Below are 133,690 nucleotides of genomic sequence, written 5' to 3'. Positions count from 1 at the left end.
GGAGGATTCACCAGGACTCACGGCACTCAGAAAAGCTGTTACACTCACGGTCACAGTTTATTACGGGGAAGGATACAGATTAAAGTCAGTGAAGAACAGAGCAGGACCAGGAGGGACCGGGTGCCAGCTCCCAGCGTCCTCTCCCAGTGGAGTCATCGGACAGCTTTTAGTTCTCCACACAGAGCACCGCCAACCAGGGAAACCCACCTGAGCCTGGGCGCCCAGGGCTTCCACTGGGAGCTGGTCACACAGGCTCCGCGGACCACCCGTGTGGCTGACCTCAGGCTCCAGCCCCTCCAGAGGTCAGGCCCCAGGCCCCCACTCTAAATCTCACTGTGAGCACAGGCCGTCTGGCCTGGCGGAGGTCCTAGGTATACAGACACTCACAGGCGGACACTCCAGGGGTTAAAGACGACCTCCCAGGAGCAGGCCTTTCTTTGGAATGTGCAGGATCGGAGACCCCAGGCCCCCTGAGCTAACTCTGCTGTGCAGGGCTAAATGTCCTGGTGGACCGGGCATGCATCGTTAAGGAGCTCATGTTGAAGCTAAGGCTAGAAGGAAGTGTTTCCTTCCCTGACGGAGCCTTCTGATGAGACTGCAGCCTCAGCTGATGCCTGGGGGGAGACCCTGAAGGAGGGGCTGTGTGGATATCTGGGGGCAGAGAATTTCAGGCAGAGGGACTGGCAGGTGCAAAGGCCCTGAGGTGGGACTGGGCTTCCAAGAAGAGAAGGAAGGCCAACAGGGCCAGCCCAGGATGAGAGACGGAGGTGAGATCAGAAGGGCCATCTGGAGCCAGCATAGAGGGCCTCATGGACAGGACAGCTGACAGAGGGTCCAGGAGGGCACCCCCTTCTGGGGCCTGAACCACTGAGCTGGTGGTGGGGCCATACACTAAGAGGGGGAAACTCAGTGGACGAACTCCAAGACGGCCCCTGGGGTCCCTAGCTCCTGGGGTCCACACCCTGTATCCACCCCTTCTCCTTGAGTGTGGGTGGGACCTCGGGGCTCGCTCCTAAGAAGAGAACAAGACAAGGCTTGTTGTCTTGTTCTCAACATCTCAACAAGATGGCACCTCACTTCTCAGATTAGGCCATAGAAGACTGGAGCGTCCACCTTGCTCCCGCCGTCTCTCTCTCTGGCTCTGATGAAGCTGCCGTCCCGGGAGCTGCCGCAGCGAGAGGCCCGCTCGGCAAGGAGCTGAGGGCCACCTCCTCAACAGCCAACAGAGAACCGGCTCCTGCCAGCAGCACGGGCGCGAGCTTGGGAGTGGATCCTTCCCTTCCCTTGTCCAGCCTTCCGAGGACACGGCAGCCCCGGCCGACAGCTGCACCTAGCCCGTGAGAGACCCTGATGCAGAGAGCCCAGTGAAGCCCCACCACTTCCTGGCCCCCAGACACGGTCATAACCGTTCGCTGTTTTAAGGGCCCCCGTTTGGGGTAATTTGTTACACACAGTAGATCACTAAGGCAGTGGGTCTGGCCAGAGGTGAAGAGGGGAAGGAGGAGCTACAGCGTTTGCCATGGTGAAAACAATCATAGTAGACACGTGCCGTGGGCGGTCTTCCTCCACCTGCGGAGCCTGAGACAAGGATTTGGGCACAGGTACTTCGTTACAAGAGGATTCTAGAAAGCATTTGTGGAGAAGACCGGAAGCGAGCTAGGCACGGGTGGGCAGCAAACACAGAGAGTCGGCAGGAGCGCATCCCTGCTACGGGCGGGGGACTCGCACGGCGGACCCCTGCCCGGCACCCCCCGCGCAGGCGGAGCAGCCGGAGCACCAGCGGCTGCAGAAGTGACGTGTGGGGCCTCGCGCCCCGGCGGCCAGCGGGTCACGTGGCAGCGATGGGCGGGGCCCCTGCTCCCGCGTGCGTGGACGCGGAGCGTGGGGAGGGGGGGTGACCGGCGACATGGGGGGGCGGCCCGGGGAGGCTTTGGGGGGTAAGCGGCAGACCCCCTGGAGCGTGCGTCTTGGGTTCCTGCGCCCCGACCGGCCCTGGGCCGGCGTCCAGCGCGGTCCTGTCTCCACGCCCCGCCCCCGGATTTTTTTGTTTTAAATGTGGTGAAATACACACATCATAAAATTCACCACCTTAACCATTTTCGGGTGTGCGGTTCAGTGGCATTAAGTACATTCCCATGGTTGTGCAACCTTTCCCACCACCCCTCTCCAGAACTTTCTCCGCTTCCCACACTGACGTCTGTCCCCCCCGAAGGCTGCCTGCGTCCCCTCCCCCGGCCGTGGGAGCCGCGCGCCCCTCTCTGTGGGGGCCCGCGCGTGGACTCAGCAGCATTAGGCCTTCCTGGCTGGCTTGTCCGCTCAGCATCGTGTCCTCGGGGTTCATCCACGTTGTAGCAGGTGTAGCAGAATATCCCTTCTTTTTAAAAAAAAAAATTTAAGTGGTAAAAAACGTGTAACAAAATTTACCGTCTAAACCATGTTGAAGTGCACAGTTCAGTAGTGTTCAGTGTATTTACATTGTTGCGCAACCAACTCCAGGACGTTTTCATCTTGCAAAACTGAAACTGTGCCCACGAAACTACAGCTCCCCGCCCCCCAGACCCTGGCAAGCCCCGTCGTACTTTCTGTTTCCACAGATGAGACTGCTGCATTACCTCACTTGAGTGGGGTCACGCAGCACTCGCCCTTTGGGGACTGGCTTATTTCACCAGGCACAATGTCGCCAAGGTTCATCCACATTGCAACAGGTGTCAGAATTTCCTTCCTTTTTAAGGCTGAGTAATATTCCACTGTGTGGATGGACCACATTTTGTCTATTCATTCGTATGTCGATGGAAACTTGAGTCGCTTCTACTTTTTGGTGGCTGTGGACATGGGTGTACAGATATCTCTTTGAGACTCTGGTGTCCTTCTTTTGGGGATACACCCAGAAGTGGGACTGCTGGGTCATGTGGTAATTCTGTGTGTAATCTTACAAGGAACTGCCATGCTGGTTTCCGCGGTGGCTGCGCCGTTTTACGTTCCCGCCAGCAGTGCACAAGGGTTCCGATTTCTCCACGTGCCCGCCAACACGTTATTGTCCGTTGTCTTCTTTTTATAGCAGCCATGCTGATAAACGTGAGGTGGTGTCTCATTGGCTTGTGATTTGCGTTTCCCTGATGATTAGTGATGTTGAGCATCTTCTCATGCGCTTATTGACCGTCTGTCTGGGGATCTTAATGACTGTTTTGAAGAAAGCTCAGGGCGTGGATGCCAGCCTCCTTGCCAACGCCAGGGCCGCCTGGCCTCCTGTGAGGTCCCCAGGGCTGGCTCCTCGAGCCAGGCAGAAGCTGGGGGCGAGAGGCAGGCGTGGTGGCGGCAGGTCCCGTATCCGCGAAGGGGCTGCCACTGTGCTTCGTCACACAGCACCAAGACCCACGCCAGGGGCCCAGGAAAACCCCGGTGACGCCCTCGCCCCCAGATGTGGGGGCACCGACAGGAAATGCTCTCAAAGTCCTTCTTCAGAGCACTCAGAAAAGACGGAGCTGCCTGCCCAGAGGCGCCCCGGCCCCTAGCGGCATCACTGGAGGACACTGGGCCCAGGCAGCGTGGCGCCTGCACCCGGGACCCAGGGCGCCACCCTTTCTCGCCTCCTCCAGCACGGAGCTGGCGGGCGGCTCACAAACGCCACCCGCTCCTCTCTCCTCCGGCCGCAGATTCTTCCTTCAACCGACTTGCTTTTCCTTTTTAAAATTCTTAAATGAATTTGTTTTGAAAGGAACCTTTATGCCACTGCCACAAGAGGAAGCCAGGGCCATTTCCACCAGTGGAGGCAGCAGACACAGCACCCCGCTGGCGGGGGCGGGGGCGGGGGTGGTCGGCTGGGTTAATGCGGCCACCTGCGGAAGGCTCAGGGTGGGCGAGGAGAGTGAGGCACGAGGAGCAGAGGGTACAGGGGGGCACCCCTCAGCCCTGCGCCCGCTCTCCCGGGACCCCCAGAGCCCGGCCGCACCCTCGAGTCCAGCCGCAGAGCAAAGAGACTGCTCTTTTCGTTAAAAAAGAAAGAAAAAAAGGCAAAGAGGAAAACAGATAAAAACGGAAAGAGATTACCGAGGTGTTTAAAGGTGTTAAAAGACACAGCCGCAATAACCTCCCACTCTGACATTCCCGTATGCAGCGCTTATGGAGCACCGGCTGTGTGCCAGGCACCATTGGAAGTGCGGGGTCACAGCCGTGCCCGCGGCAGGCGTGCCCGGGGGAGGCGGGCGGCCAACAGTGGAAATGGCACTGACTTGGAAGGAGGTCAGTGCTTGGGAAAAAAGGAAAACACAGCAGGTAACAGGGACGGAGGATGGTTGCGATTTTAAAGAGGGGGACAGAGAAGGTCTCAGTGAGGAGGTGATGTTTGAGCAAAGACCTGAAGGAGGTGAGGGGGGCATTGTGTGAGTGTCTAGGGGAGGAAGGGTGATGCATGCAGAGGGAACAGCCCGTGCAAAGGCCCTGAGGCGGGAATGTGCCTGGAGTGTTTGAGGAGCACCGAGGACGCCTATGTGGCTGGAGGGGGTCGAGTGAGAGGAGAGTGGGAGGTGAGGGCCGGGAGGGGACAGGGCAGAGCGAGCAGGGCCTTGTGGGCCACGGGGAGGAGTTGAGACTTTTGCTCTGAGCAAGGTGGGAGCCATGGAGTGTTCTGAGCAGAGGAGAGGCACGGCCTGACTTGGTGCTCACAGGTGCCCTCTGGCTGCTGTGGGGGGAACAGATTGTGGAGGGCGAGGCTGAGTGCCAGGGGACCAGGACAGAGGTGACTGCACTAGACTAGTGAGTGATGGCGGAGGCTGGACCCCGGGAGTCACCCAGAGTCCTCGTCCCCGCCCAGTGTCGTTGAGAGAGCCAGGCCCCCAGCTCTGCCTGTATTCATGTGACCCTGGGTGATCTCTCCCTCCTCCAGCCTCGGTCCCCACCTGCAACACGACACTTGGGCCTTCCTGGTCCCTGGTTCTGAGCATCCGGCTTCAGGCTCCATCGATGCAGCGTGGTCTCTCCGCCCCTGGTTGGGGGAGCTGCTGGGGAGGGTCTGGGCCCAGTTGCTCCGGGAGGCTGTCGGATATGAGGGGACAGGAGGAAGCCATGTGGGCTGAGGATACCGTTCTAGCTCTCTGGCTTTCACGCCTCACTGGGTGTTAAACATTGTGAATATCACCTCTGACTTCCTTGCTTGCTGCACACAGTCTCACCGTTATCTCTGTGGCCTTGCCTCCCCCTGCTCACCCCTCGCTCACTTGGCTGCAGCCACACGAGCCTCCTTGCTGTCCACACCAGGCGCGCTCCAGCCTCAGGGCCTTTGCATAGGCTGTTCCCTCAGCCTGGAATGCTCTTCCACAGATATCTTCGTGACTCCTCCCTCCTCACCTCCTCAGGTCTTTCCTCAAATGTCACCTTCTTAGTGAGGCCTTCCCCCTCCACCCTACTTAGTTCAGCAACCTCCCAGTACCCACCTCCTCCTTCGTCAACCTGCTTAATCTTCCCATTCCTAACGTCCTCCTTCAGGTTCTCGTTTATCACGTTCATGGTCGTCTCCCAGCGGGAAGTCAACCTCGCTGGGCACACGGTTTGGTCTGGCTTGTTCACACCTGCACCCTCGTGCCTAGAGCAGCACCCGGCATGCAGTGTTTGCTAAGTGAATGTGTGGCGATCAGGTCTGGAAAAGGAGGAGAGTAATGTCCACATCATCTCAGGGCAGTGGAAAGATGAACTGAGAGGCGGCCTACGAGCCACAGAGGACAGGCTGTGATGGGACAGACACCCAGGGCGGGGTGGGGCACGCTGCCAGGACCGCTGAGGGTTTCTTAAAATTGGGGTGCAATTCACATGACATAAATCAACCATTTGAAAGGGAACAATCCAGTGGCATTTAGCACATTCACAGGGCTGTGCGACCACCACTCCATCCACCTTGTGGCCTGTGTCAGAGCTTCATTCCTTTCTGGGCTGAATAATACTCCACTGATGGACGGACCACGTTTTGTGCATCCATCCGTCCGTTGATGGATGCTTGGGCTGTGTCCACGTTTTGGCTGTTGTGAGTCACGCTGCTGTGAACGTGGGTGCACAAGTATTTGTTGAGTCCCTGCTTTCAATTCTTCTGGGTCCCCACCTAAAAGTGGAACTGCTTGGTCGTGGGGTAACACTGTAACTTTCTGAGGAACCCCCAAACTGGGGGTTTTTCCAGAGCTGATGAAGGGAGGCCCTGCTCTGACAGAGAGCCGGGGGTGCGTGTATTCTCACCGAAGCCCCTGGAATTCGTCACTTCTGGTCATGATCAGCAGCAGGGCCCGGGACCCCAGAAACCAGTGACGTGGGGCCCAGGTGGAGACACCGAGGCACGGGGAGAAGTTGACCTGGCACCCAGCCTAAACTCCACTCCTTCCCCAGGACCCCCTGGCAGGGCCTGGAGGCCTGAGCCCACCCTCACTGGGCATTGTCAGCCCCCGCCAGCCCGCCGCTCCCAGAAGCCCTTGCAGAATGGGGAAGAGGCTGAGAGCTGAATGTCGTGGCGTTCCCAGCCCAGGACTGCACTGCTTCCTGTGGCGCTGCCACCCCCGCCGTCCCGCCGCCCCGTCCCCAACTGGGCCTCCCCCGCCATCAGCCAGCACTCTTTCCACCTCTTTCCTTTGCTTCCTCTAACTGCTTCTCCCTAGAGCCTTGAAACGTTTTTAAACTTCAAAAACAGTCTTACAGGCCCTCGGGTTCACAGAATCGATTAAACACAATTCTCACGACCGCCAGTCTATCTACGACCCGCTGTAATTGACTTGATTCCTTCATCGTGTAAAATTCCGTACGGCCCCCACCAGGCTCTGGGGCGTGACCCCACTCCCTCCCTCCAGCGCCCCGAATTCTGCCGCTTAGTCCCGCGCTCACTGATCTTTTTAAAGTTCTCTTGCATCTGTTTGTATCCCAAAACCTTGTCTAGTTTCCTTTTCTCTGTGTCTGAGTTTTATGAGGAGGCGGCCTTTCTATGGGGTTTGGGGACGTCTTTTTTGTTTCCAGATTTTACTACCATCAAATCATCATGTCATACGCTTTAAATATATTACAATTTTATTCGTCAATTATATCTCAGTGAAGCTAGGAAATAAAATTCTACTACGAGATTTTTCAAGCAAATTAAGATTTTTGCACTTCACTCAATTTTTAAAATGAAGAAAGGAGTGTGTTGCTAACACCCAGCCGTCTCGTTGCATGCCCATGGGGTTCTTTTTTTTTTTTAATTTTTTCCCCCAAAGCCCCAGTAGATAGTTGTATGTCATAGCTGCACATCCCTCCAGTTGCTGTATGTGGGACGCGGCCTCAGCATGGCCGGAGCAGTGGTGCATTGTTGCTCGCCCAGGATCTGAACCCGGGCCGCCAGCATCGGATTGCACGCACTCAACCGCCATGCCACAGGGCCGGCCCCCATGGGGTTCTTTTTTACAGCTGTGTAATAGTCCACTCCCTTCATCCAGTTGCTGCTGAGGAAGCGTTAAGATTCCACTAGAGTCTTTTTCTTTTTTTGTGAGGAAGATCAGCCCTGAGCTAAAATCCGTGCTAATCCTCCTCTTTTTGCTGAGGAAGACTGGCTCTGAGCTAACATCTATTGCCAATCCTCCTCCTTTTTTTTCCCCCAAAGCCCCAGTAGATAGTTGTCTGTCATAGCTGCACATCCTTCTAGTTGCTGTATGTGGGACGTGGCCTCAGCATGGCTGGAGAAGCGGTGCGTTGGTGCACACCCGAGATCTGAACCTGGGCCGCCAGCAGCGGAGCGCGCGCACTCAACCGCTAAGCCACGGGGCCAGCCCTCCACTAGAGTCTTAACAGCCATCTTGTCAATGTGCTGCCTTAAGGAATGATTGGCGTTGCTCCGTTTAAGGAACTGGCCCCTCTGTTCCCTCGACACCCCCCAGTCTTGGGGATCGCTAGGAGGAGGTGAAGCTGGGGACACTTTGGATTCCAGCTGCCCGTGAGGAGCTCTCTGCTCCGGGGCCACCCCTTGCCCAGCTGTCCTCACAGCTGCTTATAAACTGGCTATTTATAGCCCCACCCCACCCCCGCCCGCGTCACCTGCCCCCGCCCAAGGGCCACCGGCAACCTCAGTGCTGGTGGGGAAGGGGAAGTGGGTTGCTAGGAGCTGGGTTGTTTAGGGTTCGGAGTTGCCCCTGCTGCTTCCTGAAGATCTTCATTTCCTAGAAGCTGAGAACACCGGGGTGACAGTTCAACCCCCTTTTCCCACCGCAGTTAGTCATGGGGTGAAGGAGATGGAGGAACGGGGTGCTGGGGCCCTGGGGCACAAACTCGTACCCTGCTCCTCCTCCCCGGCGTAGAACGTGCTCTCTGAGGCATCCCCCTCTTGCTTTGCCTCTCGCCAGCTTCGGGCTCCTCCTCCACATCTGTTTTCTGTACCCCCTTCAAGCAGACATACTGCCCCCAAGACCCCCCCAGCCCCAGCCCCAGCCCCAGGAAACGGAGAGGCCCGTGCAGTCTTGAGGGCCCAGGCCAGAGAGGCACACGTGTGTCCCCTCCCTACTCTGCCCCCGGGCTGAGGCCCCAAATAGCTCGATTCTATATTTAGGACTTTGCTCAGCAATGCCAGGGAACTATAAATACGGCCCAGCTCAGCGCTGCTCCCAACTCCCCAGCTGGGCTGGCGGGAGGCAGGGCCGGAGGATGCCAGCCAGGGCTGGCCGGGTGGGACCAGGAGCCGGGGTCCCAGCCTGAGGGGAAACCAGGTGTTCAGCCTGCAGGAGGAGACAAAGGGCCCATTGTGGGGCCTGCCCTGGGGTCGGGAGTCAGGGCGGCCAGGCCTCCCCCCTCTCCTGGGGCTTCCTGGCGGGGACAGCTGTCTGGACTCACAATAGCCGGCCGCCCTCCTGGAGCCTGCAGCTGGGCTCATCCGCGTGGGGCAGCCCGGCCCCTTCCTTTGCCATTGTCTCCCAGGCAGGGGCTTTCCTGTTCTGCCCCCTCCACTGGAGACCCCAGCTGACCCCCACCTCAGCTGGGGCTTGTGCAGGTTCTGGGCACCGGGTGGTGGCACAGGGAGCGGGGGGCAGGATGTGGGGGGCCCTCACATGTCCTCTGTGAGCTGCGCCCCTGCAGTTCACCACCCCATGATCTCACCTGCACTCGCCAGATGGGGACACTGAGGCCCAGAGGGGTCACATCACCCGCCCGAGACCACACGGTCCAGAAGGGGAAAGACCGGGTTTGCCCAGGCCTCTGATATGAGATGGGAGCACCCTGTGACTCTGTGCGAGTCGTTTCATGGTGTCGTGCCTCAGTTTCCCCATCTGTCAAATGGAAATCACAGCGCCTTCCTCTGAGGGCTGCTGGGAAGATGAGTTCAGTCCTGTGAGGCGCTTAGAAGAGGCCCAGGCATACAGTAGGCGCCCAATGAGCAATACCATCCATTGGGATGATGTGTTACTGTTGCAGCTGCAGTAATAACAATCATTCTGTGATATAAGAAATAATACTGTTACTATTATTGGGTAGTAATCCTGGCTCAGCCACTTCCTAGCTGAGGAATCTCGGGCCTGTGGCCCCGCCGCCCAGGTGCCAGTTTCCCGTCTGGCAAGTGGGGACCCACGTCCCCACCTCACCGTGTGGGGCAGAGGTCACGAGGTCGTCCAGGACTGCCAAAGCGGTCAGTGGGGCTGGAATTTCAGGGCCGAGGGGGGGAGGAGGAGCAGTGACACCCCAGCCGGGCCGGCTCAGGAAGGGGGTTCCTGCAGCGGGGGCAGCGACAGGGGTGGGGGTGAGGGGTGTAGTACTAACTGCAGGAGCCCTACCGGGTGAGGCTTGGTGCCAGGAACACAAACAGACCGAAGTCCTGCCCTCTGGCTGACGGTCTAGTGGGGTGGGGGGCAGACAGTGGGCGAGGAAGTAGGTGAATTCCATGAGGCTACCGGGAATCGAGAAGGTAGGGAGCAGTTGGGGTGCTGAGGATGGGAGAGGATTACATTGTGGACGTGGAGGGTAGGTCAGGGAATGTTTGAGCCAAAACATGAAGGAGGGGAGGGAGGGAACCAGGGGGTTATCTGGGGAGAGTGCTCCAGGCAGAGGCCACAGCCCGTGCAAAGGCCCTGAGATCAGACCATGCCTGCTGTTTTCCAGAGGAAAGCTGTAGCCAAGTGACCAAGGGGGAGAGAGGAAGGAGGTAGGGGCAGGGCGGTGACAGGGCAGAACGTGCGGGGCCTTATGCACCGGAGGAGGACTTGGAGTTTTCCTCTGAGTGAGGTGGGAGCCACGGAGGGTTCTTGAGCAGAGGAGGGATGGGACCTGACTCAGACTTTCCCAGGAGCCCTTGGGCCACTATGAGGGGAACAGAGTGTGGGTGCCGGAGAGGGTGGGGTCAGACCAGGGTGGGCACAAATGAGGAGAAGTGGGAGGATCCTGGGTCTATCTGAAGGCAGAGCCACAGGACTTGCTGACAGGCCTGATTATGGTGGCGGTGGGGGTGGGGACGTCCCTCTTCATGCCTCCCCCAAGCTCACAGTGGACATCTTGAAGCCTTATCTCCCGGGTTATCCTGTTCCTTCCTCCCCCTGTTCTGCAAGGCCACTGGGCAGGGGTTTTAATCCCACTCACCAGACAGAAAAACTGAGTCCAGGGGAGTTAGACTGGCTCCAGGGGCCCCATCACATCCCCAGGGAGGAGGAGGAGGCAAAAGAACCGATGATCCCGAGGACGAGGCCTCCCCAGGCTGGAACCCCCGCCCCCCAGCTTCCCCAGGCACCGGTTCCTGACCTGTGGGCCTGTGGGGAGGGGACCTCCAGCCCTGGGGTTTCCAGCTTTCTGGGAAAAAAGTCAAAATCCACTGGGGATCTGGTCTGGCTCGCTGCCCTCCCAGCCTCCCCCGTGTCCACTCCCCTCCCCAGGCCCTCGGGTGCCCTGGTGGGACCCCTTCCCATGTCCTGTCCCGCGCAAGGGGACGGCAGTGGGCAGGAAGGGGTTAATTCCTGGAGTGGGCGGGCTCACCATCCCTGGGATAATGCTGCCCTGCCTTCAGCCACTGGTGACCTTTTTTTTCCATGACCACAATCTTTCCCCTTCGAACTATTACGTACCTAATTTTTTTTTTAATTTTCTACACTTATGCATCCTTGAATCCATTCATTTAAAAGGAAAGCTTTATATTGATGTCCTAACTGGAAAACCCTTCTCGTTGCCCCAAATAGTCTGTAAACTTAAAAATAATTAATAACACAGAGAACACAAAACTATGGATTTTAGCTGGATAAACCTGGGGCCACCAAGTTGTTAAAGACACATTAGCTCCCTGTAGAGATGTTCTCCAGACCCCAGGCTCTCGCAGGCCTGGGGACGGGGCTGGGTGCCTGGGGACGTCTGCTCAGCCGCTGGTTAGCTGTGCCTCACTTTCCCCCTCTGTAAGGTGCCTGCCTGGCGGGGGATTTGCAGAGTAAATGGGTTAAAATAGATAAATAGATAATTCTAGAAGAATCGGGCCTGGCTCAGATTAAGCACTTCATAAATACCAGTGTTTTCGAAAATTATTCGATGGCCAGTCATGTGACTTCTTTGAAAAGGAAACAGCTCTGCTCTCATATGATTCTCCGTTGATTTATGAAGTGTCCACGGGCTCCTGAAATATATTTCCCACCCAGGGACCGCGGGACCAGAGGGACCAGCTCTGGGGCACAGCGGCCGCGGCCCTGCGGTCTCTCCCCGGCGCCGGGGCGGCGTCCATGAAGGGCCCCGCTCTCCCTCGGCTCCTGTTTGGACTCTGGCCTCTCTGTGCCTCAGTTTCCTCGTCTGAACGAGGAACGGGGGCGGGGAGGTACCGTCAGCTCACGGGCTGGCGCTGGAGACGGGCATGCCAGGCAGAGAGCGCAGGGTGGTCCCCAACGTGGGAGCCCCGGGCTATTTCTGACTGACGCGGTCCCCCCATCTAAACACCCCCACAGAAGAGCCAAGCGGGCCCTGGGCAAGACTCCCCCAGCCGGCCATCACGGCCCCACCTTCCCCTGGACACGCCCCTGCGCCCAGGGCCAGAGGGTTTTTCAGACGCGCAAACGGTGGGACCGCGCGCAGAGGATTTGAGAGCAGGTTGCACTTTGGTGCTGCGTGTGTGCGCGCGTGTGCGCGCAGCGCCCCTGGGTCTGTGTTTTTATTGCACTTTCCTGTTGGCTCCCAGCTGCCCCGCCAGTTCCGGGGAGGGCCCTGGGCCGCGCCTGTCCCCCCTCCCTCCATAAAGGCCCGCGGCCTCGGGGCGCCGCACAGCCGCCCAGCCGCGAGACGGGACGCCCTGCCCAGCCTCCGCTGCCCCGCCCGCCGCTCCGGCCATGGCGCGCCCGCGCCGCGGCGCCCTGCGCGTCCCGCACGGTGAGAACTCTGGGGCCCCCCGGGCAGCAGCCCTCGGCACGGCTGCCCCTCTTCGCTGGAGAAACGGGAGGTCGGCTGGCGGCTCCGGGGCGCGGTGGGGGAGGCACATGGCCCGGCGGGCCCCCCACGCCCCGGCGCGCACCCCGGGCGCTCTAAGAGCCTGCGCTCCCTCCCAGAGGGTCCCTGAGCTCCCCACTGGAGGGCTGCTCCGAAAGAGGGGAAACTGAGGCACGGGGAGGCGGGGGGCAAAAGTCAGCGCCCGTCCCGCAGGCAGCTGCTCTTCACGTGGACGCGGTGCCGGGACCCTCCCGCGGGGCGCACCCCGCGCGGCCGCCGGCTCGCCGGCAGGGGCGGCCCCCAGACCCAGCGGGGCCTCGGCCCTGCGCTGAAGGGACTCATGGCCTCGCCCTTGAACCTGACTTTTGCCCACTTCCCCGGGCCTCCTCCCCGCCCCGCCCAGGGCGGCCCTAACGGTTCTCGGGCGCCTGTTGCTGGAGCAACCGGGCAACAAAGAGTGAAGAAATGACGTTTAGGGAGCTTCCCCGGCCACGGGCACGGGTCCCTGTGCCGCCCCCGTGGGGCCCGAGCCCAGCGCCCCCCAGCCCCACCCCAGGGGGCGAGAGACGGGAGGAGGCCGGTGGGGCGCACCTGATGGGGGGGCGTGTCCCGGGCCAGGCCTCTGGGCCTCTGAGCCTCACCTTCCACACCTGCGAAATGGGGCCAGACCCACTTTCTAGGATGGTGTTAACGGTTGAGTGAGTTTGTACACAAACCATTTCTGGTTCACAGTAAGAATTAAGTGAACAGCGTTGTTGTTATTATTATTCTTTCCCTGGCGGGTCTGAGGGATGGGCTGGGGGGTCCTTAGCAGGAGGAGGAAGGAGAGCGTGGCCGCCCCGCCCCGCCGCAGGGTCCCTCACTGCCCAGGCTTGGCTGGAGGATGTGACCAGATGGACCCGGAGCGCAGAGCAGCAGCTCCCTGCCAGCTCCTGTTTGGCCTACTTCCCGGCCCCGGATGAGAAGGCCCGGCCTGCGGCCGCGGCCGGAGGGAAGGAGCGCCCAGCCCAGGCGGAGGGGACAGGGTGCAAAGGAGGCCCCTCCCGTGCGGGGTCTGGGGACTGGTCAGCCCAGGCCCATCCTGCCAGGGAAGGTCATTCTGTGGTCTGTCCCACAAAGAGGAAGTGGGTCTTGGCCAAGGGGGGAACTGGCCAAGCCCTGCGGCCAGAGAGGAGGAAGAGAGGACTCCTCAGATGAGGGAGGGCCAGGGCGTTCCAGCCTCAGTTTACCGGCGGGGAGGGCCTCTGGGAGGGAGGGGCTCTCTGCCCTCCAGCAGCCTGTGGGATGTCAAGTTTGGACATAGGGGCCGAGCCGTCAGGGCACCCTCCAGTCTGCACCCCCACAGCCCCTCGGGCCAGCCTCACAATGATCGCCGACCTCAGAATTCCCCTGGGAGTCCCTCCAGGGGCGGCGGGCCTGAGTCATCCTCCCCTGGCCCAGGAAGTGACTCCTGCCCGCTGCCCACGGCCCCTGTTTGGGTCTCCCCGGATTCTTGGGGTTGCGCTGCCTCCCCAGATGCCCAGATGGGCAGGGACTGACCGGATGCCTCCCTAAGCCCTCCCCACAGCCGGCCTCCACCTGCTGCCGAGGCCCCTCCCTCCGCCCTCCCCCTCTGTCTCCACCCACCCTTCTAACTGTTTCTCTCTCATCTCCCTCTCTGTCTCTCTGTCCCCTCTCTGCCGTCTGGCTCCCTCTCTCTACGGGTTCCCTATGTCTCTGCCCATCTCTCTCTATTGCTGTCTTAGCTTCTCTCTCTCTCTGTCTTTCTCTCCATCTCTCTGTGGCTCTGTCTCTCATGTCTCTTTGTTCTCTCTCCACCTCTGTCTCCTTCTCTGTCTCTCTCTGGTGAGCGGCAGGAAGACCTCTAAAGCCCCTGGGACTTGAGGAGGACCCCCGGACATGCCCGGGAGTGGGGTGCCCCAGAGTGGCAGGAACAGCAGGGGAGGAGGGCCTGTTCGGCATCACCCCAAGAGCCCACAGCGTCTTCCTGTGCGGGGAGCCCGGGGTGAAGTGTCACCGCTGGGCCCCAGGCCAGTCGTCGGGGCTGACATGTGGGTGCGGTGTGTGTGCACCTGTGTCCCCCAGGCAGGGTTTGGGGCCGGAGCGTCGTAGGTTCACGGGGATCCGGGAGAAGCCCTGGTCCCAGCCCTCCGTCTGTACGCAGAGATGACGATGGAGGTGCACACCGCCACGCCCGGGCGTATCTGCTTGCTTTGCACACTCAGCTCTAGGAGGTGGTTTCCTCCACTCTCCAGAAGGGGAAAGCGAGGCCCTGCGGGGTGGGGTGACCTGACCAAGGCCGGGGTTGACCAGGCTGCCACACTCCAGTCCGTTTACGGAGCTGCTGCCCTCAGGCCAGCAGGAGCCCAGGCCCCCGCCGGCCAGGCCCCTTCCTCATCCTCAGTTCCTGAAACTGGGCCCCAGGCGACGGGGGCTGACCCTCTGGCCGTGGGCGTCAGAGCCCAGGAAGGTACCCCCTGCTCACTCTCTCCCTGAGCAACGGACAGAGCCCAAGCCTGGGAGGAGTCAGCAGCCCCCTTCCCTCAGAGCGTCGCCCTCAGGGCTCCGTCAACCTGTCCCTGCTCTGGGGTCCACCCTGACCCTCTGTCTCTGTTCCAGTGCTGTGTGTCTTGCTGACTCTGTGGGAAGCTGGATTCCAGACCTGCACAGGTAAGTCTGCTGGGAGCAACTGAGTCCACAGCCAGAGCCTGGGGAAGGGGCCCTGAACCCCCACCCGCACCCCTCAGCCCAGGCAGGAGAGAGGCCTGTTGCAGGGGGACGCTCAGGGCCGCCCCTCCCCAGCACCCCTCCCCCGGAGATGACCCTGCCCCGCTCCCCAGCGCCTGGCTCAGCCCTCACCCTCTGACCGTGGTCTCCGTGCCCACAGCCTCTGCCCCCACAGCCTGTGCTCGCTGGTGCCCTTGGAACTCCACGTGTGTCAGTGCCACCGCCTGTCGCTGCGATCCGGGATTCAGTTCCTTGTCTGGGGAGCTCATCACCAGCCCCGCGGAGAGCTGCGACGGTACAGAGGGTGGGGGTGGAGAGGGCACGTGCAGATTGTCGGGCACAGCCCAGTGCCTGTGGGGGACGTGGCTGGGGGCTGGGGCCTCAGCCTTTGTCCTGGGGACCATCGTCAAGGGCAGAGAAGAGAAAGGGAAAGAGATGAGGGTGAAAAGAAGACGTGGGTCAACACGGCTTCCTGGAGAGAGGAGCTGGCCTCCAGGAGGCTGGACTCGGCGCCCCGCGTGCCCTTCCAGACCGGGGTGGGGGGCAGACCTTCCGCCACCCCCGACGCCCGCACTTCCCACTCTGTCCAAATCCGGGGGCTCCCCAGCCCAACGAGCAACCCGCGGGGCACCAGCTGGGTGTCGCACGATTCAACTTAGTTCTGACACCGTCTACGTGGAGAGAGCGTCAGATCCCACAAGCGGAGGTTCGGTCCTACGAGACCTCCCCCCAGCGTCAGCCAGGTTGTCACCTGGACTGCTGACCGGCCGGCTATAGATCAGAGGTTCCCAAGACCCCTCCTCGGGTTCCATTAATCTGCTAGAGTGGCTCACAGAACTCGGAGAAACATTTTGCTCACCAGATGCTCGGTCTGTTGTGAAAGGATAGAAGTCAGGCACAGTGAGACGGCAGAGATGTGGAGGGCAAGGTGTGGGGAACGGACGAGGAGCTCCCGTGTCCTCTCCTGGCTCGTAGCTCTCCGGCACCCCCACGTGTTCACCAGCCTGGAGACTCTCTGGTCACCGTCCTTTAGGGTTTTTTTGAGGGCTTCACGACATAGGCATGATTGATTAAATCATTGGCCATTGGCAATTGATTCAACCTCAGCCCCTCTCCCTCCCTGGAGATGTGTGTGGAGGGTCTGAAAGTTCCAACCCTCTAATCTCGTTGCTCCACTGGCAACCAGCCCCCATCCTTAGGTGCTTTCCAGAAGTTACCTCATCAACATAACAGAAGTCAATGTTATCACTCTCAACACTTAGGAAATTCCAAGGGTTTTCGGAACTGTGAGCCAGGAACTGTGGATGAACACCAAATATATATAAGAAATATATTTTGGTCTTCTGAATGACCAAATACATATTTCTTATAAATCACAATATCGCAGTGGGCTTCAGGAATGGTTTGCTCCAGCCATGGCCCAGCCTCAGCAGTGTTGCCTGAGAGTCTAATGTTTTCCAAAAAGACACTGATTAAGCATCAGGCCCCACGCTGGGGAGTCAGGTAGGGGACCAGGGTCTCTGCCCTGAGGGAACTCACACCTTTTGGAGGTGACCCTTTGCCCTGTTGTGTTCCAGACATCAACGAGTGTGGACCACCCTCGGCAGTGTCCTGTGGGAAATTTGCAGACTGCGAGAACACGGAAGGGAGCTACTATTGCACATGCAACCCAGGATACGAGCTTGTTTCTGGAGGAAGAATGTTCAGGAACGAGAGTGAGAACACGTGTCAAGGTAAGAACCACCCCGCGTGTTCCATCTCCTCGTGCGTGAGGCTTGGGGCCCCCTGAGCCTCTCCTGCAGCATCCGGGGCAGCCCGGGGTACAGGTGCAGCCCAGGTCTGAGTGGGGACAGGTGTCCCTGCGCCTGCCCCACCTGCACAGAGAGGCAGCGCAGCATGAGACCCGAGGGCCTGGGTCCTGGCTTTGCCACCCGACAGCTGAGGGGACGCTCGCCAGGTGCTTATTCAGAAATCACTGTTGACGTGTGAGATGTGATAATCTTATTGTGATTTTGTGTTTTCTTAAAAAAAAAAGAGCTCCTGTCTTTCACAGATAAAAGTCGCTCTGCCTTTTGTTAACTGTGTGCCTTGGGCACGTCACCTCGCCCCTCTGTGCCTCGGTCTACCCACCTGTAAACGGGAGGGCACAGTGGTGGGTACCCACCTGTAAACGGGAGGGCACAGTGGTGGGGACCTCGTGGAAGTGCTGGGAAGGTCTGTGAGGTCGCACAGCACTCAATAGCGACAGTTGCTGGGTTTACAATTATAGTCATCATGATCTGACGCCCCCTCTCCAGGATGGGGATCCGGGGCCGTGCCCCGGGGGGGCGCTCGGAGAGCAGCTGCCCCGTCCAGCCCCCACTGCAGTCACGTCCCACCGCTCAGGCCCATGAGGGGCCGCGCCTCCACGCATCACCAGCTCTGCTCCCATTCCGGGGGAAGGGGCCTCGGGCATCCACAGGGGCGGGTGGGGCCCGCAGTGGGGGGTGGGAGCCGGGACCCATCCAGAGAGAGGGGATTAGAGCAGAACCAGAGAGTGGGGAGGGGGGGGAGTGACGGTGGGAGGTGAGGAGGAGGCAAGGGCTCTGAGGAGGGTCCAGAGGCCCGCCCTGCTGCGGAGAGAAGGGAGCCCACGGCCTCGTCCTAGTCCCTTCCCTCCTGCCCTGTGTGCCCTGTGCAGGCAGAGGGCAGAGAGCCTCCCCAGTGGGAGGGAAGGGGGACCTGCACCTTCGTGCAGCCCAGCAGCCCACGGCGCTGTGGGTCCAGAGAGGCCCCCTTGTGGGTGGATGTTGTGCCCCATCCATGTAGCCTGGCCAGCGGACAGTCTTCACATGAATTGGAAAAAGGCCCCTTGTCTCCAGGTGAACGCAGTGTGCTTGGGAAACAGAAAGAGAGCTGGTTTTCAGCCCCCACTTGCCCCCTGGCCAGATATCCTTGTGCAGTGAGCAACCTGCACAACTGCACATGGTGGTCATGGATCCCACTCACTGTACCTGGCCTAGGGGTGCCGCCCGCCCACTATGTCGAGCCCTCAGCACAGGTGGCGGTGGTTGTGGTTATTGAGGTGCTGTGTTGTGTGTTAGAAACAGGCCAGGGCTGAGAGAAGAGGACTCTGCTGCTGGGCAGAGACATGGATGGACAGGTGTGAGGACAGACTTCACGGTGGGCGACAGGGAGAGAGCAGCCTGCTTATTTGGACCAGGGCCGGCCACCTGCAGACCCGGCTCTGTGATGGGCTCAGCTGGGCAGTTTATGCACCCCCACCTCACTCCAGCCTTCGCCGCACCCAGGACACATCCACCCGCATCAGGGCAGCGAGTCCGCTACAGGCAGGAGCCCCCGGCCGCTCCCTGGCCCCTCGCCCCACTTTCTCCAGGCACCTGAGGCCACCCTAGGCACCCACTGGTCTCCCGACCCTCTGATCCCTCCGGAGGTCACCTCCGGATCTTTGGATGGTCTCCTGCCCACCTGGCATCTTATTTGCATAAGACAAGGAGGGGTGGCATTCAGATACCAGCTCAGCGGGTGTGTGCAGTCAATACCCATCCTCTCCACCATCGTCAGTTACCACCGAGCTGAGACCTGCCCCCAGCGGGCCCCCATGGGCGAGGCCGCCCCAGGAGCCCTCTCACAGCCTCGGGCCACGATGGACCCAGGGACTCCATCCAGAAACTTGAGAGGGGGAGACTCGAGGGCGGGCCCACCTTCCCCGGCCAGCCTGTCCCTGGTCAACAACCACACCTGGTGAAGACGCCTCCGGGCCGTGACTTGGCTTCTTGGCTGCTCAACCTCCGTGTAATCTCTGAACAAAGCTCTGCCCTGACCCTCCACAATAATTTCAGTTCATGGGCCTGTGGACAATTCGGATGACCGGGACCCGGGAGGAAGCTGTGTTGACAGGGGTTGACAGGGTGACATGGACCCCATGCACTCACACTCAGAGAGGCAGGGGAACAGAAGAGGCTCCCATCTGGACCAAGTGGCAAGAGAGGACGCCATCAGGAACCATTGCCCGAGGCCGACCCTGTCCTGAGGAGGTCAACCCAGGCCCCATGTGGATATGGACCCCCCGGGGACAGAAAATGGAGGCTGGACCCCACTCCATGGGCCCACAGGTCTGCGTCCCTGGTGGGAGGCCAAGGACTGAGAAAATGAAACATCTGCCACCCCTTGCCCATCAGCACCTTCTCCCCTCTCTGCCCACCCAGCCCTCACCCACCACAGGCCTTGCTCAGATGTGATTCTCTCCACTTCCTGCCAGTCCAGAGGTCGTCTTCACGAGGATCAGAAAAAGGCACCTTCACCACCCCAAGGCCACCTGGCTGGACCTCAGCCTCCACTGGCCACCCAGCCTGGCGCCCTCTCTTTGGGTGGCCCTGGACGTCCAGCATCATCTTCATTCTCCTTTCTGCTGCCGAAAGCCTCCTTCTTGAGGGGCCGGGCTCAGGGGAGGGTCTTGGTCCGTCTTCATGGGGCTGGATTCTCAGAGTTAGTGTGGATGGGACAGCATTGTCCCGTCAGAACAACCGAGATTCTGAGGAGAACTCAGTGGGCGAGCAGCCACCCTGGGAAATGAGGACAAAGGCCGTCCCTGGGAGCCAAGCTGGTCCTGCTCGGGGAATGCAGCATTTCCCCTGCACTCAGGCCCCAGGAAGGCCCAGCCTGGCCGTTGTCCAAATGCACAGGCTGGGACACAGGTGGCCATGATGTCCCCACCGCAGCTGGGAGCTGCCCAGGGAGGCTGAGGGAGCCGGAGCTGGCAGACAGGGAAGACTCAGGCCATTTCCAGCCACATCTGGACAACAGAGCCTCTAGGCCACCACATGCACCCACAGGCCTCCACGTGAATAAGAAAAGGCACCCACTCACCCGGGAAGAGACAGTGGCCCCTTCCAGATGCTTCTCTGCTAGGAAACATGCCAGACTCTCAGGCCCGAAGGCTGCCCGCAGCTGCAGGCGTCCGTCACCCTCTCTTCCCCTTGCAGACGTGGACGAATGTCAGCAGAAACCCAGAATCTGTAAAGGCCGCAGTGTCTGCATCAACACCCAGGGCAGCTACACCTGCAGGTGCCCGCCCGGCTTGGAGCTCAACCTGACGGACCCGAAGCTGTGCACAGGTAGAGGCCCCGGGAAAACACAGCCTGGACCGGAGCTGGGGAAGGAGCTGAGGCTGATCCTGCAGCCCGAGGAGGAGGGAGAGGATCCTCTTCTTTGTGGAACAGCAAGGGCCTGCCGAGGCCCTGCCCAGGGCTCGCCTCCCAGAAAGGTCCCACCACAGAGCAGGGAGGTGTCGGGTCCTCTGGGCCTGGAGATCCCTTGTGGGGGCCCTCCCCCTGTGAGCACCCCCCAGACCTCGCCCCTTCCTCATCTGTCACATGGGAGCAGAGGGAGGTGTCACTTCCACTTTCCAGAAGGGGAACCTGGACCGTGGCCGGGGAGGGAGCAGGCAAGAGTCCATAGTCAGGAAGTCCAGCCCCCATGACTCAGTTTCTCTCATGGTTTTGTCACCTGTAAACTGGGACCATGGTCCTGGCCACACCGATGCTGCAGGGAGGCCACCATAAGGTGCTTTGAGGGTGCAGCTGAAGGTCGCCAGGTGGTGGCACGTGTAATACCGTGTGGTCCTTAGTGCCGGGCAGCGAGAGGAGGGCAGCGAGAGGAGGGCAGAGGAGGGACAGCGAGAGGAGGGACAGCGAGAGGAGGGGCAGCGAGAGGAGGGACAGCGAGAGGAGGGGCAGCGAGAGGGGGCCAGCGAGAGAGAGGAGAGCAGTGAGAGGAGGGCAGAGGAGGGACAGCGAGAGGAGGGGCAGCGAGAGGAGGGCAGAGGAGGGGCAGCGAGAGGAGGGGCAGCGAGAGGAGGGCAGAGGAGGGGCAGCGAGAGGAGGGGCAGCGAGAGGGGGCCAGCGAGAGAGAGGAGGGCAGTGAGAGGAGGGCAGAGGAGGGACAGCGAGAGGAGGGCAGTGAGAGGAGGGGCAGAGAAAGGAGGGCAGAGGAGGGGCAGCGAGAGGAGGGGCAGCGAGAGGGGGCCAGCGAGAAAGAGGAGGGCAGTGAGAGGAGGGCAGAGGAGGGGCAGCGAGAGGAGGGCAGCGAGAGGAGGGGCAACGAGAGGAGGGCAGAGGAGGGGCAGAGAGAGAGAGGAGGGCAGCGAGAGGGAGGCAGCGAGAGGAGGGGCAGCGAGAGGCGGGCAGCGAGAGGCGGGCAGAGCTGACCCTCCGGCTTTGTCCTCAGACGTGAATGAATGCACCTCGGGGCATAGTCCGTGTCACAATTCCACCCACTGCCTCAACGTCGTGGGCGGCTACAAGTGCCGCTGCCGCCCTGGCTGGAAGCCAGTTCCTGGGTCCCCCGATGGCCCCAACAACACCGTCTGTGAAGGTCCTGAGCTCAGACGCTGCCCTCCTGGAGACCCACACTCAGAGCATCTGAACACATCAGTGGCACCCACACAAACCTAGCAGACTGAGCAGGGGGGTGCCCTGCTGTGCCAGGCGTTAAGCCTTTGGAGACTAGATGTGAACAGATCTGGGGGTCCCGGGAGGAGCTGGGGTACCAAGGGGAAGCCTCCCGGGGCCCCCAGGCAGCATTAATCACTGACTGGGGTGAAGGTGTCCCACTGTTTCACAACCCGTACGTCTGTCCCGGCTCACCTGCTGCTGCGTCACCTCTGTACCTCCCATAACCTCAGGTCCCCCACTCAGGGGTGTGCCGTCACCAGGTGGCATCACCTCCTGCCAAGGGGGCGAGGGGACACAAACACGGAGAAAGGGGCGGGGCGTGGAGAGGAGAGGGGCCTGATCCAGGCTGTGACCTGGCCTGACCCCATCTTCATGTCCCCAGATGAGGACGAGTGCAGCTCTGGGCGGCATCAGTGTCACAACTCCACTGTCTGCTTCAACACCGTGGGCTCCTACAGGTGCCACTGCCGCCCATGGTGGACGCCGGTTCCTGGGTCCCCCAATGGCCCCAACAACACCGTCTGCCAAGGTACCTGTCCTGACCCGACCCCAGACTCCACCCCCAGCACACACAGACACGCTCACACCTAGTGACCCGCTGTTCTGTCCCCTGCAGAGATCTTCCCCCCCTGGACTCCACCTCCTGGAAACAAGAGCCAGGTGAGTGGCCCCAGCGGTGACCAGGGGGCAGGAATCCCTCTGTGCAGCCCACTCTGCCCACCCCTTTTCCCCAAGCTCCCCGCCCACACTGGAGCTTCCCTGACCCTCTCATCTCCCCTCTCCCCAGCATCTCTCCCGCTTCTTTGAAAGAGTCGAGGATCTGCGCAGAGACTTCAAGTCAGCCTCGGCCCAGGACACCATCCGGGTGAGGGCAGGACCTGGGGCCCCAGGACAGTCCCCTGGGGGGTGTGGGGGATGCTGCAGTGTGAGTGAAGACAGCCCGAGCAGGGGCCTCTGCTCAGGGAAACACGTGTCCGTCTGCACAATATACACACACCGTACCTACAGCCATTCCTCAACACAGAGGTAAACACACCCGAAACGCGCACGCACGTGCACACACACGAGGGATAGAAGGGAGCACGTAAGAATTTTGCGTCTTGAGCCGGGCCACAAGCGTTCAAATCCCCCCCTACCCCACCCCACTCACTGCCACTCCCCGCTGCATGACTTCAAGCAGGTGACGCCCCCTTTCTGGGCCTCAGTGTCCTCCCTTCATAAATGGCGCCTGCTCCATACAGACGGGGTGGAGATTTAAGTGAACTAACAGAAGCCAGGCTCAAAGATCAGTGCCCAGCACACCGTGCCCGTTAGACCTAAGTTCCAGTACACGCGCTTCGCCGGCAGAAATACATGCGCCCCTTAGGTCACTTTGAATTTTCCAGTAGCTATGTTAAAAAAAGTAAAAGTAAACAAGTGAAATTAATGTGAAAGTGGCCTTTAACCCAATAGATCCAAAGTGTCATTGTTTCAACACAGCATCGTAAAACCATCACTGAGATGGTCCACATTCTTCCCAACTATGTGTTTGAAATCCGACATGTATTGTACACTGCGAGCACAGCTTGATGTGGAGCAGCTACGCTCCAGGGGCCCGGTGGCCACGCGACCTGCGGCGCCTGTTCTGGACGTGCAGACTCAGAGCAGAGCCCGGCAGACGTTAGCGCCATTGTTGCAGTCCCTGCCCACGGGCGAACACTCCAGCCCTCCCATGTCCTCCGGCTACTGTGGTGTCTCGAACATTCCCGTGTGCTCCTCAGCAGCTGAGGGGTTCTCCTGTGACCCCTGCAGGGGGTGAGATCAGGGTCAGGCGGCCTCTGTGGTGCCATGACCCAGCAACTGTCACCCATCGCCCCCAGAACCTCATCCAGTCAGTGGACGAGCTGGTCGCCCCCAGGGACCTGGAGACCCTGGCCCTGTGTGACCGCCACCACACGGTCACCCACCTGCTCTCGGGCCTTGAAGACATCCTGAGGACCCTCGCCAAGGCCATGCCTGCAGACTCCTTCACCTACCGTTCCCCTGATGGCACTGGTGAGGCCTCGCCCTGCCCCACCCCAGCCCCAGGCCCATCCGGGAGCCCCCAGTCACCGCCCATCTCCCCTCAGAGCTGTCCCTGCTCATCTGGGAGCGGGGGAATGGAAACGTCACCATAGGCCAGAGCCACGCAAGGATGCTGCTGAACAGGGCCGTGGCCGCTGGACCTAAGGAATCGGGTAAAGGCAGGGGTGCAGAGGGGGCGCCCCTGGGAGAGGGAGGGGGGCTGGAACGTGTCTAGGGGTGGGGTTCAGAGTATGTGACACCTGGAAACCGATCCCTTGCGAGGGCCTCCAGGCATCAGAGTGGACAGGCGAGCCTGCATTAGACCTCTCAGGGAGGACGGAGGGCAGACGGCAGCCAGTGTGTCTGTCCCCCCAGGCCCCACCATGGCGGGCCTCCTCTCCAACCCGAACATGCAGAAACTGCTGGCCGATGCCTCCCTGGAGCTGGACCCCGAGAAGAAAGCTGAGCTGGAAGAGACCTATGAACGTCCGGTCAAGGGCGCCCAGCTCAGGCTCCTCTCGGCCGTGAACTCAGCCTTTCTGAGCAACACCAACACGACGGCACTCGACACCCCCGTCACCTTTGCCTTCTCCCACCCTGTGAGTCCTTGGGTGGGGAGGGGATCAGCCCCACTGCTCATCCCGTAGCCAACGCCACGGTGGTCCCTCTGCAGCCACCTCTGCCCACTGTGCTCCTTACTCAAACCTCAGGGCCTTTGCACTTGCTGTGCCCTCTGCCTGGGACACCTTTCCCTCACGTGACTCAGTCCTTTACCAGTTTCCAATCTATTCAAATGTCACCTTCTCTTTTAGGCCTCCCCGGAGCTCCTTATTTAAGATCACAACCTGTAACCATGCCTCTCCTTTCCCCTGCGCTGTTTCTCTATTTTTTTTTTTAATAGCGCTTAACACCTTCTAACGCACTATCTAGTTTGCTGATTTATTAAGTCTATCATTTACCCTCTGTCTCCCCCGCGAGCATGTCAGCCCCCCAAGGGCAGGGACTGGTCACTGCTGTGTCCCCCGGCCCGGCACGCACAGTAGGTGCCGAGTAGGTAATTGGCTAATGAAGAGCAGCCCTCCTCGGGCTCAGCCCGAGCCCAGGACCCAGGGGTGGGCTCCAGGCTAACCTCTGCGACCACCCCCACCTGCCCACAGCAGGTGACGCCCGGGCCACAGGAGGAGCTGATCTGTGCCTTCTGGAAGCGTGCTGCCAACAGGAGCGGGCACTGGGCCACCACGGGCTGCCGGACGCTGGGCGGCGGGCACACCAGCACCACCTGCCAGTGCAGCCACCTGAGCAGCTTCGCCGTCCTCATGGCCCACTACGACGTGCAGGTGAGGCCCGGCCCCCGAAGGGCCACGGGGCAGGGCTGCGGAGGCGACACAGGTGTGCCGCCCGACGGGTTCTGGGTGGTTGTACCAGCCAGGTGGCCCATGCCGCACAGCGCAGCCCCTCCCCCGGGACCCCCACACCCTGCCATGACCAGCACCTGGGAGTGAGGCTGGCACTGCCAGCGCAGTATCGCCAAATGCTCCCGGGGGAGCACAGCTTTCTGTGTGTGGCCTCTGGGGAGCCGTAGATGCGCCAGGCCACGTGGCTACCTGGACCTGGCCAGGCAGAGGGGGGAGGCTGGTGGTCCTGGCCCTTTGGCCAGGAAGTACCCAAGTGTGGGATTTGGTGAGCTGATAGGTGTGGGAGGGGCGGGAGACCAAGTCAGAGGGTAGTGTTGGAGAAGAGGGATGTGGCCCTGGAGGCTTCACTGGGGACGTTCTCCGGAGGGCAGTCTGGGTGTGTCGTGGGGAGGCGGGTCAGGCGGCGGCCAGGGAGCCATGAGAGCACCGGGATCCCTGCTGCGCCCCCGGGGGGTGAGTCAGAATGAGACTCAGCAGGCTTGCTCACAGGTTGCAGGCAGAGGAGGTGGGGGGGCCAGGTTCCCGGTGAGTCTGGGCGGTGGGGCCCACAAGGAGGGCAGGAAGGAAGGCCTCAGGGCGCTGACGGAGCCCGCCCGCCCTGCATCTAGGACCGGCCGCTGGCCCTGATCACCCAGGTGGGGCTGTCGCTGTCGCTGGTCTGCCTGCTGCTGTGCATTCTCACCTTCCTGCTGGTGCGGCCCATCCAGGGCTCGCGCACCACCCTGCACCTGCACCTCTGCATCTGCCTCTTCGTGGGCTCCGCCATCTTCCTGGCGGGCATCGACAACGAAGGCCGCGAGGTGAGGCCCGGCCCGTGCACGGTCCCACCCTCCCCCGCGCGCTGGGCAGCCAGGCCCCGCCGGGGTAGCCCCGCCCACCCCGGGCTCCGGCGGCGCGGCCCGCCCCGCGCTGACTGGCCACGCCCACCCCGGGCTCCGGCGGCGCGGCCCGCCCCGCGCTGACTGGCCACGCCCACCCCGGGCTCCGGCGGCGCGGCCCGCCCGGCGCTGACTGGCCACGCCCACCCCGGGCTCCGGCGGCCCGGCCCGCCCCGCGCTGACGTGGCCCCGCCCCGCCCCGCAGGTGGGGCTGCGCTGCCGCCTGGTGGCCGGGCTGCTGCACTACTTCTTCCTGGCCGCCTTCTGCTGGATGAGCCTCGAGGGCCTGGAGCTCTACCTCCTGGTGGTGCGCGTGTTCCAGGGCCAGGGCCTGCGCAAGCGCTGGCTCTGCCTCATCGGCTACGGCGTGCCCCTGCTCATCGTGGGCGTCTCGGCGGCCGTCAAGACCCAGAGCTACGGCTACCGCCTCTAGTGAGTGCGCGGGGGGGCCGCGGGGGGCGGGGGCCGCGGTGCCCCACCCCCGCCCCTCCGGGCCGAGGGCGCTGACCAGAGCCCCCCCTCTCGCCCAGCTGCTGGCTGGACCGGGCCGACGGCTTCCTCTGGAGCTTCCTGGGACCCGTGATCGTCATCGTCCTGGTAACCGCCCCACTCCCCACGCCCGCAGCCTGAGCCCCACGAGGCCAGCTCTCTGCCTACGGGCCCAAGGACCCCTAATCCCAATTCTGTGCCCGCCCAGTGCAATGCTGTCATCTTTGTGATTACTGTCTGGAAGCTCGCGCGCAAGTTTTCTGAGATCAACCCAGATGTGAAGAAACTCAAGAAGGCCAGGTGAGTGCAGGGCCGGGAGGGGGCGGGGAGAGGGGTGTGAGGGGCCCCGCTGCCACTGCCCTCCTCCCCCAGGGTGCTGACCATCACGGCCATCGCGCAGCTCTTGGTGCTGGGCTGCACCTGGGTCTCCGGCCTGTTCCTCTTCGACCCGCAGCACCGGCTGCTCACCTACGCCTTCTCCATCCTCAACTGCCTGCAGGGCCTCTTCCTCTTCGTGCTGTACTGCCTGCTCAACAGGAAGGTGGGTGCGCCCCTGCCCCCCCACCCCCACCCCCGCCCTCCCTCGCTGACACGTCCTGCCCACAGGTGAGGGAGGAGTACCGCAAGTGGGCCTGTATGGTCGCCAGGAACAAGTACTCGGAGTTCACCACCTCCACATCCGGCTCCAGCCACAATCAGACTCGGGTAAGGGCCCAGCCTGGGCCAGGGGGCCGGCCCAGAAGCCGCTGGGCCGGGCTCCCGCCTCATGCGGCTCCTCTCTCTCCAGGCCCTCAGGCCCTCAGAGTCCGGCATGTGACAGGGTGCAGGACAGAGCGCTTCAAGCCAGGCCAGCAGCTGTGGCCTCCGCAGCTTTTGCACATGCTGAAGACTGTTTCCTCCTCTCCCACCACTCTGCTCTCCACTCTCCCGCCTCGGCCCCCGTGTGCCCCACTGAGGAGGTCAACAGTTGCCGTCAGGACCGAACCCCACATGGCTCAGCCAGGGTGCAGAGTCAGAGCCCCTGGGCCTGCTTCTGGCTGCCTCTCTGCTCCACCCTGACCGGCCTGGACTCGCGGTGGGCTGGGAGCTGGCCCAGGGCTGCAGCCCCCGCCCTGGGTCACAAGGCCCCAACAGACCACGGGCTCCTATGCCCGGCCTGGCCCTTGCCCTCATCTGTCTTTGCTACAGAACAAGAGGCCAGGTGCCGGGGCTCCACTTCTCTCTTAAGCTAAGACTGGGGTCAGGGGTGGGAGGAGGGCAGGGTCCCTCCCAGCCCCACTGCCTGAGGCTCACGGTACAGAGGCCCGTCTGCTCCGGGGCGGCGGGTTCTCCCTGTTTTGAAGGCTGTGGATGTTGTGTGATCTTTTTTATCTGTATAGACCTTTCAATGTTGACACAAAACTAAACATCACTGATACACAGGTGGCACTGCTCTCTGGCTGGGGTCTCACTGGCCAGGCCCACTGAGAAAAGGACAAGACAGGGCGGGAGCCAGGCTTCCATAATAAAAGTTTATTCTTACACAAATCTACAGCATTGAAACGGTAAAGGAAAGGCCCACTGTCACCTAGAAAGAGGACTTGCAGCAGCTCGGGGGAGCGGGGTGGGTCCAGCCGTCGGGTGCCAGGTTACCGGCTCTGCTCGACTGTAAGACACACACGGGGGAGGCCAGTGAGGGGGGTGAGAGGGGCCTGGCCCCCGCCCCAGCCCGCCCGAGCCACTTACTGTACGTGGAGATGTCGATTTCTTCCGGAAGCTCCGCCACGTTCACTTCAAACCGGTCCTGGACATCATTGAGGATTCTGGCATCGTTCTCGTCAGACACGAAAGTGATGGCCAGGCCTTTGGTGCCAAAGCGACCCGCACGGGCCACCTGCAGGGGCATGGAGTGGGGGTCAGGCCGAGACCTGGTGGGTGGACAAGCAGGGCCAGGTGCTCAGGCCCTTGCCCTGGGAGGGGCCATCAGGAGGTGACACCCCGGGGGGGCCACTCACCCGGTGGAGATAGGTGTCAGAGTCCTCGGGCATGTCGTAGTTGAAGACAATGTTAACGCGCTCGATGTCCATCCCTCGGCCAAACAGGTTGGTAGCCACCAGGATCCGCCGCTGGAAGTCCTTGAACTGCTGGTAGCGTGAGAGGCTGGGTGCAGGAGGAACGAGGAGGCCATCAAGACGGGGCCCTGAGGTGCGCCCCACGCGGGGCCCGGCCCGGCCGTCGGGGCAGGCACTCACCGCTCCTCCTGGGCCATACCCCTGTGGATGGCGATGGCCGGGAAGTTCTGCTCCACGAGGAGCTGGGCCAGGGCCATGCAACGCTGCACGGACTTCACAAAGATCACCACCTGCCGGGGGGGGGGGGGCACAGTCAGGGCCCCACAGTCCCCTGGCACTGGCCGCCCGCAGGCCCAGAGGCGGCCCGAGCGCCCGGCACCTGGTTAAACTCCAGCACGTCCAGGAGGTCGAAGAGCTTGCGGTTCTTCTCGCTGTCCTTGAGCTTCACGTAGTACTGCTGCAGGCCGTGCAGCGTGAGCTTTGTCTCGTCGTCCACAAACACCTCCATGGGCTGTGCGGGGAGGGCGGGGAGGGGCGGCAGGGCTTACTTCTGGGCAGCCCGCCTGCCCAGCACCTTCCGGCGAGCGGCTCCTTTGCTGCGATGCTGCCCAGAGGGCCTGCTGACCCCCAGGAAACACTTCTCTCCCCACAGCCGGATCTAGGCTCTGTCTGGTCTGGCTCAGGCAGAGACCAGGCTCAGCTCCCAGTGTGCCCAGACCGAGGGGAGGGAGGGAGGGCGCTCCTGTGCCAGGAGGGCAGCGCGGGTGTCGTGGAGCAGCGACAGCTCAGGCCCGGGCGCAGGCAGGCCGGAGCTGCTGCACGAGGTCCTGGCCACCGCCTCGCCCTACTCACGTCTTGCATGAACTTCCTGCAGACGGGCCGGATCTCCTTGCTCAGGGTGGCGCTGAACATCATGCACTGCTTCTCGTGGGGCGTCAGGCGGAAGATCTCCTGCACGTCCCGCCGCATGTCTGGGGGCACAAGAAACGGGGGGCGGGGCCTGAGTGCCTGCCGGCCCAAGACCCCTCCCGAGACCAGACCCGGCCCCTCCCAACCTGTGCCAGGGAGCCGTGGGCACCATGACGAGGGTGCTGCAGCCGAGGAGGGAGGGAGGGCGAGTCCCAGGTGCCTGAGGGGCTGGGCTCGGCGCACAGAGGAGCTGCCATCACTTACACGCTGCCGGCGGGAGCAGCCGTGCCAGCGCGCCTCGAGCCGCGCTTCGGGAGGGAGCCTGAGGCAGAGACAGCGAGCGGTGAGAGCTGCTGCTGCCCCGGACACAGCCCCATCTCCCCCCGGCCCTGGCGGGGCCCGGGATTAACCACCAGGTGGCAAGGCCACAGTGCTCCTAGGGGTAACGTGTACATGCGCCCAGACAGTGGCTCGTGGGGGCCCTGTGGGCCCACTCGGCTTGGCCTCAGAAGCAGCAGGTCACTCTCTGCCAACGCTAGAACTTCCCCTAAATTTGTTTACAGGAGACTCGTGTGCCAGCCACCCACATGACCCCACTCGGGGGAAACCTTGGGCCTGCCCTGTGAGGGCCCAGCTGGCTCCGAGGTCGGGGGCTGCGAGGACGGGGCGGGTGCGGCAGCCCTGGAGCCAGCGAGGACGCTCACCCAGCTGCTCCAGCATCTTGTCACACTCGTCCAGCACGAAGTGCTTCACGTTCCTCAGGTTGAGGCTCCTGTTGCGCACAAGCGCCAGGATCCGGCCTGGTGTCCCCACTACCACGTGGGGACAGCTCTTCTTCAACACGTCTTCGTCCTTCTTGATGGAGAGGCCCCCGAAGAACACAGACACCTGCGTGGTGGAAGGTGCTTTCAACCGTCTGGGGGCTGCAGACCTCCACCCCACCCCACGCTGACAGCCACCTCGCCCGCTGTCCTGCCACCACAGGCCACAGCGGCACCTATCGCCGCAGGCCTGGTGCCTGGGAACAGGAGAGGCCCCACTGACGGAGGCCGGCCTGAGGGCCTGGCTGTACTCCGCGAGAGGCAGCCCCAGGGCTGAGACGGCGCAGGCCTCCGGGGGCCATGCATAATTCACCAGGCTTTTAAGGAGCATAAACCACCACAGCCTCAAAGGCAGCGGCTGCAGCCAAGCCTGGTAAACGCGGGCCGGGCCCGAGCGAGGCCACGAGGCTGCAGGATGCCGGGAGCCCGGCCGGCCCAGGGGCTCACCTTGACGCTAGGCATGTACTTGGAGAAGCGCTCGTACTCCTTGCTGATCTGGAAGGCCAGCTCCCGAGTGTGGCACATGACAAGGACCGTCACCTGGGGGGCAGGGCAGACACTCACTGCAGTGTCCTGACTCCGCCCCTCAAGAGCCCACCAGTGCTCTTCCCAGGGCGTCCACGGCCACCGGGTCCCCACCCCTCGGGCCATCGTCAGGTCCAGTCCAAATGCCTCGGCCTCCTCACAGCCCCTCACCAGCCGCTCCCTCCCACATGCTCCACAGCTGCTGGGCCTCTGTCCCCGCAGTGAGGCCTGGCCAACAGTCCGACCCAGCTGAGCGGGAATACACCCCGTGCCGGTGGCCTCCTGAGTCTGTGCTCTGGTCGGCCCTCGCCCACCAAGGGAGGCTGCCCTCGCCTTCCGCCCCCAGCGCGAAGCACTGCGACCACACCACGGCCCCACTAAAGCCCCTCTGCCACCACCCACCCTAAGGAAACAAGGGCTGCAGCACGCACACGCAGCCTGAGGTGCGCCCCAGCACAAGATTTCATCACAACTAAGCACTGCCCTGAGTTTCAAAAGCCCAGACAAGCACTGGGCACAGGGAGTTTTCATGAGAGGAGCCGTGGCTCCTGCTGCCTCGGGGAGCTTGGCCCGGGGCACACCCACCTGTCCATTGACGGGCTCAATCTGCTGCAGGGTGGCCAGCACGAAGACCGCCGTCTTGCCCATCCCAGACTTGGCCTGGCACAGGACGTCCATGCCCAGGATCGCTTGGGGAATGCACTCGTGCTGGACTGAGGGAGAGAGCGCACGTGAGCCTCGGGCACTGGGTGCTCCCTCTGGGCGGCCCTCGCCCGCTGGCCGAGGGGAGCACGGTGAGGGCGGGCAGAGGAAGGCCCGGGCGCGGCAGACCAGGGAGGCATACCCTCAGACGGATGCTCAAAGCCACAGTCCACTATGGCCCGCAGCAGCTCCGGCTTCAGCAGAAAGTCCCGGAAGCCAGAGCTGTGGATGGAAACGTAGGAACCCTTGACGTCTTTCTTGGGGGGAGCTGGTGAGCTCTCGGGAGGAGCCTGGGGCTCTTCATCTTCCTCGTAATCCAGAAGCTCGTTCTCCACGTCCTGTTCGGCCATGGTGCTGAGAACAGAGAAGGGAGAAGGCCGAGAGAAGCAGCCGAGGTGACTGGAACGCAGGCAGGAGCACGCACAGCGGCTGGGGTGGGGTGGGGCGCTGCACAGCGGCTGCGGGCAGCTGACACAGCTCCGAGAGGGCGGGGCTCGGGGCAGGTCTGGAGCCGGCACAGAAGCACCCAGCTGAGGAGGCCAAGACTGGACACCATCCTCTGACCCCTCTTCCCCATGCACCCCGTGCGTGACTCCTGCAGCAGGTCCCCTCAGCTCACCCGCGCGGCGCCTCCCGGCTTCAGCCTGTTGTGGCCACATCTCCACCTGCTACCACACCACCTCACCTCTCCCTGCACCCTGCCAGCCACACCCACCCGTGCACACAAACCCTCCCCCCTCAGGGGAAATCCCAATCCCTCCCCACCGCCTGCACAGCCCTCCTCACCCGCCCCTGCCCACCTGGTTCCACACGGCCCCTTTCAAACATCCCTGCCTTGCTTGGCTGCTCAGACTCATCAAGCCTCCCCCCAAGCTTCTGCAGCCCACCACCACCACCACCACCGGGGACGCACTGCTCCCACGTCTCTGCAGCAATGCTTCCTCCTCAGCACTAAGGCCTCAGCTCTTGGGAACGGCCTCAGACCACCCAGCCTAAAGCCCCCTCCCCATCACTCTGCAAGAACCCCACACAGCCTGCAAGGTGCAGGACCCCAAGATCTAGAAATACGGCTGCCAGGACTGGAGAGGCCTAAGTTTGTGAAAGAGCAGTGTCTGCCCAGCCCTGACTCCTCCCACTAGTTGTGGCCTGCAAAGGGGAATAATTAAGTGCTCTCATGAAAATGCCTCCCACTGGGCCCAGGCCAACAAAAACAGCCAAGAGGGTAAATGAAATTAGTACAAAGCTCACTCATCTCTTGGCTTTATTTAACCCAATACAGACAAAGCACCTACCGGGTGCCAGCTACAAGGGACCCAAACGTGTGAACAGAGTCTTTTGTCCCCGCTGCCCCAGCCCGGCCTCCAGCCCCGGGGGTGGAAGTGCTCAAGTGGTCCTCCTCCTTTCTGAGCTGGATGCCCAGTCTCCGGCCCTCCTATCACTGGTTCTGGGACTCCCTCCTGCCCCAGGGCTCTAACCCTGTGCAGAGGCCTCTGGACCCGCGTCTCCATGCTCAGTTATCTGCTGCCTCTCCCACATCTCGCCTCGGAAGTGGAACTCCGAGCTCCGTTTCTCCTGCAGGCCTGCTCTTGCCATCCCAGGAAAGGCAGGCCCCTCTCTTGACGGCTCTCTCTTCTCTCTCTTGCCCTCCCTGTCCCATCAGCCGACAAATTCGCCAGGACCAGCAGGCCCCTTCTCACCCCTGCGACCTCGAGGCTCCCAAGCCCCCACCTCCCCTTTCGTACCCTCAGCGCCGCTTTACTGCGAAAGTCACGTGCTACACGAGGCGCCCCTGGAAACGGTGCTGAGCTTGAAGAGCTCAGTGGTGTTCAGCAACGACAGTGACGTGCGCCACCATTACACCGCCAGCTTCAGGTCGTCTCCTCGCCTCCAGAGACTGTGCCCTTCAGCTGTCGTCCTACCCCCACCCCCTTGGCAACCACTACTGTACTTTCTCTTCTAGGAATTTGCCTATTGCGGGCATTTCATACAACGGAAGCATACAACATGTGACGTTTGTGCCTGGCTTCTGCCACTTGGCATAACGTCTGCGAGGTTCATCCATGTTGTAGCATGTGTCAGAACTTCACCCCTTTTCATGACTGAGTAATATTCCATTGTGTGGGAGCACCACAGTTAGCGTATCCACTGTCAGTTGACGGGCACCTGGGCACCATCTCTAGCCTGCATTATGCCAAAAGCCACCTCACTGGTCTCCCTGTTTCCCACCCCCCACCCCTCTCCATCCACTCTCCCCACAGCAGCCAGAAGAGTCTACCTAAGAGAGTCAGAGAACGTCCCTCCTCTCCGCAAAACCCTCCCCAGGCTCCCGCTGTGCCCAGAATAAGTCAAGGGCTCTCAGTATGGCCCTGCAGGCCCCAAGCCCTCAGTGCTCAGACGCCGTCTCCCCATCGCCCCACTCACTGGCCTTACTCCTGCACCTCAAACACACCTCAGCACCTCTGCACTTGCTGCTCCTGCTGCCTGGAGTGGCCACGAATCCCCCCACTCCTTTCAGGCCACTGTTGCTGCCGAAGGGCATTTCCTGCTGGCCCCCACCTAAAAGCACGCCCTCCAGTCATGCCAGCGCCTAGAACAGGACCTGGCATACATCAGGTAAGCTCTCAATAACAGTGATGAATGAATGGAACTAGAATCAAGTCTCAAGGCAGAGTTTGGAGGCTAAAGTAAGTGTGCATCCTTATCCCGATTCTTGAAAGAGGCGATGTGATACCAGCCCCAAGGGGTCGGACTGGCCGAGAGAGGAGGGGTCACTTCCCAGGCAGCAAGAACAGGAGCCAGGAGAGGTCGCCCCAGAAGCAGCCGCAGACCCTTGTGGGGAACGGCATAGGGCTGGCTGGCTGCAGCACAGCAGAAGACAGAGCTGAAGAGCTGGGCAGGGCCAGGGCATTCCTGCTCAACGTGCTCAACAGGGAATGGCTGGTTAGGCGTCCGAGTTCAGTGACTCAACCAGGATTTGCCCAGGAACAACTGACTCCGGAGCAGAGGACGAGTGGGGATGAGACCGGCGGCAGGGAACACCAGTCACCGAGGAAAGAGGATGAACAAGAGTGCGGGCGTGAAGTGGGGAGGAAGAGGGCGGCACCGCCCCTGGGGGAGCCGCGGGCAGAGGAGAGCCGGAGTGCTCCACGCTGGCCTTCAGAGCCGGGTGATCCAGAGCAGAGGGCGTACTTCAAAGGAATGAGGAGGCCAAACCAAGTCGTTTCATTTTTACGGGGAGACAGATCGGGGGCAGACTGAGACACATTTTCCAGCACGTTAACGAGACAACATCTAAAGCTCGCAACAACCCGAACCAGGAGAGGCGGCGGGGTCTGCCCGCCCAGAGAGGGCGGCCGGGCCCGCGAGGCCCGCGGCGATGGCCCCGGGAGGCGACAGCAGGTGAGGGGCAGCCGCACGCGAGCCCCTTCACTCGCGAGTGCCCCAGCGAGGATTTCCAACTCGGAGCTTGCTCCCTCCTAGAGCAGCTTTTTACCCTAAACCTCCGGAACCCCGAATCCGCTAAACGCAGCGCAGTAACGGGGCAGAGCGCGGGGGCGCCCCTCGGACTCGGGAGAAGCCCACCACGTCTCCGAGCTCCGGTTCTCCCCCTGCGGCCCCAGCCCCCGGCGTCGCCCGCCGAGCCCTCCCCACACGGCCCCGGGCCGGACAGGCAGGCCCTCCCGCAGCTCGCGCTCGGCCCGCGGCGGCCATGACAGCCCTCCCGGAAGCGGGCCCCGCGCCCCGCGCGCCAACGGCCGATCCGCCCCCTGCGCATGCGCGCCGGGCCCCAACGGCCGCGGCCGCGCGCGCCGGCCGCCCCAACTGCCCCGCCCCCCTTGTCTCGCGCCCTCTCCGCCTCCTCCCCCCTCAAGCCCCGGCGTCTCCCCTCGCCCGCCCAGCCGCAGGCCCGACGTCTCCGCACCGCGGCCCCGCGCCCCGGGCCCGCCGCTCACCTGGCTCCCCGTTCGCCTCCGCGTGCTGCGAGGACAGCCGCCGGCTCCAGTTACCGGTCGCGCGCCTCGACCCAAGCTGCCGCGCTTCCGGCCCCGGCGTCCGACTGCGGCTCCGCTCACTGGACCGCTGGCTTTTCATTCAAGAGAGGCGGAAGCGCTGATTGGATCTTGCGGGAGGCATCGGGAGGCTATTGGTGGAGAGAGGAAAGAGGGCGTGTCTCATGCCGCAGCTTCATTGGTCATTCTAAAAGTAGGCGCTCGAGTGGGCTGCCCGAGGCCCGCGTCGACCCGCGCTGTCACGTCACCGGGGGTTGCCCTCAGTGAGTGTCGCCATATTTAGTACTGGCGATCGAAGCCAGCTGACTGGCCCGTAGCAAGTGTCTCACCCTTATGAAATGTGGCCTCTGCGCCGGGCGCGGAGCTCAGGGCTTTCAGGGTGGGCACCGGCCCGCGGCCTCCTGGTCCTCCGGGGTGGAGGCTCTGAAAGGGTTCTGAGAAGGGCTGGGAGCTCGGAGCGACTCCAGCGTGGAGGGGACGTTTCGCGCCCGCGTGGGAAGGGGCCCCTGAGGGCGTGGGTGTGAGAGCAGCGGTCCTGAGCAGTAGCTCCCGTTTGCCGGCAGACGCGTCCCGGCTCAGGCACCGTGCTAGCGGCCCTGCAGGTCCGGGCACAAAGCCAGAACCAGGATGTTTCGCCATCAAACTTTTTGTTTTTTTAATTTCACTTTTTCTTTGTATTAAATTATTTTTCCCCCACTATATTTCTGCGGTAGTTTATTGTAAAAGGAGCAGGTCCATGAATTTTGACGGTTGCCACCCGAGTGACAATTGCCCGGTCACTGGAGTGACAATTGCCAGGCAAAGACAGAACATTTCCATCACCCCCGGAAAGTTCTGTTGTGCCCCTCTCAAGTCAACCACACCCCTTCTCTCCCACCCCTACCAGGCAACCACTGTGTGGGTTTCCATCACTAGAGTTTTTCTCTTCTTGAATTGCATATGAATGGAATCATGTACTGCATTTGGCTTCTTTTGCTCAACAAAATGTTTTGAGATTTGGGGCCAGCCCGGTGGCGTGGCGGTTAAGTGTGCGCGCTCCACTGCTGGCGGCCGGGTTCGGATCCCAGGTGCGCACTGACGCACCGCTTGTCAGGCCATGCTGTGGCAGCCTCCCATATACAGTGGAGGAAGATGGGCACGGGTGTTAGCTCAGGGCCAGTCTTCCTCAGCAAAAAGAGGAGGATTCGCATGGATTTTTAGCTCAGGGCTGATCTTCCTCACACACAAAAAATGTTTTGAGATGTGTCCACATTGCTGCACATGTCAATACCTCATGCTTTTTGATTGCTGGGTAGTATTCCACTGTGTGGCTATACCACGATATAGCCAATATAGTTTCTCCATTTTCTGATGGACATTTATTTATTTCCAGTGATTGGCCATTGTTAATAAAGGACGTACAAGTATTTTTGCAAACCTAAGTTCCCTTCTCGAATAACCCTCAAATACCTAGGAGGGGAATGGTGGGCTGTAGGTCGTGTGTATGTTCGGCTTTAGTAGCTCCTGACAGTTCCCCTAAGTGGCTGTTCCACTTAACGCTCCTACCAGCACCCTGTGAAAGTTCTGGTTACTCGCAATCCTTGCCCACACCTGGTATTGTCAATCTTTTCTCAGCTACGTTTTGATTTGGGGATTTGGGAGGGGGAGGGGAGGTAAGTAGACTGAACAGGATCAGCCTGCTCCAGTCTCCCTAAGCTCTGACTCGGTTCAACCTTCCTCCACAGTTTTCCAGGAAGGTTCTAGCATTTCAATCTCATTTAGTGTAGGCTCTCTTGGGGTCCATGTTCTAGACAACAGATTCAGAGCTGAAGTCACTGGAGGAATAACTTCAGCCAAAAAGCCTAATGAAGAGAAACCAGTCATTCCGGGCCAGAGGGAGGCTTCATATGGTAGAAGGTAGACATGGTACGTAATAATGACACCATAACACTTACAGAGCACCCTCTTTGTGCCCAGCAGGGCCAGGATGAGGGGAAGGCATGCAAAACTCAGCCATGAAGAGAAATCATATTTGAACGCACTATTTTAAAATCAAAACTAATTTTAAAAATCCATGATGAACAAAATATCAAAATTCTAAATAAAGACAGATCAGTTAACAGTGCCAGTAGAGCTGAGCCCTTCTGGTGCCCAAAGCAGAAGGAAAAGATCAGGATTGCCAGTCCTGGCTTTATTTGGATTTTTTGCGTTAATTTTGATTTTTTAAAAAAATATTGCATTAAAACATTGTATCTTGTGGTTTTTTGGCACTCCCTTAAATATTGTGCCTGAGGCCAGTACTTCCCTTCTCATCCTAGTCCCCACCCTGGTGTTCCGCTTGGTTCTGAGAAATCTAAATATATCAACAGATCGAATCCCCACCCGGAGCGGGTGAGGCCTGTGCGTTAGCATCTCCATTGCCGGTGGGTGACCTGATGTCCACAGGGGTCAGTCCCAGGCCCAAGGGGGCAGGATTCCAGCCCAGGCCATCTCCCTCCACTATACTGGGCCACATCCCCTGCAGGTGGAGATAGAGGCCAAAGCCAGGGAACTTGGAAGCCTGCAGAGAACCAGTCCCCGGGGAGAGGGCGGGCGCCCCAGGAAGGCAGGTGGGGGCGCACTCGGATGAATTAGATCATCTGAGTGAGTTATGGAGGAGACCGCAAAGCCAGTTGAGTCCAGTTGAGAAGTCTGGGAAAACAGGAAAACACCCCAGCACACCCACCATCTGTGTGGCCAGGGGGCGCTTCTACTATTTAAAAATATATATATATATACCAATTTTAAATCCAGAACAGATCAGAGCCTCCTAAAGTACATCCACCACCCAAGATGAACACATGTTAACATTTGTCATACTGGCTTGATTCACTTCAGAATTATTTTAAGCTATAAATGACTTTAAACACATCCACCCAAATGCCTAAAAAGAAAAAGACTGACGGCACCAAGGACTAAGCAGGCCTTGGAGCAACCAGATCTCTCCTCATCTGCTGGCGCGCATGTAACAGGAGGAATCACTTTGGAATATGATTTGGCAGTTTGCAATAAGGTGAACCCGGGTTTTGCAACCTGGGCACTGCTGCCGTGTGGGCCACTCGTTCTCTGGGGTGGGGCTGTCCCGTGCATTGTAGGATGCTGAGCAGCATGCCTGGCCTCGAGACACCAGCAGCACCCACCCCCCTCCTACCAGTCATGACAACAAAAAATGTCTCCAGACACTGCTAGTCTCCCTCCTGCGGGAGGGGACAAAATTGCCCTCGATGAGACCCATTAGGTTAAAGGCACCTGCGTCATGACTAAGCAACCCTCCTAGGTAGAGATCTAATAGTTGATGAAACACATTTTGCCCACAAAAAGATACAAGCAATGAACATTCTTTATGCATAAAAGCCCCAAACCAGAAACAACCCAAATGTACATCAACAAGTGAATGGGTAAAGAAACTATGATCCATCCGCACCGTGGAACACCACTAGAAAGGAAAAGCAATAAAAGATTGATGCACACAACATGACAGATGGATCTCAAAAACATCGTGTTCTTTGTGAAGATACTAAAAATCACTGGACTGCACCCTTACAAAAAAGAGTGAGGGGCTGGCCGGGTGGCGTAGCAGTTAAGTTCGAGCTCTCCGCTTTGGCAGCCTGGGGTTCGCAGGTTTGGATCCTGGGCGTGGACATACACACCGCTCATCAAGCCATACTGTGGCGGTGCCCCACATACAAAATAGAGGAAGATGGGCACGGATGTTAGCTTAGGGACAACCTTCCTCAGCAGAAAAAGAAAAAAAAAAAAGAAAAGTGAATTTTATGGTATGTGAATTTCAATAGAAAACAAAACATGTTGAGTGAAAGAATCTGGACATAAAAGAATCATAAAGGGCCGGCCCCGTGGCTTAGCTGTTGAGTGCGCGCGCTCCGCTGCTGGCGGCCCGGGGTCGGGTCCCGGGTGCGCGCCGACGCGCCGCTTCTCTGGCCGTGCTGGGGCCGTGTCCCACGTACAGCGGCTGGAGGGAGGTGCAGCTATGACATGCGGCTATCTGCTGGGGCTTTGGGGGAAAAGATAAATAAAATTATTAAAAAAAAAAAAGAATCATAAAATGATTCCACATGGTATGAAGTTCAAGAACAAACAAAATTAATCTATGATGATAGAATCTGCAGAAGGAGGTTGCAGAGGGCACAACACTTATGCATGGGGGAGTGGACTGGGTGCTGGCTGCAGGGGTGTATACATATATAAAAGTTCATGGAGCACACCCCAAAAGATCTGCGTACTTCACCATGTGTAAGTTACATCTCCATCAAAATAATAATTAAAAATAAAAGACATAACACTTTACAAAGTGGGAGTCACCTGTGTTCACCTCCCCAACCCCATTCCCCTCCCCCACTACAGAAACAACATCCTAAATAAAAATAATGCTACCAAACAATTACTGCTCCCCTATTCTATGCTTTACAAGAATTATTTCATTTAAGCTCCCAGCAACTCTATGAGGTAGGCACCACTACTATCACCCTGTTTTACAGATGAAGAAACTGAGGCACAGGGCAGTGAAGTGACTCGCGCAGGGTATCCCTGTCAGTGTGCCTGGGCATCAGGATGGGAACCCAGGTGGCCTGCCCCCTCAGCTGGGGTGCCAGGCACACTACCAGCCCACTGCTCCAGACCGGTGTGCTAACTAGATACATAGTTTCACTTTCTGTTTTTTAGTAATTGCTCTAAAGTGTATGAAACTGTGACATTTTTTCTACTTGCTGTTTTATCTCCCTTCAACACAATGTTTTGGAGATTAGCCTTGTTGATACATTCAGCTCTTCTGGTGTCAGAGAAATCTACTTCCAGCTCTTTCTCTGGCCCCTACTGGGGGAGACTTGGTTTGCAAAGAGCCTTCCTTATCTTTTGAGAAGCACAATCCTCATTCAGTCCCTCCCCTGCCAAGAATCTGTCAGCAGCTCCACAGTCCTCAGGGTCACGCCTGAACTCCAGGAGGGGCCCGGCCCCTCCAGCCCCACCACCCACAGCCTCTGGAGCCTGCCCCGACTCCAGGCGATCAGCAGTAAGAACGCCAGCAAGTTCCTTCATCCAGCAGCTCTCTATTGAGCACCTTCTTTTTTTCTTTTTTTGGTGAGAAGGATCAGCCCTGAGCTAACATCCATGCTAATCCTCCTCTTTTTGCTGAGGAAGACCGGCTCTGAGCTAACATCTATTGCCAATCTCCTCCTTTTTTCCCCCCAAAGCCCCAGTAGACAGTTGTATGTCCTGGTTGCACATCCTTCTAGTTGCTGTATGTGGGACCCGGCCTCAGCATGGCCAGAGAAGTGGTGGTTGGTGCGCGCCCGGGGTCCGAACCCGGGCCGCCAGCAGCGGAGCGCGCGCACTTAACCGCTGAGCCACGGGCCGGCCCTTGAGCACCTTCTATATGCTAGATCCTGTTCTAGGAGCCGGGGACCCAGCAGTGAACAAGACAGTGATCCCTGCCCTCAGGGAGCTGACATCCTTCTGGTGGAATCAGACAAGAAAGAAAAATAGTAGAGTCAAATTTATTAAAATTTGCAAGAAAGAAAAATCAAACTATGTGAGGGGTAGACTTTGGGAGGGAGGGGTGGGCGCTTGTTTGAGGTGGAGATGCAGTCAAGGAAGACTTCTCTAAGAAGGTGACATCTGAGCAAAGACGGAAATGAAGTAAGGAAGAGAGAATGCCAAGATGAGAAGGAGAAGCCTTGCAAGCAGAGGGAACAGCCCGTGCAAAGGCCTTGAGGTGGGAATGGCATCGGCACATTTGAGGAGCAGCGAGGAGGGCGCGTGGCCCGAGTGGAGTGAGCGAGGGCAGTGGGGTGGGAGAGGAGAGCAGAGGCATCAGGACATGCCGGCTTCTCCCTCACCCACCTGCAGGTCTTTGCTTCTGCTGTTCCTTCTACTAGACACCCTTTTCGTCTTTATCCACTTTGCAAATTCCTAATTTGTCCTTCACAACTCAACCTCAGTGCCAGCCCTTCTGCCTCCTCCACAGGGGCGCGGCTGCCTCCTCAAGGCCTCCATGGGTCTGGGATACCTTTCTCCTGACACCTCAAACTGTGTTCACTCATTCATTCTACAAAGATGGAGCGAGCACAGGCCAGACACTGGGCAATTTCAGAGAGGAGTGACATTTAAAATAAAAAAACAGGGCCATGGGCCAGATACAACACAACATAGGGATTCCCTGGGAAAGTCTCTCAGAGGACATGACATTTAAACAGAGACCTAAATGATCAGAAGAGGCCAACTTTGGAGAGATGTGATGGAGGGGCATTCCAGACCAAGGAATAGCCAGTGCAAAGGCCCTGTGGTTGGAAGTAAGGTGAGAACACTTGAGGAACAGAGGGAAGGCCAGCGTTGCTGGATGGGGAAGAAGGGAGCAGAGGGAAATGCAGCTGGACAGGTGGGCAGAGGCCTGACAGGACCAGCTTGTGAGGGGTGGGAAGTCTTTCCTAAGAGCTCCAGAGAGCCAGGGTCAGGTCTTCCAGCAGGTAGAGGCAGGGGGTGGGCTGTGCTTTAGGGTTTCCAAGGCCCCAGAATGGATTAGAGAGGGGCCAGCGCAGCTGCAGGGAGGTGCTGGGGCAGTTATCATATTTGATTGAAATTGGACAATTGTACAATTAGTCCTTGGCCTCCAAGTTTCAAACTCGACTCTGTTTCCAGTGCCACCAAAGTCCCCAGTGGGCCTCGATAAATATTCACTGAGTAAACGGATGCGGGAAGGTTGGAGTGAGAATTTGGCAGGGTTCCCCAGCTCCATCCGGGGAGGCAGCCTGGAGCCTGGCAGACAGCAGAAGGCCAGTCTCTGGACAAGGTGGCCCAGGCCCTGGGCCACCTGGGAGCCTTCCTCTGCCACATCCTCCCATCCGTAAAATGGGTGGGCTGGAGAATTAGAGGAAGGTACCATGTTCCTCCGGGCAAGGGCCATTAACATCCCGGCTCCATAATTGGGGTGAGGGGCTTCTCTCTGAACCCCAGGAAAAGGCTCAAAAATCGGGAGCGAGAGAATTAGCTCAAAGGGTTATTTAATTCAGTGGATAAATATTCGAGGAACAGCCAGGAGGCTGATGTGGCTGGAGGGAGTGAGCAAGGGCGAGGGGGGAGGTGGGGAGACAGGGCAGGTGAAGGGGACAGATCGTGCAGCGCCTTGTGGGCTGTGGGGAGGACTTGGGCTTTTACTCTGAGGAAGGTGGGAGCCATGGGGCATCTGAGCAGAGGAGGGGCGTGACCTGACTCAGGCGTTCACAGGCGCCCTTGGGCTGTTGTGAGGCAGGCAGACTGCGAGATCGAGGGAGGAGCCGAAAGACCTAGGAGGAGGCGCCTGCATGGGTCCAGGCGAGCGACGGTGGAGAGTGGTCCCGGCGGAGGCCGCGGAAGGCGTGGGAAGAGGGTGGACTCTGCATCGGCATAATTTCTCCTCCCCTTCTTCTCTCTCTTTCTCTGCTAACCGCCCCCCTCCGAAGAGTCGCCCAAAGGAAGAGGGGAAAGAGAGAACGTCGCGCCCTGGTCTCTGGGACGACGCAAAGGGCGCAGGGCCGCAGGTAACCAAGGTGCCTCAGCCCTGCGCGCGCGGCCGGGTCCCTGGAGGGCGCCAGTGCGCAGGCGCCGCCGCCAGGGCGCGCTCCCCGCCCTGCGCCCCGGGACCGCGGTTTGGCTCAGTCCCCGCGTTTCTAAGGGATCGGGGTCGGCCACGAGCCAGCTGCACGCCCCGGAGACCCTGGAGAAGCTCCTCGGAGGCCTCCACCCTCCGCCTCCGCGTGGGCACGAGTCTGCATTTATGGAGCGCCGCCTGCATGCAGCAGCCCCGAAGAAGAGGCTGCTCCCCATCTTACAGCGGGGAGAACTGCGGCTCAGCCACAGGGCCCACCGCGAGTCAGCGACGCAGCTGGGATGCGAACCCCCTTTCATAACGACAATAACGTTAGAAAGGACAGCAGCTGACGTCTCTCGAGCGCTTACCGTGTTCTCAGCACTTGCGTGCAGTCTCATTTACTTTCATCCACACCCGAGGGGTAGGCGGGAAAAGCCTCCCTGTTTCCCAGATGAGGCGCTCGTAGGGTTTGGGGCTCCCCCAAGGCATGGGGCGCCGGCATTTGAACCCCGATCTGCCCAGAGCTTGTCTCCAGGCAGTGGGGAAGCTCCCGTGCCGTGAATGCGTCCTTCCCAGGACGCCTGAACTGGCAAACGCGGGGGGTGAGTCGTTTTTGCTTTTTGAGGGGTCCCGGGAGGCCCCAAAGCCTCCGCCGCTCCCCGCCTTAACGTGGCTCACTCCTCTCTCGGGGTTCCCGCGCGCTCAAACAGGGGACCCCCGCGGACGCAGGAAGAGGCCAGGGCGGGGGGCCCTGCAGGCGGGACCCCGCAGCCCCGGGGGCCGCCGGGAGCCGCGCCCCCTCGCCCCGCCCCCTCCCCGGGCGCCGACCTCGCGGTCACGTGACCGGGCCCGGCGGCCGCTGGGGCCGGAGGGCGCGGCGCGCGGACGCGGCGGCCAGGCCAGGCGGGGCCGGAGCCGAGCAGGCCGGAGCGGGCCGCGCGGGGGCTCGAGCCGCGCCCGCCCTCCCCGCCGCGCGCGGCGCACGCGCGCTCCTGCGCCCTCCCTCCGCGCGGGGACCCCTGGCGGGAGGCGCGAGGACATGGCCAGCGATGCCGTGCAGGTAGGCGCACCTGCGGCCGCCCGCGCCGGGCCCCCCGCCCGCGCGCTGCCGGGACCCCGGGCCCGGGCGGGGTCTCCCGAGCGCCCGGCGCCCCCTCCCTGGGCGGGCACGGCGGGGCCCGCGGGGCCCCCTGCGCGGCAGGTGGAGGTCCGCACGGGGGGGAGCGGGAGGTCCCGCCGCACCCCAAACTCCGCCCCTCCCTGGGAATTAGAGGGGGCGCGCGGAGGCTCGACTTGGGGTGTCTGCGGCTGGCTGTGCGTCCCGTGCCTGTCGCCCCGCCACTCGCCCCCTTCCCCGGCGTCCAGGTCCTGGTTCCCGGCAGGTGCCGCTGCACCTGGGGCAGGTGCCTGGCGCGGGGCCCCGGGAGGGGAGAAGGACGCCGGCCCGTGCCCCTCCCCCGCACAACAGAGCTCCAGCGCCCCCACCTCCGGACTGAGCTTTACGGTGGTCCCGACGCCACCAGATTGGCACCTGTTGGCAGAAGTGCCCGAGTCACCTCATTAGGTCGGGGGACGAGGACCCACACGGCCATCCTCCGGGCTGCCAGGTGGAACCTTGTCCCAGGTGGGGAGTGTCCAGGTCAACAGACTGGGGATTTTCTGCTACCTGGCATCCTACCTGGGCATGGGTGACAGGACTGGGTCACCCCCACGCACACACAAACACACAGAGGCACAGGTGACTGTCACCGACCTGCCGCCCAGCCAGGCTCTCCCTGTGCCATCTCGTGGACATCACAGCCCTGGACTCACCTTCCCCATCTGTGACAAGCAGGGCCAGGGTGACTTCTGACCTTCTGTGGTTCATTGCCCCAGTCTGAGACGTGTCCTGTGCCTGTAGTGCCCCTGATAGTGCCTCACCGTCCCTCCGTCGTGTGGTTGCCATGTAACTGGGTTCTCGTCTCCTTCTGCACCTGCCTCCACCCCCTCTGTGTCTCCCCCGTGACCCCCTGTCCCCCGCCTCAGTCCTGCTGATGGCCTGCCAGCCTTGCCGAGGAGCTGGGCGTATCTGGTGTTGCCGATCACGCAAGGTCAGACCTTGGGGCTGGTGAGGGCCGGGGTCCCTGCGTCTGCCTCGGCCCTGGGGGGTGCTGTGCTGGATTCCCCCGGCACATGCATGCACTTGGTGGGTACGAGACATGACCTGGACCGAGGCTGTGATTCCTGGAGCCGGGCTGGACCCGCACCCTGGCCCCCTTTCCCATCTCTGGCTTGCTCTCTTCTCCCCTCCTGATCATCTTTTTCTCGTGCCTGCTTGGGCCTGCTACCCTGTCCCTCTGTCTGTCCCGACGTGTGCCTATCTGTTCTGTGTCCAGCAAACGGATATCCTGTCCAGATTCCGGAAACGCCCAAAGCATTGAAATCTCCGGACGTGGGGGTCTAGGTCCCTGGCCGCTCTGGGAAGAGGGGGATTCTGGGAGGTGGGCCCTCTGGACCTGGAGTCTCCTGCTTCGTGGTGGGAGAGGAGGAGCAGGGATCCTCCAAGGCTGGGCTAGGCCCCTGATTCATGGGTTCGCCTTGCTGGCCCTCAGGTGACCCCTGCCCTCTGGGCAGGAGTGAGTCACCCAAGAGAAGAGAACACAGGAGGCCGGGCCTCCCTCTCTCCCTCCCTGCTCTGTGTATTTTCAGGCCTCCCCTCAGAGGTGGGGCGGGGGAGCCTGCTCCTGCTCTCCGCCTGGGCTTCCCCTGTTTGGGCTGGCCCTGCTAATGGCTGTACCCCTGCTCTGCCTGCTGGGGCCCGGTGGGGCTGGGCAGTGGGTGGGGCCTGGTTGGGAGGGGGTCGTATTCTGTGAACCTGGGTTTACATTCCGGCACTGCCCCTTCCTCGCTGTGTGTCCTGGGCCCAGTGCCTTTGCCTCTCTGAGCCTCAGTTCTGCCCTCAGAAAAATGAGGCTACGCAAGTGTTCACGGGAGAGAGAGACCGAGATGCAGACAGCGCTCTGCCGGTGGCGGTGCTGGGAAGTCCTGACTAGTGGTCCTGGTCCGCAGCCCAGGGGGTGATCTGTGTCCTTTAATCCAGGGTTTCCCAGCCTCGCGCTGTTGACATCTGGGGCTGAATCATTGAGGTGGGGCGTCCTGTGCCCTGTAGGATGTTGAACAGCATCTGTGGACTCAACCCTGTAGATGCCAGTAGCATCTCCCCACCCCCAGTTGTGACACCCCAAAATGTCTCTGAATGTTGCCAGATGCCCCCAGAGGTGGGGGGCGAAATCCCCGCCTTGGGAACCGCTGCTGTCACTTCTGAGCCTCTTTCCTCATTGTAAAGTGGGGGAGAATCCTGGCAGCTGCTCGGGGTTGATGGGGGGTCGGCAGGCTCGTGGGAGTGCAGCTCTCGGCCTGCAGTAGCCCCCCCGGGGCAGCTCTCCCAGGGTTGGTAGGGAGCCAGGGCAGACTCTCCTAGTCGTGGGTTCACAGCGGGGGGCAGTGACGTGGGGCACTCAGCTGGCACGCACATGCTGGGCCCTCCTGTCGTAAATCGCAGCCCTTCCTGCTGGCCGTGGGACCTCGGGGCCAGGACGTCGCCGTGTCAGGCCTCAGTTTATAGCGAGAGCCTGCACCTCATGGGCTTGCGCTATCGCCCTGGGTGCAGCTTGTAACTGCTACTCTTATTGGCAGCCGTCCTTGAGCTTCAGTGGGCCGCCGCTCTGGGGGCGCCCTTGCCCCAGCCCTCCAGCGCTGTCCCCTCGTGACGCGGGCCCCCTAGGCCTCCAAGCTGTGGTCAGCAGCCTCGGGTGACCCGACTGAGAGGAAGGCGGAAGTGGGGACGGCTTGCATCTGCGGGAAGGGGGTTGACCCGTTAAGCGCTCGTGGGTGTGTGCATATCAGTGTACACGGGGTAGGTGTGGGCTCTGCAGACACTCACCAGCCTGTGTCCCGTGGACATGCCTGTAGGTCTGTGGGAGTGTGTGCACTCTGAGTCAGCCCTGGGCCTGTGGACACTCGGGGAGCTGCTCTCCACGTCCAGATTGCTGGGCGTGAGTGTGTGTGTGCCATGGGCACCTCGGGCATCCCTGGGTTGCCTCTGGGGAAGCAGTAAGCAGTTCGGCCCTGGAGTGGTGCTGAGAAGAAGGCCCCTTAGATGCCCCAGAGCTGGCCCTGCGCAGTGGGTGCTGGGAGCTGGCAGGAAAGAGGAAGTGGCGGGTGGGGGGCCCTGGCAGGCCAAGGCTCAGGAAGAGGGCGGGGCCCTCCGCGGGACCCAGGATGGCGGAGGCTGGTCCCGCTTCAGACCCGGAGCTGGAGGTGGGCGCTGGGTCCTGTGGGGGGCGGGCCGAGGGGGACCCCCAGTGGCACGGGCGTGACGCCTTGCCCTCAGTACCTCTCGGTCCTGGAGCTAGGGGAGGAGACAGGGCTCTGGCCTCGGAGTTCTCTGTTTGGAAGATGAAACTGTTTGGGGCCGTTTGGGACCCGCGGGTGAGGGAGATGGAGGAGGAAGGAGACAGGGCTCTGCTCTTTAGGGTCCCAGTTGTAGAGGATGAGAGGAGGGGAGACAGGGCCTGTTCCTGGGACCTCCTAGTTTGGTGGTACAGCAGAGAGGAGAAGGGGCCTGCTCTTGGGACCCAACCCATGGTTTGGGGGGGCAGCAGAGGCCTGCCCTCGATACTTCCTTGTTTGGGGAGCAGCAAGGGGAAGATGGGGTCTGCCCTGGGATCTCCTAATTTAGGGAACAGTGGAGGGTAGATGGGCCCTACTCTTGGGGCCTTCTACTTTGGGGCAGCAGAGGGGATAACGTCTGCCCTCGGGACCTCGTCATTTGGGGGGCAATGGAAGGGAGACAAGGCCTGTCCCCAGGGACCCCTACTTTGGGGGGCACAGTGGTGGGACCATGGGGCCCGTCCTCCATAAGGAACAGATGAAGGGAGACAGGACGGTGCCTATGGGGTCCCCTAGTCTGAGGAGACAGGGATGGAAGAGGGCCCTCGCAGGTTGGGGGAGTCGGGGTCAGAGACGGGGACTGGTCTCCCCTCCCCGTTTTGGGGGTCAGGACGTGGAGCAGGCCTTGTCTGGGGAGTCGGGGAGACCAGGTTGGCCGAGTGCGGTCTGCACCCCGTGCCGGCCCCCTGACGCCACCTCGTCCCCGCAGAGCGAGCCTCGCAGCTGGTCCCTGCTGGAGCAGCTGGGGCTGGCGGGCGCGGACCTGGCGGCCCCCGCGGCGCAGCAGCAGCTGGAGCGGGAGCGGGAGCGGCTGCGGCGGGAAATCCGCAAGGAGCTGAAGCTGAAGGAGGGCGCCGAGAACCTGCGCCGGGCCACCACCGACCTGGGCCGCAGCCTGGGCCCCGTGGAGCTGCTGCTGCGCGGCTCTGCGCGCCGCCTGGACCTGTTGCACCAGCAGCTGCAGGAGCTGCACGCGCACGTGGTGCTGCCCGAGCCCGCGGCGCGCGGTGAGCAGGGCTTGGGGGCGGGCGGGCTCCTCTGCCACGGGCTCACCCTCAGTCCCAAGGACACACTCGGGCACAACGGCGTGGAGCCTCCACACAGCCTCAGAGCCAACCCGAAACCACCCCCGGAGGCAGGCGCACACAGTGACATCAACACCAGACGACCCCCAGAGACTCTTGCGTGTGGTCACACCAGCCCAGCCCCCAGAGATTCACACACATAGCTGCCCGACCTTTACAGATGTACACTGTCCCGTCTACAGCCAGCGACTTACACGCACAATCAGACAAGGCCTGGACGCAACACCACTTGCACCAACACCCTACACCACCTAGGTGTGTCGACAGCCGGACACCAACACTGTCGCATCAGCCCTCGGAGACAGAGAGAGAGTGCAGCCACCACCCAGAATCCCACACAGTCACATCTGCACCCAGAGACTCACACAGAGCCGTGCCACCATGCGGAGACACGCTGTGCCGACACCCGACACTCACACAGTCACACCAGCGCCTAGAGATCTGAATGCACACTTGTGCCGACAGGCAGAAACACATGCATAGGGTCACCCCGGCACCCAGAATCTCACAGTCATTCTAACATAGGTGTCTCGAGTAGTGACATGAGCACCCAGGGAAACACATGCTTGCTCAGTCAGGCCAACGCTCTGTGGGGCACAGACATAACCGCACTCACACCTACGACTCCCACGCAGCCGTGTGAGAAGTGGGGGGCTTCTGTACACAGACACCAACACCAAGGGCTCACGCACGCCTGGACACTGCCCGCTCACTCATGCAGGTCCTGTCCCAGCCCCGAGGGGTGTCCCCGGGAGGGGTGGTGGTTGGACCCCCTGGGCCCTGGCCCCTGGCTCCTTCCCCCGCCCCAGGGCAGAAGCCAGGCCGGGCAGAGGGCGGGTCGTCTCAGCTTGGCAGAGCCTCCCAGGCAGATGGAGGTGAGGGCCGCGGTGACTCTGTCCCACTCGCCTGCCAGATGCCCCCCAACCCCCCGGGACGGGCGGCTCGGCCTGCTCGGCCGCCAGCCTGAGCCGCGTGGCCGGCCTGGAGAAGCAGCTGGCCATCGAGCTGAAGGTGAAGCAAGGGGCGGAGAACATGATCCAGACATACAGCAACGGCAGCACCAAGGTGGGCCGGCGCCCCTCCACGCGCACATCCCGGCAGGGCGGGCACAGAGCGCTGCCCACGGCTGCCCCGTGGGAGTCCGGGGACAGCGGCTGGGTGACTGAGAGGCAGGACCGGGGTGCGGGCGGCTCGTGGGGGCGTGTGGGCAACAGCGTGACTGTGGGTGATATCAGACACACGGCAGAGACTGTCCTCTGACAGTCACTCAGTCGCCCCCAGGCTCGAGGGTGTCCACGCTCAGGGCAGCACGAGGCCTCTCCCTGCTATGGGCGTCTGACCCGTGCACAGGGTTGGGCCACCACCTACACGCACACACGCCGTCATCCTCGAATCTGGAGACACCCCCACGAGTCGTGTCAACACCTAGACACACAGACCATTATATTCACACCAGCCACTGGAGTGGCCACACAGACGCCACACGCCCCCGTCACCCACACCAGGACACACGGGTCTGCACCGACCCGGAGCTGCTCACGGACAGGCACGGTCAGACCCGCTGTGGGGAGGGCGCCCCTGCTCGAGTGCACACAAACGGGGATGTTGCGCGGAGGGCGGACCCTGCCGATGACTTTATAATCTTCCATTGAGGCGCACTGTGCGGACGTAAAGTGCTGGAAACTTCTTTGTGCAGCCTGGTGAAGTTGACCTGCTGCAGGCCACCCACGTCAGAATAGAGACCGTTCCAGTCCCCCAGCAAACTCCCCCCGCCCCTCAGTCCGTCAAAGCTTCTGTCACCACAGATGAGCTGTGCCTGGTTTTGAGACACAGCACGAAGGGGATGGAAAAGCCACAACCCATTTCCGGCATCTGTGACATGCGGGGTCCCGGGCTATGCCTGTCACCTCCGCACTGTGAGCTGCACACCCACGTCTGGACCCTGCCTACCGCAGACTGGCTCACACACATGGCTGCAGGGCCACACCCACCATGGGCACACTCAGCCACATGTACACCAGGCTGGCAGCTGACACACACAGGGCCTGCTGGCGCCACGTGCGGCCTGAGCGCTACACACAGATTAGCTCCCTCAGTCCCCAGCCCGATGGGGAGCGGCGCCGCTAGTGCTGCCGTTCCTGCAGATGAGGAAACAGGCCCAGAGAGGTTGAGGGGCTTGCCCGAAGGCACACAGCTGTTACGTGGCAGAGCCAAGATTTAAACACTATGGGCTACATCTCCCCTCTACACCTGGGAACACGTGGATGCACGTGCTGTCGCGCCCACACGCAAACACGGCCACACAGGCGCCCGGGGCCTGCATGGTGTGGTCAGACCCCAGCCGCCCCACCTTCCCCTCATGGCCCGTCTGTGTCTCCAGGACCGGAAGCTGCTGCTGACAGCCCAGCAGATGCTGCAGGACAGCAAGACCAAGATCGACATCATCCGCATGCAGCTCCGCCGGGCGCTGCAGGCCGGCCAACTGGAGAGCCAGGCCGCCCCAGACGAGGCCCAAGGTGAGCCCTCGCCCTGAGACAGCCCAGCTTGCACTCCACCTTGCAGAGCCAGCTCCCAGGCCTGTGTGGGGTCTCTTTCTGAGGCAGGGAGGTGGGTGCTGCGACTCACTGTGTGACTGGAACCCATTCCTGAGCCTCTCTGGGCCTCACTTTCCCATTTTGCCCCATTTGAGGTTTGTACCAGATCAGGTATCAGCAAACTACAGCCCACGGGCTGAATCCAGCACTGCTCTTTTTTTTTTTTTTGTAAATGAGTTTTATTAGTACATGGCCACGCGCATTCACTATCACCTAAGGCTGCTTTTGCACTGCAACAGCAGAGCTGAGCAGTGGCAACAGCGCCCGTGTATTCTGAAAAGCCAAAAATATTTACTCTGGCTCTTCCTGAAAAAGATTGCAGACCCCCGGACTAGGTGGTTGCCTTGTCACATTGGCCCCCGCTGTGTAGAACTGTGGGTGTCCACAGCGTGTGTGTCTCTGTGAATGAACGCCTGGGCGGGTCTTAACCTGATTGTCAGCCTGCGTTCGTGACAGGGTCTTGGTGTATCGTGTGCCGGGGTGACTGTGTCTGTGCTGCTGATGTGTGTCAGTGTCGTGTGACCTTGCCTGGGGCCCAGGAATGGTGTGTGTGCCCTGGTGACCAGGGTCGTTGATGTGTCACCATGAGAGAGAGAGCAGTGTCGGCTGTTGGTGGGTGTCAGTGTGTTGCCGCTGCTCTAACAGAAGCACGGGCTGGGGGCTTATAAACAACAGACGTTTATTTCTCACACTCTGGAGGCTAAAAGTCCAAGATGTAGGCGCTGACAGATCCCGTGTCTGGTTCACAGACGCCGTCTTCACGCTGTGTCCTCACGTGGTGGAAGGGATAGGCGAGCTCTCTGGGGTCCCTTTTATAAGGGCACTGATCCCATTCACGAGGGTTCTCCCCTTGTGACCTCGTCACCTCCCAGAGGCCCCTTCTCCTAACACCAGCACATTGGGGGTTAGGCTTCAAAATATGAATTTGGGGAGGAGGCAAACATTCAGATCATCGCAGTGGGGCTTGTAACTCAGATGACAACATGTGTGTCTTTGTGGGGGAGATAGCAGTGTGACCCTCCATGTGATTGCACAAGTGTGACGTGAACACCCATGCGGGCTTCTCAGTGACAGTGTGTGGTGGTCTGATCACGTCCCTGTGCCTCTGGGCGACATTGTAACCTTGGGTGACAGTGTGACTGTCTGTGACTGAGTGCCAGGGTCTGAGGCTGGGTCATTATACAGGACGGTGAGACCGTCCCTGGAACCTACAGCCATGGATAAGTGTGACCATGACCTTGTGCCTCTGGGTGATAGTATGTCCTTGTACATGTCCCTGTGTCACTGGGTGACTGTGACCTTGTGCCATTGGGTGACTGGCCATGTCTTGTGTTGGGCCCTGGCTGTGACCCTGTGACTCAACACTGGATGTGACAGCCAGTCTGTTTCCCTGACACATTGGGTCTCCTGCCTGTGTGACAGTGTGATGGCATTTCTTTGCCTGTCCCCATGCCTTATATGTGTGGCAGTGTGATTATGTTCCTGTGATTCTTCCTGGGCTGGACTTAGAGCCCTGGGAGTTTTGCCAGTGTGACTGTGTCCCATAGGGTGTTCATGTCTTGTGATCATGTCCCTCTGCTCCTGTGACAATATCCCTTTGCCTAGGGGGGTGACAAGGCATGTGTCTGTGTAATATCCACCTCACCCTTGTGACAATGTCCCTGTGTGGCAGTGTGACTACATCTTTGTGAGAGTGTGTGTTCCTCTGCCTGTGAGTGACAGCGTGCCTATACTGGTGACAAAGTGACAATGCCGCTGTCACCCTGTGAGTGACAGTGTGACGATGTCCCCATTCCCTCAACTGCATTGTATTTCATTGCGTGGATGGTCACCATTCATTTACCCAGACCGCTACTGGAGGAAATTCGGTCGTTTCTAATCTTTTGCTCTTAAAAAGAAGGCTGCAGTGGATAACGGGGTCCACATGTGGACGGCAGAGGTGTCTCTAGGGGATAAAGCCCCTGCACTGGGATTGCTGAATCAAAGGGTGAATGCATCTGCGACTGGATAGAGAGGGCCAAACCACCTCCACTGGAAGGCAGCTTGTGTTCCCATCAGCAATAAATAAAGGTTACTGTGAAGGTTTTTGTGTGTGTGTGTGTGTGTGTGTCTGTGTGTGTGTGTGTGCGCGCGCGCGCGAGGAAGATCAGCCCTGAGCTAACGTCCATGCCAATCCTCCTCTTTTTGCTGAGGAAGACTGGCCCTGGGCTAACATCTGTGCCCATCTTCCTCCACTTTATGTGAGACGCCACCATAGCATGGCCTGACAAGTGGTGCGGCCGTGTGCGCCCGAGATCACAACCTGGGCTGCCGCAGCAGAACACGTGCACTTAACCACTACACCATGGGGCCAGCCCCTGTAAATGTTTTTTAAAGTGCCCCTGTGTTTGACTGTATCCTTGTGGCTGTCCCGTTGCCTATAGTGTCCTGGTGACAGTCCCTGGGGATGACGTGGGACCCTGACAAAGTATCTGTCCCTAAGCCTGTGTTCACAGTGTGCCTATATATACGACTGTCCCTCTGTGACAGCCTAACTATGTCCCTGGGACCATCCTGTGGGTGACAGTGTTTGGATAAGAGTGACTGCGTCTGGGTGGAAGTGTGTGCCTGCCGGTGACAGTGCGACTGGGAGACACGTGATGCATGGCGGTGGCGGTATGTCTGTGGCCGGTGCCTGTTCCTGCAGGTGGCTGCGTGTCTGGGGCCCGGCTGGTTGGACCTGTGCCCCAGGCTGGCCTCACTGCCTCGCGTCCCACACCCACAGGGAGTCCGGACCTGGGGGCCGTGGAGCTGCGCATTGAGGAGCTGCGGCACCACTTCCGAGTCGAGCACGCGGTGGCCGAGGGTGCCAAGAACGTGCTGCGCCTGCTCAGTGCCGCCAAGGCCCCGGACCGCAAGGCGGTCAGCGAGGTGAGGGGCGGGGCCTCGGGCAGGGGCGGGGCCTCGGGCAGGGGCGGGCCCAGCGGTGGGGGCGGGGCCTCGGGGCAGGGGTGGGCCCGGGGGCGGGGGCGGGGCCCCGGAGGCGGGGCGGGGGGGGGCGGCTTCGACCCAGGAGGGCCTTGGTGAAGGGTCTGGGGGCTCCGGCCTCCAGGGAGAAGGAGCCCCAGGTAGGACTTAGCCGGTCCAGGGGAGGAGCCTGGATCTGCCCTTGTGGGGGGCGCCCCGACCCCACCCCAGCCCGCCCCACCCCCGCCGCAGGCCCAGGAGAAGCTGACCGAGTCCAACCAGAAGCTGGGGCTGCTCCGGGAGGCCCTGGAGCGGAGGCTCGGGGAGCTGCCCGCCGACCACCCCAAGGGGCGGCTGCTGCGCGAGGAGCTCGCGGCGGCCTCGTCCGCAGCCTTCAGTGCCCGCCTGGCCGGGCCCTTCCCCGCCACGCACTACAGCACCCTGTGCAAGCCCGCGCCGCTCACAGGTGGGTCCCGGCCTCCCGCAGCTCTGGACTCCCGACCCCTCCGCGTCCCCCATCCCCGAGACCCCGACCCTGATCTCCACTCTCCCCCACCCTGCACTCCCACCCTTCTTTCCTTCCCTTCCCCGTTCACCCCAGTCCTCCTAGCCCTGGGCCTCATTCCCCAGGCCAGACAGCCCATGCCCCCTGGACTTCCCACCCCACCTTGACCTCTGATTCTGGACTCTTGCTCTCATCGCCCCATCCTCGCTTCCCGCACTTCTCCCCAACTGGCCCTGTGTTTCTCCTCCAGCAGTTGTCCCCCAGCCCAGCCCCTCACTCTCAGAACCCTCAGCCCTGAACCTCTGACCCCGCCCCCTAGGCCAGCCAGCCCCACCCTCCTTACTCCTCCGCCACTGCCTCACCAGACCAGCCCTACCCTAGACCCCAGTGCCCCTAGATCTCAGATCAGCTCTCTGAATCCTACCCTGGACCCCCAGTCCTGCTCTGCCCCCGCCTGCCTGGACCTCCGGCCTCCACCTGAACTTCTCTTTTGTCCCTATACCCCGGCATGCAGAGCTCTTCCCCGCCTGGCCTGCCCTAGCCTCGCCCATCCCCCTTGTCCCCTATTTCTCACATCCGGGCACAGCCATCCCCGCTTCGGACCCCTGCGCCACCCTGCTTGTCCCTCGCCGACCCCCACGTGCGTGCTGGCCGCTCCTGGAAGAGCCCGCTTCACCTGTGTCCCCTCCCCTCAGCCTGCCCCAGATGTGGCCCCCTGAGCCTGCCCCTCCCTCAGGGACCCTGGAGGTGCGCGTGGTGGGCTGCAGGGACCTTCCAGAGACCATCCCGTGGAACCCCTCACCCTCGGTGGGGGGATCTGGGACCCCCGACAGCCGCACCCCCTTCCTGAGCCGTCCAGCCAAGGGCCTTTACAGCCGGAGTGGAAGCCTCAGTGGCCGGAGCAGCCTCAAAGCGGAAGCTGAGAATACGAGTGAGTGGGCGTCCAGGGCCTGGAAGGACGAGGGGGGTGGGGCTCCTGGGATGCCCACATTTGTAACACTTTAAAAACAAGTACATCACACCTGTTAGGATGGATACTGTAAAAAAATAAACAAAGCAAAATAACAAGTCTTAGGGAGAATGTGGAGAAATTGGAACCCTTGTGCACTGATGGTGGGAATGTAAAATGGTGCAGCTGCAGTGGAAACCAGTATGCGGTCCTCAAAACATTAAACGTGGAATTACCACCTGAGCCAGCAACCCCACTTTTGGGTGTATACCCGAAAGTGATGAAAGCAGGGTCTCGAAGAGAGATTTGTACACCATGTTCATAGCAGCATTGTTCACAATGGCCAAAGGGTGGACGCATCCAAGTGCCTATTGATAAACAGTTTATCTAGAGATAAACAGAAGGTGGTAATCCATGCAATGAAGTATTATTGAGCCTTGAAAAGGAAGGACATTCTGACACATTCTACGGCATGGATGAGCCTTGAGGACGTATGCCAAGTGAAATAAGCCAGTCACAAAAAGACAAATATGATTCCACTGATATGTGGTATCTAGAGTAAATTCTTATAGATGTGAAGAATGGCGGTTCCCAGGGGCTGGGGGAGGGAGATGGAGAGTTAATGTTTAACAGGGACAGAGTTTCAGTTTAGGCAGATGAAAAGAGTTCTGGAGATGGATGGTGGTGATGGCTGCACAACAGTGTGAATGTACATAATGCCACTGAACTGAACACTTAAAAATGGTTACGATGGTAAATTTTATGTAAATTTTACCACAATTAAAAACCAAATACATATGTGCAAAAAACTATGTATAAAGGAAGAATAACAATAGAGCAGACAGCCATGTTACCATCACCCAGGTCAAGAAATAGAACTCTCTGGAAGCCTCCTCCTCAATTCCAGCCCCTTCCTCTGTCCTAGGGGTAGCTACTCTCCTGATTTTTGTGGTTATCATTTCATTGCTTTTCTTTGTAGTTTTAGCCCCCATGTATGCATCTCAGACAATATGGTTTAATTTAGCCTGGTGTTTGAACTTTGTAGACATGGAATCATCCAGAACATATTCCACGGCAATGGCGTCTTTCATTCAACAGCATTGGGAGACTTATCCATATTGTTACATGAAACTATAATTCATTCGTTTGTTTTTATTCCTGTTTAATGGTTCATTGTCTTAGACTGAGCCATATCAAATTGCTGTCTTTTTTTTGTAGGTAAAAAATAGTTGAATATCAGCAATTTCATGGTTCAGCTAATAAGACTACATTACAGTTTATATGTTAATTTTCCTGTTAACGGAGAGCAAGATGTTGCTAGTTTGAGGCCGTTATATAAGCGTTATATCTGTGCATCTCCTGATGTGCACCTGCTGCATTTTTCCTAGGGTAAACACTTAGGGGTATATTGCTGGAACTTGCATGTAGAATAAATGGATCCCTACCTCACATCGTACACAGAAATCAACTGCAAGTCTATTAAAGGCCTTAAGTGGTAGGCAGAACCTTAGAGCTTTGTCAAGATAGCAAAGCAGAGTGTACCGGGGGGAGGGGAGGATTTCTCTAATAAGATACGAGAGATGACCCCCCGCAGCGTTTCCTGACCCCAGCCCTGCCCTGCTCCAGGCGAGGTCTGCACCATGCTCAAGCTGGACAACACAGTGGTGGGGCAGACGTCCTGGAAGCCATGTGGCCTCAGCGCCTGGGACCAGTGCTTCACCCTGGAGCTGGAGCGGGTGAGCGAGGTTGGGGTGACAGGGCTTGGGGGAGGAGGGGTTCTGGACCTCGGGCACCCCAGGTGACGGCCTCTTCCTCCCCTTCGAGGCCCGGGAACTGGAGCTGGCCGTGTTCTGGCGGGACCAGCGGGGCCTGTGCGCCCTCAAATTCCTGAAGTTGGAGGATTTCCTGGACAACGAGAGGCACGAGGTGCAGCTGGACATGGAACCCCAGGGCTGCCTTGTGGCCGAGGTACCGCCCCACCCCTGGCCCTGAGAAATGCTTCCTGCATCTCCTCCTAGTTTTCTAGAGGGGGAGGATAAGTGTTTACTCGATAAGTGCTTGCTTATGCTTACTTTGATAGAAAAATGAGTATAATTAGTCACATCAGTGACATGACTTAACCTGGGATGGGTTTCGTTCTGAGGCAAGATGTTAAAAAAAAAGAAGTAACAAAATTTTGTCAATCCAGAAAGAAAAGCAAAACCTGGTGACATGTCCTGGATTGCTACCAGAGCCACAGCTGAGGCGAGAGATTGCGTCCGCAGTGGTGCTGGGGTCCACATCGGGGTCCTCAGCACTAGGCACATGGGGCCTGACCCTGCACAGTCGGCCGCTGAGCGGCAGCCCTGGTTTCCACCCACAGGAAGCCAGTAGCGCCCCCCCCATTTGTGACAATCCAAAAGGTGTCCAGACGTTGCCCGTGCCCCTGCTGAGAGCCCGCGCTCTACGTAGCCTCCCGAGGTGGCCCCCCCGAAGGCTGAGCCCAGCTCTGTCCTCGCTGCTTTGCTGGCATTAACTCTTTCATCGTCACAACAGCCCCATGCGAGAGGGACTGTCATTAGTCACCTCTGACTCAGGAAGAAACTGGGCTCAGAGGAAGACCGTCACTGGCCCCTCCTTGAGCCAAAATCGTCCTCAACAATTCTTTAAACTTGCCCTGCACACACACGTGCCCTGTTGTATGTATATATCTATCTCCCCACGTCCACTCCCCATGAGGGAGTTCTCCCGCGGGCTGTCATCAGGACCACGGACGGGAAGGGGCAGGGGGCAGGGATGGGTTCTGTGCAGGGTGGTGACAGATCGGCTGTCAGGAAGACAGTCCAAATGGGGGAGGTGAGGGGGCGGCCAGGGCTCCTTCACAGCGCTCCTGCTTGCCGTCAAGAATTTCTTGTAATGATCTCTTCTGTTCTTGGGCCTCTCCCAAGGCCCCATCCAGTAGAACCTTCCGCAGTTCTGTTGTGGATGAGCCTACAATACTCGCGTTCTGTTGTGGGTGGAAATGCACTATATCCACCCCGTCCAATATTGCAGCCACTTGAAGTGTGGCCCTTGTGACTGGGGAACTGGAATTTTAATTTTACTTAAATAGCCCCATGTTGGAGTCAGGCCAGTTCAGCTAGAGCAGTGGTGCCCCCATGGGTGGGCCCCAGCGTCACCTCGTGGGCTTGCCGAGTACAGGCCGCTGGGAGCCACCCCCAGGGGTCCAGGTGGGGGCCCGACCTGTGTTTCCAGCAAGTCCCCAGGTGATGTGGACGCTGCTGGGCTGGGGCTGCACGTGGGGAATCAGGACACTTGATGACATGGCTGTTGGCTGGAGGTGTGTGTCCATCTGGTTGGGTCAGACCCCTCCCCACCCCAGACGGAGGCCTGGTCACCAGCTTCTCGCCTTTCTAACGTGGCCCTTCAGGAGGCGGCTGGTTTTATAACCCTTCACACGTTGCACAGTACTCTGTGTGTGGATGTGATGCCACAGTGATCGGAATGCCGACACTTAGGGGTGTGCACGTCTGTGCCCCCAAGGGCCCCCACCACGCTGCCTGGAGGTGGTGAGGGTCCTCACCTGGTGGCCTCCCCCCAGGTCACCTTCCACAACCCTGTCATTGAGAGGATACCCCGGCTCCGGAGGCAGAAGAAGATCTTCTCCAAGCAGCAAGGTCAGGGGCTGGGCTGGGGGCAAGAGAGAGGCTGGGGGTCCCGGAGCGTCACGGAGGGTGACGCCTGCCCCTGTCCCCAGGGAAAGCGTTCCAGCACGCCAGGCAGATGAACATCGACGTGGCCACCTGGGTGCGGCTGCTTCGAAGGCTCATCCCCAATGCCACGGCCACGGGCACCTTCAGCCCTGGGGCTTCTCCTGGACCCGAGGCCCGGCCCACGGGGTAAGCGGGAGGGCCCTGGGGTCTCGGCTGCCCCTGTTGCTTCCCAGGGTGCTGGGTCCCAGACACACCCTCGTCCCTTGTGCTGCAGCGACATATCCGTGGAGAAGCTGAGTCTGGGGGCTGACTGGGACAGCTCACCCCAGAGGAGCCCTCGGGGTCCTCCTTCCAGCCCGTCGAGTCTGGTGAGTCTCCCCCTTTCCCCTAGGCCTGGCCGCCCGGCTCAAGGCCCAGAGACCTCCGGGAACTTCCCTGGGTCACACAGCACATCTCTGCCAGAACTGGGGCCCAGTTCTCTGTCTGGGACAAAAGCGTGGGCTCGAGAGCCAGGCTCCCACGTCCCCATCCCCGCTCTGCCGCCGGCTAGCTGTGTGGCCCCGGCACGCGGCTTCGCCTCTCTGTGCTCAGTGCGCTGCCCTGTAAAACGAGCACGTTCACCGTTCATGTCGAGGACGGAAGTCAAGGTAGTGGTCTTCTCTGGGGGGCATTGATTGGAGGGGACACACGGGACCCTGCGGGGAGGTGGGAATGCTCTGCGTCTTGCTCTGGGTCAGAGATCAGTGGACTTTTTCCTAAAGGGCCGTAGAGTCAATATTTTCAGCTTTGTGAGCCGGAGGTCACAGGCGCAGCTACTCCCCGCTGCTGCGGTGCAGTTGCACTGCGCTGGCGCCTGCGAATGGCGTGCTGGTCCCTGGAGGGCCTCGCTGAGCGGCGCTGAAGCTCGAGTGTCACATCACTTTCACGGGTCACAAAATGTTATTCTCCTGTTGACTTTTTCCCACCCACTCGCAGACCACATACAACACACAGTTTTTGGAAACCTGGTCTCGGCCATGGGTGCCCGGGTGCACGCGTGTGTAAGAGCTGGTCCCTCTCCCACCTCGCCGAGTGCTTTTCATACCTCATTTCTTAAAAATGAAAATAATAATAATATATGCTTCGTGGCATCAAGTGAGATGAGATTAGATGAGTTTGGCAAAGAAATCCAAAAGTTTAATAACACCCCATGCTGAAGAGGACGAAGGGAAGCATGCAGTTGGGAGACGTGAAGTGCCGTGTCTTTTTGGGAGGGCGTAGCTGGCTGAGGTACGGGTGGACGCAGCCTTGCCCCAGCAGCTCCACTCCTGGATGTCTGTCTCGACGTTCCCGCGCAGGCACAGCCAGGACGTTCACCACAGCAGCTTTGTGTGGGCAAGAGTGGAAACGACCGCAGGGTCCATCTAGGAACCCTTGCTAACTAAATGACGACATGGAATAGTACGCAGTGGTGAAAAAGGAGGCTGGTCTCTGTGCTGGCCTAGAATGGTTTCCCAGACAGCTTGTCTGGTGGGAGATACAAGATTGGAATATTGTCAGTAGTGGGCACAAGAAAAGCAGAGCCCGTACTGGCGTTTTTGCTTGTATGGGTCTGGAATATATGTAGAAAGGTACCTAGGAAATCATAAACGGCTGCTGGTTCTGGGGGCACAGCTGGGGCAGGAGAGGACGATGTTTCCCATCATACCCCTGTTTGCACTGATGGAATTTTTAGAACTGTGTCTGTAGTGGAGGATGATGGACCAGTAGGTAATTTTCTTTTTCCATTTAAATATTGATTTTGATTCTTTTCATGGTTATATATGCATGTGGTGTAAAGAATTAAGAGGCTCCACAGGGCTCATACCAATAAAGGGAATAAGTAGATAAGTGGTAAAATATGTTTACAGCGTGAAATGTGCTGAGGAGAAACATGAAGCAGTGGAGGGGGATGGGGACTTCTGGGGGGTTCTGTTAGTTACCAGCTGACCACCTGGGAAGGCGACATTTGAATAAGGCCTGAAGGAGGTGACGGAGGGGCCGTGCAGGTGTCGGGAAAAGAGCATTCCTGCTGCAGGGACCAGCCTGTGCAAAGGTCCTGGGGTGGAAACATGCCTGGTGTGTTCAGGGCACAGTGAGAGGAACAGTGTGGCAGGAGGGGAATGAGCGGGGAGGCAAGTGGGGTGACAGGTGAGGTGAGAGGGGGCCTTGGTGGCTGTCGTGTTTATGGGGTTCCTCTGCCTTCCCTCACTCTGACCCCTTCTCTCCAATGCAGAGGTCCCCGATCCAGGAAATGACCGCCACTCCCGACCGCCCTCCTTCAGAGGCCCAGGAGACCCCAGGCCCCACCCTGTGCAGGTGACAGCCTCCTCCGCCCACCACTGTCCCCCCGCCCCCTGCCCCCCTCCCGCCAATGTACTCTCTCCACAGCCCTCTGCGGAAGTCGCCCCTGACCCTCGAGGACTTCAAGTTCCTGGCAGTGCTGGGCAGAGGGCACTTTGGGAAGGTGAGGGGCGAGGGGTGGGCTGGAGACGCCGATCCCAGGCCCCGTGCTGGCCGCTGGAGCCCCCCCTGTGGTTCCAGGTGCTGCTCTCTGAACTCCAGCCCAGCGGGGAGCTGTTCGCCATCAAGGCTTTGAAGAAAGGGGACATTGTGGCGCGGGACGAGGTGGAGAGGTGGGACCTCGCGCAGGCCCTCTGAGAACCTCGGTCTTTCCTGTGGGGAGTGGGAGACAGCAGCCCCTCCTTGGAGCTGCTCTGAGGGGGACTGGTAACAGTCACTCGCACTGGTTAAGCTAGTACTTAAGATAATAACAACTCTTAGAAAGCACCCACTATGTGCTTTATAGTCAGCAACTCTTGTGTCCCCACGACAGCTCCAGGAGGTAAATACTGTTGCTGTCCCCATTCTGCTGATGGCACAGAGAGGTTAAGCAAGTTGCCCAAGGTCGCACAGCCAGTCAGCAGCAGATCCAGGATTCAAACGGAAGGACTTGAGTCTGGAGCCCGTGCTGTTAATCGTGACTGTGCACTGCTCCTGCTTTGGGGTCAGGGCCCTGGGCTCAAATCCTTCCTCTGCCACAGATGTGCTCAGACACCTTGGGGAAGTCACGATGCCCTACTGAACCTCGGCCTCCCCGTCCAGAAAAGGGGAGTAATAATGCCTTTCTTGCACGGCCACTGGGTGGATTAAATGAGAGGAGCACCTAGAGCGTTTTGCACAGTGCCTGGCCACCTGTAAATGCCCAGGAGAGGCACTGAGATGGTCCCCAATCTTCCTGACACCCTTTTATTAATCAGGAACCCAACTTAGACAGCCTTAAGCACATAGAGGAATTTATTGCTCTGGATCAGAAAAGTCCAGGGCTTTGCTGCCTTCAGGCATGGCTGTATCCAGGTGCTCAGGTGATGTCTCTCGGTTCTGCTTTCCTCTGTAGGGTCCTTGCTTGCAGGCCCCTCCTGGAGACAGAGATTTCTTCCCCCCCAGCAGTTTAAGGACCATTCACCAGCTTTAGCCCTTCATCCTTAATAATTCCAGCAGAAATCTAGACATTGGCTTGGCTTCCCCATTCCTGAACCCATTCCTGGCCAGAGAGATGGGGTGCTCCCGTCGGCCCACCCCTGGTTCCCCAAAGGGAGGTTGGGGGACTGTTACTAGGACATTGGATGGATTCTAGGTGCCCGTTCAGCAGATGGGGCTGCTGAGGTTCAGAGAGATTAAGCAGTTTGCCCAAGGTTGCACAGCCACTGGAGGTCCTCAACAAATCTGATGACTGAGGACTGCGGGAGGTGGGGGGGGCAGGGGAGTGAGAGCTGGGGGAAGGGAGCGACTGGTCTCTGACCCCGCCCCCACCCGCCCAGCCTGATGTGTGAGAAGCGGATCCTGGCAGCGGTGACCAGCGCGGGCCACCCCTTCCTGGTGAACCTGTTCGGCTGTTTCCAGACGCCGGAGCACGTGTGCTTCGTGATGGAGTACTCGGCCGGCGGGGACCTGATGCTGCACATCCACAGCGACGTGTTCTCTGAGCCCCGCGCCGTGTGAGCCCCCCCGCCCCGCACCTGCCCGGCGCCTGGAGTTCTGGGGTGGGGGCTGGTGCGGGTGCGGGAGCCGGGTTCACTGCCCTCCCTGCCCTGCGGGCCGCCCCTCACGCCAGCCTCCCTCGCAGCTTTTACTCCGCCTGTGTGGTGCTGGGGCTGCAGTTTCTGCACGAACACAAGATCGTCTACAGGTGCGTGCGCGCCCTGCCCTCAGGGCTCAGGCCTCGGGAGGGCCCGGTGCCCACTCGGCCCTCCTTACCCCCAACCGCTCACAGGGACCTGAAGTTGGACAACTTGCTCCTGGACACGGAGGGCTACGTCAAGATCGCAGACTTCGGCCTCTGCAAGGAGGGTGAGGGGTGGACGGGGGCTGGGGGCTGGGGGGGGGCTGGCCCTTGGGGATTGGCGGTGGGTGGGAATGGAAGCCTACGGTGCCCGAGTCACCCCCGACCCTGGCCCTGGGACGGGGCTGGCCGGCCCACCCGGTGCTGGGCTGGGCTCGAGCCCCCTCCCCATGTCCCCCCGTGCCCTCTGCCCCCAGGCATGGGCTACGGCGACCGGACCAGCACGTTCTGCGGGACCCCCGAGTTCCTGGCGCCCGAGGTGCTGACGGACACGTCGTACACGCGCGCGGTGGACTGGTGGGGCCTGGGCGTGCTGCTCTACGAGATGCTGGTCGGGGAGGTGAGGCCCCAGGCTGCCCGCCGGGCCTGGCTCCGGGGGGTTCCTGGAGCCTGTGCGCGCCCGGCAGTGGGGTCGGAAGCTGCCTGCACCACACGCTCTGATCGGGGCCGTGGCTTTGCCCTCGTGGCCTCAGTTTCCACGTCTGTAAAGCGGGCACTCACCCTCCCACGGGAGCCCGTGGGCAGAGGGCTGGGCGGGCCGGGCGTGGCGGTGCCTGACCCCGCCCTCCCCGTGCGCAGTCCCCCTTCCCAGGGGACGACGAGGAGGAGGTGTTCGACAGCATTGTCAACGACGAGGTGCGCTACCCGCGCTTCCTGTCGGCCGAGGCCGTGGGCATCATGCGCAGGGTGAGGACCCCCCCCCCCCCGCGGGCCCGGGCGGGCCTGGGAGGGCTCGGGCGGGAGGGCACCGACACAGCGCTCCCCCCAGCTGCTGCGGAGGAACCCGGAGCGGAGGTTGGGGTCCAGCGAGAAGGACGCAGAGGACGTGAAGAAACAGCCCTTCTTCAGGGTGAGGCCGCCCTCGGGACGAGGGCTTCACCCCCAACACCGTCCCGAGACCCCGTTCCTTGCCCCCACACCCCGCTCCTCCCCGCTGGCCTGGTGGGGCCACTGCCCTGTGTAGGAGCCCAGGCCGCCCCCGACCAGCAGGCCCCGCACTCGCTGTCATCCGCCCTGAGCCCCCAGGACCCCACTTTCCCCCCGTCTTTGACGCCGCACCCCGATCCCCGCAGCCCCAGGGCTGGGTGGGCGCGGGGCCGGCCCCTCGCGCGCCCCAGCCTCGCGCTGACCGCCCTCCGCCCGCAGACCCTGGGCTGGGACGCCCTGCTGGCCCGGCGCCTGCCGCCGCCCTTCGTGCCCACGCTGTCCGGCCGCACCGACGTGAGCAACTTCGACGAGGAGTTCACGGGCGAGGCGCCCACGCTGAGCCCGCCCCGCGACGCGCGGCCGCTCTCGGCCAAGGAGCAGGCCGCCTTCCGGGACTTCGACTTCGTGGCCGGGGGCTGCTAGCCCGCCCCGCCCAGCCACCCGCCCAGCCACCCACCCAGCTGTTCGTAGTTTTTAAAAAGGCCTTTGGGGTTTGCCCCATCCATGCATCCTCGGCTCCTCTTGCGCGCAGTAACGGGGGGGGGGTAGTGGGGGGGCTACGTTAATGGTGGCGGGGTGGTAATCGTGGGGGGCTACGGTAATGGTGGTGGGGGCCGTGCTTGGAGGTGGGGAGGGTTGGGGGGACGGATCCGATGGGTGGCCGGATGCATGGTGAGTGACAGGGAGACGCTCTGGGTTACGTGGGGGTCATCTGAAGAGGATCAGGGGAGGGGTGCCGGGGACTGTTACTGGGGTGGGGAGCGTGGGCAGGCCGCGGTGGGAGGGGGCTCGCGGCTGTGATGGAATGTGGTTTAGGGGTAGGGCCTTGGGGCTGTGTCGGGGGAGCCCAGGGCCGTTATGAGCGAATGGTTGCGAGAGTCAGTGCCGGCGGCGCCAGGGGCAAGAAGCGCCCCTCGAAGCCCCCACTCTGCTCCGGCGGAGCCCCAGCCCGGGGCCGTGGCGTTGTGCGCATGCTCGCGCAGCTGGGCTCCGGCGTGTGCGCCCCCGCGTGGCGAGTCCCGGAACTGCGCTCCGCAGAGGCGCCGCGCGGCCGCCAGGGTGCTGCAGCCCCGACGGCGCACACCGCCCTGGGCGTGTCCACAAAACGGCCTTATTCCCTGAAGGCTCCGCGCTGCGGACCCGGGCCGGCCCGGGGTGGTGGGCTTAGCCGCTGGGGCCCCGGGCGCCTAGAAGTGGCTGAGACTGCTGTGTCGGGAGCTGCGCAGCGAGCTGGCGTCCCAGGCGCTCCTGGTTGGGCCAAGCCCCGCGGGGCCGCCCTTGGTGCCAGCCCTCAGGGGCAGGAGGCGGAGCAGCTGGCGCAGCACGGCCTGGCGCAGCAGGATGTACACCCAGGGGTCCAGGATCTGGTTCCATGAGGCGAGGCGCACGGCCAAAAACAGCGGCCGCTGCAGGGAGCCAGGGCCCCAGCCCCCGACAGCCAGCACCACCAGCACCTGCGGGAGAAGCCGGCGTGAGCGCCGGGCGGCTGTCGGGGAGGGCTGGACGAATGGGAGCGGGCGGGAGGGGTCGGGGGCTGTGGGGAGCGGCGGGGCGTCACACGGGGGGTAAATGGGGGTCTTCGTGGGGAGGAGCTGTGTATGGAAAGAGAGGCGAGGAAGCGGGACCTTAGCGTGCTAGAAATTAAAGCCTTCAGCAGACGTGGGCTCGGGCAAGAAAGGAGGGAAGTCTCAGGTATCCCGAAGGACAGGGGACTGGAGGAGAGAAGAGAAACGGGGGAGGTGGTGGTGGAAGGGGACTAGAGGATGAAGCAGCGGGGCCTAGAGGGACGTGGCTGGAGAGGAGGCTCGCATGGGTGGGGTGAACTACGAAGACCCCAGGGAGGAGAGGTGGGACGTCACGGGGAGAGAGCAAAGGGCGGGATCTTGACAGGCGGGGCCTCGAGGGGGCGGGGCCCTGGTCGCGGAAGGGACGGAAGACCCAGATATGTTAGGAGGAAAAAGGGTGGGCAGGGTCAGGGAGGGAAGGAGCATGGTTGGAGGGGCGCGCCCCTCACCAGCAGCGGGCTCCAGCAGATGCACGACACCACCATGATGCCCACGAGCTGGCCCACCATTTCCACGTCGTGGGCGCGGGCTCTGCGCGCTGAGCCGCGGCCCAGGGAGCCGCCGGAGGCCGAAGCGACGGACGAGGTGGACGAGGCGGAGGCCGAGCGGGGTCCACGCGCCCCCCAGTGACGGCGGCTGTCGGGGCTGGAGGCCGAGGGGCGCCGTCGAGAGCGGCGGCGCCAGCGAGCGCGCAGGAGGGCCAGGCCGCTGAGCGTGTTGCACACGAGCGCGGCGAGCAGCGCGGCCAAGCCGAGGCCGGCGAAGAGGCCGGCGAGCAGCGCCTGGCGCCAGCCCCCTGCCGGGCCCAGGCCGATGAAGCACCACGTGCCCGGGTACTGCAGCTCGTAGCGGCCCAAGCGCGCCAGCGGCAGCAGCGCCACGGCCAAGGCCACGCCGGCCAGCCCGGCCACCGCCAGGCGCGCGCGGGCCGCCGAGACGCGCGCCGCGTGCAGCAGCGGCCGCGTGACGCCCACGCAGCGCTCCACGGCCATGCCGCAGCCCAGCAGCAGCGGGCACAGGCCGAAGAAGACCATGCAGCCGCCCAGGAAGTGGCAGGCGCCGCCGGCCGGCGAGCGCCCCGCCGTGTACAGGCGCAGCACCAGCGCGCCCGGGATCACGTGGCCCGCCAGGTCGGTGGCCAGCAGGCTGGCGACGAACAGCAGGAAGGTGGCGGCCGAGCGGCGGCGCCGCAGGCGGCCCGAGGCCTGCGCCAGCAGCGCCAGCGCCAGCACGTTGGACACGGCGCCCAGCGTCATGGAGAAGATGGGCAGCGCCGGCGACGCGCCCGCCAGGCCCGACGGCGGCCCGGCCGAGGCGTTGGGGGCCCCGGGCCCCGCACACGTGGTCGCCTCTCCCGCCAGGCTCAGGTTGAGGGGCCCGCAAGGGCTCATGTCAGGCGCAGGGCTGGGGAGAGGAGAGGAGGGCGAGGTGAGGCTGCCCAGGGCACAGCGCCTGCCGTGCGTCGGGCTGGGACCAGCCGTGGCCCCTTCTTGGCTCATCAGGACCGGGTTGACCCCATGGCGTTCTTCGGTCGACCCTCTGCCCATGGCAATGCCAAATGACCCTGGCTGCCCGTTCCTGATCGCTCCTCCTCCTCTGCCTCTCGCCTCCCCATCTCTTGCTCCCCGCCTCAGTCTGCCCTCACTGCCCCGTTCTCTGTCCACCAGGCTCCCCAGCTCCAGCCCTCCCTGTCTCTGTCGCACCTCTGGGCCTCTCGGACCCACCTCTGACACCCACCTCCCATGTTTACACCGCAGCAAATTTCTGGCCCCTGGCCCCATCTGCTACCCCCTGACCCATTTCTGATCCCAGGTTCCCACCTGACCCCACTGCCCCATCTCTGCCCATTGCCGTGTCACCTTCAGCCCCCTCCTTCATGTTCACAGCCCCACCTCTGCCACCTTGGGCACGTCTCCCTACCACACTTGTTTTAGCCCATGGCCACATCTCTGCCCCCACAGTCCTGTCCCTATCCTTGTCCCACACACTCCCATCTCTGAGCTCCATTGCAGTCTCTCACCGGGCCCTACCCCTGACCACAGCTGCCTCATCCAGGGTCCCGATAGTTCCACTCCCGCCAGCCCCGCATCCCTGCCCCGAAGCCTCAAGGCCGACCCAAGACCACCCACCCTTGATGCCCTGGTGGTGAGGGCTGAGAAGGCAGAACTCTGCTGGGTCAGGTGGTTAGGAAGGATGGACAGATGGTAAGACTGGCAGGGACAGACGGATGGCATTGAGAGGGAAAACAGGACAGACTGAGGTAGCCACGGGCCCCATCTTTCTGTGCCCTTCTTCCCCACTGGAGACCCTCGCCCCAGCCTTCTTACCCGGCGCTGCCTGGGACCCGGGGTCCCCATCGCCTGCCGCTGGACCCCTGCTGCCCGCTGCGCCTACGCCTGCTGCGCCCGAGCTCTCGGGCAGGCCGCGCCCTCCCTCCCTCCCTCCCGGGGCGGCTCCTCTGCTCCCAGCCTCCTCCGCCCGCTCCGGCCTCCAGGGGCTGCTCCACCCAGCACGCCCGCAGGGGGCCTGAGGTGGCCAGACTCCCTCTCTGTGCTCCTGGCAGTGGGCAGGGGTCCCTCTGGGCCCCAGCTCCCCTGACCGGGGAGTTGGCCTGGTGCCCGTGACCCCTCCCCCCTGGCGAGGCGGGAGCAGCCCCCTTCCCCCCAGGCGCAGGCCTCTCGCCTGCCTCATTAATAAAGCGGATAAAATCTAAACACTGGAAAATGTGAGCGTCACCCGGGGCAGGCGGGGGCGGCTGCAGGGGGTTCGGCTGCCCCCACAGGGGCTGCGAGGTTGGGGGCCTAGCCCTGCGGGGTGGGGGGCAGCGCCCCCTTGCCCTGCCAGAGCCTTGGTGGATGTCAGGTGGGTGGCGGTGGGCAGTGCTGTGGATGGACCAGCTCCGGGCAGGCGCAGCCTGGCCAGGAGATCCGCCCACTATTTACACAGGGGCTTAAAGCCCAGGCCAGGCCGAGAGTCATACCCGCCTCGAGAGGGGAGGGGGGGCCCAAAGGGGCAGGGGAGGCAGGAGGCCGGGTCCAAGGGACTCCTGGATCTTGCTTTAGGATGTGGGGAGCAACATCTGTGACACACACGCCCCAAGCCACAGAGACAGCCACACCTGTGGACACACAGCGCAGCCGCTCCTCTTGCTCTGAGAAGCAGAGTCATACCCTGAGGAGCGCGCACACAGTGTCACGCCCAAAGACACACAATCCTATCCCTTAACACTCTGAGACCAGCCACCATCGCACCCTGTCCCCAGCGCGGTGGCAGCCACGTTCCTCCAAGCCTGGCGTCAGCCACCGTCACACCTCTGAACTGAGACAGTCACCTCCAACACCCGACATGCCCACAGTTCCCAATTCTTAACACGGCCGCTTCTCTCAACACCCGGCGATGCAGCCCCGAGAAAGCCATCGTCACACCCTCGGCGCTGGGAAAGACAGCCTCACCTGGCACCCCGAGACAATCCTTGCCGCTGGGACAGCCCCCAGCCACACTCCGTATCACCAGGAGACACCCCCCAATTGTCCAAGACAGGCCCCACAGGTACCCTGCAAATACCTGAGAAACAGGAGTGGCACCCTCCTGACACCCCGAGATCTAGCTGGTCACGTCACTCCCCTAGACACAGGAACACCCAGAGACACGCTCACGGCCCTGGGCACCGAGACCCTCACACAGCTACACCCCACACAGGGCACTGCCAGTGGCACCCACAGACACCTTGGACCACAAAGACGGCCATCACATCCCGTTCCCTCGACACACACAGGTTACAGCCCTCCACACGGCCACCAACCCCCAACACACTGACACAGTCCTACCCACTCAGCACCGCCACACCCCTGTGCAACCCCGCTGTCCATGAGCACAGACACAGCGCCCACAGGTACCCAGGGTGCCATCGGGGCCCTGACAGCGGCTGCCCTGCCCCGCCCCGCGAACACCCCGAAGGCCTCTCGCACCCCCTGCCTAGCTGTCCTCCCCCTCCCCGGGGCCCACTGCCCGCCCGGGGGAGATGGGGAGCGGGCCGGGCTCCGTCTCCGCTCTCGGCTCACCCCGAACATTCCTGTAGGGACCTCTGGCCTGGCTTCCCTCGCTCCAATCCTCGCTCTTCCCTCCAGGTCTGGCCAGGGTCCTGCGCCCCTCCCCGATTCCCCCTCAATCTTCAAGGATGAAGTGAGTTGTCAAAACAAGCATGCTGGGTTTATATCCAGCCACGGCCGCCCACAGACCCCGCACATCCACAGGCAGCTGGGGCGGGGGCCGCCTGGAGATGCTGCCCCAGCCTCGGGGTGGGGCTCCTCCCCGGCAGCACTCACCCCGCAGGGCAGGGCGGAGGCCCCCCCGTCTGTCTTTCTCCCTGCCTCCCAGCCCTGGGTTGTCATCGCCGACAGCCTCGTGCCCACTGTTCACACCAGGCTGGGGTGGAGGAGGCCTCGCTCTAGAAGCAACACTCGGGCCCTCAGGACGCCAACAAGCTCCGGCCTTGCCTGGAAGACGGGTGGCCCGCGGCCAGGAGCCGCATCAGGCGGAACGGGTGGGAGGGGGCAGGCGGCCGGGCCGGCTCCTAATTCAATTTGGAGCCAGGGAGGATGGATTTCAGCTGCTACAGTCCTTCCCAGCGCCGGCCCACCCCCTCTCCCACACCCCAAAGCCACCACACAGGTCCAAGAGCAGAGAGATTCTTTACGTTCCAGACAAGAAATTCAGATACAAAAGCCCACCGCCATCGTCCCTCCCGCCCCGTCCCCCCGGGCCGGGCTGAGGGAGCCAGGGTGCGGGGAGGTCGGGGTGTTCACAGCGGACTCGTGTTCCAAACGTGGAGGTAACAGACTCCACGGCAGGGGGCTCCTCTCGGCGGGGAGGGTATTATTGCATTTGTTGAGGGGGACACCCCCCTTCTGCATTCCCTGCATCAGGAAACTGGGGAGGTCACAACCCCCAAACAGAACCCGAGGCCCCAGGGAGACAGAGGGACCAGTTTGGCAGCTGATGCGGAAAGTGTTGGGGGCGGGGGCGGCCGCCCAATCTGGCCGGTCCCTCCCCGAGCCTGACCCAGCTGAGGTAGGTGGGGAACAGAGCAGGGGGGCTGGGGACCGGGGAGGGGGTGGTACCGATTGGAGTGGGGCAGGGGCCCGGCCCCACCTCCACTCCGCACCGTCCTCCGGCTGCTGAGCCAGGCCCAAGACAGCTGCTGTGGTGTCCCCCTGGGGGCTCCCACCAGGACAGGCCCAGGTCATCGTGAGGTCCGTGGGAGGCCTAGTAGCGGCCGACCTTGGCATCCCCAATGGCCCCCCAGACGTCAAAGACGAACTCGTCAGGAAAGGCGAAGTCCCCAAGCCGTTCATCCAGGGCCTCAGCCAGCTCGTCCGGGTTCCTTTTGTCCTTTCCAAGCTCTACCATTGTAGCCGCTGGCGAGAAGCAGAGTGGAGGCACAAATAGCAGGGGTGCTCAGCGCAGACCCAGCCCTACAGGACCTAGAAACCCCTCCCCCAGACCCCCACCTATCCTCAAACCCCAGCACCCCCTACTCACCCAACTCCGTGTCTCTGATGCCCATGTAACTCTCCAGCAGATCATCTACCTTCTCTATCGCCTTCTCCTCAAAGGCTGAAGGCTGAAGGAGGAGACAGCGACATCACGCTAACGTGAACATAACTGTCAGTGTGCTTACTAAGTGCAGGGGCAACTCTGACCATGTTACTTATATTAATCTGTGCTTCATCCTCACAACTCTGAAGGTGTCAGTATTATTATCCCCGTTTTACAGACAAGGAAACTGAGGCCCGCTTGCCCAAGAGAGGTTCCAGAGCTGGGAGGTGGCAGAGGCAGATCTGAGTCCAGCGCCCAGAGCCCCTCAGCTAACGCATGACACTGCCACCTCTGAAGGTGCAGGGAGTGGGGCTGTGGCCTGGCGGGAACACTCACCAGATCCTCTACAGTGGCAGGGCCCCGGGACCGGAGCCGGAGGGTCCCTCGGCCAGTGCCCAGCTGGGGGCCGGCGCCAGGGCGGCCACCCCCGGAGCGGGCGCTGATCATGTCTGTGGGGGGCAGGTCAGGGAAGCACAGTTCCAGCACACTCTGGGCAGCAACCCAGGCATCCCAGCCTCAGACACCTCCCACCTTCTCCAAGCTTCTGCAAACTCCGGGGAAGCTGTGGGCTGAGGTGACCCCAGGAGGGCAGCAGTCCTGACTCGGGGTTGGCACAGGTGTGGGAGGGGCAGCCAGGGGCTGGGAATGGAAAAGGCTGGAGGGAAGGCTGGAGAGACCACTTCTGCTCCCAGCTCCTGAAGGATGGGTGTGGGGCCTGGGTCTCTGCTGTTCTCCCCATGGCCAAGGGGGTACAGCTGCTGGGCCGTGGACCAGCCCCACCTGCCTGGGGAAGTGTGTAAGTCCTCCACGCCCACCCAGGGGCCTCAGGCCCATTCCTGAGGGTTAGTGAAGCCAGAAGGAAAAGTCGGGGTGCTGGCACAGGGCAGCCAAGCCTGGCTTCTCAGGGCTGGGGGGGCGGGCCAGGGTTGGGGGCACTTGGCTGAGCTAATGTCTCCTGGAAGCTGGATGTGGGGGCAACTTCCTCCTTGCCCCCGTCCTCCTCCCAGCTGGGCGGGCAGCCAGCACTGCCTCCGCAGGGCAGGGCGGGGCTGCCCCCCCTTTCCACTGCGGCCGGCTGGGCTTGGGCGCCACCTGCTGGTGGCCCCTGGCACTGCAGCCTGGACCCAAGTGAGCAGAGCGATCATGGCGGTCCAGGGGGCAGCCCCTCACCAAAGGCCTTGCGGGGCTCCGTGAGCTTCAGCGTGAAGGTGCGGCCCCGGGGCAGCTCCTTGAGGAGCCGGGCCACCTCGTAGTGCCGGCAGCCCAACAGGCTCTGCCCGTTGATGGCCTCGATCATGTCGCCCACGCTGATGAGCTGGATGTGGTCAATCACGCTGCCCTCCTTAATGCGCTGCGCGAGAGGAGCTGTCAGCCCCCGGGACTCCGCCCTTGGGTCCCCCCTCAGGACTCCGAGTGCCCCGTCCACCCCAGGCACCTTGATGAAGGCGTAGCCGGCCCCGTTGTCCGTGATGGTGAGCCCCAGCGCCTCCTCCGACTTGAACACCTCCACCTCCTTGCGCTGTCCCTTGACGTGGGCAAAGATGAAGTCCTCCAACCCGATCTGGCCCCCCAGGAGCTTGTCCATGTCCACTTTGTGGGTGTTGAGGGTGCAGAACATCACCTGCAGCGGTGGGAGGCACTCAACCCTCACCTCCCTCCTTGAAGTTGGGGAGGTCTGGGGATCTCCACCCCCGGGGCCTGGGCAGGGCCCCCAGTAGGATGTCCGCTCTGCTAGTACTGGGATTTCTGTCTTAGCAACAACTGCCTGCTGTCTCCAGAGCACAGAGCTGGCACACGTGGGCGCTCGATAAATGCTGCGGGATAAATGAAGGGGTGCAGACATCCATCCGCCTGCTGAGACCCCTGCATCTACTTCCTGCTCAATCCCACAGCCACCCTCCTCGCCTCCCTTCCTTCAGCCCCCAAAGTCCTCAGGGTCAGGCCTCTCGACGCATCATGGAGAAGTGAATTTTACATCTGATCTCCAGCCCCCACAATCCCCCGGGGCGCAGGCCTCCCAATTCCTCATGGGAACTCAGGCCCCAGCCCTGGCCGCCAGCCCCCACAATCCACTGGGGCGCAGGCCTCCCAATGCCCGATGGGAATTCTGCCCCCAGCCCTGGCCGCCAGCCCGCACAACCCACTGGGGCACAGGCCTCCCAAAGCCCGACAGGAGCTCAGCCCCCAGCTCCCACAATCCCGCGGGCGCAGGCCTCCCAATGCCCGCCCACAATCCACTGGCGCGCAGGCCTCGCAATGCCCGATGGGAGCTCAGCCCCAGCCTGGCCGCCAGCCCCCACAATCCACTGCGGCGCAGGCCTCGCGATGCCCGATGGGAGCTCAGCCCCAGCCTGGCCGCCGGCCCCCACCATCCCGCGGGCGCAGGCTCCGCACCTGCAGCGCCCCGAGCCGCAGCCCCCCACCAGCACCCCGGCGCGCGGCTCCCGCGGTACCTCGGCGGCCGGCAGCCGGAAGGCCTCGGCGATCTTGCCGTAGAGCTCCTTGACGTTGCTGAAGCCCTCGATGCGGCCGGTGGGACTGCCGTGGGCCAGCTGCGTGTGGAACACGAGGCGGGGCCGCAGGGCCGCGGGCGGGGGCGGCAAGCCCATGTGGGGCCCCCCTGCCCCGCCTCCGCCCAGGGGCCCCGGCTCCCCCACGCCCAGGCCGCCACGGCCGGGCTCGGCTTCCTCATTCTCCACCAGAGGCGGCGCCTTTTTCCGCCGCCCCAGTCCCAGCGGCATGAGCGGCGAGCGGAGGATGCGCCCGAGATCTGCAGGGCGGGAGAGGGGTCAGGCCGGCGCTCCCACCGCAGCGCCCTGCAGGCCCGCGGAGCGCTCCGAGCAGAGCGGCTCGTGCACACCCGGCCACACTCACACAGCGGTACAGGAGGTGCAGCGCCCGCTCCGTGCCCTCCCGTAGTGCGCACACCCCGTGGCGATGTGGGACCGCATGGTGCCATGATTATGCCCATTTCACAGATGAGAACATGGAGGCCGGGGGCGCTGACGTTTGTCTTTATTTTTCTGTCGGTCATAGTCAGTAGTGCTATGCATAAAAAATTTCTGACTGTGCCCCTTCAAAGCATGTGGGCAGATGGACTCAGTGACCTTGTGACTGACAGGCGTCTGACCAGTCCTGGCCAGTGAGCTGTGAGAAGAGGGGACATGTGACATTTCTAGGCTGAAGTACTTAATTACTGGAGAGACAACCTCCAGAGGGCTATTTCTCCCTGGCACGTGGACCAGCTACGTTTGACATGCTGGCGGCTCCAGAAGGCCAGGCCCTGAGTGACTGCAATGAATGCAACCTCCGCTGAGCTGCAGTGGACACGGAGCAGGAACAAAAAAGAAACCTGCATTGAGTTCAACCACTAAGCCTTTTGGGGTTGTTACTGCAGCAAAAGCTGTCCTGTCTGATACACTGCAGTCTTTCCTCTCCCCCCACTCTCCCTTCAAACAAATGTGTTTTGGGTGCTTACTATATTCCATGCACCATTTTTGGTACTGCCTTCAATAAGTTAAGCAAGGTCCCTGACTGGGGCCACCATGTGCAGTTACGGAGGTTGTTCACTATGCAAAAGCACCACCCCCTGGTGTGGTGATGTGTCTGCTTGAAGAAAGGGCTGCCTTTTTCTAAGTCACTTCTAGGTGCTATCTAGGCTAGCTGGGGCTCTGTGCATGCTGTCCAGAAGCATGCAGTCCAGAGCGGAAGATGCACAGTGAGCAAGCAAACGTGTAAATGTCTAATGTAATTTCTAATAATGTGATGGAGACAATAAAACAAGACGAGTTCTACAGATGCGGTCAGGGAGGGCCTGGCCTCTCTGAGCAGGTGAAGCCGAACCTGAGACCTGCACGTCAGGAAGACTTATCCATATGAGGATGTGAGGCAAGAACGTTCCAGGCAGAGGGAGCAGCCAGCACAAAGGCCTTGAGGTGGGGATGTGCTTGGCATGTTGGAGGAACAGCAAGGAGGCCTATGTGGTTGGAACAGAGTGAGTCAGGGGGGCAGCAGCAGGAGGCGGGGCAGGGAGGGGCGGGGCAGAGCGAGCAGGGCCTTGTGGGAGGAGGAAGGACTTGGCTTCTGCTCTGAGTGAGGTGGGAGCCATGGAGGTTCTGAGCAGACTCACAGATGAGCGAGAGAGCAGGGCGCCAGAGGGGAGTGAGCAAGGGAGAGCGTCAGGAGGGAAGGGAACAGCAGCGACCGGCCTTCTCAACTGGAAAGAGTTAAGATGTCACTTTTAAGTCACAGGTCCAAAGTCACAGAGACAGGCTGCACCCTCAAGTATGTCTGACTCCTAAGTCCAAGGCCGTAACCACAAAGCTGTCCCCTAAGCGCCTGGGCCTCAGGTGCCTGGTCTGCAAATGGGGACATTCCACCCACCCAGCTAGGCTGTGGGGAGGATCAAACTAGGCCAAATTCTATTTTTCTGTGTCTAGGGGACTTCCTGCTCCTTCCCTTCAGATCACCTCTTCCAAGGGGCCATCCTGGATTCAGTCCAGCCCAGTGGGCTGCATCCATTCTCATGCCTCCATTCATTCATTCATTCATTCATTCATCCACCTGCTCTCCAACATCTCCAGTAACATCACCTGGTCCGGCCCCACGGTCACTCACCTAGACTAGTGCAGGCGCCTCCTCTGGGTCTCCCAGCTCCTGCCCTTGCCCCTACCGTCTCTTGTCAACACAGCAGCCAGAGGGAGCCTGTAAAACATAAGTCACGTCACATCTGTACTGTGCCCTCACTCCTCCCAAGGCTCCTACCTCACTCGGAGTAAAAGTCAATGTCCTCCCCTCAGCCCACAGGCCCCAGAAGATCTGGGCCCATCTCCTGCCTGCCCTCGTCTCCTCCCACTCTCCCCATCGCTCGCTCCCTCCAGCCACATGGGCCTCGTCCCCGTTCCTCCAACACACTAGGTCAAGTCCAGCCTCAGGGCCTTTGCACTGGCTGTGCCCCCCGGCATCCACACAACTCCGTCTCTCACCTCTTTCAGGTGGAATATATATTTCATTCATTTATCTCATTCATTGTCTGTTTTCTGAAAGGGCAGGGAACCTTGTCTGTCTTATTCATCCCTATATTCTCGGTGCAGAGAGCAGTACCTGGCACACAGCGGGTGGTCGATAAATATTTCTTGAATGAATGAATGGATGAATGACTGATCCTAATGTTCACCAGCCCACCAGTCCCTGTGCCCGGCTCTGGGGAGATAAGGGGTACAGGCTGTAGTCACTGCCCTCAAGAGGGTCCTGTCTCCCCAGCAACAGCATAAGCCCTACCTCTGGGGTCCCCCATCCTTTGCCTCCCAGCATCATTCCGTGCACAGGGAAGGTGCCTCCTGTAGCCAGGAAGACAGGGAGCGTCTCTGTCCTCTTTCATTGTGGTTTTGTTTTTCATTCCCCTCATAATCAATGATGCTGAACAACTTTTAACACATTTATTAACCGTTTGGATTTGCCCTTTTGTGAACTGCCTGTTTAAGTCTTTGCCCATTTTTAAAAAGTGCATGGTCTGTCTGTTTTTAATTGCACTGCCCATCTTTTTTTCTTATTGATTTGTGGGAACTCTTTACATGTACTGGATACTAGTGTTTCATTGGTTACCTCATCTCTCTATCCATAGCACCCAACACTGGATCTAGCACACAGTAGGCACACACCGAATATTTGACAACATTTGAATTCTGAATGAATAAACCAGTACTGCTCCCTCAAGTTATTTCATTACATTCAATGATGCTAAAAAAAAAACCTCACCATCACCTCCTCTGGTTCCCCTCCCCCCACCCCCCATATATCTTAGCAAGATGCTAAGAACATGAGTCTGGAACCTGACTTCTCCACTTACTAGCTGTGTGACCTTGGGCAAGTGTCTTAACCTCTCTGAGCTCCAAGGAAATCAGGCATGGGCCTGGAACAGTTCCTGGCACACAATAAGGGTTCATAAATATTGGTGATTATTACTACTATTTCCATCTGTACCATCTTTCAATCAGCTGCCAAAATTCAAACTTCCTCTTTTTCCCAGGGCCCACACATTCTGATCACCAAGTCCCAACCTCCATATTCTGCATCTACTTGCTGCCTGCTTCAGGCTGGCTTCTGTGTCCCCACTTGTGAGGGGGCATAACGGTGGTAAGAAAAGTGGATGATTAATGAATTTGCCCTCCAGGCCACAAGAGGCAGGGTGGCCTGGGTTGAGACCCCACCCCACTTACCAGCTGCGTGGCTGTGGGCAAGTCACTTCACTTGATGGGGCCTCAGTTTCCTCATCTGAAAAATGGGCAGAATTCCTGTCTCTCAGGGTGCATATGGGAATCCAAAAAGATTATGCATTCAACTGGATTAGCACTTTGCTTGATATTCAGTTTAAGGAAGCTGTTATCATTATTGTCATTATTATTATTGCCTCCTCTCCTGCCCTGCCCAGGAACATCCCAGTCCTCTCTGCCTGAGAAGCCCTACTCCAGGCCACCTCCTCCAGGCAGCCTCCCTGGCTTGCCCCAGCCTGTGGGAACCGCCCCTGTGGTCCCGATGGCTTAGGCCCATGAACTTAATTACAAGTTGCCCGGGCAGGACTCTTGTCTTCCAGTCTTAGGCTGTTATTTAACTTCATGTCTCTATTTTAAAACATAAACCAGATCGCGTCCCTCCCCAGCCTCAAATCTTACAATGGTTTCCCACCTGACGGAGGAAAAGCTCTGGACTCCTTGTGACCCAGAGACTTCGGCTGCATCTCCCACCCCAGGCACGCTACTCCAAGCTGGGTCCGGCCACAGAGCCTGCGCCCCAGCTGTGCCCCTGCCTGACCTGTGCAGGGCTGGCTTCTTTTTGTCATTCAGACCTCGGCCCCAAAGTCACCTCCTCTGAGAGCCCCTTTGCCCACACATTCTCCCAAGGCCCCCTCATATTTTATTCAGAGCACTCAGCACTGTCTGCGGGTACCTTTCTTATTTACTGGTTAACTGCTGTCACCTGTCCCTCCCTTCCACTACAATGGCAGCTTCCAGAGAGCAGGGATTTTTGTCCCGTTCACTGCTGTATCCTATGTGCCAAGAACAGTGCCTGGCCCATTGTAGGTGCTTAATCAACATTGTAGAAAGAATGAATGTCTTATGTCCTCATTCTGACTCCTCCCCAAACTCCTCTATCCTCAGCACACAGCAGCCTGGAGCTGCTAACCACCACGCCCTCCGATGCTCCCAGCCTCCTCTCAACCCCGCAAGCAGGGATGGAGAAAGGAGCTGCAGCCCGGCTGAGCTGGTCGGCTGGAATTCCAGCACCCCCACCCTCTCTTCTCCGGAGGGGCTGGACACTTAGTAACCCCACAGCCACAGTGAGGGCAGCAGGAGGAGGGGAGGGGGTTCCTGGGAGGTCACAGAAGCCGGAGGAGGGGGACACCATGCCCAGGCCCCCCTTTCCAGTTGGGTACTGCTTTGGAGGGGAGGGCGGGAGGCCTCTGATTCACTCTTGAAAAACCGGCTCCTGGGTGTTTCCGGGGAGAATGCCTACTGCCTGGCCTTGGCCCAGGCTTCCCAGGGGCCCAACAGGCACAGGACCCCAGCGTCCTGGCCCCCTGCCTATCTCCCCTGAAGCTGTCACTCTCTTCTCAGGACCTTCTCGGCCTTGCCTCTTCGGCTCAGGGGAGAAGGGACATGGGAGCAGCTTCCTGTTTGAGCGGCTGGTGTCTGGTCACCTCTGGGGGAGGGAATCAAAGACCAGAAGGTGTGGCCCAGATGGTGTGTGTGGTTGTGTGGGGGGAGCTGGCCAGGAACACCTGAGCCAGGGAGCCACGGGGCATCCGCTCTAGTGGTTGAGACTCCAGTTCTGGACTCTGAGGCATGGGTTCGAGTCCCAGAGCTGCCGCTTACTAGCTGTGTGCCCTTGCGCCAGCCACGCCAGCTCTCTGGGTCTGCTGCTTCACCTCTGGAAGAAGTAACAGCACCTTCCACGAGGTGTTTAGATTCAGCGGCAGGCACGGTAAATACGTGACAGGGAAATGTTGAATAAATGCTAGCCGGGCGGCTGTTTCACCATTATTATCGGGACCTCAGTCCTGCCCAGGCCCCCTCAGGCCCTGGGGCACTGGGACGCGGCCAGCTCCGGGGAGGCACCCGGGAGCGCTCCGAAACGCCGACGCCGCGCCTGTCCCCGCCGGGACGGGGACTGTCCAGAGGGACGCGGGCGGCAGGGGTGCGGCCGGAGACCGCATCCCGGCGGCGGGGGGCGTTTGCCCGCTGCCCCCAGCGGGAACGGAGGCGCCCCGCCGGAGGAGGCCTCGGGCATCCCCGCGCCCGGCCTCGACCTCCCGCCGCGTGCAAGGGCCGGCCCCACCCGCGCGACCGGCCGGGCCCCCGCGGTGCGACCCCGCGGTCCGCGCGAGGGGCCCCGAGCCGCCGCGCCGCGCTCCGCCCGCCGGACACTCACCTGCGCCGCCGCCCTGCGCGCCCCGCTCGGCCCTCCGCAAACTCCGGCCGGGCCTCTCCCGCAGCCGCGGGGGGGCGGGGCCGGCGCCCGCGCCCGGCCAATCAGGAGCGGCCGCCCGAGCTCGCGGCCAATCGGCGCCGCGCCGCGCCTCCGCGCCCGGGTGGGCCCGACGGAAGCATTCCAGAGGGATCCCCGCCCGCGCGGCCCTGCCCGCCCCCCGCGCGGCGCAGTGGACCTTCCCGCCCCGCCTAGGCCGCGGCGGGCCGTACCACCGCGCGGCGGAGGGGGAGCTGCGCCGGGCCGGCCCATCGCGGGGAGGGAAGGAGAGTACGACCAGTGGGAAGCTGGGGCCCCTGACCTCGTGCTGCCGGCTGAGCGTCCGTCTGGGGTGACTGGGGGGTGAGGGGCGAGGGACTGGCCGTGGGAGCCAGGTGACCCAGGCTGAGCCCCGGGGAGGGGATGCGAACTCCGGAAGTCCGGAAAAGCGGACCCTTTAGGAGACCAGCCCCTAATCCGGTCCTCTGCCGGGCCTGCCCCTGCCCCAGCCTGGCCATCCTCGGAGCGGACAAAAAGAGGCATTCATTCCAGGCGGGCGGGCCGGGGACGAAATGAATAGGAAGGGTCCCGAGTGTCCCAGCTTCCTGGGGTGTACAATGGACAAGGGCATTCATTCATTCATTCATTCACTCATCAAATATTTAATGTGCCCCTGCTCCGTGCCAGGCTTTGTCCTGTCTCTAGGGACACTTCAGCGAGTAAGCTGAAGATGCTCCTGGTAGAGGGAACAGTGCCTGCAAAGGCCTGGAGGCCGGATGGGGAGATCCAGCGTGCTTTAGGGTGGTGCAATATCGGAGGAGCTACCAAAGAAAGGGTGCAATGGAATGGGGGACAAGGGCGAGATGGCCTGCTCACTTGTTGGTTAGACCAGCAAATACTTACCGAGCACATGCTATGTGCTAGATTGCAAAGGGTACCCAGCTAACCCTAGCCTCCGCCCTCAGGGAGGGGACCCTTCATAAGTCTGTCTCCTCCATCTGAGTGTTCCCCCCGCCCTGGTCCTGAGACTGGCCCAGAGCCGGGTCTCAGCACAAGTGTGGATGAAAGGACCAGGTAATACCACCTCTAGGTTTGGCTTGCACCTGGGATTTCTCAGGCAGGAACACGTCCAAGAAACAAAGACACGAATGCACCTCGCCCAGGCCAGGACTCTCAGTTGCCAGGACAGGTGAGATTTCCTTGTTCTGGTTCAAAGCCAGCCACTTGGGCAGCTGGGGCTGGACCTGGAGTTCGCTGTGTGTTCTGGGATTTGTAGTTCCTGGAGGCCTCTAATTGCTGAGAACCTGCTCAAGCCTCATTGAAGGACTGGGTCTTTGTTGTCCCCAGAGTGAGCTGCTGTGCACCCCAGCCGCGCCAGGGCCTGCAAGAGTGCCACGTGAGGTGGGAAAGTGGGCCTTGGGCTGAGCTGCTGAGGGCTGCCTGGCTGGCCCCACCCAGCTGGCAAACACCGTGCCTGCCATGGCAACAGGCACAGCCATTGTCCTTCTCTTCCTGTTCTGCTGCCCTCTGCCTCCTCACTGAGCAATCAGGTGCCTGGGCTGGGCCAGAGCCCTGTGTGGGACTGCCATTGCCCTGCTTGCCCCTGATATCTGAGCTGCTCCTGCACACCTGGAGAGGGCAGCATGGGAGGCTTCAGGGCAGCAGAATCTTGAGCCTGAATCCACCTTGACTGATGAGGAAGTGCCGAGGGAGGGGTGAGGGGGTTGCCCAAGGGCACAGAGCAGTGCCAGGCACTTCCTACTCGATTTCATAGCTCAAGAGGCTGCCTAGGGGCCGGCCCGGTGGTGTAGCTGTTAAGTTCAGGCACTCCGCTTCGGCTGCCCGGGTTTCCCTGGTTCGGATCCTGGGCACAGACCTATGCACCACTCATCAGGCCATGCTGAGGCACCATCCCACATAGAAGAACTAGAAGGATGTACAACCATGACATACAACTATCTACTGGGACTTTGGGGAGAAAAAAGGGAAAAAGGAGGAAGATTGGCAACAGATGTTAGCTGAAGGCCAATCTTCCTCACACACACACACATACACACACACACAAGAGGCATGCCTGAAAACAATGGGGAAAAGGTACCTTGGAAAAGGTACCTTGGAAAAGGCAGAGTGGATGAACCTGAAGTCAGAGAACCTTAACCAGAGAATTAAAGTTGCCATCACCAGTGATGGGACAGGCTGTCCTCACGTGCCCCCGCTGTGTGTGATGTACTGAGGAGGACACAACATCCTGCCAGAAGTGTTTAACCTGAGGAGACAACCAGACACGTCCTGACTGAGGGACGTTCTGCAAAAAAAACTGACCTGGACTCTTGAAACAGATCTGTGTCGTGAAAGGCAAAATCTAGCCATTAATTTAATGAATGAATGGATAAAAGGCTGGGGAACAGTTCTAGATTGAAGGAGACAAAAGAGAGATGACAACCAAAATCAATGTATGATCCTTTTTTTTTTTTCTTTTTTTTGCGAGGAGGATCAGCCCTGAGCTAACATCCATGACAATCCTCCTCTTTTTTTGCTGAGGAAGATTGGTCCTGCGCTAACATCCATGCCTATCTTCCTCCACTGTATATGGGATGCCGCCACAGCATGGCCTGACAAGCGGCGCATCGTACGCGCCCGGGATCCGAACCCGAGAACCCGGGCCGCCAGCATTGGAGTGCGCGCACTTAACCACTAGGCTACGAGGCCTGCCCCAATGTATGATCCTTAGTTGGATCCTTGATAAAAATTTCAAAAAAAGATGAAACACTACAGAAGGATATTCTTGGGATAATTGGGGACATTTGAATGTTGAGTGGATATTAGATAATAATATATCCATGTTAAATTTCCTGAGTGTGAGGACTGTGCTGTGGTTAGGTAAGAGAGTGTTCTCATTCTTACGAGATACACAGTGCGTTATTTAGAGGTAAGTTCGTGATGCCGGCAACTGTCAAATGCTTCAGAAAAAGAAATATGTATGTATGCAACATTTTATATACACTATGATAATATGGTATACCTTAGTATTAAGATATAGGGAGATAGGGCCGGCCCCGTGGCTTAGCGGTTAGGTGCGCGCGCTCCGCTGCTGGCAGCCCGGGTTCAGATCCCGGGCGTGCACCGACGCACCGCTTCTCCTGCCATGCTGAGGCCGCGTCCCACGTACAGCAACTAGAAGGATGTGCAGCTATGACATACAACTATCTACTGGGGCTTTGGGGGGGAAAAATAAATAAATAAAATCTTTAAAAAAAAAAAAGATATAGGGAGAGAGAGAGAGAGAGAGAAAAAAATGAATGTGGCAAAATAGTAACAATTGCGGCTGAATCCAGGAGGGTGGTATATGGGTATTCATTTCAGTATTCTTGTAAGTTTCCTATAGCTTTGAAAATTTCAAAATAAACATTGGAAAGAAGTACCCCCATTTCCCTCCCATCCCCAGAGGCTGCCATCCAGTGGCTTTAATATGCACTGTTTTGTTTGTGTCTTTCCTTGAAAATGTGCATGTTCTGTTATATTTGGCTTCTTACTTTTTTTCCACTCAGTACTGTATTGCTTGTTTAGTTGTTTGCTTGTTTTCCACTAGGCCTTGAAGATCCCTCTGTATTGCTAATCTCTTGAATCTGTTTTCTTCTAACTGTGGCTTGGTGCTCCATGGAACTCCATGGAATGCATCCCTCACATCTTAGTCCTCTGTCCTCCAGGGATGGACACCAGGCAGCCTCCAGCTCCCCACGCCACAGTGAACAGCCATGGACCTGCCCCCTCAGGGACCTGGTGAGACTCTCCACAGGAGAGAGACCTGAATGCAGAGATGCTGGGGCACAGGGCACAGACCATTGCTCTGTGGTCCCCCAGGCTAGCTGCCCTTGTCACACCCACTGGCAGTGCAGGAGGGTGCCATGTCCCCACATCTCTGCCAGCCATTCTAAATTTTGCCACTCTGACTCACTGTCAAGTGATGTCCCCATTGCTTTATTTTACATTTCTCTGATTTCTGATCACTTGGAGCATCTCCTCATTTCCTTGACGGCCTTTGGATTCTCCTCTTCTGTAAATTGCCCGTTCATACTCTATCCATTTTGCAGTGGGGGTAGCTGTGTTTTTCTTGTTGATGTGCACGTGTTCCTCACAGAGTCTAGATCTTACTGTCCAGTCTGATCTAACACAAACTCTCCCCTCTCCACACGTGGTTACGGAGCACTTGAAATGGGGCTAATACAAACTGAGATGTGCCGTAAGTGTAGAGTACACACTGGATTCTAAGGCTTATTAGAAAGAAGAGGACGTAAAATATCACATCTCATTAATTCTTTTTTATACTGATTATATATCGTAATAATGATAATGTGGATGTATTGGGCTAAAGTGTATTATTCAAATTAATTTCACTTGTTTCTTTTTACTATTTGAATGCGCTCCTAGAAAATTTACAACTTGGTATGAGCTTGCATATTCTACTGGATAGCGCCGGGATACTGGGCCCTGGCCAGTTTCAATAATGACAGAGCTTCCCACGAGCCAGACGCTGTTGTAAGAAATTTATATTTACTAAACCGTTTAACCCTCCTAATGACCCTGTGAGGTGGGCACAGTATTAGACATTGCAAACATATTCCCCCACCGTTATGTGACGATTTGCTTCACCCGTGATATCCTTCAATGGGAGGAAATTCTTAACTTCAATATAATTGAACTTATCCATTTTGTCATTTGCACCCGTGACATTTCATTAAGGAGGCCTTTTCCACCCTTAGATCACAACGTTTTTCTTCTATTCATTCCCTGGTTTTACTTTTCCTGCATCCTCATTCCCTCCCTAGGCCCCCTCGGGGTGTAGGGTAGGACGGTCACATCTCTCCGTAACCTGCGCTGCTCACAGCGCACCCTGGGCCCCCATGTGCCTTAACCTCCTCGTCTATAAAGCAGTGATCAGAATGGGACCCCCCTCCTAAAGTGATTATGATTGTCAAACACCTACAGTGGTGCTGGGCAGATAGTGAGTGCTCAGTGAACAACAGCTGGTATTATTAAACTGTGTTGAGGGCACAGAGATGAATAAACACAGTCTTTCCAAATAGAAACATTATAAAAATAGACCCCTTTATTAAGCCCTTACTGTTCCAGGCCCTGTGCTGGCTGCTCTTTAGGATTAATCCCACTGGCTATCGCCCCCATTCTAGAGAGGAGGAGACAGGCTCAGAGAAGGGGAGCCACTGCCTCAAAGTTGCACAGCAACTCATGGCTGTGGCACTTGAGCTCCAACCCCAGCACACGTGACGTCCCTCTGGAGGTATGGGTTGCACTGTCCTCAACTTGAGGCCTGGCCCTGAGATGTGGGGGACAGGGCGGATCGAGGAGGGAAAGTGCCGAGGGACATCATCCGGGCCACAGTGCTCTTGGAGTTTGATTGCCTGGCTTTTTGTGGTCGGGCTGCTTGTATTAGCCTGGCAGGACTGCACTCTGCGGGGAGGGCCTGGAGGGGATGCAGGGCAGGTGGCCCTGACGGGGCTGGCTCCTGTGGCCCCAGGTTTCTGCCCCAGTGCGGGCGCCCTCTGAGGCTGAATTTTAGGAAGTCGTGATAAAACCCTGCAGCAGTGCTGTTTTCTGGAGGGCCGACGGGCGGCTCTCCTTTCCAAGTACATCTCCAATCATCTCCCTCCACTTCCTCGGCCCCCACCTGGTCCAGCCCCAGCATCTCCTTCAGGACTTCTCCCTGACGCCTGGCTCCACCCTTGCTCCCCGCCCAGGTCTGCTCCCCCCATGGCGGCCAGAGGGCGCCTGGGAGCCCCCAGTCAGCTCTTGGCCTTCTCTGCAGACGACCCCCACCCAGGGGCCATGTGGCCTCCAAACCCCCTTCGCTGAAGTGTTTCATCTGGAGTCAGGCCTGGCCACGCTGGGGTCCAGCATCAGCTTCCCAAGGGAAGTCAGGCGCCCGTTGAGACAAGCCACCCGGGTTCCAGCTCCAACTTCCAGGCAAAAGCACATCAGGCCGCATCCCTCCTGACTCAACTCTCCCAGCTGGCTTCTCCCGCGCCTGGGGCACTGGGCCTGCCTCGGCAGGGCCCTGACGCCTGGCCTGTCTCACCGTGGGCACGCCCCACCCTCCTCTCTCCTGCTCTCTCTCTTCCGCCACGCCAGGCCTTGGGGCCTCACGCTCCCCAGGCCGGCCCTGCTCGCTCCACACCCATCCTCTGCCCAGGAGCCCCATCCCCAGGGCCTCAGCTGCAACGGCTCCTCTCTGAGCCCTGACAAGCTCATGTCTCCTGGCCTGCATGCCGGGCCTGCCAGGCCTCCTCTCTCCAGGCTCTCTGGTCATGGGAACTGCCTTGACCCCTGTAGTGGGTTGAATGGAGGCTCCCAAAGGACATGGCCCTGTCCCTGAACCTGTGAACGTGAACTTCTTTGGAATAAGGGTCTTTGCAGAAGAAATTAAGCATCTTGAGATGAGATCATCCTGGAGTAGGGTGGGCCCTGAATCCAATGACAAGTGTTCATATAAGAAACAAGAGGAGACAGAGACAGGCAGAGGGGAGGGCCACCTGAAGACAGAGGCAGGGATGGGAGTGCTGCAGCTACAAGCCAAGGAGCCCTGGGGATGGCCAGCAGCCCCCAGAAGCCAGGAGAGAGGCCTGGGACAGACTCTCCCTCAGAGCCTCCAGAAGGAGCCAACCCTGCCTGCACCTTGGTTTTGGACCTCTGGCCTCCAGAACTGGGAGGGAATAAATTCCCGTTGTTTCAAGCCCCCTAGTTTGTGGTGCTCTGTCACGGCTGCCCCAGGACGCTAAAACCTCTGTTAGGTCTGCGTTTCTCGGAGGACCGTGGGCTTCAGGAGGCACTCCCAGAGTGCTGTGTTTGCTGTTCACGGGCTCCTGGGGCTGGTGTTGAGCTGGGCCTCAGGAACTGTGCCCGACTAACACACGAGTCGTGAAGAAGGAACAGGACCCAGGGAGGAGAGCTCTCCTGAGCCAGAGCGAATAGACACTCTCCCAGGTGGAAGCTGGAAGAAGTGGGGTGTGGGGACCCCTTCCCAGGGGAGCCAGCAGCAGACCCCGGGGCTGGGCTGCCCGTCCTCTACATGCTCCCTGACATGAGGGTCACCAGGCGCTTGTTGCAGGTCCTCTGGTCTGATCACTCGAATACTTGTTCAGCAAACACTCGTGGGGCAGTTCTGGGCCAAGTGTCCCTCTAGGCACTGGTGATGCAAAGATCATTAGGGCATGCATGGTGACCTCAAGGAAACTCGGATCGCTCTGGAGAGGGACCTTCTGGAGTGTTCCCGAGGTTGTCTCTCCTCCCCTCATGACAAAGAGGGAAGACATCTGACTGAATGACCATAGAGCCTGAGAACTCAGAAGAAATCAGACCCCCTGCCCCCCAGGCACGCGTGGAACCAGCAGACGCGTAGGTGTTCTCGGCCTGTGGGGGGGACATGAGCACAGGCACTTTAAGGATGAGATTTTAACAGAAAACAATAGTTATTGTTTGTGTTATGTTATTTTGAGATGGAAGGTTGGTGCACTGAAATTTCAGAAGACCGATGACAGGCCTCAGAGGCCTGAAGCTATCATACCATCAAATCACACTCTCCCCGCCTCTCCAGCAAAGGGAAATTAAGACAAAACAGAACCCATAACCCTTGCAAGCTTCCACCTCATTCAGGGGAAAAACCGAAGTTCTCCCAGTGGCCCCCAGGCCACCATCTGCCTCCTTGTCACCCACACCCTCCCCCCCCTCCTCCCATCTCCCCTCGTTCGTTCTGCTCCAGCCTCACAGGGCTTCTGGCCGTCTTTCAACAACTCGGCATACTCCTGCCTCAGGGCCTTTGCACAGGCTGCTCAGGCTGCCTGGACCACCCTTCCTCAGTATCCAGCTGGCTCCCTCCTTACTTCCTTCAAGTGTTTGCTCACGTTACCTTCTCCATGAGGCATTTGCTGACCGTGTTACTTCAAATTGCACCTAACACTCTCTACCCACTTGTTTTACATTTCTCCATCACTCTCATTACTATCCAGCATATTAGATGTTTTATTTATTCTTAATTATTTTCTTTCTCCTCCTACCCCCACTTGACCATCAGCTCTGCAAAAAGGCGGGAATTTCTGCCACCTTTGTTCATTGCTGTGTCCCCAGCATCAAGAACAGGGCTGGGCACATAGTAGGTATTCAATAAATGTTTATTGAATGGACACGTGCTTATTATGCTTCAGGCACCATGCTGTGTGCTTCAATAATTAGTAACTGACGACAATAATGCAGAGGTAAGGAGAGCCGGGGCAGGCTTTCTGCCAAGTGCCTTAGAAACACCGGCCTGGTGCCGGGCCTGTGTGAGGCCTTCTTAGGGTTAGCCGTCTGAGTCCCACCTCCCGGGGAGTGAGCAGCGGGAGCTGCTACACAGGAGCAGGCTGAGGCTCTGAGAGGTCTGTTATTTGCTCAGGGGAATGCAGCGAGAACTTGAAGTCGGCACAGCCCCTTCCAGAAGCCGAGTCTTCATGCCGTGTCCTCTCTCTCCCCAATGGATCACCTCGTCCAGTTTCCACACCTCTATGATGTCTGTACTTTCAGTTGTCCCATTCCTCAAAGGAGGCCACTGAGACTCAGAGAAGTGAGGGCACTTGCCCAAGGACACCCAGCAGCAGACCGGCAGACCCAGGACTCACAGCTGGGGCTGCTCAGCCCCAGAGCCCAATGCTCGGTGCCTGTCAGGCAGCCAGGTGGTCACAGGACGGGAGGGAGCATGCTGTGGGGACAGCGTCCTCGGGCTGGGGGAGGGCCAGGGCTCGAGCTGAGGGTCTCAGCGGCTTACCCGGGGACTTGACTCCTAGAGCTCAGCCAAGAGCTCTGACCTAGAAACCCTCGGACTCACCTCAGCCTCTGGGTTACCAGCTGGGGGCTGAGAAAGCTTCAAATAGGGGTGTAAAGAAGCTACTAACTGTCACACAGCGTGTGTTCTGGGCCAGACCCTGTGTGTGTGTATTCTCATCTGGAAATCCTCACAACCCTTGAAGAGGTCCTGTTATTATGCCTGTTTTACAGCTGAAGAAGCTAGGCACAGAGAGGTGGTCACCTGCCCGAGGTCACACAGCTAGAAAGTGGTCGGGTGAGGGCCTCACCCTGGAAGCAGAAACAGTGGCTAGAAGAGACGTGGGGGCATCAAACACTACGTGGCTCTTCACATCCAGCTGGGTGGGCCTGGAGGATCAGGGTGCAGAGTGACAGGCATGAGGAAGCTCTGTATGTTCACAACATATTATGTGAGGGAGAAAAAATGCAGAGCATACAGTATATACCACTTGTGAAAAAAAGAAAAATGCATTCATGCAGCATGTCAGGAAACACACCCGAGAACCCAGGAACATTCGTCGGAGCTGGACTCGCAGAGCAAGGGGGAGGGAGGACTGTCACTCCGGGTGCCTTTTTGAGTTTGGCATCTCGATTCCACAGCCAAAAATTGAACCTGAAAATTTAGTAAAGATGCTTATGCTTATATAAGCAGAGTCTCTCTCGGAGAAAGCACCATGTTAAGAACAGGAAAGCTCCCTGACGCCATTGCTCATCTGTGCTGGCGGGGGGCGGGGGGCGGGGGGGCCGGGGGCTGCAGGCCCAGAGGAGGGCACCCGGCCTCTCACGGCAGGCCCGAAGTGCATGTTGAGTTTTGTCCTTTGTTTACATCTCGTACAAGTGCCACACAGCTGGATTAAGGTGAGGCGGGGCAGGACGTCCCTACAGACAGTACGGCCCGAGGTCAGAGAGGCAGCGTGGGAACAGGGAAGCACACCGTGAGAGGGCAGCAGGGAGGCGAGGACACAGACGGGTGCCTGCGGACACACCGCACACTCTGGACGCACAATCGGCTCCAGCGTGGGCAAAACAACGTGCGTCCGAGGGGCAAGCTCTCCGTACACTCAAGCCTTCTTTTTCACCACGAACACGTTCCCAGAGAACGACACTGCCCCACCCACCACCCTGGGGAGGTTATTTCGGGAAGTTCCCAGAAGTGTGTGGACTCTGAGGCTCTGTGCACTTTTGTGCTGTGGCTACATAATGAAAGAGAAGGAGGGATGGCAGCCTTGGGGGTCTGTGCTCCCAAATGAGACCAGGGCCAATTCTGCAGTAAATACCACCTTGGCACCTGAGGTAGCACAGTAGACAAATCTTGTGACCGGTCCCTTTTGTCTGTGCCATTCCAGGGGGCACCTCCTGGCACAGACAGCATCTCTGACGTGTTGGGGCTCAACGAGACTGCTGGCTTACACTGCACTGTCCACTAGTGGCCACCAGCCACGTGTAGCTGCTGAGCACTTGACACAGGGCGCAATAACCAAACAACTGATTTTTTTGTGTGTGTGTGAAGATGATCAGCCCTGAGCTAACATCCATGCTAATCCTCGTCTTTTTTTTGCTGAGGAAGACTGGCTCTGAGGTAACATCTATTGCCAATCTTCCTCTTTTTTTCCCCAAAGCCCCAGCAGCTAGCTATATGTCATAGTTGCACATCCTTCTAGTTGCTGTATGTGGGACGCGGCCTCAGCATGGCCGGAAAAGTGGTGCATCAGTGCGCGCCCAGGCTGAACCCGGGCCGCCAGTAGTGGAGTGTGCACTTAACCGCTAAGCCACAGAGCTGGCCTGCCACTGAATTTTTAATTTTATTGAATCTGAAAAAATTTCCATTCAAAAAAAACACTCCCATTACTACAAAAAACTCCCTTGGACAGCGATGCCCCTAGCCTATTTTCAGTGGTTAAATGGTTTCAGTGGGAAGGGAAAGCCAGTGGTAGGTTGACTTTAAATATGGTGTTACTCAAGTTTTTAGTTTAAGATTTTTTGTAGCAAAATAGCAATACATTGTTTTCAAACTGTGTAATTACTTACCTTATAATAACAACAGTTCCTGAAAAAAAGTTACAAAGTAAGAGCGGTTCCGTGGCCTGTAAGTAAATCCAGCGCAGGAAATGGGCCTTCTCCAGCGCACAACCGACCCTGGGATGGAATCCCAGTTGGGTGTGGCCAGGGCCTGCCCAACACCCAGCCTGTTCCAGCAGGAAACAGTGGAGCCAGATTATGAGGGCAGACCAGACCCTGAGAGACTGGAAGAGTCAAACTCCGGCTTCAACCTTCACGAAAAACAGGCTCTGAATCCACTGGCCTCTTCAGAGGCCTGGATCCAGAGACAGGGTCAACCGACCTTCTCCACCCCACACACAGCTCAGGAAGGGAGACTGCTGCTTCCAGCCCGCCCCCCCACCCCCACGATGCCTTTGGAGGGAGGCCTGCCCCTGCCCCCCCCCCCCAGCAGAGCCCTCAAACAGAGTCACAGGACCACTCCCCCAGGTTTAGCATCAGTCTTTAATGCTGTGGCGCTGCACATCGACAAGTCACACACTTTGGTCTCACGTTGGCAGTGGCAACTGACAATGAATCTAAAGGTCTGAGCACCAGACTGGCCTGCAAGGAACAGACACTTGTCCCGACTCCCCACTCCCAAGGTGCCTTCTCAACTCCACCATGGCCCCATACAGGCAGCAGCTGCCGACGACTTGGTCTTTCTGGAATGCACACTGTCTTTACACAGAACTATAAAAACATATTTACAGGCGTTCCACAGTGCTCCTGTAATCAGAAGCAAAGACCCTTTTATCAAAAAGGATTATATCTAGGGCTGTGCAAAATTCAAAAGGATTAGATCCCTTTGAATGAGTCCAAAGTCTATTACAAAAAAAATTACCAGGGTCTCTGGTAAGCCACAGGTATGCCAAAGGATTGCCTTACACAGCAGAATACCTGGTGAGTGCGCACACTCAGCCTTGGGACCAGGGATCGAGAGCACCCCCGACCTTCAGCGGAGAGGTGGCTGCGCCAGTCACTGGCTTGCTCCAGGCCGGCTCCCCTGGTCCTGCTGGAGTGAGAGGTATTACTTGTGGGCGCCAGCCAGGCAGTTCTGCAAACACAGTCTAGGTTCTCAATTTGAGATGACAAAACAGAAAACTGGATTCTTTAGAAGAAGAGCAGGACATGGAAGACAAATACACAACAGACACAAACCCATCACACAGCAGAAACTGAGGACTGTACCAGCTCTGCTGAGGAGGACAACAGGTCGACACCACCTCAGCTGCAAGCCAAAGGCCCACAGAGGGATGAGTCCAGCCGTGGGTCTGGCTCTGGCCCTGCAACAGGGCCTGGAGGAGGGCAGGGGCCCCTCCCTGGAGGGCTGCAGGACCCGGGTGCAGACTGCAACGCCTTTTCCTGTCGTGCCCACCACCTCCTGCCCTATCACTGCAAAAACCACTTCAGTCTAGTGCTCGACTTTCAAAGATTGTAATATATTCTCTGAAACACATTCAGCAGTACGGAGCCCTCCCTGGGCCCTCCCGCCCTCTCAAGGGGCCACAAGTGGTGGAACGGTCCGGAAAGCCTTCAGCTCTGGAAAGGTCCCTGATCAGTCCTCGGAGACACGGTCAGCTATATCGGAAGAACCTGCTCCAGTACGGTTCTTGACGTCTGGGGGATCCTGTCCGGGAAGAGCACTTCAAACTCAATGACGAGATCCCCGCGCTTCTCGGGTGTCTTGGGGAGAGGGAGGCCTTCTCCAGGAACTTTCCGCCGCATGCCAGGCCTGATGACGTCTTTGAACACGACAGGTATGGTTCTGCCGTCCAGAGTGGGGACGTTCACGGTACAGCCACACAGAGCCTCGAGAAGCAAAGGCACAGGATTAGATGGAGTACGCTCCTGCCTTCTCGGCTTTCTGGGCCGTTCCACCACTTCTGGCCCCGTGAGAAGATAAGAGGAAGAGAAACTCTTCAGCTAAATAAAGAGCCACCAGGCCTCTGCAACTAAGACCCTGCCGCCACATCTCCCCAGGTCACCAGCACGGACGCCCCAGAAAGCCGAGCCCTGTCTGTCCGTTCCTGGTGCCTCCCCAGCCTGTCCCACACCAAGTGCTCAGAAACGCCTGGCAACCCAATACTGCACGGTTTCACCGGCAGCCCCTCCCTCCACCGACCCGCCACCCAGAGCCCTACCTCCCGGAGGCTGATCCGGGCCGGGTAGATGACGTCGGAGCCGTCCCTCTTGAAGACGTTGTGCGGCTTGTCCCTTAGAACAAAGACGATGTCGGCCGGAATGTTGGTGGAGGTCTGGTCGCCTTCCTTGGGGAAGGTGATCTTGGTCCCTTCCTTCCACCCGCGCTTCACTTCGATGGTCAGGATTTTGTCTTCGTTGCGAACGCTCTTTCCATCGGGGTTCAGCCGCTTGTGGGAGATTTTCATCTTCTTGGTACAGCCGCTATAGATCTCTTCGAGTGACACCCTCAGGTCGTGGGTGACGGGGGGATCTTGCTTCTTTCGGCTGGGCTCCTGGGCAGGGCGGGAGCGGCCCAAGTTCACGTTGGTGAAGGCGCCCATGCCCATGGGGAAGCCGGAGAAAGGATCGTCGATATCCATGCCTTCCTCCCCGTTGCGCTGCCCGAAAAAGGTGTCAAACGGATTCCGACCACCGAAGAACTGGGCGAACATGGCATGAGGATCTCCATGGAACGTGTAGCTGAAAGAGGTGCCGTCAGCACCCCCGCTGCTGCCGCCGCTGGGGCCGCCGCCCTTGAGGCCTGAAAAGCAAAACGGGAAGCGGTCAGACGGCCGGCACGGAGCTGCCCCCTCCCGGAGCGCCCCGGAGAGAGCTCGTGAGCCGCGGGGGTTCTCTCAGCTCGGGAGGGCCGACCAGACCGACGCCGCAAGGCCCCGCCCGCCCTGCAGCAGCGCCGCCCGCCCGCCCCGCCCCGCCCGGCTCAAGGTCCGAGACGGCCACCTCCGGGCTCCCGGCCCGCCCGCTGCCCGCCCGCGCGCCCCCGCGACAACACGGCATCTCACGGACGGGCCGCCGCGCCGCGCACGCAGAGGCGGCGGGAGCTCTGGAGGGGCCGCGCCGGGCGGCGCAGCACGGCGCCCCGGCCCTCCGTCCCCGCGGCCGGCCCGCAGGCCAGCCTGAGCCGCCCAGGACGGGCGGACCACCTGCGGGCGTCCCTGCTCCCGGAGACGCCCCCCGCCCAGGGAGCCGGGCCGGCCGCCGAGGGGCGGGCGGAGGCGCGGGGAGAGTGGCCCGGCCGTGCTGCAAGCTTCTGGGCGAGCCGCGCGGCCAAGCTCCTCCCGCCCGCGCCCACCCCGGGGCGGAGGCGCGCGGCGCAGGGCGGAGGGCAGGGACCGGGGGTCGGGGACGCGCCCCCGCCCCGCGCCCGGCAAACGGCGGCCCGGCACGCACCTTCCTCGCCCAGGCGGTCGAAGATGTCGCGCTTGCGCGGGTCGCTGAGCACGTCGTAGGCCTCGGCGATCTCCTTGAACTTCTCCTCGGCGCCCGGCTCCTTGTTCTTGTCGGGGTGGTAGCGCAGCGCCTGGCGCCGGTAGGCGCGCTTGATCTCCTCGTCCGACGCGCCGCGGGCCAGGCCCAGCGTCTGGTAGTAGTCCTTGCCCATGACCCGCGGCCGCCACCCGCCCGGCTCCGCCGCCCCCGCCGCCTGGCCCGCACTCTATATACGCGTCCGGCGGAAGCTTCCAGAGCCCGCCAGCCCCCTCCAGAACCTTCTGCCCCGCCCCCGCGCCGCGCCCACCAATCGCCGCCGCCCTGGCCGCGACGCGCGACATCCGGGGCGGGGCCGCGCCGCCAACGGCCGCCCGCGCGCGGCCACGCCCCTCCCCTCGCCGGCAACGCCTCCCCGCGGCGCGCGCACCCGGCGGCGGAGGCCCCGCCCACCCTTTGCGGGGAGCCAATGGCGGCCTTGTTTCCCGCCCGTTTCCCGCCCCCTGCCCGGGTCGGTGGGTTACGGCGCGCGGCTCCGGGAAGGGGCGGGGCGGGGTCGGCCACGCCCCTTCCCCGGGAGACCTTAGGCCCGCCGCGCCCGGCCCTCCCGGTGACTGCGGGGGTGCCTCACCTCGCCCTGCCCCGGGTTCCGCTTCCGGGAACAGGCGCGCCCACCCGCCCGCTCCTCGCGGCGGCGGGGAGAACGCACCCGGGGCCGGGACTGTCCCTGTGCTGCCCCCGCAGGCCCCCGCAGGGCGGCTGCCTCCCCGACCGTCCCCCGCGCCCTTCCTTTTATCGCGCCTCGAGACCGGCTGCCGCTGGAAGCGCGATTGTCGTGTTCCTCGGTGTTCCCGCCGGGTGTCGCCTCCCCCCAGCCCGCGTCCCGGCGGCGCTCCGCCCCGTGCCTGCAGCGGCGCCCGTCCCGGGACGCGCCAGGGGTTCGGCCGTTCCTAGCGCGCTCGCCGCTCTTCTCTCCCCGCCACCTTGATGATTTGGGGGACGTGGGGCGCCACACGCCCCTCGGGGCCTCTCTCGCCTCGCCTGTGGGCCACGGGAGAGCCCAGGACAGGGCCGAGGGCGGCGAGCGGGCCCGGAGGAAGGGGCGGGGGCCGGGCCCGGGCCCGGGGGCGGCTCCCGGAAGACCCGCGCGGGAGGTCAGGGCCGGGGACGCTGGCTCCGGAGCCCACAGCGCCTTCCCTCCCGGTTCCCGCGCTTGCTGGCCGCGTCGCCTCGGGCTGTCCCCGGGCCGCGCCGGCCTCAGCTCCCGCCTCTGTGCGGCGAGGGTAGCAGCTGTAACCGCTCGCAGGGCTGGGAGGCCGACCTGAGTCAACGTCCCTCCAGTGCCCAGGGCAGGCCTGGCCCAGAGGGAGCGCTGTCACAGGCTGACCAGCCGCCACGAGTGGGGGCCGCTGGGCCACGCCCCCCCCGGGCAGCACCGCAGCGCCAAAGCTTGTGGTGGTCTCTGCCCTCGTGCGGGCCGCGACTCCCGAGAAAGAAGACCGTGGCCTTCGCTGCTGGCCAGCAGGGGATTCCCGCCCTGCCTGGCCACTCACTGACCCCAGGGAAACCCCAGGACTCTGGACTAGGACACACACAGGCCAACCTGGGAGGACGGGTCTGGGCGGGGAGTCCCCGGGCCTGCACAGCGGGGAGAGAATTCGGTTTCTCAACAGGTACATAAACAGCAGGAAAGTCGTCACAGGGAGAAAGCAGAGCTGGTGGGCGTCCTCGCCCTCACGCACTGGTCTGTTGCTATACAGACTTAACGGCGAGTCATGAGTGTGGCGGCCTCGGAGGTCTCCCTCGGCTCTGGGCGTCCTTGTGTTTGTGGGCAACCTTAGGGCCGAGGGGACTCTCCCTTTCCTGAATAAGCCTGGGTCATGTTCAAGAATTTTAAACTGTTTAACCATCCCCTCTTCCCCCCATAAAAAAAAGCAAAACCCAACACCTCTCCTGATGGCTGTGCTTCCTTGACTGGGACGCTCCGTGGGATCTTCAGGTTGTTACTGGAAAAGGGGCTTCTGCAGGAACCTCAGCAGATCTTGAGCCCTCGGCTCAGAGAAGATGTGATGTTTATTTTATGCATCAACCTGGCTGGGCTGTAATACCCAGTTCAATTAAACTCTAATCTAAGTGCTGCTGTGAAGGTATTTGGTAGATGTGGTTAACACTACAGTCAGTTGACTGTAAGTACGGGAGATGACCCTCCATAATGTGGGTGGGTCTCGTCCAATCAGGTGAAAGGCCTTAAAGGCAAATACTGAGGTTTTCCTGAAGAAGAAACCTCAGCTCCTGGCCATGAGTTTCCAGCCTGCCAGTCTGCCCTATAGGTTCCAGACTTGCCTAGCCAGCCCCCACAGTCGTGCAACCTAGCATCTTGAAATACATCTGTTAACACACACACAAATGTCCTACTGGTTCTGTCTTTGGTGGCACCCTCACCGACACAGGAACTAAGCAGGGCAGTCTGGAGTCAGCCGGCCTCAGCTCAAGTCCCAGACCCACTATTGACTTATTTCCTGTCTGTATGATCTTGCACAACTCGCCTGGTCTCTCAGAGCACCAGGTGTGTCCTGCATAAAATGAGGACCAGAGTAAATCCTACCTCCCAGGCTTCCTATGCATATGAAATCGACAGGGCCCAGGAAAGGAACATTATAACAAGAGCTGACACCGACTCGGCCCTACTACCTGCCCAGCCGTTTCAAAGCGCTCCATGCGTATTAACTCATTTCATCCTCACAATAATCCTATGAAGTTGGCCCATTGTTACCTCCACTTTACAGGTGGGGAAACGGAGGCTCTGAGCGGTCACGTGACTTGCCTGAGGTCACCCAGTGAGTGAGATGCTGCAGTGTAAAGTGTTTAGCACACTGAGTGCTTACAGTAAGCACTCAGCTTGTGTAAGACGTGATTCAGATGATAAAACCTTAATTAAAAAAAAATGCAGCACTCTTTTCAACTCCTCTTCATCAAAAAGACCTTCGAAAGCACCGCAGCCAGACGAGCCAGCAATCCCACCACTGGTGGAATACCCACGTGAGATCAAACCTGCGCTCGCATGAAAACCCGAGAGCAAATGTTTACGGAGGCTTTATTTGTAATTACCAACATCCCGGAAAACCTTCAATGGGGGAATGGATGAACAAACTGTGATCCAGCCATATGATGGAATACTATTCAGCCATTAAAAAGGAATGAGCTACTGATACAAGAAACAATGCAGATGGACCTCAAATGCATTATGTTAGTGAGAGAAGCCAGGCGCAAAAGGCTATTTACTGTGTGCTTTCATTTTATAGGACCTTCTGGAAAAGGCAAAAGTATTGACTCAGAAAGTGGATCAGTGGTTGCCAGGGACTGGGAAAAGGATGATGGAAATGTTCTATATCTTGACTGTGGTGGTGGTTACACAACTGCATTCAGAACTGTACACTAAAGAAAGGTGAATTTTACTGTATATAAATTATACCTCAATAAAAACACAAACATCCATGGAATTAAAAAAAAAATAACGAAAGTCGAGAGAGGGTAGGGCTTGGGAAACTTCTCTCTGGGGCCCCTGACACAGCGGAAAGTTGCCAACCAGCCCAGTCTTGTCTGCTCTTGGCTTCACCTTCCCTCACGCAGCTCTGAACCAGCTGGATCACAATCACACGCCCCAAAACAAGCCAAGCCAGGTTCTGGGAAAAACCAAGATCCTGCCTTACTTACATGGGGGAAATACAAACGGAGCTTGTGGGATGGAGAGCAAACACACCAGATCTTTGATGTGCGAGTGACTGCTGGTTCCCCCAGATCCGAGGCCTGAGGAGGCCCCACTCATCCTTCAGCGCTGCCACAGCGCAAGACCTTTCTGGAATTTCCCCTTCAGAAACGGCTTTAAGGGGCTTGTTCCAGTTGGTTCAGCAAACACCAAATGTTATCTGCTCCTCACTCCTCTGACTCAGCCGCTCTGCTGGGGATGCTGAGGACACGGAGCAGGATCTGGCTGTCCCTCCCAACAGGCACCGTCAGAGCAGCTGTACAGTGCCATGAACAGCTTGAATCAAGTGGCCAGTCTTCATTCCAAGGGTGGATTTGATGTTTGCCAATAGCCTGGTTACTGGAAGCCCGATGAGGCCAACAAGGGGTGCTCACGCTTGCAATACTCATCAAAAACAGAGAGGAATTCTCGTCTTGAGGCCAGATCCTGCCTTTCTGTGAGCTCCTCATGGGTGGAAATCATTTGTACGCTCTGGCTGGCACGAAGTGTAGTAGGTTCACAAAATGATCGGGTGCCTGTTGAGTGAGTGTGGGCCTCAGAAAAGCAGTCTCGAAAGGGAAATTCCAGAATGTTCCAGGTCTGTAGGAATGTGCATGGAATCTCTCCCAACATCTATTTGGACACCACACACCTTCCTCAGTTGGAACCCAGTGATACAAAAGACACACCCACTCAGTCCACACTGGAGAAGCTGCAAATGGGCAGAACTGGCACAGTAGAAAAACGTGTCTAGATTTTTGGGGTTTGACCCTGCTCCCTCAGCACCTATGACTAGACACCTCAAGCAACGCAAGTTGGTAGGATTTTAACTTGCAGCCTCTGAGTGAGTACCCGCCTTGTCCCCCTCAATGAGGCGGGGACTGAGGCCTGTGGGGACACAAAGGGACTCAAGATACTGTGAGCCCCAAAACTACCAACAAGAAAAGATCTGTGCCGGGGCCAGCCCGGTGGCGTAGTGGTCAAGTTTGCACACTGCGCTTTGGCGGCCCGGGGTTCATGGATTCAGATCCCAGGTTTGGACTTGCACACCACACATCAAGCCACACCGTGGTGGTGTCCCACATAGAAAACAGGGGAAGACTGGCATGGATGTTGGCTCAGGGCCACTCTTCCTCACTCCCCCTCCAAAAAAAAACCCTGTGCCTTTGAAAGCACAGTTATAAAACGTGTTTATGTTTTCTTCTGTTTTGCCTAGATAGCCCTGGTGAAAAACATAGTGAGTTTCTGAAGACCACAGCCTTGGCTTCCTTTGCTTGGAGATAGGGATCCCCAAAGCTGTAGCTTCAGAAGTTTCCAGAACCTGGATGACTAAGTGTTAAGCACTGACTCACCCTTGCCCCACCCTGCTCCCCTATGAATCATGGATCTACCTTTGAGGACTTTCCACCATGTCCCAGATGCCATGCCTCTGAGTTCCGGAGGGTCCAATAGTAGATGAAGGCTCATGGGCAGGGTCTGGATCCGGGAGAAAGAAGAGAAGGTGAGGGGGTGTGCCAGGTGCCACCCACTCCTTAGCCTGTCCTCAAATCTTTTTTTTTTTTTTTTGTGAGGAAGATTAGCCCTGAGCTAACATCTACCAATCCTCCTCTTTTTGCTGAGGAAGACCTGCCCTGGGCTAACATCCGTGCCCATCTTCCTCCACTTTATATGGGACGCTGCCACAGCATGACCTGACAAGCGGTGTGTTGGTGCTCGCCCAGGATCCGAACCCAGGCCGCCAGCAGTGGAGCTTGCACTCTTAACCGCTACGCCACTGTGCCGGCCCCGTGTCCTGAAATCTTGAGTGTGTGCATGAGTCTGTGTGTGTGTGTGTGTGTGTGTGTGTGGTGGCACCCACCCTCCCCTGCCCACTCGTGACACACCATCAAGGGAGCAAAAGCCTGGCATGACCTCAGACCAGCCTGTCCAGTAGAACGAGCGTGAGAGGCGCGACTGCCAGCCACAAACGTGGGCCACGTCTGTGATTTTCAGTGTGCCAAGAGGCTCATTAGAAAAGTAAAAAAAAACCCGGGAAGTTAATTTTAACAATGTATTTTAATCCAATATATCCAAAATATTATCATTTCCATGTATAATCAACGTAAAAGGTTATTAACGAGATTTTTTTTCTTTTTACATTCTCCCTTTCGTACTAAGTCTTTGAAATCGGCGTGTCTTAAGCTTACAGCACATCTCAATTTGGACCAGCCACATTTCAAGGGCTCACTAGCCACATGTGGCCAGTGGTGACCGTACTGGACAGCGCAGGTGGAGACAAACGTGGGCTCCCTGTCCAGAGGGCCGAGCACGGCGAGCGGGCGCTTACACTGACAAGGGCGGTGAGGACCCCCCACAATGGGGCGAGGGCCCAGGTCGCAGGTTGGGGGGGCCCCGGGGGCTTTTGGACACCCATTTCCCCTCCTTCCCTCGCATTCATGACAGCTGGGGTCCCCTCGCCGGAGAGGCCTCTCCTTCCAGGCGCCCCAGCCCACGGCCCCGGCCCCTAGCCCTCTCCCGCTGCTCCACGCTGCCCCCGGGGCCGCCCACCTCGGAATCCACCCTGCCGCGCCGCCCGCCATGAGGACGCTGCCCTCCCTGTCGCTCAACTTCTCGGTCCCGCCCCGCGCTTTGCTGTAACCGTCGCTTCCCGCGGTTTCCACAGCGACGCGACCAAGGGGCGGGGCAGGGGCGAGCGGCGCCGAGGCCCCATTTTGATTGGTGGGTGGCCGAGCCCCTTCTTTCCCCGCCCCCCTCCTGCCCGCGCTCCGCCCCCTGAACGGGTCCCGCAAGATGATTGGCCAGGCCCGTGGCGAGAGCGGGAGTCCTAGCTCAGACCGTCCGGGCGGGGCGGGGGCGAAGGCGGGCACCCGGCGCTGATTGGCTGTCGGGGCGCGCGCAACAGGGAGGGGCGGCGCCGGCGCGGAGCCGCGGGGAGGCTCGCCGGTCGCGAGCTCGTGAGGCCTGGTGCCGTGTCGCGCGGGTAGGCAGCAGCGGCAGGAGTAGCGGTAGCCGCCGTGAGACGGCGCCATGAAGCACTACGAGGTAAGAAACGAGGAAACGGGAACCGCGCGGCCGCCGCAGACCCATTCTTTTTCCTTCTTCGCGGAACCGCGGGACCCGCCTTTCTTGTCGCGTGCCCGGAAGGGAAGAGTCGGACGGCGCAGACGCAGTGGGCGCGCGTTGTGCCCTGGGGCCACTCGTAAGTCGCAGTGCGCGTGTGCCGGGGAGGTATTTGTAATTTTGCAACACAGGCTGCTTTGGGGGTTCCATTTCTTGGGGTCTCTGCAGGACCGGGGAAGCTTGCAGGTTCTTGCAGCTCCCCCATAGGGCTGCACACTTCGGCAGGGGAGGAGCGAGGGTATCTTGCACAAACCTGGCACCCTGCCGCCGCCTCGCTCCTAGGGAGGGGCTTCGCAGTCAGCCCTCTGGCACGGCCTTTGGACCCCTTCCCTCGCCCGGGGCGTCCCCGAGAAGCTTAGGCGGCGAGGGATGCGCAGCTTCGGGGCTGACTCCCGTCGAGCAGCAGAGCTGCGCTTGCTTTCTGGGAATCTAAGAGAGCGTCTCAGTCAACCTGCGTGTCACCGAGGAGAAGCCTCGAGCCCACGGCGCCTCGTGGAGCCCGTCTTCTGACTCCTGCGTGGGGCTTCTTTCTCCCTTAAAACGAAGTCGTCTGATGCGCATGGCGACCTAGCTGAGAATATAATATTAATTACTTAACTATCTTTTAATTATTGCTGGCTTTTAAGTAACATTAAATAATACACTAATTTACTAATGTTCATAATAATAATTTAGTGAGTGCTTGCTCTTGTGCTAGTGAGGTTCTGTTACCTTGTTCTCTTATCCTCACAGCGCTAGGAGGTAGGAGACTGTTATTATTATTATTCTTGTTTTTGTAGATGAAGAAACAGTCTCAGAGATATAAAGTGACTTGTCCAAAGGCCCCAGCTAGTAAATGCAGGACAGAGAGAAACGCAGGACTCCTGAGTCTGAGTTGCTAGCCACTATGCCAGGCTAGTCCCCAAAGGAAAATGAGCAGGTTGAGAGATTTCTTGCTTTGTTTTTTTCTTCCTCCCCCAGTTTTTAAAATTGTGGTAAAATACACATACAATTTACCATCTTAACCATTTGTAAGTGTACAGTTCAGTGGCATTGAGTACATTCACATTGTTGTGCAACCATCACCACCATCCGTTTCCAGGACTCATTTTTTTTTTTTTCCCCATCTTGCCAAACTCAAACTCTGTCCCCATTAAGCACTAACCCCCCTTCCCCTCTCTGCCCAGCCCCTGCAACCACCATTCAACTTTCTGTCTCTATGAATTGGACTACATTAGGTACCTCATGTAAGTGAAAGGAGAGATTTCTTTGTATTCACAAGTCGAATATCACTACTTCTGCTCCCTTTATTATTATTATTTTTGCTAATTTACCCAGAATCTTTTGAAGCCTTTTACCCAGAAGTCTTCAGTCATTTTTGATGTGGGCCCAAGAGTGAGGAGGTAGGTGTCAGTAATCTCTCATGCTCCATTCACCTTTGTGATTATAGGATAAAGGTCTTCTAATAGAGTTTTCCCTCAAACCCTCTGTGTAACCCTGGAGAAAAAGCCACATCCAGTTTGAAAGATGCAGGATGGAAGACCCACATGGCTTTTTGCAAAATGCAATTAGTTTAGTTTTGCGGGTTAGCAGTCGGAGAAATTAGGCCACTGAGGCTCCTTGGGGTGTGTGCTTTTGTTCCAGAAGCTGTCACAGCCCGAGGCCTGTGGCTTGCACTGGAGGACATGCTGTACCCTAGCAAACCTTTTCCCTCCCAGGAGGAAGGAGGCGCTTCAGACTCACTATTCAAAGTGACCTTGGGGAAAAAAATTAAATTGTTTTGCTGTGTTCTCTGTTATCCTTCTCTGCTAACATTTGCCAAGTACCCACTGAGGTGATGGCTACAGAGTTTCTGTCTGAGAGGAGCAGTTGTCTCCCAGCCCAGCTTGCACAGCAGGCAGATTAGTTTTACTACAAGTGTTTGTTGCAGATCAATAAAAATAGCAGAAATGCTGGGGTCCCCCTGGTTGCATAGTGGTTAAGTTCGTGCACTCTGCTTGGGTGGCCCGGGGTTTGCAGGTTCTGATCCTGGGCGTGGACATACACATCGCTCATCAGGCCATGCTGTGGTGGCATCCCATGTAGAAAATAGAAGAAGGTGGGCACGGATGTTAGCTCAGTCACACTCTTCCTCGAGCAAAAACAGGAAGATTGCAACAGATGTTAGCTCAGGGCCAATCTTCCTCACCAAAAAAAAAAAAAAAGAAAAAAACCATGCAAAAAATAGCAGAAATGCTTTCACTCACGTTTAACAAATGGTTTGAGAAAAGATTTCAATTATCCACATCAAAGAATATGTTTCTATTGAGACTAAGTCTGTCCTTTCACCCCCAAGTGACACCTAGTCTTCTGAGAGATTAGCTTCTGTAGCTCCAGGGGACCTCGGAGATTACGAAGTGCGATGTACAAGCGATGGCAGTGATGTTCAGAAAGGTGCAGGGCTCACTCAGGGTCACACAGCGAGTAAATGAGTAAACCAGGGCTGATGTCTCATGTTCTGGCGGGTAGGTTTCCAGCCTGAGGGGGCTTTGTTGCTGTTTCGATAACAATTTGCTGTCACTGCCAATCTCCTCTCTGTGATCTGAGAGGAAAAAGTATCCTTTGAGTGGCCTAACTGAGATGAATCAGGCCACTCTCGGGCCTTGGTGGAAGCTGGCTCTTGGAAGGATGGGGCAGGCCTCAGATTGTCTTGGGGTTGGAGCAAGGTCTGTGAGAGAACTGCTTAGCCTGCTTGTCCTAGGCTCCGGGACTTTTTTTCTTTTTGCTGTTTTTGCCACTGCAGATGAGAGGTCAAAGTAATGATCTCTCTGGCGACTAGAGAACAGCTGCTGCGTCTTGTCAAGGAGCCTGTTAGTTCCTGGGAAGGCTGGTCCCTCTCGCCTCCTTGAGCCCAGGACCCTGCGCGTTTCCTGCAGCCACATCCCTGGAGGCGAGGAGCCTCATCCTCTGGGGTCCCCGCTGCCTTCATGTAGGATCTTCCTCCCAAGCGGTAGCTATACTGTGCCTGCTTGGGAGCAGTCCTAGAGCAGCACGGTCCTTGCCACAGGCAAGTTCTTGCCTCAGCTTCCCCTGCAGTAATAAGGATGTGAAAGTTCTGGAAGTAGAGTTCTGGTCAAGAGGCAGTTGTTTACAGCCAGAAAACTGGGTAGGAAGGTGAAAATTAAGGAAAAAGTGGGGGCCGGCCTGGTGGCATAGTGGTTAAGTTCGTGCGCTCCGCCTCGGCGACGCAGGGTTTGCAGATTCGAATCCTGGGCGGGAACTTGCTAATCGCTCATCAAGCCATGCTGTGGTGGCGTCCCATATATAAAGTAGAGGAAGACTGGCACAGACGTTAGCTCAGCGACAATCTTCCTCACCAAAAAAAAAAAAAAAAGGAGAAAGATTCACATGTCGTAGTGTCACAGGTGTGTGGGCTTTGGACAGGCCTGGGCTGAGTCCTGGCCCTGCCACCGACTCATTGTGGGATCCAGGGCAGGTTACCTAACCAAGGAGCTGCGGCTGCTCTTTGGAGCGAAACCCATTTAATTGTGACAGCAAAGGCCGGTATTAAAGAATGTTATGAAGTCGCTGGAAATGCTTCCTCAAGGGGTCTGCATAAAAGGGGAGGGCTCCACGGAGCTCTGGCTGGTTCATTTGAACTGTTGTGCTCAATTCCATTATATAAAAAAATACACCTAGTTTGATTTACCCAGCTCTCTAATAAATCTCCAAACATCATGTTGCGTGGAAAAAAGCAAGTTGCAAAAGATTTTGTAAATTTAAAAAACGTACCAAATGAGCCTTACATGCCCTGTGTATGGATGTGTACTGAATTACAGGATCGCTGGTAATGAGAGGTGAGAAGTGGGTGGGAAGTACACGGTCGTTAGTGGAAGCGCGGGTCGGGGAGAGAGGAGGGGAGGAAAGGCGGTGAGGAAGGCTTGAGCTGTGTCTGTCTGATTAACAAAAAGGAATCTGATACAGAGTAAAATGTGAACCTGTGTTGAACCTGGGAGGTGGGGTTCCAGGTGTCCTGTTTCCTGTGCTTTCTTCTGAATCCGTGTCCTTTTGAGATAGAAGGTGAGGGGTGATGAGGCTGCTGCCGGCGTTGAGCCGTGTTGTAACATGTGGGTCTCTGCCTGGTGCGCGTTTGCAGGCAGGTGTTGTGTTCTTTTTTTTTTTTTTTAAAGATTTTATTTATTTATTCCCCCCCCCAAAGCCCCAGTAGATAGTTGTCTGTCATAGCTGCACATCCTTCTAGTTGCTGTATGTGGGACGCAGCCTCAGCATGGCCAGAGAAGCGGTGCGTCGGGGCGCGCCCGGGATCCGAACCCCGGACCGCCAGTAGCGGAGCGCGAGCACTTAACCGCTAAGCCACGGGGCCGGCCCAGGTGTTGTGTTCTGAGATGGGGACTGCCTGCCCTCTTCACTTGCACGCCCTCTGCCCCCGCATGGAACAGAAAATGCTTCTGGGACTGATGTTGCATTTGCAGACAGGCTGGGACCCGGGTTGTAATCCCCTTTCCTGGGCTCTATTTTTGCTGCTGGATAGTAATCAGCAGGGACGGTTCACACGTACTGTGTCCTTCCACAGAGCCTGAGAGATGGGTACTATTTGTCTCCCCTGTTTTGTGGATAAGAACCCGAGGCTCAGAAGGGTGGACGCACTGGGCCAAGGTCGCATTGTGGTGGAGACGGGAGCCAGAGTCACAACAGTGTGACAACGGTGATGCTGGCGGCTGCCAGCTAGTGGGTCCCCTGAGCACCTGAGCAGGTGGGCACCAGTATTACTTCTTTACAGATAGGGAAACTGAGGCTCAGAGAAGTAAATTAAGTTGCTCAGGGTCACAGAGCTGGGAAGCAGTGGAGCTGGGCCTTGGGCCCCGGGTGCCTGTCCCCGGTTTCTGTCCCCGCCCACGATGCCCTGCTGATGCTGCCCCGAGGCGGCTGGTGGCGGAGCCGCGCTGTTCAGAGGACATGGAGTCCTGGGAAGGAGGGTGGGGGCGTCGTGTGAGCCCGTGTGGACTGCTGGCAGATGGTCTCCCTCTGCCCTGAAATGGGATGGCCGCCCCTCGGAGTTGTGGAGGTGAGCGAGATTGGGCCTGGGGAGGTGCACGGCATGGCGAGCTTGCCTGTGTTGGGAGGCCTCGGGCCGGGAGCCCGCAGGCTTTTCAGGCTCTCCCTGCGGCCTTCCTGCTCCGAGCAGGCGCATTCTCCTGGTGGGTCCCTTCCCCTGTCCCGTGGTGGTGTAGCTCTGTACGACAGCCGCTCCTTTGCTGTGGTCCTCAGACTCTCAGCACCTCGGGGCTGAATGAGCTCTGGGACTCTTCTGCTGTGACTTCTGCACTCTGCACATGAGGGGCCTGAGGCCCAGAGAGGAGGGCCTTCCCCAGGGCCACACAGCCGGTCCCTTTGGGTTGGGCGTCTCCTGCCTGGGAAGACAGCTCAGCCCGCAGGCTTTGGATCAGAGCTGGGTGTAGATCCTCAGCTGCCCTGTACCAAGTGTGCTGCCCGTGGGCAAATTCTGTAACCTCCAGCAGTTTTCTCGTCCATAAAATGGGGTCAGGGCTGTGCCAGGGCTGGCTTGCATTGGCTCTGATTACTCAAACTTCCCACCTCTGCGTTCAGGGACGTCAGGTTGACAGCTTCGAATCGCCCTGGCGCGGTATTTACACCCTGGAAAGCTGCAGACGCCAGTCAGGCCCCGCCCCCTTCCCAGCCCCTTGTTGCACGTTCGCCGGCACACCGCAGGGGGTAACGTCCCTCCCTCGCAGGGTTGTCGCTCCAGGCGTTCTCGCTCTGGTGGCAGTAGAGGAGCAGCGAATGGGTGGGATGCACTCCGCTCCCGGCCAGGCAGCAGCCGCCGACGCGGAGCCCCTTCTGCTGGCTTGCTTGTCCAGGCCGAGGGAGCGGGTGGGAGGAGGAGCCTGGTGGTGGGCCCGCTGCTGGGACGGCCCTGTCCGCAGTGGAGGGATGGAGGGGGTGTGCCCAGAGCCCAGCAGAGCTCTTGAGCAGCTGGTTCCTGGGGGAGAAGGGTGGAGGGCGGCCAGCCAGGTGGGCGCCAGGCGTCAGCGGGACGGGCACCTCGGGTAACCCGAGCGTGGTTGGGAGTCCCTGTGCGGTCCCTGTCTGCTTGGCTGGTGAGAAGGGCTAGGCTGGGGCTCTTGGTTGAGTTCAGGCCCAGTCTCAGCACCCTTTTGTTGACACTGACTGTGGCAGCTGAGAGTGCTTTACGACCTTCAGACAGCAGAGCAGCACAATAATAACAATAACAATACAGCCAGTGCTGATGCAGTGCTTCCTCTCAGTGCTTTTGCTCTGTTAACTCGTTTAATGCTCACAGTTAACCTGTGCAGGAGGTGCTCTTATTCTGTTCGACAGATGGGGAGACTTGGGCACAGAAAAGAAGTGACGTACGTGCCTGTGGTCACACAGCGAGTGAGTGGAGAGCCCAGATTCTCCTAGACCCAAAGTGGGCTTCGCCGTGGGTGGCCAGGTGGTTGTGGAAACTGAGGCAGGAATGAAGCGTGTGGTCGAGAGTGACGAGGCCTGTGGAGGCCACCAGGGCTGCCCTCGGGATGGTCACCTAATCTGCAGGAGTGGCAGCATCCTCCCCCACGGAGCCAGGATGAGGACCCTGTCTTGGAGTGCCGCCAGGGAGGGTGAAGTGCCCAGCGCACTTCCTGGCCCGAAGTCAAGCTACATACGAAGCAGCATGAGGTGACAAGGACAAGTCACCGGGCAGACAGGATGGATCCGCATCCATGAAGCTGGCTGAGGTGCTTTCTGCATGTGGCCCCTTTTGCACGCGTCACTTGTCAGTGAACAGGCCCGGCAGGCTCCTGGAGATGGAGGCGTGCCACGTGACGTGCCCAGAGGATAGAAGGAGAGGCCCAGATGCCAGGGGTCGGTTTCATACAATGTCACACACACGGAAGTCACATGCGGATGATCTGCTCTTTCCTTCTCTACGGGAAGACCTTCGGGGAAGTCACAGCACACTCAGAACCCACTTTTTAACTTCTTGTGACAAAGCATCATCTAGGAAGCGGGTGCTCACGGTGGGCATGCTCATCTCCTGCCCCTCACAGCCTCTCACTCAGGAGTGCCCACTTCTGTTCTTGCCCCTCCCGGCCACGTTCCCTGCCCAGCAGCGGCCGGAGGGTCTCCTGTGCACGTGGGAGGATCTTAGCACTCGAGGCTCAAAGCCCGCCCTCGGGCTTTTCCTCGTCCTCTGTCCCTGCTTTCCCCACTCTCAACTCTCCCGTCTCGTCCCCTCGGACCCCCACAGCCACGGTCCTGCCCTGAGCATGTGCCGTTCTCTCTGTTCCTCCCACGCCTGGTCCCTTGTTACTGAGAGCGCAGCTTCAGCTCACGCAGAGGCCTTCCTTGACTGTCCTGTCTGGATTATGGCCCCCACGCTGTCTGTCTCCTGGCCTGGCTCAGGCTGTGGCTGCCTTTTCGTCTGGGGACCTGCCGGTCTTGCCACCTGGTCAGACGGTGAGCTCCTAGGGCAGGGACTCTGTCCTGTCCCCGCGGCTCCCCTGGCATCCGGCCAGCGCCTCCTTGTTGAGTGGATGCCTGGACGGATGCGTGCCCCTTCCCCTGTGGCCGGGCTCACGGGGAGCAGAGGGCGAGTGTGGGCCTGGGGCAGGGTCCTGCCTGAGTCCAGGGGCTCATGCGTCGGGCTGAGGGGCCCGTCCTTGGTGGTCCTGACCGAGCGACGCCGCTTCTTACAGCCCTTGGCAGCACGGCTGGCCTGTTCCCCGTGCTCCCGCTCCCCCTCCTGGGCCTGCCATGCTCGAGGTTGCCAGCAGGTTCTGCCGACCGGTCCGCGTGTTCTCCTGCCCAGGCTCTGCTTGTCTGCCTTCCAGGTCACCACTTACTCAGTGTTCCTTCATCCCAGCGTGGTTTTCTCTACACCTGTCACACACCAGGAAGAGTGGGACCAACACACCAGCCTCTGCCCTGGGGCTTTCCGTCTGGCTGAGGCCTGAGGAGGAGGTTTCCAGGGAGGGGAGGGGCCGCAGGTGCCCACCCTGGAGGGCAGCTTCTGGGTGTCGCACGTCAGAGACAGGCCAGCTGGCCAGGGCTTTGTAACCGCCCAGACACCAGGGGCCTTTATCTGGATGGGGAGGAAAGTCCCTTTTCTGTTGATTTTACCTAAAAGTGTAACTTTCAGAGGGCAGTTTTTTATTCTTTATTTTTTTGAAGGTCAGATACCTTTTATTTTTATTTATTTATTTATTTTTACTTTTTAGGTGAGGGAGATTGGTCATGAGCTACCATCCGCTGTCAATTTTCCTCTTTTTTTTTTTTTTTTTTGCTGAGGAAGATTGGCCCTGAGCTAACATCCGTGCCAATCTTCCTCTCTTTTGTATGTGGGATGCCACCATAGCATGGCCACCGACGAGTGGTGTAGGTCTGCGCCTGGGATCTGAACTCATGAATCCCGAAGTGGAATGTACGGAGCTTAGACCACTCGGCCATGAGGCCGGCCCCTATTTTTATTTTTTTTATTTAATTATTTTACTGAGGTCATACTGAGGTCATATAACATTGTGTAATTTCAGCTGCACGTTAGTATATATCAGTTTCTGTATAGAGTGCATCGTGCTCACCCCCAATGGTCTAGTTTTATCAAGGGCGGTTTATTTTTAAGTCCTTGGGGGGCCAGTCCTTGGGGGCCCTCGCGTTGTGCGTCGTGTTGTGTGTTCCGTAAACACGCAGGGTAGTTGTTTCTCATTACTGACAAGTGGGCTGTGGGTGGTGGTTGGGGCTGACCGCCCTCGGTCCTGTGGTTCAGTAGAGGTGGGCCGGGCGCCGTTCCCGCCCTCCGAGGCACCAGGGCCTCTCAGTAGCTGGAGGTGGCTGGCAGGCTCTCACAGCCCTGCCCCTGTCCCTGCTCGAGCCAGGCTCTTACGTGAGGGAGCCCACGGGCCTTTCAGTGAGCCCTGGAGACGGCAGGGTGCGTGCTGGCTCCCGGCTCCCTCTGAAGTCTCATGTCCCCTTGGAAGCGGCGCAGGGAGCACTGGCCAGGGCCATGCCGGTCGTGTGGTGGGGCCTGTGGGAAGGCCGCCTGTCCTCAGGGTGGGGCGGTGGGGAGACGGTCTGACACTGGCCCTGGGGCTTCGTGGAGCATCGGGGGGCCGGCTGAGCTGGAGGGCTCACGGTTGGAGCCTGCAGTCTTGTGAGGAGAAGCCGTTTCCCAGGACCCCTCAAGGGTCTGCCTGGGAAGGAGAAGGGTCGGGGGAGCTGCCGCTCATGCTTCTTAGGAGGTGGGCGGGGAGCGCCTCTCTTTGTGGGGAGGAGAGTCCATCAGAATTCTCGGGGGGCACACAGTCTGCAACAGCACGTTGTTGAGTACTGTTTGCGCCTGAGAGGACAGTCCGGCACAGTCTCCGGGTTGGACCGGGGTGGACCGGAACCCCTGTCTAACACCAGTGATGGGAGGCTTTCGGGAGAGGTGGCTCTGCTCTCCCATCTGGGCATCCGTCATTCAGGTCTCAGCTCGAGTGTCACCTTCTCTGAGAGGCTCCCTCTGACCCACCCAGGCTGCGCTCGTCACCCTGTCTGTCACCTCTCTGTCAGTTCTCCGCACAGCACTTCGCGCCTGCCGATAGCGTGTTTGTGTGTGAGCCCCTCGCTGTCCCCTGTCCCCCGGCCGAGGCGGGGCTCAGTAGATACTGTGGGAGAGGGGCTGTGTGCGTGTCCGTCTGGGACCCACACACGCAGAGGAGGCACAGGGCGGGCTCAGGTCATTAGTGGGACTGTGCATGCTGCCCAAACAGCTCGGGGAGTGGAGAGGAGGTGGGGAGGAGGGGATGGGGGGACAAGGAGGGGAGGGGGAGGGGTGGGGGGGGAAGGGGGACGCCTGCACCCTGCGGGCTGCACAGCCATCGCTGGGCTCTTCCGCTGTTATGCTGCTCAGAGCCTGTCTTTGGGTACTTCGGCCATTCTTTTTTTCTTTTTCCTGTTTTTGACCCAAAGTTACCTGAACTCTGAGTTTTCTGTAAGGATGAGATGGCGATCCTGTGGGAGGCCCCAGGAATACTTCCTGCCCAGTCCTCCAGGCGCAATCTGAGGCCTCCTGCTGGCTCCCTGGGCCTCAGTGGAGGCAGCATTTCCAGTCTCCCCGCTGCGCCTGGGAACACGCAGCATTGGGAGAAAATGCAGGAAGGAAGGCCCTGTCCAGACTCCCGGGTTCACCTCCTCTGGCTTCATTTCACCCTCTGACCCTGAGGGGCGGTGCGGAGCCAGCAGAGACCTCTGGGCTGGGGGCCTCAGCGATAGAGCTGCCCGCTGGGGGCACTGCACTTGGGAAGACAGCCGGGGGCATCATCCTGGACCCTCTGTCCACGGCCAGAGCCTGGCACTTCCTTTTCATATTTTCGGCTGGGCCTGTTGAACATTCCAGAGCCTGTGCTCCTCCGCCCAGATCCTCTTTCACTTGTTACTTGTCTGCTCTTTTCATCGTGAGATGCAGTTTTTCCCCTCGGTGTTCTCACGTTCCTTAAGCTGGGCTGCATCTTACGATTGATAGATGTATCTTATTTGACACGTGTCGTCTGGCCTCCCCCCACCCCCGATTCGGCGCCTTGTTTTGAAGCAGTGGTGTCTCAGGATCCAGGAACCAGGGTGTCTTTTTCACCACTTGCCTGCTCTGTGCCTTAGTCCCAGCCTCTGGGGTCTCTGGCCTGGGTTCTTTCTGAGACCCACACTGCTGTCTCAGCTTCCGTGCTTGCCCAGCAGTGGGGGGAGCCTTCTCTAGACCAGAGCAGGTTGTGGCATTCCAGCAACTTCCCAAGTGCTTGTCGTGGCCTCCGCTGCAGCCTGCTCCTCAGCTCCTCTCCCTCCAGTCCGCTCTGCTGCAGCCTCCATGTTCCTGAGCCCTGACCAGCTCTGTGCCGCCTCAGGGCCTTTGCACTCACCCAGGGCGCCTCCTGCTGGCTCTCGCTTGGCTCAAATCGCACTTCTTAGAAAGGCCTTCCTTGACCCCCTCCTGTGGCCCCTGGGCTCCCCGCCCTGCTTTCTTCATGGTGCCTGCTACAACCTGCCCTCGGGTTCCGTGCTCGTGATAGCTTGAGAGATGCTTTGCCTACGTTCCCTGGTGCAGGAGTGGATTTGGGCGGGGCGCAGCCTCCCCTGGCCGTGCTCACCGTTGTACCCCAGCACGTGGAACACGGCCCAGCATGCTGCTGGCACACGTGGGCCTTTCTGTTGGTCCTCGAGCCCCTAGCACGGCCAGCACCTTGAGGGCTCAGTAAGCGCCGGCCAAGCGAGTGGAGAACGGGAGCTCTGAGTCAGCAGAACTGACTTTTGGAGGCTGTGCATGGCTGAGCCCTTTGCAGGTCTCTGCGAGCGGGCACATCCTTGCTCTGCTTGGGCCTGGGCCTTGGGGCACAGGGCCGGGCCCGCCGTCCCCATGGGGCACAGGGGATGAGATCAGTATGTAGGAGGCGGCCGCAGCCACCCTTGGGCAGAGCCCACTGGCTCACTCTTACCTACTAGAAGGTTCGATGGCCTTGCCAGACCTCCTCTGGGCCTCGTAGGTCCCTGGGGCACAGGCGGCCTCAGGGCTGAGGGGACTGGGAGGTGGGACCTGGATCTCCCCCCTGACCGGGTAACGCCCGCCAGGCCACTGGCTCTTGGGGACCTGTGTGGGGTGAGAGGGTGAGCGAGGCCAGTCCCCGGGACTGGGTCACAGGTCTCTGCTTTCAGGAAAACAGTGGAGGGCCTCCGGGCTGGTCAGCTGGGCGATCTCACAGACGTTTCCATACTAGTCACTACGAGACTTTCTGGGCACAGAACTCAGGAGTTCCTAGAGCTGGTCGTTCTCTTCTGCTTATTTATGTGAACATACCTTCTCAGTGTTTACATTAAAAAAGAGGAGGACAAATGTTAGCATTAAAGCCCTGTCTCCTTCTAGCAGTAAGAAATGGTCCCCTTGGAGACGTAATTGGGAAGAAAGGGCGTTCATCAGTTGAGAGGCTGCGGCATAACTCCTGCTGATGGCTGACGTTCGGTCGGTCCACGTGTGCTGCGGCCACAACTTCCGGTTCACGTTCATGATGTGGGTTGTGCTGACGTGGTAATGACACCTCACCCTGAGGGATTGTTCTCTTTGTATTCAGAGCCCTAGGTCGTGGAAATGTTGTTTGTTTTTTTATTTTGTGTGTTACTTATTTACTTATTTATTTTGCATAGAAATGTTTTTGAAAAATTAAATTCTAGGGGCCAACCCAGTGGCGTGGTGGTGAAGTTCGCGCTCTGCTTCAGCGGCCCGGGGTTCGCGAGTTCGGATCCTGGGCTCGGACCTATGCCCCGCTCATCAAGCCATGCTGTGGCAGACATCCCATATAAAGTAGAGGAAGATGGGCACGGATGTTAGCCCAGGAACAATCTTCCTCACCAAAAAAAAAAAAAAAAAAAAAAAATTCCAATGTGATCAGGAGAATAGGATGCCCGATGATAATGTTCGATCACAAACATGTATTAGGATAACATTCTGTGGTGGGGGGAGAACGGGAACAGAGTTCAACTTCAAGGCAAAAAAGGAGCAAATGTTAAAGAACTTGTTTCTAGTTTTTTTTCTTAAAGGGATATTGGTGGGTATCAAATTACTAAAGTACTTAGACTCTATGGCTAGATTTAATAGAGCCCTGTGAATGTTTATATAAGATTTGCAACATCGACAGTAGGCCAGAGGTGACATCTTTTGCAACTACTCAAGCCTCAGTAAAAAATATTAGATGTCAACTTAAAAATGTGGGGGGGTGGGGATCCATGAAGGGTACTGAGTTTGCTTGTTTCTAGATGTTTCCGTCTGATTCTGGGCAGGGAGGGGCTGGGAGGAGTGGTGTTTCTTGGTGAGCTGGATTTCCACGGGGTGTGTAATGGGCATTTCAAACTTCATGCGTTCTCACCCGAGCCCTGGCTCCCCCGGCCTGCCTGTCCCTCCCGGTCACTCAGGCCCGAGTTCCGGCTCGGCCCTTCCTCTCACGCCCATATCTGACGTGTGCAGATCCGTAGCCTTGCCTTCAGCATGCCCCTGGCTCTCCCAGATCTCTGAACTGCTCTTTCCTTCACCGCCTTCAGAGCTGGCTCAGTGTCCCCTTGGGGAGGCCTTTCTGTAAATGGCCAGCCCCCCTTCACCTGCCACGCCCTGTCCCCTTTTCCTGCTTTGCTTTATGTTCTGTGTGACTGTTTACTTTACTGTCTCTGTTGCCCGGCTAACATGTCAGACCCACGTGGGCAGGACTTCTGTCTGTCCTCCCCCAGCTGAGTCTGCAGAGCCCTTACAGTGCCCGGCACGCGGTGGGTGTTGAGTCAGCGTGTCTGCAGTGAATGAGCGAGCCTCAGTTTTCCTGTCTGCCAAAGGGGAGGAATTGTGAGGAGATAAGTCGTGTTGTGGTGCGCCTCCATGTCTGCACGTGGAGCATGCGGGAGGCGGTCGGTGCTGTTGTGTGTCTAAGGCCGGCCACTTGGATCCGACCAGGCTGTTCCACACGCTGAGCCCCCGGGGGGTGGGGGCCTGACCCACCAGCTGCACTCGCCCAGCCCGGGGAGCTCCTGCTGCTCCCTCAGCCCACGTCTGCCGGGCTCCCAGCTCCTGCCTCCCCCAGCTTCCCGGCCCGACAGTGCCTTCCTGCCCAGAGATGCGGAGACCAGCGTGGTTACCAACTTCACCTGGCCGGGGCTGCAGGGGTGCAGATCCAAGCCATCCCTGAGGGTCTGGGGCCCGGCGAGTTGACGGCGAGTGCCAGGGCCAGCGCTGGAGGAAGAGCACTCAGTTCTAGGTACAGAAACAGGTGGGGCCCACCCCTGGCACCTGTGGCTCCTGTGTCCTTGGGCTGGCGACCTGTGTCCCAGGCCTCCGCCTGCGGCCTCCTCGTTGGAGAGTAGGGTAGCAGGGCCAGTCTGACCAGTCAGTGTGAGTGGTGAAGGCTGGGTGCTCACACCCCCGTGAGGGGGCGGGGAGTGGCCCAGGGGGGTGGCTGAGGCCCCACTGGGCGGGTCTGGGGGCCGGTCAGTCGCAGTAAGGGCTCCCGGCTTCCTCCAAAGGGCAGGGGCCTGTGTGAGGAGGGCACCCAGGTTGGGGGGCCGCCTCCATCCGGCCCCTGGGAGCTTCGGAAGCTGTCCGTCTGGGCGGTCCAGGCCCGGGATCTTCAGTGAGGCTCATAGGCTGGCTGGTGCAGGACCACTGGGTGGGGCCCTTGGCCAAGGGGGCCACAGGAATCACTCGTCAGGTCCTCCTAGGAACATCCGTTCACCGATGGAGAAGCCAGGGCGCAGGCAGGGAAGGCTGGGCTGACTGCCCCCCTCAGTGTTGGGGACCCTCTCCCCCCGTGGCACTGCATTTCCAGGCCATTGGTGGCCTTAGCGTGCGACAAGGAAACATGCAGGAAGCGTTGTGACAGCTGCTGCCCCTGCCTGGGCCCCTGTGCGGGCAGCAGGAGGAACCTGGGCTGGGCCAGGCTGGGCGGGCCCAGGGGGTCCTCGGGCCAAGGGAGGCCGCAGCCGGGAAAGGATCAGGCCCAGCCCTCGGGCTCCCCTGGGGCACGCCCCGGGAGGTGACCCGTTCTGCAGGGTTCAGACCTTCCGAGACCCATGTCTTGGAGTTGGGGTGTCAGCAAGGACGACGGGGCCGGGCTCCCCCTTTGTTTTCTCTGTTAGCACTCAGCCCTGCTTGGAGCAGAGGCGGTGTTGCATGCGGGCAGCGAGCCAGTTTGGGGCCCCAGTGGGCCAGTCAGCACGGCTCCGGCACTCCTGGCTCCAGGCCGCGGGCGGGTGAGGCCCGGGCTCTGGAGCCCCCGGTTCCTCCCGAGCTGTCACAGTGCTCATCGTGCAGGCCCGTGAGTCATGCAGGGGGCTTAGCACCGCCTGGCCTCGGCGCAGGCCGCAGCCCACAGGGCATAGGCCCGGCGCCCTGCCCTGGGCGGGCCAGCACCCTGGAGGCCGGAGGGCGCAGCCTGCAGTGGCCTGGGGAGCTGCGGGTCAGAGACCCGGCTGAGACCCAGCGTCCCCTTCCTCTTGGGCCTTCCGTGGTTGCAGTGACCAACCCTGGGCCCCCGAGCACCCAAAGAATGTCCTCCAAGGTTGGATGCTGCCGGGCTGCATGGGGCCACGCCTGCTTCTGGCCCCGGATCCCAAAACCTAGGGACATTGGCGCTCAGACCCTGGCACCTCGCATCTGGCCAGTGGGGTGGGAGGCGGGAGCTGGCTGGTTGGGGCCTGGGAGGGTGGTCAGCGTCTCTCAGCCCCTCCCAGCCTGGGTGCCGTTCGTCCCTACTGTCGCACCTCGGGGAGGCTGGCACAACTGCCCTGGGCACCGCGGAGAAGCGGGGTCACGAGCCAAGGCCGCGGGGGAAGGAGGTATTTCTGGCCAAGCAGGTGCAGCCTGTGCTGGCTTCCTGGCAGCTGAGCCCAGGGACTTCTCGGCCGCCCTGGCGTGAGCAGTGTGACTGTGATGTTTCTGGAAAGTGGAGGGGAAGGACCTGAAGGTGCTGAGCTGAGGAGTGCGGGTGAGTGCGCTGAAGCCTCTGCACCTGGAGGGTGCGCCGCCACGCACACTGCTCAGGGCCCGGCCTCCGTCCTCTGGGGCCCTGCCCTCCTGCCCCTAGGGGGAGCTGTGGGGCCACGAGTGCCCGGGCCGCCGGCCGAAGGACCTGTGGGGCCCTTTGCATCTTTGCCTAGAGTCCTGGGTTGCCCTGAGCAGGGCTGGCACCCACAGCAGGCCTGCAGTGCCCCATGCCCCAGCTCTGGGGGCCCACGGGGTGCACACTCCCCACAGGCCCCGGCCGCCCAGCACGAGGCGGCCCTGCGGAAGGGCCCTTTCCTGGCAGGCAGGCCCCCGTGGGTCCCGGAGAGCCTGCTGGAGGCAGGGTGGCTGCCCTGCGCCATCTCTGCGTGGGGGCCTCTGCAGAGCGTGCACTGGCCAGGGGTGCGGCCCCCGAGGCCTGTGTGGGGGGATGGCTTCCCTTGAACACGTGCGACAGGGTGTCTGGGCTCGGGCGTTTCCTGCTGCGTGACCTGAGTGCCCCCTCCCCTTGAACTCGGCTGCCCCCTCTGTGGAATGGAGCTCGTGGCTCTGCTCCCCCAGCCGTGGGGATGGAAGGAGAGGATGAGGAGCGGCGTCGGGGAAGCTGCTGCAGTTCCGGGCCTGCCATTCTCCCCCGTCCCCGTCGGGCAGGTCCTGTCTGAGGACTCACGGAAGTTGTGGGTGCAGAAGCAGGAGGTGACGAGGGTGGCCTGGAATCCAGGGTGACCTCTGGCCTGTGCCTGCCCCCTGTTCCAAGGGGCCCTGGGATGTGGACCCCACCTTGAGGCCAGAGTCTTGTTCACGCACAGGAGGGGCCTGGGGAGCACTGGGCTGGTCGTGTTTGTAAAGGTGGGGAAACTGAGTCTCAGGCGGCCTTGTGGGCCTCGGTGCCTGGGCCTGTGTGCCGGCCCGCCTGGGGCTCCTGAGCGGCAGGTGCAGACTCAGCTGTTCCAGCCCATGCCGCCCTCCTCGGGCCCTCCCTCCCTCGGGCCAGACCTCAGACCCCCGCTCGTCCCCCGCCACGTGCAGACCACCAGCAGCTTCCGTCGCTGCCACTTCACAGGCCACCCCTCCATGCTGCTGCCCTGCTCTCGCCCCGTCATCGCCTCCACCCTGCTCCCCAGTTCCCAGAGGGCGCCCTCGAACACCTGTCAGGTCACATCCTCCTCCGCTCAGGAGCCCTCGGTGGCTCCCGCCTCGCCCAGAGGAAAAGCCAGAGTCTTCCCCATGGCCACGAGGCCCTGCCTCACCGGCCTCCATCACTCTCCGTCTTCACGGCCTCCCACTCTTCCCCTCGCTCACTCTGTTCTGGCCACACTGGCCTCCGTCCTGCTTCGCAAACGCCAGGTGCAGTGGGTCCACCCTCAGGGCCTTTGCACTTGCCGTTCCTCCGCCTGGGATGCTTTCCCCCAGATGTGTGCACTGTTGGTTCTCACTTCTCACAGCCTTGGCTCAGGAGCTCCTTCCTCAGGGAGGCCTTCCCTGGCCATGCTGTCTAGAATGGACATCCTCCCACCCCTGACCCTCCCCCTCTGTTTTTCTCCACAGCTCTTGGTGACAGAATGTGTGGGGTTGTCTGCCCCCCCCCTTGCCCCCAGCGCACAGACTGGAGCACAGACCTGGGAAGGCAGGGCTTGGTTCTGCTCACTGCAGTGCTGGGTGCCGGGAGGCAGGGAGGCGGGGTGGGTGGGTGGGTGGGTGGATGAAGGAATGGAAGATGGATGGATAGGCCTCCTGGCTGGTGAGCGCAGAGCTGGAGTTAGTGTCCTTCTCTTGGTCCCATGCTGGCCCCATCCTGCACCGGGCGGTCTGCTCACAAGCGCCTTGGGACTGGCGGAGCCTGAGCCCTCCAGGGGGGGAGTGCCGTCCGAGGCCACGAGGGGGCAGTGGAGAGCATGGTGGCCTGGCGCTGGGGAGTTGGAGTGGCCGTGGCTGCCGCCCGCACATGTCCTGCTATTGTTAGGGTTCGGGCTCCCTGTCAGCAGCTGGGTGGGGCAGCACTGTCACCTCTCTGACCTTGGCGTCCTGTGGTTGCGCCCTCATGGTCACGGTCATGGTTTGGGAGAAGGGGCCTGGCCCCTTGCGCGTCTGCCAGTGTTGTTTTGCTAGTATGGGTCTCGTAATATTTATTCTTTGTAAGATTTGTTCCAGGCTGGGTACCTTTATGAACTTTTTGGGGCTGTTGTTATTGTCATCTCTGTAAATCTTACGGTAACCCTGTGAGATGGCAGGTGGGGCAGCCCACTCTGTAGAGGAGGAAATGGAGGCTCAGAGAGCTTGGGTAACTTGTCCAGGGCCACACAGCTAGGAAGTAGGTGAGTCTTTTTGACCTCAGAGCCTGGGGAGTGTGAGCACAGCTGAGGAGGCCCTGGAGGCCTGTTCGTGAGGGAGCCGCTGCCCTGTGGCACCACCTGTGAGGGCCCGGCCGCGGGGAGCCCCTCTGTGTTGGGATTGCTGCTGAAGAAGGGCAGCGAGCTTCACCAGAGCCGGCGCCGGCTCAGTCACGGACCGTTCCTCAGTGAGCAGTGCCCCAGAGCCTGGGAGGAGGCCCGGCAGCGCGAGTTCTGGCCTCATGGGGTCACCGGAGCCGGGCGGGCGTGTCTGCGGGCCTCACAGAGGCTTCCCTGGGGTGAGGCCCCGGCCTGTGACAGGGACTGCCCTGGTAGCTCCCGAGTGTGGGGAAGGGGAGCCAGGGAGGGGCTGAGGGGGCCGGCCCATGTGCCTCTCGCAGGCGTCCACCGAGCACGGCTCCTGGCCAGGCTCTGTTCTGGGGGCCAGAAACGACTGAGAACAGGCCAGTCCCCCCTTGGGAGTGACGTCCAGTGAGAGGCACTGTGTAAGTCGATGGTCGGGAAGGGCCGCTGAGGGGTCATCCGAAGGCTGGAGGAGGTGTGGGAGGGGCCTGTGGGGTCTGGGGAGAGCGGTCTAGGCAGTGGGAGCAGCATGTGCAAAGGCCCTGAGTGTCTCCTGCGGTTGCATAACCGCTCTGGCTTTCTCGTCTGCTGGACAGGGACTGTCCCGGGAGCCTCGCCTCCCTGGGGCTCTGGGCACCGGCGCTGCTCGGAGCAGGTGCTAGAACGAGGGCGCCCTGTCCTGCTGCCGCTCCCTCCGTCTGCAGCATCTGTGCTTCCACGGAGACAGCGAAGACCTGGGCCCCGCTCGGCAGTGGCTCCGGGTGCTCCCCCGGGCTGGGGACCGCTGCAGCCTGACCCTGCCCCTCCTGCAGGGTGGGCTTGGGCCCGCCCCAGTCCCCCCCTTCCCGCCCTGACCTCGTGCTGCCACGAGCTGCAGCTGGCTGGGCCCGAACCCGGGCCTCTGGGTGAGAACCCTCCCATCGCAGAGGCACCGCCTTGTCCTCGTCCTCTGTGTCCCCTGTGCCTGAGGCTGCAGCGCCACACCCCTGCCTGCAGGACCTCTGGCCAGCGACCCTACAGGCCCCACTTCATGCGGCGGTTCAACAGATCGCTCCCCAGTCCCCAGCCCTTCCCTCCAGGGGGCAGGAGGGCTGTCCCTGCTCCTTCCCTCGGCGCCTCCCGGGGTGGGCCGGGGCTGCCGCCGCCCTTGTGTGCTCAGGGCCCTACCTGGGGCCCAGCTCAGCAGCCGCTGCACCTCCCTCCTGGGCCCTGAGGGCGCGTGCGCCGCAAGCACAGGGCGTGGGGTGACAGCGGGCAGGGAGGGTGCAGTGGAGGGGAACCCCAGGGACTGAAGACTGGGGAGCACACACGGGGTCCCCCACGTTAGTCCCTCAGTTGTGGGGGTGGGGGAGGGACCTCTGCAGCTCCCTGCCCTGGGACTTTTTTTTAATGAATGATTGGGGCCTGTTTATTAGACCCCCATTTAAAACAACTTATTGATGTGAAATTCACATGATGTAAAATTAACCCTTTAAAAGTGAATAGCTCAGCAGCATGTGGTACATTCACAGTATTTTGCCACCACCACCTCTGTCTAGTTCCAGAACATTCCATCACCCCAAAAGAAGACCAGGTCCTCGTTAGCCACTCTCTCCCACCCCCAGCCCCTGGCAACCACCCATTTGCTTTCTGTCTCTCTGGATTTACCTTTTCTGGACATTTCACATAAATACGTGTCTGGCTTCTTTCACCTAGCGTAATTTTCTTTCCCCACCTCACGTATCTTTCACTTAACTTTTTATTTTGAAATAATTATAGAGGCACAGGGAATTGCAAAAATCATATGGAGAGACCTGGGTACTCCCCATAGGCCTTTCAGACATCTCTGGGGTTTGGGGGATTTGGGGGCAGGAAATGGAAGTGAGGACCCATTCTCCCTCGGCAGCCCTGAGCTGGGGCACCCCCACCCCGAGGGCGGGCTTACCTCTGGGAGGGCGCCGGCCGCTCCGCTCCTCTCCTGTCTTCTCCTCTCTTCTCCTCTCCTCTCCTCTCCCTCCTCCGGCCTCGGGCGGGCCTGGGTGCAGGGCCCCTCTCCCGGCTGCCCTCCTGCCGCCCTGAGTCCTCTCCCGGCGGCTGGTCGGGGCCCCCGACGGCGCTGCTCTCCTCTGGGCTCTGGTGCGGTGTCCCGGCAGGGCAGAGGGTAGGGTTTCAGCCCCCCCGCAGCTGGCCACCGCGGAGAGGGGCTGGTTGTATTTTAAGCTGCTGAGTGGTTCAGCAGGAACTCGGGGGCCTGCTCTCCTGGTCGGCTGGTGCTGTCCTCCTGCGGGCCCGTGGGCTCCGAGGGCGTGGGCGCTGCCCGAGGGGACCCAGGAACTATTAGTATACCTGCAGCCACGTGGCAGGCCCTGTGCCCGCCTGGGACCTGCTGTCCCAGCCCTTCCTGGCACATTCCTCGTGTGTCCCTCCCCCTCCCACGAGTCCTCTTGGTGTGGCCAGAACTCCGGGCAGTATGGCCAGCTCTCCCTTTCTGGCTCCTCGTTTGGCTTTGTCATCCCTGTGGCTCGGAGGGTTCAGTCGCCTGCCTCCCAGGCCACATGGCCGGTCAGGGCCCACAGCTGGCGGCGGACGCTCTCTCGCCGGTAACAGTGGGCAGCATCGGCTAGGACTTCTCAGGTGCCGGGCCGTGTCCTGCCCTCCCGTCCACGAATGTGGGGCGGGCGCAGCAGAGACTGGCCCCAGCGGGAGGGTGAGGGTCTGCCCCCGGCCCTGCCCTGCGCTTTGTCGCAGCGCCACGGCCTCCTCAGCCCGTCCTCAGGGCCCGAGGCCTTGGGGCACTTGCACCTGTCAGGCACCACGCCGGTGCCTCGCTCGCACTGTCTCACGGAACCCGACTGCCCTGGGGTCACACGCCTCCCCGCACTGTCCCTGGCTGAGGCTCAGAGAGAAGTGACTGCGTGGCGAGGCTGGCTTCGGGGAGCCCCCCTGTGCTCCCAGCACCCCCTCCTCTCCCACTGTCCCTGGGCGTGTGTGAGGGGAGCCCTTCCCTTCGGGGGGGCTCTGGGCGCCGGGGAAGTGGGCCTGCGCTCAGAGAGCCCTGGTGGGCCCAGCCCTGGTTTTCGTGTCCTGCTCCTCCTCCCCATGCTGCCGCTGACCGAGGGCCCCCCAGGGGCTCTGGGCGTGGGGAGCGTCCTCAGTACCTGCCGGCCAGAGGCTAGCTTGGGGTCAGACCCAGCCTTGCCTGCCACAGCCCCGTGTCTGATAGGATCCAGGCCAAGCCCTGCACGGGGCACTCGGGCCTGCTGTGATCCACCCACGCCCCTCCTCTGACCTGCTTGGGGGCTCCCTCCCTCCCAGCACTGCCCCTCTGCACCCCCACTGTCTGGCCCCTGCCTGGGTGCTCAGGTAGAGAGGCTGGGCAGGCTCCTCTCTCAGGGCCTGGCGCTGGCCTGGCCCGTGGACCCAGGAGGTGCAGGGAGGCCCAGGCTGTGTGCTCTGGGCTTTGAGGAGCTCAGGGTCTGGATGAGGGTGCTGTGTTGGGCTGACACTCGGGAGGATGGCCCTGAAGGTGGCCTGGAGCAAGGCGTGGGTGAGAAATGGGTGGAGAGGGAGGTCGGGAGCAAGTTGCCGAGGCCTCACCAGCTAAGGCGGGCGTGTCTGCTGGAAACTTGCGGGTTCCCGAGCCTTTCCACACTTAGAGTCTCTGTGCACCAGCAACTCCGGAATCTGTCACCTCCCTGGAAACACAAATGCACGAGGAAAGTAATCCCGAGTGGCTTTTACAGCTCAGGAGGGGAAACGGATGCTCTATCTCACAGGTTCTCAGAATAGCTGGGATTTCTCCAAGCCCAGTGAGCTCTGCGGGCCTGAGCTGGACACTCACCAGCTCACCCTCCTCCTGGCACTGGGCCCCCACCCGTGGGCAGCGGGGCTGGGAGGTGCCTTCACCCCCATCTCTGGGCATCTCCCTGTCCCCGGGGCTGTTGGGGGCCGTGTCCACTGGAAAGCCTCACTTTCAGGGCCATCCGGCCCTGGGGGGCTGCCCCAGGCCCCCAGTGGTCTGTGTGTGGTCCTGGGGCCCGGTCTGGGGCAGTTTTATATTTAGCCGTGGCTGCTGGGCCACTGGAGTGGCGTCTGCAGAGCGCCAGGGCAGGCGCGGGCTTTTCTCCAGCACCGCGGCAGAATGTGATTGCGCCAGCCCGGCCCAGAGCCGCTCGCGTGGGGCGGTCCGTGGTGGGGGCTGACGGCCGGCAGCTGGGGCGCTGGCCACGGCCGGCAGAGCGGGGTAGCATGGATCTGAGCATGAGCTTGGTGGCCCGGGAGGCCAGCCAGGGCCTCGGCCCCGGCGTCAATGGCCTCCCCCGGCCCACGCCCCCTAAGGCGGCCAAGAAGCCTAAAAAGGCTGTTCTCTTCTTCGAGGTGGAGATTCTGGACGCGAAGACGCGAGAGAAGCTGTGCTTCCTGGACAAGGTGGGACCGTGGCGCTGGCTGCGCTGGGCCCGGGACCCACTCTTGCTGGGGCTCCTGGCCCCGAGGGAGAGGGGAGTCCCTCCACCCTGGGTCATGACTCCCCACCCCTGCCTCTCAGGGTGCATGAGGGGTACTGTCCCTGCCCAGCCAGTCGGCCCCCAGGGTAGAGTGGGCAGTCCTGGCCCTGGGTGTGGCCGGGAGCTGGCTTCCTCGGGGCCTGGGAAGGAGGAGGCGTCCTGAGACCTGCCCCTGCCGAGGCCAGGCCAGGGGAAGGGGCTTGTTCCGTCCCAGGGGAGGCCTGGCCTGGACAGAGGGCCTTTACTCTGGGGCAGCTGTGGGTGGAGGGGAGAGGCAGAGATGCAGGTCCCGCTTCCCGTGCTCAAACCGTCTCCCAGCCAGGCGGGGCGTCCTGGCTGCCTGGTAAAACCAGGCCCTCAGGCCCACGGCTGTCCCATTCTGGCACGGGCCTTGCTGCTCCTCTCTGCCATGCAGGTGGGGGCCTGGACCCCCACACCCCCCTCCTGTAGCAGCTGCCCTGACCCCAGTCCATGCCCTCCAGGAGGGATCCTGGATCCTGGTGTGGACTCCCCCCAGGGCTGAGGTCCCTGTGGCCTGTGCTTCCCCCAGGTGGAGCCCCAGGCCACCATTGCTGAGATCAAGAACCTTTTCACCAAGAGCCGTAAGTCCAGGGCCCAGCCCACTGCCTCCTGCGACCTCTCTGAGCAGGGGCCTCTGGGTGGAACCGGTCCTGCCCGCCTCTTGCCCAGGGCCTGCAGAGATGGCCCCAGTGTGGCCCGGCTTCCCTGGGACGGGTGCCACCGTGTGGCCATCGGCAGGAATGCCCTTGCTGGGCTTTGGGAAGGGCAGCACCTGCCTTTGTCCTGCTCGTCTGGGCTGTGTCCGGGAGCCACACAGGCCTCACAGGCCTTGTCTTCTGAGGGGCCGGGAGCAGCTGGGGGTCCCTGGGCCCCGCCAGGCTGTGCACGGTGATGCTCCGCTCTCCCCGCAGATCCGCAGTGGTACCCTGCCCGCCAGTCCCTCCGCCTGGACCCCAGTGAGTACAGCTGTCCCTCCACCGCCGCTGGGCCCCCCCCCGGGGGCAGTGGGCGGAGGCCTGGACGCCCCTGAACCCTGGCCTGCCTCTCCACAGAGGGCAAGTCCCTGAAGGACGAGGATGTCCTGCAGAAGCTGCCTGTGGGCACCACGGCCACACTTTACTTCCGGGACCTGGGGGCCCAGATCAGCTGGGTGACGGTGAGTCCCACCCCCGCCCTGGCCTCCTCTGCCATCAGCCACATCAGGGTAACTCCCTGCTCCCCTGCCCCCAGGTCTTCCTGACAGAGTACGCGGGGCCCCTTTTCATCTACCTGCTCTTCTACTTCCGGGTGCCCTTCATCTACGGCCACAGATACGACTTCACGTCCAGCAGGCACACGGTGGTGCAGTGAGTGGGGCCGGGCGGGAGGGCGGCGGCGGCGGGGGGCCTGCTGGACCTCCCCGCTGAGCCGGCTCCCCCTACAGCCTGGCCTGCATCTGCCACTCATTCCACTACGTCAAGCGCCTGTTGGAGACGCTCTTCGTGCACCGCTTCTCCCACGGCACCATGCCCTTGCGCAACATCTTCAAGGTGAGCGCCCGCCCGCCCCCGCCCCCGCCCCCCGCGGCCCTCTGTTGGACCCCAGACACGCCCCCCCAACCCCGCGCACCCGCGGGCCCTCCGCTGGACCTCAGGCCTCCACCTGGCCCTGTTCCCTTTCAGAACTGCACTTACTACTGGGGCTTCGCCGCCTGGATGGCCTATTACATCAACCACCCTCTCTACACGCCCCCCAGTAAGTGGCCTCCGACCCCGCTCACCCCCGCCCCCGCGGGCCTCCCTTCCCCGCCACCGCCTCTCCCTCACGGGCCTCCCCTCCCCTGTGCTTCCCCTTCAGCCTATGGAGCTCAGCAGGTTAAACTAGCGCTCGCCATCTTTGTGGTAAGCGGGCTGGGCCAGATGACGGGTGGGGGGCGTCTGGGGGCTCCCGGCTGACGCTGCTCCTCCGACAGATCTGCCAACTTGGCAACTTCTCCATCCACATGGCCCTGCGCGACCTGCGGCCAGCTGGTGAGTGGCCTGGTGGGGTGGGGGGGTCGGGCTGGGCAGGCCGCGCTGTGGGGGGGCGGGTCTCACCCCTCGCATCCTGCCCGCCAGGGTCCAAGACCAGGAAGATTCCCTACCCCACCAAGAACCCCTTCACGTGGCTCTTCCTGCTGGTGTCCTGCCCCAACTACACCTACGAGGTGAGGGTCTGCCAGCCCTTCCGCCGGCCCCGGGGTCCCCTGTGGAGAGCCCGCCTCTGGTAGGGCACCTGGCTCCGCTGCTGCTTTTGCGCTCTGACCTTGGAGGATCTGGCGATGCAGAGTCTGCAGCTCCCTGGGGGTTGGGGGGCGTCAGGCTCGGCGTACAGCTGTTGGCGGCCGAGGGGCAGCTTCATCACGGACCCCCTTATTCGAGGTCCCTCTAGCACTGGCCTTCGGTTCCCACCCCCACACGGAAAGTAAGGGTTGGGGGAGGCGGCCCAGGGGTGGGCGGGGCCTCGGGAACAGGGGCGCCGCCCGCCCGCCCTCACCCGCGCTCTGCCCGCAGGTGGGGTCCTGGATCGGCTTTGCTATCATGACCCAGTGTCTCCCAGGTGAGCTGGCTGCCCGCCCCCGACGCCCTGCCCGGCTGGCTGCGCGGCCCCCCTGACACCCGCTCTGCCCCACAGTGGCCCTCTTCTCCCTGGTGGGCTTCACGCAGATGACCATCTGGGCCAAGGGCAAGCACTGCAGCTACCTGAAGGAGTTCCGCGACTACCCGCCGCTGCGCATGCCCATCATCCCCTTCCTGCTCTGAGCGCTCTGGTCCCAGTCCCCGAGCCGTCGTCGTGGGGGAGGAGCGGGGCCCCGCCCGCAGCGTCTGCAATAAACCCTGCCCGCCCTCCGGGACTGGACTCAGGCTCCGCGTGTCCTTTCGGGGGTGTGGGGACCAGCGACCGCAGGAAGAGGCGGGGTTCGCGCTGAGGGGCTGGAGGCCTTTATTTCCGGCTGGTCCACAGGGTGCTGGGCGGGCCCACTACAGGGCCACCTCGGGGTCCACCTCGCCGGCGCCCTGGCCTCTGGCCGCCGCCGCCTCCCTCTGCTCCCGCCGCTTCTTCCGCTGGAGCAGCCGCCGCTCCCGCTCAAACTCCTTCATGCGCATCACGTAGCTGCGGGCGGACGAAGGGGCGTCAGGCTGCACGGCCAGGACACGCCCCCGCGCAGGCCTCGCAGTAGCAGAGGCCCGTGTGCCTGTGGTTTAAGTCTGGGGTCCGACCAAGCAGGAGCCGCTGGCTGGGCTCCCCCCCTGCCTCTGGGGGACACCCGTGAGCCCCGGGCAGGGCTGGCCTCCCACCGAGCCCTGGCCTGGCCACCGTCCAGGGGGCTCAGAGCCGCCCGCCCCACCAACAGGCCCTGAGATGCCTCCTCCCCCCGGGGGCCGGGCGGGGGCTCACTCGAGGTGCTCGCAGTGGTCCCAGTCGTGCTGCTCGCGCTTGCAGCCCAGGAAGTTGGGGAAGCTGTCGCGCTTGCACTTGAGCAGCCGGATGAGGTAGTGGGCGCAGTAGTCCCGCTGCTGGAGCACCAGCTGCGCGTCGTTCATCTGCTGCTGGGTGGCCACCATCTCTGCGGGGGCGGGGGTCTCAGCCGGGGCTCGCTAGTAGGCTGCCTGCCCGAGACCCCCCACCGTGCCCCGGTCCCCGGGAGACTCAGCTGCCCGTGTGCCGGGAGCCGCAGCACGGGGTGCCCCACTGACGACTTGGCGCCCGATGGCGTAGGTTACGGCATCCTCTGACAGGTGGAGCGGCTTTCTCTAATTGGCACAAGGGCAACCTCGGACCCTGAGGCCCCGACAGGGGAAGGTCCCTCTCTCCCCATCACCTGGGCATCTCAGCGTCCACACTGGCTCCTTGTCTCCCCTCCCCCGGGGTCGCTCTCCAGACAGCCCCGCCCCGCAGAGCCCACGCTCAGAAACCACTTTCCCCCAGGGCTCCCCTCCGGCCGGCGCAAATGTGGGGGCCAGGCTGCCGGGCCCCTGGAGCCTCAGCTGCCTCCCCTCAGGGGACTGACTGATGCCCGGGCTCCACAGCCATGTGGGTGCTCAAGCCCTGCCTCAGCAGAGAGCCTAACTAGCCCTTGGTCCTGATGCCCCCGACCCGGCAAGACCCGGCCCCGGCCAGAATCAACCTTCAGGAGGCCGCCAGGGGCCGTTAGAAGTCGTGGGCACACACCCAGCCCCCATGCTCCTTCCCTGGCCTCGCTCGGCGCCGGCCCTGGGCCCAGGCTGCTCACGGCTCCTGCCATCCCTGCGGGCTGGCTTTCCGCCCCTCTGCTTCCCAGCGCCTTGCTGCCTCACCGGCCCCGTCCTCGTCTCCTGCCCCTGCCTCCCGCTCTCCCAACCTCCACGTTCCACCCCCGCTGCCCACACAAGGCTCCCACCAGGGCCACCCTCCCAACGCCCTCCGAGCTGCCTCGCCTCGAGCTTCCTTTCTCGAAGATCTCTTTCCCGGGGCTCCCCCTGCACCTCGCCCTCCCATCTTCACAGCTGCTGCCTGAACATGCCCTGGGCTTCCCGAGGCTCCTGCTAGAAGCCCTCTGCTCACGCTAATCCATGGCTGCCATCGCCACCCATAGGTCGCTAGGCCCCAACTTGGTCCCCCCACCCGTGTATCCACCTGCAGGCCCTGCTGGTCTCCGTGGCCACCCGCACCAGGTGCTCCGGTTGAGCAGCCGGCAGCCAGGATTTAGGGAGCACCTATTGTGTGCTAGGTGTTGGGGCTGAGGCAGGGAACACACCAGCCAAGTATCCGTGCCCCTGGAGGGAGACACTGAGCAAACAGTGTCGCACAATGTCTGGAGAAAATAAAGCAAGGGAGAGACGGGTAGTGTCGGGAGGTGCGTATCAACGTCAGATGGAGGAGTCCCTCAGGAGGTGAGGGAGTGAGTCACAGACATGGGGAAGATTGTTCCAGGTGTCGGAATGGCAGGTGCAAAGGCCCTGGGGGGAGAGGACAGGGTCAGGGTGCTCCAGGGACTTATGCGGGAGCTGCAGGGAGGCCCAGGCTCTCGGGGAGGTCAGGATCTCCGCTTTGGACCTGCTGAGTGCAAGATGCCCGTTAACATCGCGTGGAGACGCCAAGCAAGCAGTGGGGTCCGCGTGTCTGGAGTTCAGGGTCAAGGCCGGGGCTTGGGAGCCTTGGCACACACGAGGCATGTGAAGCCAGGGGACTAGCAGGGACGCGGTGGGAGTGAGAGGAGACAGCAAGACCTGAGCCCTGAGGCACCCCCACATGTACAAGACAGGGAGGTGGGGAAGACTAAGTGGGCGAGGCAGGCGGGCGGGAGCTGTGGAGCCCTGGGAGCCAGGTGAGGAGGGCCTTCCAGAAGTGGCAGCCATCAGCTGTGACAGATGCTGCTGCGGTGGCGTTAGGTAATTGACAACGCGGGTTAGCAACAGAGTTGTGGGGGAGGCTTGATAAGAGCGCTTTCAGTGAAATGGAGGGGAGACAGCTGGAGGGAGAGGTGGGGCCAGAAAAGGATTTTAAAACGGGGGAAATAACAATGTATTTGCATGTTGATGTGAAAACCAACGCTGCAAGAGAGGAGAAGGGTTGGGGCGGCCCTTGGGGAGGTGACAGGATGGCATGGAGGGCACACGGGGTTTCCTCTGGAGCAGGGGCCCATCGTCCGGAGTAACGAGAAGGCGGAGTCCCGGAGATGCAGGGAGGCCACGAGAGCTCCTTTGGCTGCTTCTATTTTCTTAATAAGAGGATGCACAGTGACTAGCTGAGAGAAAGTGGGGAGGAGGTGCTGGAGTCTGAGAGAAGACGCGCGACAGTGGTCGGGGAGGGAGGCAGAGAGCGCGAAGTGCCGGGGGATGTAACAGGAAAGCCAGCAGCACGAAGGGTCAACAGGGGGAGCAATCCGGGGCCCAGAGAGTGTATGTGACTGTCTTTCTCCTGTGATGTTCAGCTGCATAGAGACAGGAGCCAAGGAGGAGGGGAGATGGGTTTAACAGGGTTTAGGTTTAGCCCAGCGAGATCCCACACCCCACAGCGGGGGCTGTGGGTGTCTGCAAAGCTGATCGTGGGCAGGGCAGGGTGTGAGGGGCAGTGGTAAGCAGGCAGGTGGACGGACGGACTGCAGGTTCGGGGGGACTGATGGACTACCAGGAGGCGGGACACTGGAGTCCACCTCCTAGCGCTCTCTCAAATCCAGAAGTCTCTGTCCCGCCCCCGCAGCCAGCGCGACCTTTTGACAAAGCAAATCTGATCGTGTCCCTCCTCTGCTTCGAGGCACTGGCTCTCCCTCTCCTTGCTCTCCGTGCGGTCAACTCCTGCTCACCCCCTCAGGTCTGGCTTCCAGCCGCCGCCTCCTGGAAGCCGGCCTGGATACCCCCAGCTGTCTGCCCGCAGGACTGCGAGCTCCCTTTAGCCAGTGCCCGCGGCATCCGCGGTGCCCAGCTTGGGACTCGACCCGGGCTGGCGCTCGCTGTGGTTGCGATATCACTACATAAAAGCAGCAGCGCGCAGGACCGCACGAACGGCGACAGCTGTAAACAGCAGTGCCACCTGGACAGAGGGTCCGTGCACACGCGCCCCCGCGGCCCCCGACTCGGGGACGAGGCCCGGCCCCGCGGTCCCCGTCGCCGCTCTCCGCGGCCCCAGGCTTTTTGCTCAGACCGCGCCCTCTGCCCGGGGCGCCTCCACTAGGCAGGGACACGCGTGCCCCCCGGACCCTCCGGGCCCACGTCAGCGCCGAGCCCCGACCCAGCGCGCGCCTCACCGCGCTCCTTGCGCCCCGGGAAGCCGTAGTCGGGCGCGAAGGTGGGCATCCGCAGGGGGTCGGGCTCCCCGGATGCATCGCCCAGGTAGCGCCGGGACAGGTGCGCCCCCATGGCTGCCGTCGCCGCGGGTTCCTGCGGGAGCGGGGGGTCACCTCGCTCCCACCCGGAAGCACTCCCCCTCGGCCAGCCACGGCTTCCGGGTCGCGCAGGCCCCGGTGGGGATGATAGAGATGAACGGCTGTGGCGGACTTCCGGGCTCTCTGCCGCCCCCGGCGGTCGGGCGGAGACAGCACAGGCGCGGCGCGCCCCCTCGCGGCACCTGCAGGAGTGACGCCAGGTGGGGTCTTCCTGCCTCTGGAAATCCATGCGGGTGGAGGAGGGGGACGATGTGGGCCAGGGGTCATCCCACCGTCCCTGGGCTCCCCCTGGTCTCCCAAGGCTGGAGCACAAATTAAAGTTATTTTTTCATATCATATTTCAAGAAAATATTTTTCTTCGAAAACGTTCAAATTTGTCTTAAAAATCCTCTGCACAGTATTGATGGCATATTTGGTGACTATCAAAAGTTTACATAGGGGGCCGACCCTGTGGCTTAGCGGTTAAGTGCGCGCGCTCCACTGCTGGCGGCCCGGGTTTGGACCCCGGGCGCGCACTGAGGCACCGCCTCTCCCGCCATGCTGAGGCCGCCTCCCACATACAGCAACTAGAAGGACGTGAAGCTATGACATACAACTATCTACTGGGGCTTTGGGGGAGAAAAAAATAAAATAAAAGTTTACATAAAATTATTCAAAATAAATATTTTAATTAATTTAATTTAAACAGGCAAATAAAGTTATTTATAAATAAAACGATTTAAAGCTGAAATTTTTAATAAATCTTATTGAATACTTTTGTGAAAATAAAGCAAGTTGCAATTCTAAAGAATTGGTATTACATTTCACACCTGTTACATTAGGGCTAAGGTATATGCAAATTTAAGAACATAATACATTGTTTAATACTGCCAAACCGTCTTGGCCTCAGTGTGCAACTGTAACAAACATTGCGCTAATTTGTTCCTGCCTCTGGAATCCTGGGTTGGAACACAAAGAGAAGCCATTCAATGGGTGCCTGGCAGTGTTGGGAGATGATGCTCGGTTATGCAAGAACAGATTTCATCTGAGTGCGGTTGTGGGTTGAATTGTGTCTCCCCAATATATGTTGAACTGCTAACACCTGGAGCCTTTCAATGTGACCTTATTTGAAAATAGAGTGTTTGCAGATGTAATCAAGTTAAAATGAGGTCATCCTGGGTTAAGGGGGTCCTGATCCAATGACTGGTGTCTTTGTAAAAGGAGAGAAGTTTGGACACAGACACCCACATAAGGAGATCGCTGTGTGAAGATGGAGGTGGAGATTGGAGTGATGCAGGCATAAACCAAGAAATGCCTGTAGCCACCAGAAGCGGGAGGAGCAGAGCTTCCCCTAGAGCCTCTAGCGGGAGCTCAGTTCTGCCCACACGTTGATTTCAGACTTCTGGCCACCAGAACTGTGAGAGAATAAATTCCTGTTGTGTTAAGCTACCCAGTTTGTGGTTGTTTGTTGTGACAGCCCTAGGAAAAGAGTACAACACCTGATGGGTGGGTAACCCCCACATTTGTGTCTAGATGCGTCCTCTGCCCTGACCTGCAGATGCATGGATTCATCCAACCACTGACTGGGCATCCCAAACTTCACATGCAGCTCAGGCTGCTGTATCAAAGTACCATAGACTGGGGGGCTTATAAACAACAGAAATTTGCTTCTTGCAGTTCTGGAGGCTGGAAGTCCAAATCAGGGGCCAGTGGGGGGGTGGTTCTGGCGAGGCCCCTCTTCTAGGTTGCAGACGGCCGCCTTCTCGTTGTGTCCTCACATGGTGGACAGAGGGCCAGCTAGCTCCCGTGTCTCTTCTTTTAAGGGCACTGATCCCATTCCTGACGGCTCCACCCTCACGACCTAGTCACCTTCCAAAGGCCCCTCCGAATAACATCGCCCTGGGGATTAGATTTCAGTGTATGAATTTTCTGGGGGGGGACACAAACATTTAGTCTATGACACACGCTCAAACTGATGCCGCCCTGGTATCTGTTCCCCTGCGTTGAACCCAGCATATATGGGGTTAAAACCAAAATGCACTCATCCCCCTTCCCTTCTTCTCTAAGGTCTGCTCACAGGTAGATCTTGGTTGTTTTAGCCTTTGTATCCCTGAATTCCACAAGGTTAATGGACGTAATAAATGGTTACACACTGAGTTCTGGCAGTTACCAGTTCTTGAGGTTTGTTACCGGGACACTGACATCCAAAAGCTCTCAGGAAGCTGAAACTCCCCAACTCCCGGTTCCTGGCGCCGGATCCACCCTTCATCACGGAGACCGACAAACGGAGGACCCTGCAGCTTCCCTTATCTCGGCCAAACGCAGGCTGGTGGCAGGACACCGGACTGCAAAGCCACAGCTCCGCTCCCCATCTAAACCTTGTCAACTTTGTAATCGTTAATTGGCGGCAGTTTTCTTCTTCTCCCCAGGGCCCAATTGTGGGTGGCCCGGGAACACTGATCTATGGGCCCCGAAACTCCTGCTGTAGACAGAGACAACAGCTGGCCCGGCGCCAGAGGGCTGGGACCCCTGCAGTACTCCCCCAACAAATGGTTGGACAGTACATTCTTTCCCACAGATTTTCCTTTAAAAACCCCGACTCCTAATGCCTCGGGAGGACTGTGGGTCTTGGGGCATGAGCCCACCACAGCCTCATTTTGCTGGCAAAATTAAACCATTTTTCTTTTCCTCCATCCCTGGTCATTGTGTTCACTGATTCGCTACAGTGACAGGGTTCCTGGTTTTTCCACCTCAGAAATTTGGCGAGCCAGGCGGGAGGGGCTTGAGCCCCAGTGGAATACACGCTCCCTCTCCTGCCCACTTCCACCGGACAGAGCAATCGGCCGCGGCAGCACGCCAGGGCTGCCCCATTCCCCCTGTGGGCCGGAGCTGGGGGGGATTCCCCGGAAGTGCTTGAGCCCCTGCCAGCAGTGAGCCGCCTCCCCAGGGGAGAACCTGATGGTCCCAGGGGCCGCCAGAGCTCTTTTCCCGCTAGGGAAACTCCTTTTCTCTCGCCGTGGGGACACGGCCACCGCTGCTCTGCATTCTCCAGGAAAAGAAACGGTTTTTTGCACTACTGGACCTTGGCCCGAGACTCTTGATTCTGCACCTTTAGGGAGGTCTCCTCCTTTTGGGTTCTGTGAG

The 133,690-nt window shown here is 60.2% G+C and overlaps 8 protein-coding genes and 2 long non-coding RNA genes across 20 annotated transcripts; 3 read left to right on the top strand and 7 right to left on the bottom strand.

The window, feature by feature from the left end:
* Positions 1 to 12,041: 12,041 nt before the first annotated feature.
* ADGRE5 (adhesion G protein-coupled receptor E5) lies at positions 12,042 to 27,797 on the top strand. Of its 6 annotated transcripts, none has more exons than XM_058525507.1 (20): positions 12,042 to 12,312; positions 14,989 to 15,039; positions 15,257 to 15,391; positions 16,674 to 16,829; positions 20,082 to 20,213; positions 21,325 to 21,471; positions 21,934 to 22,080; positions 22,168 to 22,211; positions 22,339 to 22,416; positions 23,411 to 23,585; positions 23,660 to 23,767; positions 23,970 to 24,193; positions 24,755 to 24,931; positions 25,618 to 25,809; positions 26,093 to 26,319; positions 26,418 to 26,484; positions 26,585 to 26,676; positions 26,749 to 26,917; positions 26,983 to 27,081; positions 27,164 to 27,797. In XM_058525507.1, exons 1-20 carry the CDS (start codon positions 12,273 to 12,275, stop codon positions 27,191 to 27,193), a joined length of 2,490 nt encoding a protein of 829 aa, XP_058381490.1. In that variant the 5' UTR covers positions 12,042 to 12,272; the 3' UTR covers positions 27,194 to 27,797. The 6 variants fall into 6 exon arrangements, with proteins under 6 accessions (XP_058381490.1, XP_058381489.1, XP_058381492.1 ...); XM_058525506.1 differs by having other exon boundaries at positions 12,043 to 12,312; positions 24,752 to 24,931; XM_058525509.1 differs by lacking the exon at positions 21,934 to 22,080 and having other exon boundaries at positions 12,043 to 12,312; positions 24,752 to 24,931.
* On the bottom strand, positions 17,122 to 19,159 carry LOC131394282 (uncharacterized). The gene is made up of 2 exons (XR_009216101.1): positions 17,261 to 19,159; positions 17,122 to 17,226 (listed from the first exon to the last, which is right to left on the bottom strand). It is a non-coding gene; the product is annotated as an uncharacterized LOC131394282 (long non-coding RNA).
* A 76-nt stretch (positions 27,798 to 27,873) lies between the features above and the next one.
* On the bottom strand, positions 27,874 to 35,486 carry DDX39A (DExD-box helicase 39A). Its single transcript, XM_058525512.1, has 11 exons — positions 35,338 to 35,486; positions 31,527 to 31,738; positions 31,268 to 31,395; positions 30,605 to 30,697; positions 30,041 to 30,224; positions 29,280 to 29,398; positions 28,807 to 28,938; positions 28,608 to 28,717; positions 28,371 to 28,515; positions 28,102 to 28,249; positions 27,874 to 28,021 (listed from the first exon to the last, which is right to left on the bottom strand). The coding sequence occupies exons 2-11, from the start codon at positions 31,732 to 31,734 to the stop codon at positions 28,005 to 28,007; spliced, it is 1,284 nt and encodes a 427-aa protein (XP_058381495.1). The 5' UTR covers positions 31,735 to 31,738; positions 35,338 to 35,486; the 3' UTR covers positions 27,874 to 28,004.
* Positions 35,487 to 42,710: 7,224 nt separating this feature from the next.
* Positions 42,711 to 65,006, top strand: PKN1 (protein kinase N1). Of its 4 annotated transcripts, none has more exons than XM_058525502.1 (22): positions 42,711 to 42,941; positions 48,132 to 48,429; positions 49,421 to 49,572; positions 50,888 to 51,023; positions 53,866 to 54,011; positions 54,300 to 54,513; positions 55,289 to 55,483; positions 57,128 to 57,237; positions 57,326 to 57,469; positions 59,082 to 59,157; positions 59,238 to 59,379; positions 59,468 to 59,561; positions 61,448 to 61,530; positions 61,603 to 61,678; positions 61,756 to 61,847; positions 63,033 to 63,209; positions 63,338 to 63,400; positions 63,485 to 63,561; positions 63,751 to 63,893; positions 64,133 to 64,240; positions 64,323 to 64,403; positions 64,700 to 65,006. In XM_058525502.1, the coding sequence occupies exons 1-22, from the start codon at positions 42,726 to 42,728 to the stop codon at positions 64,901 to 64,903; spliced, it is 3,027 nt and encodes a 1,008-aa protein (XP_058381485.1). In that variant the 5' UTR covers positions 42,711 to 42,725; the 3' UTR covers positions 64,904 to 65,006. The 4 variants fall into 4 exon arrangements, with proteins under 4 accessions (XP_058381485.1, XP_058381487.1, XP_058381488.1 ...); XM_058525504.1 differs by lacking the exon at positions 42,711 to 42,941 and adding an exon at positions 43,925 to 44,051; XM_058525505.1 differs by lacking the exon at positions 42,711 to 42,941 and adding an exon at positions 44,520 to 45,081.
* Positions 65,007 to 65,462: 456 nt separating this feature from the next.
* On the bottom strand, positions 65,463 to 68,473 carry PTGER1 (prostaglandin E receptor 1). Its single transcript, XM_058525500.1, has 2 exons — positions 66,495 to 68,473; positions 65,463 to 65,934 (listed from the first exon to the last, which is right to left on the bottom strand). Exons 1-2 carry the CDS (start codon positions 67,824 to 67,826, stop codon positions 65,668 to 65,670), a joined length of 1,599 nt encoding a protein of 532 aa, XP_058381483.1. The 5' UTR covers positions 67,827 to 68,473; the 3' UTR covers positions 65,463 to 65,667.
* A 2,244-nt stretch (positions 68,474 to 70,717) lies between these two features.
* GIPC1 (GIPC PDZ domain containing family member 1) lies at positions 70,718 to 80,120 on the bottom strand. Of its 2 annotated transcripts, XM_058525499.1 has the most exons (10): positions 80,071 to 80,119; positions 77,862 to 77,916; positions 76,629 to 76,845; positions 76,261 to 76,347; positions 74,097 to 74,413; positions 73,079 to 73,264; positions 72,814 to 72,994; positions 71,980 to 72,092; positions 71,587 to 71,668; positions 70,718 to 71,462 (listed from the first exon to the last, which is right to left on the bottom strand). In XM_058525499.1, exons 5-10 carry the CDS (start codon positions 74,382 to 74,384, stop codon positions 71,311 to 71,313), a joined length of 1,002 nt encoding a protein of 333 aa, XP_058381482.1. In that variant the 5' UTR covers positions 74,385 to 74,413; positions 76,261 to 76,347; positions 76,629 to 76,845; positions 77,862 to 77,916; positions 80,071 to 80,119; the 3' UTR covers positions 70,718 to 71,310. The 2 variants fall into 2 exon arrangements, with proteins under 2 accessions (XP_058381482.1, XP_058381481.1); XM_058525498.1 differs by lacking the exon at positions 76,629 to 76,845 and having other exon boundaries at positions 80,071 to 80,120.
* Positions 80,121 to 91,437: 11,317 nt separating this feature from the next.
* On the bottom strand, positions 91,438 to 94,619 carry DNAJB1 (DnaJ heat shock protein family (Hsp40) member B1). The gene is made up of 3 exons (XM_058525497.1): positions 94,366 to 94,619; positions 93,135 to 93,715; positions 91,438 to 92,802 (listed from the first exon to the last, which is right to left on the bottom strand). Exons 1-3 carry the CDS (start codon positions 94,574 to 94,576, stop codon positions 92,572 to 92,574), a joined length of 1,023 nt encoding a protein of 340 aa, XP_058381480.1. The 5' UTR covers positions 94,577 to 94,619; the 3' UTR covers positions 91,438 to 92,571.
* A 2,769-nt stretch (positions 94,620 to 97,388) lies between these two features.
* LOC131394585 (uncharacterized) lies at positions 97,389 to 100,755 on the bottom strand. The gene is made up of 3 exons (XR_009216200.1): positions 100,694 to 100,755; positions 99,538 to 99,622; positions 97,389 to 98,682 (listed from the first exon to the last, which is right to left on the bottom strand). It is a non-coding gene; the product is annotated as an uncharacterized LOC131394585 (long non-coding RNA).
* Positions 100,756 to 101,067: 312 nt separating this feature from the next.
* Positions 101,068 to 126,561, top strand: TECR (trans-2,3-enoyl-CoA reductase). Of its 2 annotated transcripts, XM_058525495.1 has the most exons (13): positions 101,068 to 101,188; positions 123,536 to 123,586; positions 124,214 to 124,265; positions 124,596 to 124,640; positions 124,737 to 124,840; positions 124,915 to 125,030; positions 125,108 to 125,213; positions 125,346 to 125,418; positions 125,521 to 125,564; positions 125,636 to 125,693; positions 125,781 to 125,869; positions 126,216 to 126,261; positions 126,337 to 126,561. In XM_058525495.1, the coding sequence occupies exons 1-13, from the start codon at positions 101,174 to 101,176 to the stop codon at positions 126,462 to 126,464; spliced, it is 927 nt and encodes a 308-aa protein (XP_058381478.1). In that variant the 5' UTR covers positions 101,068 to 101,173; the 3' UTR covers positions 126,465 to 126,561. The 2 variants fall into 2 exon arrangements, with proteins under 2 accessions (XP_058381478.1, XP_058381477.1); XM_058525494.1 differs by lacking the exon at positions 101,068 to 101,188 and having other exon boundaries at positions 123,392 to 123,586.
* A 60-nt stretch (positions 126,562 to 126,621) lies between these two features.
* On the bottom strand, positions 126,622 to 130,582 carry NDUFB7 (NADH:ubiquinone oxidoreductase subunit B7). The gene is made up of 3 exons (XM_058525496.1): positions 130,430 to 130,582; positions 127,102 to 127,270; positions 126,622 to 126,816 (listed from the first exon to the last, which is right to left on the bottom strand). Exons 1-3 carry the CDS (start codon positions 130,539 to 130,541, stop codon positions 126,684 to 126,686), a joined length of 414 nt encoding a protein of 137 aa, XP_058381479.1. The 5' UTR covers positions 130,542 to 130,582; the 3' UTR covers positions 126,622 to 126,683.
* Positions 130,583 to 133,690: the final 3,108 nt, after the last annotated feature.

This window comes from Diceros bicornis, chromosome 30 (assembly GCF_020826845.1).
Source record: "Diceros bicornis minor isolate mBicDic1 chromosome 30, mDicBic1.mat.cur, whole genome shotgun sequence".
Lineage (NCBI taxonomy): Eukaryota > Metazoa > Chordata > Mammalia > Perissodactyla > Rhinocerotidae > Diceros > Diceros bicornis.
This window is presented reverse-complemented; position numbering and strand designations above follow the sequence as displayed.

Excerpts from the sequence above, each read along its gene's own strand:
- ADGRE5 (XM_058525506.1), top strand. The coding sequence starts at position 12,273 with ATGGCGCGCCCGCGCCGCGGCGCCCTGCGCGTCCCGCACG. Across the intron at positions 26,677-26,748 it reads AAGAAACTCAAGAAGGCCAG|GGTGCTGACCATCACGGCCA; the intron begins GTGAGTGCAGGG and ends CTCCTCCCCCAG. Across the intron at positions 27,082-27,163 it reads CCAGCCACAATCAGACTCGG|GCCCTCAGGCCCTCAGAGTC; the intron begins GTAAGGGCCCAG and ends CTCTCTCTCCAG.
- DDX39A (XM_058525512.1), bottom strand. The coding sequence starts at position 31,734 with ATGGCCGAACAGGACGTGGAGAACGAGCTTCTGGATTACGAGGAAGAT. Across the intron at positions 30,698-31,267 it reads TTGAGCCCGTCAATGGACAG|GTGACGGTCCTTGTCATGTG; the intron begins GTGGGTGTGCCC and ends CCTGCCCCCCAG. Across the intron at positions 30,225-30,604 it reads AGTACATGCCTAGCGTCAAG|GTGTCTGTGTTCTTCGGGGG; the intron begins GTGAGCCCCTGG and ends TCCACCACGCAG.
- PKN1 (XM_058525502.1), top strand. The coding sequence starts at position 42,726 with ATGGGTCCAGGCGAGCGACGGTGGAGAGTGGTCCCGGCGGAGGCCGCG. Across the intron at positions 57,470-59,081 it reads AGGGCTGCCTTGTGGCCGAG|GTCACCTTCCACAACCCTGT; the intron begins GTACCGCCCCAC and ends GCCTCCCCCCAG. Across the intron at positions 63,210-63,337 it reads TTCTCTGAGCCCCGCGCCGT|CTTTTACTCCGCCTGTGTGG; the intron begins GTGAGCCCCCCC and ends CCTCCCTCGCAG.
- PTGER1 (XM_058525500.1), bottom strand. The coding sequence starts at position 67,826 with ATGGGGCCAGGGGCCAGAAATTTGCTGCGGTGTAAACATGGGAGGTGG. Across the intron at positions 65,935-66,494 it reads TCTGCTGGAGCCCGCTGCTG|GTGCTGGTGGTGCTGGCTGT; the intron begins GTGAGGGGCGCG and ends CTTCTCCCGCAG.
- GIPC1 (XM_058525498.1), bottom strand. The coding sequence starts at position 74,384 with ATGCCGCTGGGACTGGGGCGGCGGAAAAAGGCGCCGCCTCTGGTGGAG. Across the intron at positions 72,995-73,078 it reads CCGGCTACGCCTTCATCAAG|CGCATTAAGGAGGGCAGCGT; the intron begins GTGCCTGGGGTG and ends CCTCTCGCGCAG. Across the intron at positions 72,093-72,813 it reads GGAGCCCCGCAAGGCCTTTG|ACATGATCAGCGCCCGCTCC; the intron begins GTGAGGGGCTGC and ends TGCCCCCCACAG.
- DNAJB1 (XM_058525497.1), bottom strand. The coding sequence starts at position 94,576 with ATGGGCAAGGACTACTACCAGACGCTGGGCCTGGCCCGCGGCGCGTCG. Across the intron at positions 93,716-94,365 it reads CGACCGCCTGGGCGAGGAAG|GCCTCAAGGGCGGCGGCCCC; the intron begins GTGCGTGCCGGG and ends TTTGCTTTTCAG. Across the intron at positions 92,803-93,134 it reads CCCGGATCAGCCTCCGGGAG|GCTCTGTGTGGCTGTACCGT; the intron begins GTAGGGCTCTGG and ends TTGCTTCTCGAG.
- TECR (XM_058525494.1), top strand. The coding sequence starts at position 123,407 with ATGGATCTGAGCATGAGCTTGGTGGCCCGGGAGGCCAGCCAGGGCCTC. Across the intron at positions 123,587-124,213 it reads AGCTGTGCTTCCTGGACAAG|GTGGAGCCCCAGGCCACCAT; the intron begins GTGGGACCGTGG and ends TGCTTCCCCCAG. Across the intron at positions 125,419-125,520 it reads CCCTCTCTACACGCCCCCCA|CCTATGGAGCTCAGCAGGTT; the intron begins GTAAGTGGCCTC and ends CTTCCCCTTCAG.
- NDUFB7 (XM_058525496.1), bottom strand. The coding sequence starts at position 130,541 with ATGGGGGCGCACCTGTCCCGGCGCTACCTGGGCGATGCATCCGGGGAG. Across the intron at positions 127,271-130,429 it reads CCCGGGGCGCAAGGAGCGCG|AGATGGTGGCCACCCAGCAG; the intron begins GTGAGGCGCGCG and ends CCGCCCCCGCAG. Across the intron at positions 126,817-127,101 it reads GACCACTGCGAGCACCTCGA|CTACGTGATGCGCATGAAGG; the intron begins GTGAGCCCCCGC and ends GTCCGCCCGCAG.